We start from the raw sequence: 144,179 nt of genomic DNA, 5'->3' as shown, positions 1-144,179 counted from the left end.
TACAGGTGAGAAAATTGAGGCACAGGGAGGTTAAGTCACTTGCTTATTTATTCCAGTAGTCACTGAAGGCAGGATTTTATGACACATCTTCCTACTCCAGAGTTCATTATTCCATTTCTAAGTAATTGCAAGGAAGGGAGGAAAGGCATACTTCTTCTTTGAAATTATTATCATTAACACATTTATATAACAATTTAATATTTGCTAAGCACTTTACAAGTATTACCTCATTTGATCCAAAAAATAACATGGGAGTAAAGTGCTATTATCCCCATTTTACAATCAAGGAAACCAAGGCAGAGAGAAGGTAAATGACTTGTCCAGAGTCATACAGCTACTAAGTGTCTGAGGCTACACTTGAAGTCAGGCCTTTGTGACTCACAGCCTAGGGATCTATTCACTGTATCACCTAGCTGCATTAATTGGTCTATATTTTGTGTTTTACAGAAGGAAAAACAAACAACTCTAGTATTTTTGCCAATAAAACCCCAAATGGGGTCATGAAGAGGAGGACATGACTAAAAAGCGACCGAATATACTTTGTATTTGTTGTGTAAAAGTTTTACGCCCCCAGTAGAATATCATCTCCTGGAAATCAGAAACTGTTTCACTTAGCTTGTATCCTCCACACCTAGAATAGTGCCTTACACTCCAAGGACATTTAATAAATGCTTGCTGAATTTAGTTAAGCTGGCAAAGGGAAGAAGATAGTGGTCTCCAGATGGGAATCGACCAATAACAAAGGCAGAATCAGACAGAAAGGGTCAAAGTGTGTCTCAGAAAGAGAGAGCAGATTGGAGGAAACTTGTCATAATTAGGCTAGAATTGGGGGCAGCTAGGTGGCTTGGTGAACTGAGAGTAGATTCAGAAGCCAAAGGTCCTGGATTCAAATGTGGACACAGATAAACTGTGTGACCCTGGGCAAGTCATTAACCCCCAATGCCTAGCCCTTACTGTTTTTCTGCCTTGGAACCAATATACAATATACAACATTGTATATATTGTTGTATAATGTATAATATACAATACAATGGAAGCAATATACAATATTGCTTCTAAGATGGAAGATAAGCATTTTAAGTTTTGTTTTGTTTTGTTTTGTTTTGAAGCAGGCAAGAATTAGGCTGGACAGTAAGATTAGACCAGATTATAGATTGTCCTAAATTCCAGGGCAAGGGGGTTGGCCCCCTCCCAATGCACAGGAAGTGAAAGATTGCCAAAAGTTTTTGGACAGGGGAATGATACAAGATGAAATTGTATGTACAGAGAAGGGTAAAGATCAAAGATTAAAGGGAGGGAAAAGAAAAGGAAGAGAAAGGGAAATGGAATAAGCCTACTTTATAAGAGCCTACTATATGCCAGGCAAGGTGCTAAGCACTTTGCAAATATGACTTCATTTGATACTTATAATCCTAGAAATGCTAAATCCACAGAAAGAAAAATGCTTGCTGGAACAGAATTGAATTCTGGGGACTCTCTCTAATAGAATTTCATAGACTCTAATAGAATAGAATGGAACAGAATTTTGGGGACTCTCTGTAAATCCACAGAAGGAAGAGAAAAATGGGAGACATACTTTAAGATATTATTATCCCCATTTTAAAGTTGAGGAAATTGAGGCAGACAGAGGTTAAGTGACTTGCCCAGGGTTACCCAACTAGTATCTGAGGCAGGATTTGAAGTCAGATCTTCCTGACTCTGATCCAGTTCTCTCTCTACAGTGCCTCCTTCCAGTTATTCAGATGGAAATCTCAAGACATGCTCAAGACTGAGTCTCACCTTGGGGATTATGAAGTATAACTCACCCAGACCTTTATAAATCTCAGTATTGAAAAGAAGGATCAAAGGGCATTGATTGTGTGACCTGAGGCAAGTCACTTAACCCTGTTCATCTATAAAATGAGCTGGGGAAGGAAGTGGCCAACCACTTCAGTATCTTTGCCAATAAGTCCGACACAACTGAAAACTACTGGAATAGAAGAAGAGAAGGAGAGAGTACATGAACAGCCTTGGGAAGAAATGGGATATTCAGAAGGAGCAAGAAATAGAGGAGAGAAGATACTTCCCTACAGGGTTCAAAATATCTTGGGAGGTGAAGCCTGGGGTAATAGGAAGCATCCACCAGCCTCTGCCACTAGACCCTGCCCTGAGAAAGCAATGGATTAGTCCAGTTTTTCAGGTCCCTTCCATCCCATAATCTGCACAGCCCATGTGGCCACATACTAGCTATTCCTCTGTAAATCCGAAAGCATTCTGTACACTCTCATTACTATTACAACCACTCCTCTGGCCAAAACTGATTAAAGCTACTACAGGGCAGAATTAAGTTTTTATATTTATACAGGATATCCCAAAGTGCTTTAAGCTTAACATTTCACTGAGACTTTGGGGACACGCTGTATTTAAAAGAAAATTAATTTTAAATTCCCAGCTCTGCTACTTAGGATTTATCGTCACCCTGGCCAAGTCACTTCCTTTCCTCTGGGACTGAGTTTTTTCCTCTGTATAATAAGGACATTGGTCTAGATCAGGAGATCTTAACCTGAAAAGTGAGGGGTGGGGTGGGGCTTGGGTATGGGCAATCAATGGATAGATTTCAAGATGTCTGTGAACTTGGATGAGATTTAAAAAATTACAACTTTATTTTCACTAACCTCTTAATGAAATTTAGCATTTCCTTCAATTATGAGTTGAAGGACAACCAACCGTAGATTTATTAGCGGTGCCTGTGACTTTGCCACCAATAGAAATCACAGCTATTTTGATATAATGATAATACTAGCTAATATTTTCATAGCACTTAAAGGCCTGCAAAGCACTTCACAAATACTATCCCACTTGGCTCTTCACCACAACTCTGGGAAGGTAGGAGGCCTCTGATCTCTAGGGCCTCTCCCAGCTCAAAATCCCAAGATCCTATTATCCTAAATTGTCTTGCTAGTTGGATTCCAAGGCCTCAGGGCAACAAAAACAAAGGAAAGTTTGTATCCCCGGCTTAAAGGATACCAGGAAATGAACATTAGCCTCCATTACTTTCTGACACACCCTCACCCTCTTCCTCACAAACTATCCAAAAGCATTTGCTAAGTGTTCAGTTGTGCCCCAAAATGTTCCTTGGACCTCAAGTTCAATTTGTGGCTGAGTCCACCATCTTTGCATCTTAAGACCACAGATCTGGAGATGGGCGGTTCCTTTGAAACAAAATGAGTAATTTAATTGGGATGACATTGAATAAGTACATTAGTAGACATCAAATACCCTACCCCACAAATCTTAAATGGGAAGAACAATTAATGCACTTTTACAGAAGTACTTTTACATTCTGATCATTCAAAATCTGTCTTTGTAATCTTTGCTGTTAGAGTAAATGATTAAAAGAAGAAGATTCTGGTCATTTTTGTAATGCTGTAAATTCTGTTTAAACAGTGAACTATTTCTTTTATCCAGAGACATTGAATTTGGGAGGCATATATAGGTTCTTTCATTTGTACAGACAGCATAGAGAACTTGATTTCTGCGAATTATTTAATGCTTTGAACATTTAATTGGTCAAGAGAGGAAAAATTACCCACAAAACTCTGCATATTATAAAAAATTTAAAATTAAAGCACTAGTCTGAAAAAATAAATTTAAAAAAAGTATAAATAAAATGCTAATCTCCTCATTCAATGCCATCCCAAACCAAATAACAAAAAAGTATCTTATTGAACTAGAAAAAATAAAAACAAAATTCATTTGAAACAGAAGATTGAGGCTATCAAAATAATTAACAAAAAATGTAAATGAAGGAAGTGTTGGAGTACCAGATTTTAAATTGTATTATAAAAGAGTAAGTATCAAAACTACCTGGTACTGGTTAAGAAATAGAAAGGTCTACCAGGGGAACAGAATAGACATACCACAAACTAATAAAAGATTATAGTAACCTTCTATTTGATGAAAGTATAGATTCAGGCTATTGGAATAAGAAATGGCCTTTTGGTAAAAATTGCTGGGTCAATTGGAAAGTAGTTTGGCAAAAATTAGGTATAGATCAGTGATGGCAAACCTTTTAGAGTTCCTGGTGCCCTGTCCCCATCCCACCCCACCAAACCAAGTGCTGTGCCCCTCCCCTCACAACATGCTTAATGCACCCCACCCCCACCCTTTACCCCACACAGGGGAAGGAGGAAAGGCTTCCATTGGGCTGCTATACACAGAAGGGTGGGTGAAGGGAGGAATGTCCTCAGCAAGCATAGAAAGGTGAAGGGGAGTGACCTGAGTGCTCCACTCCCTCTACCTCTGCCACCTGTGAGCCATCGGCCTTACCCACTGTGTGCTCCTATTGGGATGCTGAGCAGAGGGGTAGGGGATGTGAAAAAATGATCTCAGGTATAGTGGAGATGGGGAGAGGAGCAGCTCCACCCAAGTCTCACTGCCTTTCTAATAATGAATTCTGGGGGTAGGGGGCAGGGAGGAAAGGTGACCAAGTGCCCACTGCATGTCATCTTTGGCACCCATGCTACAGGTTCACCATACTTGGTATAGACTAATATCTAATACCATTCACTAAAATAATGGACATAAAGGGAGATAGTATGAGAAAATTAGAAGAACAGGGAAAATACTACCTATCAGGTTTATGGACAGCATAGAGGAATTTATGAATAAAAAAGAGATAAAGAGCAGTGAGAGATATAAAATGGATAATCTTGAGTACACTAAAGTGAAAAGTTTGTACAAATAAAACAAATGCTTCTAAAATTGGGAGGAAAGCAGAAAATTGAGAAAACGTTTTCATAGACAGTTTCTCAGAGAAGGGTCTCATATCTAAACTATATAGAGAATGTTATCAAATCTATGAGAGTAAGAGCCATTTTCCAATTGAGAAATGGGCAAAAAGAAGTCAACAATTTTCAGATGAAGAATCAAAGCCTTTTATAGATATATGAAAAAATGATCTAAATCACTACTGATTAGGGAAATGCAAACCAAAACAATTCTGAGGTATCATCTCACACATCAGATTGGCTAAAATGACAAATGCTGGAGAGGATGTGGAAAAATGGGAACACTATTACATTGTTGGTGGAACTGTGAACTAATCCAACTATTTTGGAAAGCAATTTGAAATTATACCTAAGGAGCTATAAAACTGTGAATACCCTCAGACCCAGATCTATTTTCCAAGGAGATCAGGGGAAAAAGAAAAGAACATCTATGTCCCAAAATATTTATAGCAGCTTTCTTTGTGGTGGCAAAGAAATGGAAATCTAGGGAGTGTCTATCAATTAGGAAATGACCTAAATGAATTATGAAATTGTGATTATGATGGAATACTACTGCACCATCTGAAACAAAGAGCAGATTAATCTGAAAAATGAAAAGAACTACATGAGATAATGAAGAGTGAAAAGACAGAATCAAGAGAGCATTATATACAGCTATAGATTTAATATATAATAATAAATAATAAAAATATTAATGCTAAAGAAGAAATTGTGAATATTCACCTCCAGAGAATGAAGTGAATAATGAAAATGCAAAAGACTTAATCTATATATACAGGATGATGCCTTTTATGTTGTGCGAAGGGGTCAGAGGGGCTGAAATACCTAGAAATAAATAATATAAATAAAAAAGAAACAAATTGAGTATCTTCTGTAATTTTTCATGTTAAACTAAAATTTGGTAATATATTTAATCTGTGAAGATTTAATAAGTTTCTACTATGTATCTAATACTGTGCTAGGGGCTGCAATAGCAAAGACAAAAATGAAGTGCTCCTAGCCCTAAAGAAGCCAGCTGACGATTACAAAGTTAGATGCCTGGTCCAAGTTAGGGCTACAGATATTGTCTTGACTAGACATAATTGAAAGATTAAGTCATTCTGATTATATACAGGCTGAAGTGTGGAGACCAGGTTGTTCCCATCACTGATAGGGCTTTCTTACTTGATGAGTCTCCAAAAAAATAAATAGAACATAAAATAGAATTATTTTTTTTAATTAGACTTAAAATAAATAAACAGAATCAGTCATGGCACCACCTCCTAGCTGTGTGACCCTGAGCAAGTCACTTTATTTCATTTGCCTAGCCCTAAGGCAGAAACTAAGGGTTTTAAAAAAAGAATAGTAATGACATCATCATCATCATCATCATCACCTCCTATATTTAGTGCTTTAAGGTTTGCAGAGCACTTTTCAAATATTATCTCATTTGATCCTCACAACAACCCCGGGAGGTAGGTGCTATTACTATCCCCATTTTTACAGATGAGGAAATGGAGACCAAGTGACTTGCCCATGCTCATACCACGAATGAGTGTATCTGAGACCAGATCTGAAGTCCTATTTTACTCATCCCAGATCTCTAACTAAAGTAGATTGCTAAGCTTCCTTTACAAATCCCACCTTTTGCTCCTGTCTAGGATGCCACCATTTAATTAATGAGCCTGCCCAAATCATATCCTTTCCAAGTTCTCTCCCCTGATCACCAATAGGCTTTGTTAAGGGATTTAGGGAATTATTAGTGTGGAAAAGGTCCTGGGAGAACATCTAATCTAGAAGCTCTTGAACCTCTTTTGTGTGTCCCTTCTGGCAGTCAGTCTAGTGAGACCTATGAACACCTTTCTCAGAATAATGTTTTTAAATGCAAAAATAAAATAGATAGGATGACAAAGAAAATGAATTACATGCAAATGCATTTATCAAAATATTTAAAGCAAAAAAAGGTCACAGATCCTGGGTTAAGAATCCCTGATCTAATCCATGACACTCATTTCAGAGAAACTCCAGAGGTGAGGTGATCTGTCCAACATCACCCAGAGGCAGAGCCAGGGGGAGTGGCACACTCCTATAATCCCAGCTACTGGAGCAAAGGCTGAGGCTGGAGGTTCTCTAAAGTTTGTGAGTTCTAAGCGACAGCAGGCAAAACTGATCAAGGGTAAACATTAAGTCTAGTAGCAATATGGTGAGACCAAGGGCCACCAGGTGGTCTAAGGGACCAACTGGTCCAGGTCAGAAATCGAGGAGGTGAAAGATCGTATGGCAGATCTGTAGGAAAGGGTCGGGACAATAAGTAGTCCCTGTTCTTCAAGCCCCAGTGAGAGAGGGAGTCTCAATCAGTTTTTTCCCCTTTTTTAATTGTTATCTTCTGTCTTAGTATCAATTCTAAGACAGAAAAGTGGCAAGAGCTAGGCAATTGGGGTAGACTGGATGACTTGCCCAGGGTCAAACAGCTAGGAAATGGAGGCTCAGTCTTTTTTCTTTAAAACTCTTACTTTTCATCCTAGAATAAATACTGTATGTTGGTTCCAAAGCAGAAGAGTAGTAAGGGCTAAGCAATAGAGATAAGTGATATGCCCAGGATCGCATAGTTTTGAACTCAGGACCTCCTATCTCTAAGTCTGATTCTCTATCCACTGAGCCACCCCATGCCCCTGAGGCTCAGTCTTTAAAAAAAAAAAATCACCCAGATACTAAGTAGTAGGAGGGCCAGGATTCAGACTCAGATCTTTACACTACAGAGCCAGGGCTCTTTCCTCTACACTATACCAGGTTCTAGCATCCTTGGCTCAGGGACTATGGTCAGCCACTTGGGTCATAGGCTAATCCAGTATTTAGTGAGTGTTCTCTTTCCACATCATCTCAGAAGAAAGGATCCACTGGTGAGGGTACAGGCTTGCAGATTCCTCTTTGGAATCATGAGGTTATGGAAAAGTTCTAGGTATAGATAATAGCAACGTGGCAGGATGATTCTTCCCTATGATCCAGGGTCTAAGACCAAATGTGGTTTCACCTGGACACGTTTATATTCTAAGAGAACATCTATGTTCTATCAATGTTCAGAGTATGAGGACTTACTCAGGAAGACTTGAGTTCAAATCCTATCCTAAGTTCTTAGTAGCCAGGTGACATGAAACAAGTCACTGAAGCTTTCTCAGCCTGTTTGCCCTTCTCTAATCATCTAAAACATGCCTCAATTGTACCACTTGGGACTGGCTGGTACCATTCCTCCAACTCTGGGATGCTCTCCCTCTAACCCTCTACCCAATCCAAATCCTAATGTCCTCCAAGGCATGGCTTGGGCTCCCCTTCCTTCATGAAGTCTTTCCTGATGGTTCAGACCAATGCTAATCTCTTCCCTCCCTTCAGTTAACATCTGCTTCGCATATTTTAGATATTTGATTTATAGCCATTTTAGCTCTTTATTACAGTCTTAGTACTGTTCCCTAATAGTTTCATGTGGGTTGGTCTTGTCTCCCCACCATGATAGCCAGCCCTTTGAGGGGTCTGAATAGGTGATTTCTTTTAGAGAAATGGGGTAGGGGACAGCTAAGTAACACAGTGATATAGTGTCAGGCTTAAAGTCTGGAGGACCTAGTTTCAAATCTGGCATCAGACATGTCCTAGCTGTATGACCCTGGGCAAGTCACTTAACCTCAATCATGTCTGTCTTAGAATTGATACTAAAACAGAAGATGAGGGTTTAAAGAAAGAATGAAAGACAGATAGAAAGAAAGAGAGAAAGCATGCTGGATTGGGGGATCAATAAGACTTAGGCTCAAATACCACTAATATGTACTGGTTTTAGGAATATAGGCATTTCACCTAACCTCTGTTTCATCTAGGTAGCTCAGTGAATAGAGTGCCAGGCCTGAGTTCAAATTTGACCTCAGACACTTACTAGCTAGGTGACCCTGGGGACATGACTTAACCCTGTTAGCCTCAGTTTCCTCATCTGTAAAATGAGCTGGAAAAGGAAATGGCTAACCATTTCAGTATCTCTGCCAAGAAAAATCCAAAAAGGATCACAAAGAGTCAAATCCAACAGAGCAACAAGGTGCCAGGCACTGTTCCTGCAAAGGAATTTCCCCAATATGAGAATTTGTGTTGCTTGACTATACATGTTTGTATGTACTAACAGAAGTTTTGTTTTTCTTGCCTTCTTGATTGGGGAATGAGGAGGGTCAACATAAAAGAATGTATATCTGAAAATAAGACAATTTTTAAAAAAAGGAAATATGATTTCAGTTTCTTCATCTGCAAAATGGGGATAATGAGTCATAACCTTCACAAGTTTATTGTGACACTCAAAATAGATGAAGCATGCAAGTACTTTGTAAGTCTCCAAGTGCTCCATATGTGTAAGCTATTGTTACACTCTTGTATCTCCCCAGGAATCTGATCAGGGCAGGATACAAGTTGGGCACGCAGAAATGACTTGTTGGATTAGATTTAATTTCAAGGAACATTTATGCAAAATACAGTTTTTTCTGAAAGATACAAGAGTTCAAGTTTACAAATAGATAAATATTTACTTGGGCATTCGGAACACATCGTGTTATGTAATGTTTGGCAATCATGGAATTTGGAGGAGAATAACAACCACCTCACTTACATTTAGCCAAGGAAGACTGCCTATAGAGTGGGATTCCAGATCTTTGTGGAAGAGGGAATGTTTCATGGAAAGAGAGGGAAGGAACCATTTTGCTTGACTATGCATATTTGTTTTAAAAAAAGGTTTGTTTGGGTTTTTTTTTTCCTCAATGGCTGAAAAGAAGAAGGGCAAAAAATAAATGCTTGTTAATTTTTAAAAAGAGAGAGAGAAGGTATCTGAAACTTGGGGAAATAGCACAAAGTCACAAGATTCAAAAAATACACAAATAGCCAAAGCAGGACATGGAGATAAGTGGGGAAAACACAAAATCCACATGAGGTCAATGGAAGCGAGATGTGATATTGATTCTCATGCACAGGAGCCCATGTCACCTTAGACTTAAGAGGACATTGATGACAATTCAAAATGATGAAAAACAAATATTCCAAAAATACAGTCTGTCAAAGAATTATATACAAGACCTCTAGAAACCACTGTTTATGCCAGTGGCAGCAATATTGTAGACTCAGTCTACAATGATGGGCTGCAAATTCTGCCAGGTTGGTCTACCCTGCTGGAAAGGCTTCAAGACAAAGAGCAAAAAAGGGAAGGTAGGTGGCTCTGTGGATTGAGAGCTAGGCTTAGAGATGGGAGATCCTGGGTTCAAATATGACCTCAGATACTTGGCAGCTCACTTAACTCCCATTGCCTGGAACCAATATAGTATTGCTTCTAAAACAGAAGGTAAGAGTTAATTTTTTTTTAAAACCCTTACCTTCTGTCTTGGAGACAATACGCAGAAGAGCAGTAAGGGCTAGGCAATGGGGGTCAAGTGACTTGCCCAGGGTCACACAGCAGGAAAGTGTCTGAGGCCAGATTTGAACCTAGGACCTCCCATCTCTAGGCCTGGCTCTCAATCCACTGAGCCACTCAGCTGCCCCCGAGAGTTATTATTTTTTTTAAGAAGACAAAGGACAAAGCAAGAGACTTTCTGTTTTCTGAAGGAGAAGCTTGTCACCAGCAGACAAAGACAATACAAAATGACTACTTTCTGCTTTAGCAGTAAGAGGCAAAGAATCAAAAATAGGAACAAAGGCTGCTCAGAAAGTATTGGCTCCAAATATAACATCCTATGGATTAGGACCCTTATGGAACTCAAATGATAGACGGAGAAGAGGCCTGGATTTGGAACCAAAGAGCCAAACTTTGGTTTTCACTTATGCTACTTATCAGTTGGGTGCCCTTGGACAAGTCACTTAACTAACCTCTTAGGTTTTAGTTTCCACCTGGGTAAAATGAGGTGATTGGATACTAATCTAGAAACAACCTACTCTAAGCTCTAGCTCTGATTCTAAGTGAACATAAGTAAGGCTCATACAAGGGGCAGTAAGTTGACCAGTCTGGCTGGAATAGAAGATTTATGGGGAGAAGTAGTGGGGGGATGAGATGGAAAAAGTAGACTCCAGGCAGAATGTGGAAAGTCTTAAAGGATAAACTGAGGACTTCGAACTTCTAGTAGAATGTAAGCTCCATGGAAACAGGAATTGTTTTGGTTTTGTTCTTGTACCTCTAGGATGGTGCCTTACATTCAGTAGGTGCTCAATAAATGATTGCTTAATTGCCAATCAATCAGTAGAAAGAAGTCATTGAAGGCTTTTGAGCAGAGGAATAACATGAGGAAAGGAAGATGAATTTGAAGGAATGTTTACATTGTGACTGAAGATTTTATTAGGAGAAAGAAAAGGGGAAATAAGCTGGAGGAGATACTCTAGAAAAGATAGATGAAACTTTTAAAAAATCTATCCTAGGTTTTGTCACTGAGCATGAGTTCAAACACAGCATCGTATTTTACAAGAAAAGTAAGTTGATGAAAAGAAGATATTAGGAGGAAAAGAAAAGTTCTAAATTCTAAATTATATTAAATTCATCTTTACTATATTTGCATTTCTTTCAAAACCAATTCCTCACTTGTAAAATGAAGAGATTGGGCTACCTTACCTACATCTAAAGACTAGTCCACTTTTTTTTTAACCCTTATTTTTTGTCTTAGAATCTGTACTAACTATTGGTTTCAAGGCAGAAGAGCCATAAGGATTAAGCACCTGGGGTAAGTGACTTGCCCAGGCTTACCCAGCCAGGAAATATCTGAGGCTAGATTTGAACCCAGGACCTCCTGTCTCCAGGCTAGCTCTCTATCCACTGAGCCACCTACCTGCCCCACATATAGTCTATATTCAAATTCTAAGATCAGAGAATTCTCCATCTCTCACTTAAAGCCTTTCCTTACCCACTAATGTAACCCTCAACTGGTTCTCTCTCATTCATCCTAGCTATATCTCATTTGCATGTTGTCTTCCTCTTTACAGACTGTGAGATCCTTGTGAACTTAGGCTGTCTTTTGCTTTTCTTTGTAGCCTCAGTGCTTAGCACTGTGCCTGGCATATCATAGGCACTTAAATAAATTCTTGCTGACTGACAACATGTGATATCACCAAAGGCATAACTAGGGAACTTTCCAAAAGGAATACTTCCATAAACAGAGTTGATTAAAGTAGTGTGTGAGGCAGGTGTCATAATGCACTCATAAATAATTTGGAAAACTGAAGCTACAGGGCATATGACTTGCTTTTATTAATGATGTATGTCATGAAAAACAAATAATATGAAGGAATTAAACAGGGACAGAAATATAAATGAAGTCACCAGATAAATCCATCATCAAGGGGATTTAATAGCACACATAATGGGCCTCATCTGCATTACAGCAGTTCTGTTCTTCTATCTTTTCCTGGTTATTACCCTCTCTAAATTCTTATCATCACGTCAATCAATGCTCCAAACCTCTCTTTTTTTCCCTTTGTAGAATCTTTCTCACATTATATCTCACTCACAGCTCAAATAGGGAGAGAAAAAAAGGGGAAATGGCATTTTACTGAACAAGAGAAAAATGAAAAACTTTTAAATGTATACATGTTAAGTATCATCTGGCCTTAACAAAAATGTCATGTACACCTTCTGACTTCAATTTATCCTGGTGATCTAGTTGTACTTGAAGTAAACATAGCCCTTCTAGGATGCAGTGTGGAATAGTAGGCTCAAATTAAGCTCTTTGAGCCTCAAATTTTCTCATCCAAAAAATGGAGACATAATCACAATCGTGTGTGTGTGTGTGTGTGTGTGTGTGTGTGTGTGTGTGTGTGTGTTTGCAAACTTATAGTTTGTTATGTACAAGTACTTTTTTCTGTACCGTTTACACAGTAGATCCACTTATCTGGTGATAAGAATAGTAATGGTAGTGATAGATAGGATGGAGCTCCCCTAGAGATTTATCCAATTTGTAAAGGTCTTTAAGGAAAACTCATTAGCTTGAAATTGTCGATGTAACACATAGCAACAAAAACAACTAACATGATTTAGGGATATGTATGCATCAAAGGGCAGAAATAGGACAGTCTCTTTAACTCTTCTCCTCAAATACTGATACAGTTCAGAGCATCTTATTACCAGAAAGACATAAATCAGAAAGAGTTTGGCTATGAGCAATAAACCCGATTAGTGTCTGCAAGGACTGACTTTAAAGAAAGTTTTAAAAGAATTGGATCTGGTAGCTTGAATAAAAAAGAGGTAGGGGAGAGCATTATTTTAAAAGCTGCCCAGTAAAAGACACTGACAGCAGATGGCAGGATAGGAATCCAGAAAAGGAAAAGAAGACTAGGTAGGTAGCTAATGGGCAGCTAGAAAAAAAGGAGAATTGAAGCTCAAGAAAAAAGTTCTGGCAATAACCATGAGGACAGGAGAACTGTCTTTCCCAGAAGGAGTGGTAAAAATCACATTCCTAGTGATACTTAATACCACACTGGACAAAACAAGAGAGAGGATCACAGATGGAATGCTACGCCAACACTAGCCCCTGAAGAGGTAGGTGGACTGAAGATGACCTCTCAGATCTTTTCCATCTCTGATTTTTTTGATTCTATGAAGTTTTATGGGCCACGGCCTTCTGCCAATTTCCTCTCTCCCCAGGGTGCCCACTTTCTCCTTTTACAAAGGAGGCAAATTGCATCCTTCATTTTAAACAGATCTCATTGTTCTCAATGAATCAGTAATTCTATCCTGGGTAGAAGTTTGACAGAAGAAAGCCAATTCCTAAACTTATATTTGTCTTTTTTTTTATTATTATTCTCCCCCCACCCCCACTCCACCCTGGGATTCCTGGGGCTCTTACAAGTCTTACCATAAACAATGAGGAAAGCATGTTTAACGGAAAATGAACATGAATGAGCTATTTAATCAGCAAAATCACTAATATTCATCCTATCTCTAGTCTCACATCACAATGCTGACAATAACAGCATGAACCAATAGGCTCCAGGCCGTAAAGCTGTGTCAAACCTCCCCAGGGTTGTTATTATATTGTAATTTTTTTCCCCTTGTGCAGGGTATGACAGAGAAATCTTCCTGCAGAATCCCTTCTTTTCTCCCATGAACATAACATTTACCAGACGGAATGAATGCTCTCCCCTACACAATTAACCCTCCCTAAAAATAAATGTAATGCATGTGAGAAGGCCTTCAGTCAGTTTAAAAAGCCTTGTTCAACATCAGAGAATCCATATTGGATAAAAACAGCAAAATCTAGTAGATAGAAAACATGGTTTGGAGGCAGATGACTTGTCCTGGGATCCCAGTTCCTAGAAACCAAGCCACAGCCCATTGACTGGAGGGTGGTTAAACATAATGGGGTATCCACACATAAAGATGCTAAAAGGAACACAGATGGTGAAGAACCCAGAAAGGCATGGGATGACTTATACAAAGTGATGCAAAGTGAACCTGAAGAACCAAGAAATCAGTATAAACAATTCATATTATAACAACAGCAGTAAAACAATTGAAATTGAATGTTTTGAAATTATAATGACTAAGCTTGGTCTCAAAAAAGAGATTTGAAAAGGTACCTCCCCATCCTCCCTCAGCTCTTTGGCAGAAATGGGAGTCCATAGAATAGGAATACTGAATATAAATAACTGTCAGTCTTTGAGGATATGTTTATCGGTTTTGCTGAATTTTTCTTTTTTTTAATTCTTTTTTTTATAAGAGGCAGTTCTATGGAATGAAAACAAAGAACAGTAATAAAAAGATATTTTTTAAAAATGAACATTAGTTCTGCTATTTACTACCTGTGTGAAATTAGGCAACTCAATTCTCTTTGGCCTCTTCATCTGGGAAATGCTGAGGCTGGCCCAGATGACTTCTAAGGTCCCTTCCAGCTCTTTTATCTCTGATTGTGATGATGCCAGAGACATGCTTTCTAGTCTTGACAACTACTGAAAGGGTTCCTTCACAAATTCTATTCAGGCTTCTGAGGCTAAGTCTATGCCAACACTAGCTTCTGTGTACCTACCCTGGACATTTAGATATCCCTTAGGTGTAACCAAAAACTGAAACATCTTTTCTAAAGTCTCTTATTCAGTACACACATGAGAAAACCAGAAGAAAAAAAGAAAAGAAAAAATCCAGGCACTTCCTTCTTAGAATTTTCTAAACAATAAGTAGTTTAAAAAAAAAAAACAGCCTGGGGGGTAGGGTGGAGAGCTCTCTGGATCCCTGGCTTTTAGTTCCTTAAAGACAAAAATTGCCCTTTAGCCCTAAAGAAGTTAAACAGAAGGGTCAACCAACTAGAGAGCCTCATCATGGGTCTTCTCTGTCCCACAAATCTAAACTTTAGACAAATCGACTTGAGTCCCAAGCGGTTGGCTTATGGATCATAGATTTTGGAACTGATGAGGTTATATGGGTTAGCCTGACCCTCTACTAACACAAAAAGTTGTGAAGTAGGAATACTAGAAATGTAGTCTACATTAAACAATACCATTTCAGTTCTTTCACTAGCAGAAAGGAAGCTTTTTAAACCCAGGAGCGTTTTGAGGTAAATCGTGAGACCGGAATGAGTGGCTGCGGGAGAAGGGATAGACATTACAGATAAGCCTACAGGGTGCATAGAAATTATCAAAAGAAAAATTAAATTTCTTTCCTCTAAGGCCCGGATCTGACACTAGAACCAGATCTTTATAGTCCTGCAAGATGTATATGTTAAAGAGGAACTTTCTTGCAGTTTGTTCCCCTCCAAAAAGGACGACCTTCTGGCGGCATTACCTAATGCACTTTAAAACCTCTTGTATCTCTTGAAGCTACTCCAAGGTATTGGAGGCCCGACACTACCCCCTCCCTCCAAGACTTCACCAGAGTGGAGCGGGGGCCGCTGCTCGGCTCAGAAGGAGAATATCAGAAGGGCTATTTATTGCCTCATAAAAAATCACGCAAAAGTCTCCGAAGTCGAGGGACCTTTCTTGCCAGGGGCCAGGAGCTTTTTAAAGATTTTGAAAAGGTCCCTGAGCCTGTCTAGCAGGCTTTCCCCTCCTTTTCCCGCTGCACCAGCGCCCGCTCCCTCGCACCCAGGATGAAGGTGAATCGAGTTTCTCACCATCCTCGTAGTTCTTGAGATAGTAATCGGGACCAGGACCCCCGCGACTTTTTGCTGGGTTCCTTAAGTTTTGAAACTGGAGGAAATCGGTCCTCTTGCCCCCGAAACGTAGGAAGGCAGGCGACAGTCCCCGGGCCAGGGTTACCAGCCTTTTGGAGCTGCAAAGAGAAGAGAGAGAGGGAAGAGGAATTAGAAAACTGATGCGTAAAAAGGAAGCCTAGAATGCCAGAGGCCGAGAGCCTTGTGCCCGTCAGTCCTGGGTACCATTGGAGAACGTCGGGAGCGGAGGCCAGGAACCACGAGGAGTGGGAATTCCGCGCGCTCCTGCTCCCCACGCGGCGCTGGGCTCCGGCTGCTTCGCTTCCTTCTTCCTGCAAGTCAGTCCCGCGTAACTTTGTCGGGACTTTGGCCAGACTGAGCGGGGCCGTCCAATATTATCTGCGCTAACGCTGCTGGGCTCCCAGGGTTGCCAGTTCCCATGGGGCTGTGACTTCAACTCCCAGGTATAGTGGAGGATCCTTTTCAAACGGGAATGTAAAATTACCAGCGGGATGCCGTGTCTTTCTTTTATTTTTTGTTAAAAAGGAGACACTTCGACTACTCTGACGGACCAGAGGGGCAGCAGCGTCCGGTGCCCAAAGACTCGGCTCTGCTGCAGCCAAGCGCGCTTTCCTGTGGAGGCTTCCGAACGTCCCGCTTCCGACTGCAGGATTCCGGCACTCTGACTCTGCTTCCCGATCTTCCTGTAAGGCTTTAGCAACAGGTAAACCTGCTCGCTGCCTTCCAGCTCAGCCTCTCTGTTTGGAGATTTTCCCAAGCCCATAATTCAGGTGGCCCCCTATTTTTTTCCCCTTAAGTTGAATTTCCCTCTCCAGTGCCTTTTAACCCCATCCACCCCGCAGCCCTCGAGGCAGAGAGATTATTGGGGGAGATCCCAGAACAGCTTGCCTTCTGGAGGAAAAAAGCATGCAATGCTTTTACCCTGGGAACATGCAATTTCTGCAGTTGCTGAAACCCAGTCTGCTCTACGGAAAGGAGACCCTGGGGTTGGTCTCTGCTTCATTTCCCTTCTTCATCCTCCGCATTTGGGAGTTTTTTACAAACTTTCGGGGCAAGAGTGAAGCCCACGTAGGTACCAGTGCAGTAAATTAAACCTAGGAATTTGGAAATTTTCTCCTAGGAGAAACGTAAGCAGCCAATTTTGCAATTGCGGCACTTCAAGGCGAATGGAACTTTGGATGCACGTATGCATGGGAGCTCCAGTAAGTAAGCAACCAAAATAATTGGTCGAATAACGTGTTTCTTTACAGCCGGTTGATATTACCCTAGCTGTAGATAGGAGAGAATTTGAGGGAGGGAGAAGCAGTAGAGAATAAGAGAAAATGACGCCTACGTTTTCACTCCTGGATTTGTTTAATTTTTTAAAACACTTTCCTGACTTAGAACCGCGGAGTCTTAACTCCACCTGGAGACTCCAAGGAGACATAGGGAATGAGGTTGGAGACTAAAGGGACAAAATTAGAAAGTGCAGCAGAATCAACGAAGTCCCCTCTGGAGGTCACGGTTAATAAATGGAAGAGATTCTGAGCTGAAAGGTTACTCGCTGAGCGAAAGAAGCCACTGAAAGCGGCGGCTTTAGGGCGGGCATAGATGGAACTCCAAATCCCACAATTATATTTCTGCACCTGAGCGAGCAAGCTGTGAAAAGAACGCCATGCTATTATGTGGCATCTTTCCCTAATGCACACACAGCCTTTGCAAACTCGCAAATAAACCCCGGGCATCTTTCCATAAAAGCGGCCGTTATAAAGTCATTTCTGCAGCCAGCATGGAAAGCATAGCATGGCTGTAGAGTTGGTTTTGTTTTGATTTTTTTTTCTGAAACTAAATATAGGCAAGCCAGTGCATGCTGTCCATCACGAACATGTCATGTTTATTTCAAGAAACGCGCGCCTATTGCCATACACACATTCGCACTGCGTAGGGAGACACGCATTCGCATGGATACTCTCCTTGGCCACGCGAGCACGCTTTCTAAAAGAAAGAACAAGCAGCCCTGCACTGTTTTCCCTCACCCGGGCAGCGGAGACATTGACAAGGATCGAGACGGCTCCGCAGCTGTCTGGGAACGTCCTCCCGCCCGGGATGTTTCATTCCACGTGGAAGCAGCACTCCACGTGTCTCAGTCCCCTGAAGCTCCCCGGAGATCCGGCGGATTCTCCCTCAGAGGTAGGACGGCCGGTCCTTGGGGCGGGGAGGAAAAGGTGCATTTCCCAATGGGTGAAATTACTCACGAAAGAAGAGCATCGGACAGCGGCCTCGGGAAAAGAAGAGCGGGACTGGGCAATCCCACTCCCTTTCTCTCTTTCTCTGCTGAAGACTTGGGGCTTTAGAGGGACTAACCCATAGCTGAGGCTCAGTGTTGGAAGGAAGTTTTTTAACCCAACATTTAGTTTCAACTCTGTGGAGGCTTTATTTTTTACGCTCCATCTCCTCGTTCCTAATGCGGATGGATCGAGATTGCAATCGGGCCAGAGTTTAAAAAAAGAGAGAGAGAGAGAATGCAAAGCAAATTACTTGGCAGAGTCGAGGGAGCTATTGGGCAAACGTTGGTCCATATTCCCTCTCTTGCTAATCCGCCTGCGACTCATTCAAACTTAGAAACATCTCCGAAGTATTTCGGGGCTACTTATAGCTTCCCTTATATACTCTAAGATTGGGGCGAGGATTGATTTTTTTTTCATCTTTCAAGAAAAACTAAACTATGCACAGTTACCGCAGGAGACTTGAAAAGGAGGGATGGGGGTGGGGGCATTCCATATATAAAAAGCTGTTTGCCAGCCTAGGAGACAGCCGGAGATACTTGATTTAAATAATAACAATAATAATAATAAATCCGGTTTTGTACGCCAATCAGTTTCTGCTCTCCAGCTGGGAGTGGAAGAAAATTAGAGAAACGATCTTTCCGTGGAAAATTCCACTTTCGTGCGATCCCTGCACAGTGCACACACAGGCGCACGAGTCCACACACAGACACTCACACCCCTTCCTCTCAGGTCTTTGTTGCCAGAGACGGTTCTTCAGTTTGCAACTAGTCCCCTTGTCTTGTTTCTTTTCAAAAGGAGACTGGGAGGGCTAATTGTTGTGGATATATGTAAGCACAACATTTTTTCAGTCATAACTGATAAGTTTCTGAAATGCTTTTCTGCATTGCAAACATGTGCATCTTAATAGAAAACATTGCTTTTCTCAATCACTAGTTACGGCCCCAGAGCAGGATATCCAGAAGAAAAGCCTCCTTCTATCTTTGCTTTGAGAGAGATCTGCTTTTTTTTTTCCTTTCCGCCCCTGTAAGGGGGGATGGGAGTGGGTGGGGGTTGTTAAAAAAAAAAAAAAGTATGATACATCGAAGCCCCTGCCTTACCTTAAGAAATCCAGCCAGCCATCATGAATGATGGAAGGGTCCAGCTGTAGAGAGAGGAAGTTTTCATTGACTGTCCTGACAGGGCTCTTGGTGCTCACATCGAGAAGAATCAGGGTCTTTTCCTTCACACCTTGAGACTTGCCTACAGGAAAAGTTCTCCTGTCTCCAGCTTGGGAGGAAAGAGAAAGATGAAGCATCAGAGCAAGCCACAGTGCCATCGGGCTTAGGAGCGCAGGGGGGCAGGAGCTGGTATAGGGCATGGCGTGAAGAGAAGGCACCGAACTCCCTAATTAAATCCCTCTGATTTGAGCCCCTTCTTTCTACAGGGTCTTGCTGGTGACTAATTGTCCTTATCTAAAGTGTGTGTCTGTCTGCCTCCCCCCCCCTTTTTTTTTCTCTTCCTTTTTTTTTCAGTGTTTTGGTGCTGGTGAAGCGAACTCACGCCCCTGGCCAGCCTTTTCTGCGACTGGTGCCAAGAGTCCTCGTTCACCAGCGCCGCCCCTTTAAGAGATTTAGACTGACTGCAGACATTTTGTAACTTTTTAAAGGTAAGGGAGGTGGGGGGGAGGCGGGAAGTGGGGGAGCTGAAGGGGGGTGGTGGGAGAATTGTAGTCTCCTGGTTTAACCCTCTAGGGTCTGGATCTGGAAAAGGGGGATGTAACAATAATGTTCTAATATTCCAGGGACGGGGCGGGCTGCCCTGTTTTCCTTATTTCTGTGAGCAGACTGGGCAAGTAACGCCCAACGAGGGTCCTATTTTCGAGATATATATTCAACGACTTGTTGTTTCCCCCGACGCCTATAAGCATTTTGGAAACTGGCGGGAAGTTCTGTGGAGGTGACCTTTTTTGGATTAGGAGAGAGAAGGAAAAGTGGGGGTAGGGGGTGGGGTTCTGCGGTGGGGAAGGTGACTAATGCCACGCGTAAATTGCACAGTGAGTCGGCCCGAGTTAAGTCGGGTCTGCAACACTACAGAACAGCAATCTAGATGTATCTTTTAACCTTTAGGGGGCAAAGGGCAGTTCCCAGAAGGAAAACAGAGGTTGACCCGTTGAAAGAACCCTCTCTTGATCCCCTGCTGTTCCTGTGGGAGATGGAACTTAACCCGCGCGGCCCTGTGACCACACCAGAAGAGACCGAGATCCCCGGGAGTGGCCAAGGACCTCTGCCCCTGTGCCGGGGGGGACCAAGCCTGAGACCGCTTTCTTTGCTCCTGGGTGGGATTTCCCCAGAGCAAAGGACAAACAAATCTTTAGCCAGTTACAACCGGGACTGAAAGTACCACTGTCTATGCCATTTATCTTGGCAGCAGCTCTACCCACCCACCTACTTGAGGGCCACCTCTCCAGTTGTCTCCTATCGGGAGAAAAGGATGCAGGCTTTTGTTTCTTCTTCCCAGAGGAAGGGAAAGGAGTCTACATTTTCATTCCTACCCAATTAACCCCAGTTAAAAAAAAAAAAAGCAAAGCAACTGGGAGAGATACCCTTGGGGAACACCTTGAGGAAAGAGGTAGCAGTATGATCCCTCATCTGCACCTCTAGAAACTGCAGAAGCTACTTAACAAAGATACCTTCCAGTTCAGCTTTACCAGACAACCAGGAAAAGGTGAAGAGGCCAGCACTGTGCAGGCAATGAGCCTGCCAACTCCGAGACTGTAGCCTGATGGAGCCCACCACTGTGGAGAAGGGCAGCAGGCCTGCATGATGAGTGGGAAAGGAAGGGAAGCCTTGGCTGTGTCTGGAGAAAGGTTTGGTAAGCTCCAAAAAGGGCAATGATCTCCCCTTCCATTAAGGCTAAAATTAAAGGATTAGCATTTATTTCTTGTTCTGGGCCTCTCTGTTTCTGTCTCTGTCTCTCTCAACATTAATGCTATGGAATTTTTCAGATACCCTCAGTCTTTTTAAAAGGAGATTATTTTTATCAGAATTTGCAACCTAAGTGACTGCTTCATAGAGAATACTATATGATGAAATTAACCAAGCAAGCAGTTCATTAAGAGAATCTTAATAATAATCTTAATCCAAATTTCTATGAAAGGCACTCAGCAAGTTACTAAGAGCTGTCCTCATAAAAACCTTTGGAGGCAAGTAGTATTTATCATCTTCTTCAACCTTTTAAAGCTAAGAAGACTCAATCTCCCAGTGGTTGAATGAAGAAGGCAAGGGACTAAGCATTTACTGTACATAGTAACTATCATGTGCCAGGCATTGTGATAGATTCTTTGAAAATATTTCATTTTATCCTCCATGAAATCACTTACTCAAGGTCATATAGCTAATAAGTGACAAAGCTGGGATTTGAACCCAACTCTTCCAGATACCAAGTCCAATATTCTTCCTACTATGCCAAATGGCCCCCACACCTTAGTCTGAGGGATACAGAATGGACAGAGGTATATGTTTCTTTATTAAGGTAGTTTTTGTTTTATTTCTACATAGTAACTTATAAATGAATTTATAATGTATGATACATTGTATGAATGTATAAAAGATTGTAAATTCAAGCAGTGATTTCCCCACTTGCCGTATTCAGGGCCAAGGACACTGGAAGAATGAGCTAGAGTTTTCAAATGTTTGGGAACATTGCTATTGCTAATTATCCTCTGTTAACCACCATGCCAAACTTTGCTACATGATAAAATCTAGTAGCTATTCCATAGTAATATACTCCAAGTCCCAAAGAGTTAATGCTCTTTTTTTTTAACTACTTAGAGAAAATTAGGTTCTCTATCTGGCTCACTATATATTCTGGTGGCTACAGTTTTTATTTTCAAGCTGACAAGTATGTGAAGAAGGCTGGTGTCTTAGATACTTTAGCTAGCCTGAGATATTTTCAGCAGAACCTCTGGGTAGTATAAAAAGTCAGCATTGATACAAAAAAAGCATTCGCTTTTTAATTGCTGATGAAATACGTCCAGCTATTGAAATTTTGTAGTTATAGACTCAGGGCATCAAGACCCAGAAAATGTCTCAAGAGCATTTAGAAATAGTATCAGAAAACCCTAGTTGGATCAGAGAAGATTGCTTTCCTCTTGCCTTAGTCCAAGCATCTCTGGTACTTTGCCCACTCCCTAGCTGAACAATGTTTACCTTTGTCTCTTATCAATAAAAAAAAAGAGACCCATTTTAGGGGCAGGCATGTATGATTGATTCATTGTGGTTTTTATTCTGTGGTCTGTGTACCCAGTAATGTAGGGGATATGAATCAGCATTGTGGCTTCCTTTATAAGCTCCCTGGGGACAGAGTCTCGGTCTTTATAGTTTTTTTGTTAACTTTGTTTTGTTCTTTTGTTAACATCAAACTAATTAAGATGAGAAAGACAGCAAGTATATTAATGACAAATAAACATACCTAGTTGGTTATAGAACCTCAAAGGATTGAAATAAATATATCATGGCAAATCACAGGGTAGGCTTAGGTCAGATGCCCTACAAGTGAGTGGTGTCATTCCTGAACCCCTGTGACCTTCCTGTAGGTGGGGGTTGTAACCTTATCCAACCTGCTATGTATTGTACACAAGGAGCTAAATAATGTTGGAGTCTCTACCTGAAAAAAAAATGCTCTCCATTTCATAGAAAGCCTTAGGCATGATGCAGCCTTGTAATGAGTTCCCATTTGGTATTTAAGTATAAAATGAACCTACTTACTATCACTAATTCTGCTATAAGGTAAATAACATTAGAGTGAAATATGTAGTTCTTAGTGATGGTGGTGAAGGCCAAAGTAATTGACTTCTCTGGGTCTTTTTTTTTCTTCACTCATTTCAGCCCATCATGGACTCATAAACTCATCTATCCCATCGTTCTACTTCCTTCTGCCTCAACAGCCTCATTCCTGGCTCTGGGTCCCACCAGCATATCAAAGCTCAGAACAACCATCAGCCCAGCTTCAAATGACTTTTCAGGCATTTTTTTACCCAAAGTAAAGGAAGGAGGTGTCTGCATCCATATATGCTGACTCTTCCGGAAGAACTGATATTATGAACAAATAATTCTTGAAGAGAATAAGGGCTTAAGCTTGAATTTTGAATTTCTCTGTGCATATTCCACATCACCACTCCCACTAAAGCCCAGAACCCCTAATTGGGTTGCTTCTCTTTACTTATACTTACTTGACAAAATATCCCCATGGTAGGCTTGTTGCTTGCTTGCTTGCTTCCTTCCTTCCTTCCTTCCTTCTCTTCCATCCTCATCCACCCTCAGGATCAGGTATTCCCTGGATTCCAGGATGGGTGACAATTAGTTAATCTGATAAACTCGTTTTACTAATGTGCTAATTACTAGGGGAAGGCTGTAGGAGCTCCTCAGGGCCTTCCCTCTGGTTCCTAAGCCACCTGTACACTGTAACAAGGACCTTCTGGCAACACTAAATTATTATTTGATCTTTCTGCTGTGTTCTATTAACCACTATACCCCAGCTTCCATGCAAGCTCAAAGGACTACAGCTGCATAGGTGGGGACAGATGTGACTTCTGAAAGGCTGAGATGATGCCGAATTTGCTTCTGTGTACCTACCATAAAACACTTACTTGTGTTGAAACCAGACACTGGAGAAATGTGGAGAGAGATGGTCAAGAAAGACTTTGGATAGTGGACTAGAAAAAAGTCCTCCAATTGGATATACATGGAAATATTGGATATACGTGAAAACCACCTCAATCCTATTCCTCGAAATCCCCAGATCTTGGGATTCTAGAGACTGTGGAGAGAACCTCTTCTATGTGAAATGATTCTCTCTTTCCTAGCTTGAGCTGAGATCTTACTTGGCTCCCCACTGAAGAGCTCATTCATTCTAGTGTATTCTTTGGAATACTCTAATCTGTAGAATTTCTCCAATTTCCATATGCTGTTTTACTTGGATAAAAACATTCATGAACATTTCTAGTGGTCTTTTGTATTAACTAGGGTTTGATAGGAAGGGGCTAAACTGGCAAGTAGTAATGAGAATAGCTAACATTTATATAGTGTTTACAATGTGCCAGGTACTATGCTAAGTGCTTTACAATGATTATCTCATTCAGTCCTAACTGGGAGGTAGGTGCTGTTTTTATCATCCCCATTTTAGAGTTAAGGAAACTGAGGCATACAGTGGTTAAGTGGCTCACCCATGATTACACAACTAGTCTAAGGCTGGATTTGAACTCTAGTCTTGCTGATTCCAAGCCCAGAGCTCTAGCCACTGCACCATTTCTAAGATACGGGACTAGCTGTGACTATAAGGGGCTAATCTTCCACATAGGTTGATGAGGGAAGCAGCTTTTGTTCTAAACCAGTCATACCCCTAGGCCAAAGATATTTTAGAGGTGTCAGGTAGGTATAATTCTAATTCAAAACCCCCCTTGGAGAAAGGAGAAGAGATTGCCCAGTTGCCCTGGACCTTCCCTGCCTCTTGCCTCCTCTAGTTGGCATGTTGGTGGCACAGGTCCCATCCCTGTCCTACTCTCTGCAAAGATGGGTCAGATCTCAGATTGTACCTACCTATGCCATCTGTTAACTGCATCTATGTGTATTTAGGCAGCCCAATGCACTTGTGTGTCTCACCTCTGCACAAAATAAATAAAATAATGAGAAACTGTGAGGTCAGTGTAAAATCCGGTGTCTGATGTGCACGTAGATAGAATGGCTCTTCAAAAAGAATATTCCTCCAGAAAGACCCTTTGACCTTAAAAATGACCTTGATGACCACTGACATTCCTTTTGCCTCCTGGTAGGTAACTGAATGGAGGACATGAAACCAGCCTTTGTTTTTACCTGTGGCAGAAGAGCAAGACTGGAAAGTCAGTACTGTGTCCTCAGATCCCTTGGCCCATATTGAAGGGGATATTTGCTAAATAGGTGACAGCTTTGCCTATATCTTTTCGCCTTTCTGGGACTCAGTTTCTTCATTTGTAAAATGAAGAGACTGAACTAAATAATCACTAAGGTCTGTCCCTTCCAGCTCGGTCAGACTTTTAAGGGTCACATAATAGGAGTGCTGAAAGCATCCTTGCATGCCTTACTGTCTGCTCTTCTTCCCTCCTTCTCCCTCTTCCATCAACAGCAGCCCCATAACTAGGGGAAGGAGATGAGATAATTTGTAAATTATAGAGAGGATAGAGACTTTGTTATTGTCTGTGCAATAGGACAAAGGCCACCAGCTCTCTTTTTGTTTTAGAATGCAGTTTTGGAACAGCTAGATAATACAGTGGAGAGAATGCCTGGCCTGGAGTCAGGAGGCCCTGGGTTCAAATGTGATCTCAGATACTTTCTAGCTGTGTGACCCTAGGCAAGTCACTTAACCCCCATTGCCTAGCCCTTGCTCTTTTTTTCTTGAAGAGTTGTTATTAAAACAGAAAGCAGAGGGTTTTTAAAAATTTAATTTTACTTAATATGAGGATAATAAGTGACATAGATGGGGTTTACGTTTCATACAATGGGATAGAGAAACTGTGGGCAGAGTAGTAAGAGCATCAGCCTTGAAGCCCTCCCCACAGCCCCTGGACTCCAGGATGCCCCAGAGAAGTTTCTAGTCCTGAGTACAAGTCATGCTATCAGTCTGACCCTGGTCTATTCACTTGACTTCTTTTTTTAATCATTTTTTTAATTCAAAAAAATTCATTTTCCCAATTATATGTAATAACAATTTTCAACATACTTTTTCTGAAATTATAGGATCCCAGCTGTCTCCCTCCTTCCCTTCCCTCCCACCTCTGGGAAACAGTAAGCAATTTGATCTGGGTTATATGTTTTTTATTCATTTGACCTCTTAAAACTCCAGGCAGCTCTAAGACTATAAGTGGCCAAGAAGACGATGACCTGAGCTCACAAACCATTCCAGTATCTTTGCCAAGAAAACTCAAAACAAAGAGTGCAAAACAATTGGAAACACTCAAAAACAACAAAAAGACTTTCAGTATTAAAACAATTATAATATCCTGACCACATAAAAATGCCCAATGAAGGGACCACAAAATTTTCTAACCGGGGACTTAAATGATTAATATTCATCACCTAATAAAGGTTAGCATTTCTATAACATTTTAGTGTTTGCATCAAATTTTATACATTTTATCTCATTTGATTCTCATGACAACCCTGACAGGTAGGGCCTATTATTATCCCCATTTTACAGATGAGGAAACTAAAGCATACAGGTTAAGTGACTTAGCCAGGATAACAAGCTTAGTGTGTCTGAGGGTGGATTTGAACTCCTTCCAAGTTCAGTACTCCATCCAGCAACCTTCTTTCTTTCTTTTTGGAAAACTGTGGTTGAGTCCCATCATTCATCCCTAGAGATCCCAAGGAACTTTGTTTGCTCATTTCAGTTGGGTCTGACTGACCTCATTTGGGAGTTTTCCTGGCAAAGATACTTGAGTGAGTGGTTTGCCATTTTCTTCTCCCGATCATTTTTACCGATGCAAAACTCAGTCAAATGGGATTAAGTGACTTGCCCAGGGCCCCACAGTTAGTATGTTTCTGAGGCCAGATCTGAACTGATGAAGATGAGTCTTCCTGAGACTCAAGTTAAAAACAATTTCAATTTTAAGACATAAAGCTGGGCGGGACTAAGAGTAAATAATCCCACGGAAATCATGAGTTTGGGCAAGATCCCTAAAAATGACTGCATGGACTCAAAAAGGGACTATTTAAAAAGGCACTGAGAAGCCACTTGGACCATTCATTAGTAACAGACATTCAGTGCAACTAAGCAAGGCCTTTCCAACTCATTAGATTAAGCTTTTCCCCAAGTTTCCCAAACAATACTGAGGAGAGGGGGAGTGGGGAGGCAGGCACAAGACTAGATCAGCTTTCTGCTAGAAAGGGACACATTCCACACTTAGAGAAAGGCCCACTCATCCATGTTTTCTTGAAATCCTTGAGAGCAGGAATTTGTTTTTTTGTTAGTTTTTTGGCTTTGATTGTTTGGGGGTTTTTTTGGTTGGAAGGAAGGAGATTTGCCTTTCTTGGTCTCTATCCCCAGCTTAGCACAGTGTCTGGCACACAGAAGGAGCTTGACTAACTGTCAGTGGATCACACACACTCAAGGAGCTGGCACCAAATGGAGTGGGAAGGTCAGGAAGAGAACCTTACCAATGGAGCCAACTAATGGTTCTTACCCTCATTGACTGACTAAGGAACAGCCTAGATCTGTTCCTTTGTTGCTACTGAGAATAAGACAAACCAAGAATATGGGTCCTAAGGGAAAGCACCACCCATCTCAGTCAATCATTCAGTCAACAACATTTATTGAGAGGCTCTGAAGATATAAAGACATGCTAAAGCATTATTCCTACCCTCAAAAAGCTCCCCTTCTGGGGAGAGCTAGGGACTCAGTGGACAGAGAGCCACGATTGGAGATGGGAGGTCCTGGGTTCAAATGTGGCCTCAGATTCTTCCTAGCTAAGTGAACTTGGGCAAGTCACTTAACCCCAATTGCCTAGCCCTTGCCACTCTTCTGTCTCAGCTAATATAGATGGTAAAGATTGTTTTCTTTTTTTTAAGTTCCCATTCTAGCAGAAGGAGAAAAATCTTCAAATGCTTTTCTACATATAAGATATACACAGTGTAAATAGTATATAATCATAAAAGGAAGGCACTAACAGCTGGAAAAACCAAGATGGAACTCCTATAGAAGTTGGGATTTGAATTGAGTCTTTAAAAAAGTCAGAGAAAGTAGGAGATGGAAGGGAAGAAAGGCAGCATTCAATGCACAAGAGACCACCATTGCAAGCACATCATCATCCAGAAATGGGAGTTTCACATATGAGGAACAAGAAAAAAAATGTCCAATGTCACTCCATTAAGAGTACATAGAAAAAAGTAAAGTATAAGAAGACTGAGAAGGTTATTCAGGGTTTTAAATGCTAACCACAGGATCCTAAATTTAATTCAAGAGGTAATAGGGAGCCATTGAAGTTTATTGAATAGGAGTGATACAATCAGACCTATACTTTAGGAAATTCACTTTAGCTACTGAATAGAATGGATTGGAATGGGAAGAGATTTGAAAGGGGTGGGGAGGAGAGTTTTGCTGACAGGTAAGAAATCTATTCTATATTTCTTTGCCAGGTTAAATAGAAACCTGTCCCAATAGGGAACTATAGATATCAAATATTGCACATATGTTCATATTTAGATGATATATTTAGTGACCAGAATTTTTCTCCTTTTTTCCATCTAAAAAAGGGGTGCTTCTCTGGGAACAGGAGGGAAAAGGAATATATTGGGAAATGAAGGTAATGAAATACAAAATATATCAATCTACTATTTTAAATCCAATAGAAACCTGGCCTCGATTCTATGTCTTCTTAACCTGAATTTTTGAAGGGTTGCTGAGGGACCTTTTAGAGAGAGCAAAATTAACAAGATAATGGTGTACCCAGTATTTTCCTAGGTAGGGTAATGATCTACAGAGATTGTTAAAGGTGACCCTTTCCCATTCACCTCCCACCAAAAGTATACCTGAATTGGTTGCATCAAGGGCTGGAACCTAACACATTTGAGTAAAAATTCTTGAAAAATTATAGTCCTATCCAGAATGACCCCTGGGAGAGCTGGAAAACCCACTTGAAATGGTGTATGGTGCTTGGAATTAGAACAATGAAAGCATAGAAAGTCCACCTGCCAATCAATGGCTTAGCTCTAACTAGAATGTCTTCTGCCATATTAAGCCAATTTGTCCTTGGAAAATTCTGGTGAGCCCTGGGAGATCATCTACAGAAGTAACTGCCATTTGCATAGATGGAGCTTTTGTGAATAGATAAGAATAGATCATTCCCATGAAGGTTAAATATTTTATTAATGAGCATGAAAAATTACAAAATGGAGTAATAAAAGCTTTCAAATATATTATTCCATTTTATCCTCACAACAATCCATAAAGAAGATGGGGCAGACTATCCCCTTTTTAAACTGTTATTTTCTATCTTAGAATCAATACAGAGTATGGGTTCCAAGGCAGAAGAGAGGTAAAGGCTAGTTGACTTGCCTAGAGTCACACAGCTAAGAAGTGTCAGAGTTCAAATTTGAACCCAGAACCTCCTGTCTCCAGGTCTGGCTTTTAATCCAGTGTGCCACCTAGCTGTCCCAGGCTAGACTCTTTTAAACTTATAAAGAATATTGAAATAAAGAAAGACTAAATAAGACTGAGGGACTCGAATATGATCTTTGTGACTTCTATCCTAGTATTCTCATTAAACCTTGCTTCTAGTGAGTTCCCCTATCAAAAATATGTGTGTGTGTGTGTGTGTGTGTGTGTGTGTGTGTGTGTGTGTAGGATATACATTTCAAATGCTCTTAAGATTATAGTTTCAATGTTCTGTGACTTCAAAAGTTTTTAATTACCATATCAGGCATATAGTGGTTACTTAATAAATGTTAATTAATGCTAATGATTACTTCCATAATGTAAAATGCATGTCAGGCAGTTTGCATTTACATTATTGTAATCACAGCTAAAAACAGTTCTAAGAAGCAGCTGAACTCAATCAAGCCAATTCAATTTAATGAACATGTCTTTAAAATGGTCCTGTGTTAGGATCAGGGGAGTCCCTGCCCTCAAGGAGTTTATATTCTACTGGGGAGGGAGGGCAGCAGGGGAGCCAGGAAATGAAATAACCAATAATGATCCTGCTGGGCAGATGATGAAACAGAAAGGGAGGGAATAGCCAGTGCTAAATATTGCATACTAGGTCAATAACCGTGTCTCTGGATTTGGTGGAATATTCTCCCCTGATCCAATAGAATTCTGGGAGAGCCCATGAGAGAATTCTGAAAATTATTATGGGTTTTAAAAAAAGGCATCAGCTAATTGGCAAACAGCTAGATAGATATCAGGAATAGTTTTCAGCCTCGTGAGTCCAATTCTTCAGTTCTAACAATGCTTTCTTATGATCCCTTCTCATGACCGCCAGCATTTTCGGTGATTTATCAAAGGTACTTGTGAAATCTGCTCAATCAATGGCAAAGTTAGATTTTTCAAAGCCTGCAGCTTTTTAAGAAATAATGAATTTTTTACATACAGAAAAATGGGAAGAATGATATGAACTAATACAAAGTGAAATGAGCAGACCCAAGGAAAACCATGTACCCCATGACTCCAATCAAAGACCACCACCCAATCAAAATGGAATGCTATGAAACTATGGACACCCTTTAGATGAAATTAGGAGAGACCTAAAAAGCCCCTTACCTCACTTCTTTGGTGAGGTTGGGGGCTACAGATATAGAATATTGCCTATTATATCAGACTTCTTCAATAGCTTGGTTCAATTTTTTTCTTTTTCTTTTCTTTTCTTTTAAACCTTTACCTTCTGTCTCAGAATCAACACTAAGTATTGGTTCTAAGGCAAAGGAGAGAGAAAAGCTAGGCAACTGGGCTTAAGTGGCTTGTCTAGAGTCATAAACCAGGAAGTATCTGAATTCAAATTCGAACCCAGGTCCTCTGGAATCCAGGCCTAGCATTCTATCCACTGAACTACCTAGCTGCCCTTCCCCTTTTTATACATTCTTGGTTATAATGGGTGACTTTGGGAAATGTGGATAGTGAAAACACAAAAGGTATCAATAAAAATTTTATTAAAATATGCTGAAATTGTCATTTATTATCTGCAAAGAATTATGAAGAAAAAAAAAAGAATGAAGTACAGGGTGTCCCAAAAGTTTCAGTCCAGGTTTCTGCTATTAAAAGTTAAAACTACACCAAGTTTTTACTTTTGGGGTAGCTTGTATATCATTGGAGAAATAAATTAACAGAAAAAGAGGCCATGTAGCAAGAATAAGGGGTAGTAGATGCTCAGAACACATTCTTCATTGTTAACCATGAAATGTCTAGAAATTTGGGGTACATTCAGTGGACCCCACCATAGAGAATTTATCAGAGGAGATGGACAAGAGTTATTCATGATGAGAAGACATGGATGATTTGGGTCTATGCTTTTGGAGGAAGTATTCCCATAGATACACTGAAGAATTATGGAAGGAGGGACAGCTAGGGAGCTCAGTGGACAAACAGGTGGGAAAGGAGATGGGAGATCCTGAGTTCAAATCTGCCCTCAGACACTTCTTGGCTGTGTGAACTGGGGCAAATCACTAAATTTCAATTGCCTAGCCCTTATTGCTCTTCTGCCTTGTGACCAATAGTTACTATCCTTATGATGGAAGATAAGCATTAAAAAAAAAAAGAATCATGGAGGTATCTAACTGTGCTTTTCTGAAACCAAATCAGCACAGCTGCCAAGCAATGTTTTCCAGGTAGCCAGGTAATATGCCTATGAACAATATTTTGGATGGCTTCTTCTTTATTATATGGAAATAAAACAACTTGCAAATCTGAGTTAACCTAAATAAAATTATTTAAGACTTTTTCACAATCTATTATTGACTTCATTCATTCACTCAATAAACATAAGGACTATATAGGAGCCGGAAAAAGTTTCCAGGACAACCTACTGGGATAGATAAAATATATAGCCACGTCCCTAGATATTAGAAACTCAAGCTAGAAGCGACTTCAGAAGCCAGCTAATTCAATCCTTCTCTTTATAGATGAAACTGAAGTCCAGGGAAGTTAAGTGGCCTGTTCAAGCTAACACAGGATAAAATGATCAGAGGTGAAATCTGAATCCAGATCCTTTGATTCTGAAGTCAGTTTGTTTCACTTTACCGCATTTATCATGCATATAAATGCCTAGGAGAAGCAGAACAGATTATGAGGGAGGGAAGAACATTTATAGCTTGAAGGATCAGTGGAGACTTTTGAGTAAAGGTGGCATTTCAGCGGAGGTGAAGGTGGGGGGAATCAGAGATTGAAGAAGAGGTTAAGATATCCTAACCATAAAGATGACATGAGCAAAGGTGCCCCCAAAAGGAGAGACAATAGAGGGAATATTTGTGGAAGAGTAAATTTGATAGAGATTTTTCTTCCTCAAAATATAAAGAAAGAAGTTCTCTATAAGGCATTTTAAAAAATCTACTAGGATAATCCATCCTATGATTGGAGATTTAGAACTAAAAGGGACTTTACAGTAGCCTGTTGGGGCTAAAGATGAGCACACGACTGAGTGGACCTCAGTTTCCTCTGGTAACACAAAGGGATTAAATTAGACATTGTCTAAGGTTCCTTCAGCTCTAATTCTATGAGAACAATATGGCCACAAAGGTAGATTTCATCTCCCAATTTTTGCCTAGTTATCAAAACTAGAACTAAGGTGGGATAATCAGGGTTTTAGCCTAAGCAACCAAAATTTAGAGGGTACTGACAGCATTAACACTCCAACACCATAAAAATAACTGAGCTTAAATTGTGTTCCACATCACTGGAGGAAAGGTCCAGCTAGATAAGATCAGAAGTCCATTTGAGTGAAGAGAATGCTTTGGAACTATGAAAGAACGTTATCTAAGCGGTGCTAAAAACCACTGATTTTTTTTAAATTGAGGAGATGAGATCTCTGGGGTCACTACAAACATCCTTATGTATGACTTGAGCGTCCCTATTTCTGTTGAATTTTGACACCACTGGATTAAAGAAATACTTGAAAAAAATTAACTGGGCTTACTCCTTGGTTCATAAAAATTAAGAATAAATAGTTGGCAGTCCAGGTGCATGGCCCAGACTGGCTACACTATTTTAACCTCTTCAGTTTCATTGTTATCTCCCCAAAACAAGGTGCTGACTTAGAATCTTTCCCCCCAAATGGCCCTGTCTCTTTCTTACTACTATCTATTCAACCGAATAAGTCTTATAAAATAGATTAAAACTGCTCTGCTAGGAAAATTTCTCCATTAAAATTGTGAACCAATACTTCAGCTGGACAAGATGGAAAAGTAAATTACTTTACATGTGTATGCCATTCCATTTATCTCTTAAGCTATTTCATTCTTTTTTTATTTTTTATTTTTCAAGCTGTTTAATTCTAGATACTGTAGTCCTTTCCTCTATTTCCATGTCTATTTCCTGTCTTTTAAGAGACCTGTTTAGTCATTCCATTTTCAGGAAGGGAAAACATGTTGTAATACATTTGCTAGAAGAGACAAAGTACATAGAGTGTAGATTTGGAATTGTAGGATCCCAGATGATGAACCCATGGAGTCTTGAAGATAGAAGGGCCTGTCAAGCTGTGATCCATGGGATCACCAAGAGTGAGACATATCTGGATGACTGATCAACAACAGAAGTTCAAGAGCTAGGAGCAACTTTAAAGGCCCTGCAGTCCAACCTCCCTCATTTTACAGAGAAGTAAACTGAGACCAAGAGAGTTTTAATGACTTAGCCAAAGTCCCACAGCAAGTGTCAGAGGTGATGTTTGAAGACAAGTCTTCTAACTCTTGCAAGTATTTCTTCTGTATCCCAGGTTTAAACCCCACCTCTGATACTTGCCATGGTCAAGTGATGACTCTCTAAGACCTTAAATTATAGAGGAAATACTAATAGCAGTGAAATCACAGGTCTTTGATCTTTGTCTATTAGTTTTCAGCTACTTGGTGAATATTGATGCATTGTTTCTGATCTGCTCCCCTGTCCCTAATTCTTTTATCCAAGGAAAAAGGGAAAATGACATTCAAGGCCATGGCTATGTCAATTTCCATTATCTGTGCTCCATTTTTAATGGAGCTTCCAAGGATAATATCTATTGCAACATATATAGGTGTATAACTGTATCACTAGGTAATTTTTCACCAGATTCTGACTCTAACCTTTCATACATCCCCAGTTCGTTTTCCTGTTTGATCTGTTTCTGGTTCATTGAATTTCTCTTCTGGGAATGGTTAAGGTCTGTGAGTGTCTGTAAAAGTTAAAATCCTGGAGTGCCATCTGCTGGTCAAATTGCTTTAACTCACCCTAGAACTCAAAACTTCCTTGCCTTCCTCTCACCCTACAATGCTTCTGGGCATTCCAGTTAGTAGATTTAAGAAAGACTGCAAATACAAGTAAGAAAAGTGGAAGGAAGAAGGAGAATACTGAAACTGGAGTCAAGTGATATCAATTTCCACATTTCAGAGTCAATTAACTATGAACTAGTCCAAGATTTCATCTGTACAATGAGCATAACAATTCTAGCCCCTCCTACCTCAAAAAAGGAGAACAAATACTTTGCAAAACCCTGGAAAAATGCAAGCTGTTCCCATTCTTATTATTCCCAGACTCTTCCATGTTGTTGATGTTCATAGGAATGACATCTGGTGATAAGAAATTTAAGAAGCATCATGGCGGACGGGATGTCAGAGAATCAGAAAAGCTTTTTTTAATAGTAATTAATTTATTTAGAATATTTTTCCATGGTTACATGATTCATATTCTTTCCCTCCTCTCTTCCCTCCCCCCCTCCTGGAGCTGACAAGCAATTCCACTGAGTTGTATATGTATCATTATTCAAAATCGATTTCCATACTTTCATATTTGTAATAGTGATCTTTTAAAGCCAAAACCCCAATCATATCCCCATCGAATCACATGATCGATTATAGGTTTTTCTTCTGTGTTTCTATTCCCACAGTTCCTTCTCTGGATGTGGAGAGCATTCTTAGAGAATCAGAAAAATTAAGTGGCTTATCCAGGGTTGGAGAGCATGAAGGAGCCAGGATTGAAACCCAGACCTCTCCTGACTTCAATTCAGGTGTTCCTGCCACTATATCCCATTGCTTCTTTGCTGAATGACTCAATAAGTCATTTCACATTCCCAGAACTCATTTTTCCTCATCTGTAAAGTATTGATAAGATACTTAAATTCCATCATCCTTAAGAAATTGATGTGAAATGAGGGCTCTTCAAACCTTAAAGTCAACTTGAGCTATTAAAAGAAAGATCCTTGGAATAAACTAACAGGGTTAATCCATCTAAATCTTTCCCAGATCGATGAGAATGTATCCTGTCTTAATGACTTCCATAAGAGAATCTGTAACCTCTACAAGACACCCATTGCTATGTCAAAAAATCTTTTGCCTCACTAAATTCCTTATGTTATAGCAGAAATTTCTTGTTCCATCTTCTGGGAAGGTAAAAAGAAACTGATCATTGAGAGGGGCAGGGTGCACAGGCAGAAATTTTGTGTGAATAGGGCCCCAGAAATACTATGAAATGTATAAAAATTTGAGTAACTGAAAGAAAGAAAAGATCTAGTTGGAGCCTGAGTGCTCCTTTCCCACTGTGGAAAATGGTCAAATTTGATTAAGGACCTAGATTGCTATTGCTTCAGGATTTCAAAAGATCCATGATTTCATTGATTCCATCCCTCTCTCTTGCAGATTTGAACCTCTTTCCACCTTATTGGATAGCCTTCATGAGTTGCTGGGTGAAATATCTCATCACTCCATCCATCATTCTACCCAGCACAAAAGATTTCCTAAAACATAGCACTCTCTTGCTCAAAAAACTCCAGTGTACCCTATCACTTCTAGAGTAAATATAAATACTTCTGAAGGTCATTTAAAGCCTGGTCTCCAGTTTACCTTTCCATTTTTATTGTACATTATTCCCCATACTGTTCACTCAGGCATAACCAAACTGGCCTTCTAACTATTCCTTGAACACCCCATGTGTCATGTCTATGCCTTTTAAGTAGTTTTCCTCTATGACATTTCTTTCTCTCCTCTTTCTCTTAGAGTTTCTAGTTTCTTTCTTTTTAATGACTTATTTTTCCCACTATCATATAAAAACAATTTTTGATACTCATTTTCTAACATTTTGAGTTGCCCATTCTCTCTCTTCCTTCCTCCTTTCCCCAACCCAGAGATGCTAAGTGATTTGCTATTGATTATATATGTGTTATCATACAAAATAGATTTCCATACCTATTATGTCATGGAAAAAGGTACATAAAAAGATGAAGAAAACAAAGTGAAGAATGGTCTACTTTGATCTGCATCTGGGCTCCAATTCTCTCTGGAAATAGTACTTTCAACATAAACTCTTTGGGATTGTCTTGGATCACTGAATTGCTGAGAGCAGCTAAGTCTTTCACTGTATGGTATTGATGTTGCTAGGTATCACATTCTCCTGGTTCTGCTCATTTCTCTTCTCATTCGTTCATGTAAGTCTTTCCAGATTTCTCTGAAATCCTCCTGCTCATCTTTTCTTAAAGCCCATTACAATCATATACCACTTGTTCATCCATTCTCCAATTATTGAACATTACCCTCAATTTCCAATTCTTTGCTACCACAAAAAAAGAACTGTTACAAAGATTTTTGTACAAATGGGTCATTTTCCCTTTTTTCTTTTTAAATTCTATGGGATACACACTTAGTAGTAGTATTGTTGGATCAAAGGGAATGCATAGTTTTATAACCCTTTGGGCAAAGTTCCAAATTGCTCTCCAGGGTAGTTTCTTTCAAGGTCTACTTTCTAAGGATGAAAGAGCCTTCCCTGCTCCCTCTCTTCCCAGTTCCTAGTTGTTCCTCCACTCAAATAACCTCGTATTTAGTTTTTATATTATAACAAGGGACTAACCAATGAGTCCAATGTTTAGAGTGCCACTGTGTATCATTCCTTACTCAGAAGAGTTTAGAGTCTACTTCCAGAAGAGTTGTGAGGATATGTAATCAAAGTGCCTTCAAGACCTTTTGGAACATGTGTATAGACCTTCTGTCACTATTTCTGGTCTTTACTAAAGGATAAAGAAGATCTGCTTTGACAGCTGCTTCCTACCCCAAACTGGAGGGAGTGGGAGGGACTGAAAAGGAATTCTTAATCTAGTGCTCTCTCGATTTGGCTTTTCTCTTCATTCAACTTCTTTCTATCTTAGAGTGTCTAATGAAATGTAATGTGGTAAGTTGTAAGGCCTATCCTCCTTTCTGAGGCCAATAGGAAACCAGTGAATATGAACCCCAGTTCATCACATCCATGTTTGTTCTTTTCTTTTAAGGGAAGATTAATCTTGGGTACAGATGAGCAAATCACTTAGGTCTAGGAGCTGATTCCATGCCAGATTCTACAAGCAATCCAGCATCAGTATCCTAAAGAATGAACCTTCAGGGCTTGGCTTAGCAGTAGTTTAGATAAAGTCTCATCTCACAGGAATGTCACATAGGAATATGAACTTGGTGGCACCCCTACAATGCAGAAAATGTGTGACATTTCCAAGGGACCAATGGACCAAGTTGGTAAACAGGAGAGAATTCTCCTAAGATATTAGAAGAAAACATATTTGTACCTCTATGCATATTCTTTCTTTGAAATAAATATCTCTTTGTAATATCCAATTGATGTAAATTGATTAAATTAAACTGGGCACTAGTAAATAGTGGATCTTGGTCAGGGAAACATACTTGGGATGGGGTCTAGAGCTTATGGAATTATAGAAGCAACATCCCTGAAATTCATCAGTGCTATCTCCAGAACCTTGAAGGGAGACTGTAACTAGATTGGCTTTGGGATTGTCAATCCAGAAGTTACAAACCACAATAGCTCTGCATGTTGTCTCCTGTAATATAATGAATGCTACTTAAGAACAGGGACTGTTTCATCTTTGTCATTGCATTCACAATGCTTCACACAGTGCCTGCACACAGTATTCATTTAATAAATGCTTCTTTGGGGGGAAATTTTTATTAATTAGTTAATTTAGAATATTTTTCCATGGTTACAAGATTCATGTTCTTTCCCTCCTCTCGCTGTAACCCCCTCCCATAGCTGATGCACAATTCCACTAGGTTTTACATGTGTCATTGATCAAGACCCATTTCCATATGATTAATATTTGCATTAGGGTGATTGGTTAGAGTCTACATCCCCAATCATATCTCCACCCTTGTGATCAAGCAGTTGTTTTTCTTCTGTGTTTCTACTCCCACAGTTCTTTCTCTGGATGTGGATAGCATTCTTTCTCGTAAGTCCCTCAGAAATGTTCTGCTAGTAGAGAAGTCCATTGCATTAGATTGTGCCATAATGTATCAGTCTCTGTGTACAATGTTCTCCTGGTTCTGCTCCTCTCACTCTGCATCACTTCCTGGAGGTTGTTCCAGTCTCCATGGAACTCCTCCACTTTATTATTCCTTTTAGCACAATAGTATTCCATCACCAACATATACCACAATTTGTTCAGCCATTCCCCAATTGATGGGCATCCCCTCGTTTTCCAGTTTTTGGCCACCACAAAGAGCACAGCTATGAATATTCTTGAACAGAATAATTCTTATTGATGAAATGATTGATCAATCTTCTGGTGATGGGCTTTTTAGCAGCCATCTTTTTCTATTTGGTAAATAAGCCTAATGTTTACTGACTAAGGAACTTTTTCAGCTCTTTCAGGCCCTTTGTTATGAGAATTAATTTGCATCCATTAAACTTCTAGATAAAATTGTTATATTAAAAATATTATATTATATTACCATCAGTTCTATTATCCATTTCCCATTTTCTATTTTTATTTACTTATTTAAATAAGCCAAGGTTCAATCAATTTAACTGTACTCTACATTTTGCCACTTTCCTCCTCTCTGTCTTCTTTTCTCCTCCTCCACCTTTCCTTTTTTCTCCTTCTCTTTATCTCCTCTTCCTCCTCCTCCCCCTCTTCCTTTATAGAGTGAAGGAAGGGTTGTGATATAAAATGAGGTTTGAGAGACTTGAGTTAAGTAATGAAGAGCTTTAAAAGCCAAACAGAAGGATTTATATTTTATCCTTCAGGCAACTGAGAGGCACTGTAGTTGATTAAGTACAGGAGTTGCATAATCATATCTCCACTTAAGAAAGAAAATGACTTTTACAAATGATCAAGTCAGCGAGACCAAAGAAGAAGATGATGGAAAACCAGGCTAGAGAAATTAAGACTAGAATTAAAGCATTTAGTTTGTGAGTAGAGAGAAGGAATTAGATAAGGAAGATGTCATGGTGGTAGAAATGGCAAGATTTAGTTTATGATTGGATACATATTTGTTGAGAGAGTGTAATGAACATAGAGACGGGGAAAATTATGTTCTCTGAAAATAGGGAAATGTAGAGGGGGGTGGATTTGGAGGGAAAGAAAATGAATTGTTTTGTCCACTTAGAGCTTGAGATGTATCTGGGACATCCAGTTTGAAATATTTAATAAGCATCTGGTCCAGCCCCTTTATTTACAGATGAAGAAACTGAGGCCCAGAGAGGTTGACTTGCCTAGGATCATACAACTCCTAAGTATCTGAGGAGGGATTTAGATTGAGGTCTTCCTGACTCCAGCTCTAGCTCTCTATCTAATATTCCCGATACTTCTACAAATCAGGAAACTGAAGCTCAGAGGGATAAGCAATTTCCCCCGTCATCACTAGAAAGAGTCAGAGCCAGTACTGGAGACTAAGTCTTTCAACTATGTTCAATGTTTTTATGACTCTCCTCTGTAAGAAAGTGTCATTGGCACAAATTGTCAGAAGAGAACAGAGAGCAAAATGTATTTACACATAAATCCGAGTTACTCCCAGCAGCATTGTGAAGTATTTCTCTTTGAAAATTTTAAAATATTTGCTCTTCTGTATTTTGCAAAAATCAAAATATGCATCAACGCATTCCCTATGTTTTCTAAGAATAGACGTCAAGACAAATTGCTTGAGCAGTGAAGGAGACAGGAAGAAAACTGTAGGACTTGCCCAAGCTTTCAATCCACTAGCATAACCTTTGAGAAGCTAAGCTGACCCCAGCTTGGGGATGGGAAGGATAACTCATTCAATCTCTTCAGTCTCACTCATTCAGTTTCTTCAGTCTTTTCTTGCAAGTCCCATTTTCAACTCCGCAAGCCATTCTTTGCTTTCATCTCTAAGACTGTACAAAATCCAGATCTGTTCATCAATAAAGGTTTTGGTGGAATATATGCTCAAAAGGTGTCAACTCCAAAAAATAGCAATTAAGAAACCATTCCAATCCTAGATAATGAATAGAAGGAACATCCAGCACATAGCATGTATTTTGCCCTGCTCTGACAATATCTGAATTACTGTGTTCATTTCTAGACACTATATTTTAGGACAGACACTGATAAGCTAGAGAGCATCCAAGGGAGATCAAGAGGGATAATAAAGGGCCTTGAGATATCATAACAGGATTGGTTAAAGAAACAGAAGGTGTTTAGCCTAGAGAACACTTGGGTGAACATGATATCTTTATGGTATTTGAAGGGTTCTTCTATGAAAGAGGATTAGACATACTCTGCTTTATCTCAGATGAACTGCTTAATCCCAGAGGTTAGTACAAGAGAAAAGGGATGGAAGTTTCAGAGAGGCAAATTTTGACTCTAGATAAGACAAAAATTCCTAGCCAATAGAGCCTTCAGAAGTATAATGGGCAAAAGAGCTATAAAACTATGCATACCCTTTGATCCAGCAATACAATTCCTAGTTCTGTATCCCAAAGAGATTTTTAAAAAAAGAATGGGGAGGATTTATTTGTACAAAAATATTTATAGCTGTTCTTTTTGTGGTGGCAAAGAAGTGGAAATTGAGGGGATGTCCATTAATTGGAGAATGGCCAATTTGTAGCATTTGATTGTAATAGAATAATATTATGCTATAAGAAATGAGCAGGAGGAGTTCAGAAAAAAACTGGGAAGACCTACATGAACTGACGTGAAATGAGCAGAACAACGAGAACACTCTACAATATGATAGTAATATTTTACAATGATCAGCTATGAATGGCTTAGTTATTCTCAGCAATACTATGCTCCAAGACAATTTCAAAGGATGCATGAAGGGAAATGCTGTCTATTTCTAGAGAAAAAAATGGATTAAATCTGAATACAGATAGAAGCATATTATTTTTCACTTTTTTCTTCAGGTTTATTTTTTTAATATGAATCTTCTTTCATAACATACCCAATGTGGAAATATGTGTTGCATGATCACACAAGTATAACCTAGATCAAATTGCTTATTTTCTTGGGCAGGGAGAAAATTTGGAACTCACAATTTAAAAAAAAATGAATGTTAAAAATCATACATGTCATTGGGAAAAATAAAATATTGTATTAATTTTGTTACAAAGTATAATGAACTGCCGTGGGAAGTAGTGCATTCCCTCTCATGTAGAGCCTTCATTAGAGAGTGAATGACTATTTATTGGCAAGATTGTAGAGAGGATTATTTATCAAGTGGAGACTAGTCTATTTGGCCTCTAAGGTCTCTTAGAAAGTTGATATTCTATGAATAAGAAATAGAAAGGGGGAAGACAAGCCCTTTACAGTACACAGTGAAGTATTTGGAGATAAAGTCCAACTTTTTAAAAAATCACATTAATTTTAAAAATATATTGCTTCTAAAATCTCCTTATGAACTTCACTCCATTGTCTTTTGTAAGTAAAAATTTTTTTAAGACCTGGTTTAAAATAATTATTGGAAGTAGGTATTATTAAATGTCTCAAATTAAAATTTTTGTCTCTTTAATAACTTCCTTTCCCCATCCACAGTCACCAGAATCACAAGAACTAAACTCCCTTTTTTCTAATTGCTTTTCTCAATAGTTCTGTAAATCTTTCATCATTTACATGGAGTGTGACAACAGGGAAGGACTGATTCTCTTTCCCTGACTTTAGAGGCGCCTGCCAGGAGGCATTGGGGAAAAGAAAGACTGAAGAGGAGAGATTGATGTGTTCCTGGAAAAACAGGCCCCTCTTGCTCTGCACCCTCGCCTTATGGGACAGAGCATGTTGAGGAGAAGGGAAAAGCAGCATCTCTGCCACTGCCTCTTGAGCTGGAAATGAGGAGTTTTACAGCTTCTCTGGTTCTGTAAAAATGCCCTCATAAATGCTAAGGTACAAACCTTCATTTGTTTGCCAAATGTGTTGGAGAAAGGCTTTGGGGTTCTCATAAATGAGAAATCCTTGTTATCTGCCTAGGAAAGAAGAAATGAGTCAGAGAGAGAGCAAGGGAGGAAGCATGTTTCTATTCTAGAGTAAATGCCACCTTCTGCTTTTTATTGTAGGGATGAAGTCTCTAGCAGATTCTACCTTTACATCCTCAGACCAATGTTTTAAGGATAACTGACATTTATAGTGGACTTTAACGTTAACAAAGTCCCTTCCATTCATTACCTAATTCAAGGTTGACAGCAACCATTTTTTTTTCCGAGGGGGGAAGAGAGGAAGAGAGAGAGAGAGAAAGAGAGGGAGGGAGGGAAGGAGGGAAAGGAGAGAAAAACAGGGATACAGAGAGGGAAAAAGAGAGGGGAAAGGGGATTTACAGGGGGGAGAGATGGAGAGAGAGAGAGAAAGAGAAAGAGAAAGAGAGAGAGACAGAGACAGAGACAGAGACAGAGAGAGACAGAGAGAGAGAGAGACAGAGACAGAGAGAGAAGGCAAGCCTTGGAAGACAAGCTAAATGTGCAACCATTGGTAAGTGCTCCAGGCAAGCAGAAATTACAGATGAGTTCCATTCAGGGACAGCATTTCCTTGTGCACCATGGGAGCCATTTCATGAAACACCTCATGATTTCTGATTGGTCCTCCTGTGTCTCTGTGTTCAGGGATCATTCACAAGCCCAAACCCATGTATATGAGATTTCTATATGCCAATGAGTTCCCTTATCCAAGAGATCACTGGAAATCACCCCCAAACACCTGAACTACATACTATGTGCTATTTTCCCCAGTGGATTCTTTCTTTTCTGGGTTTCCAACGACTACAGAGCCTACTTAGATAATAAGATTTAGGACTTATTGATTAGGTAGACTACATCTTTATTTTATAGAAAAGGAAACTGAGGCCTTGAAAGCCAGTGTAAACCAGTCTCTTCCATGTCCAAGTCTAGAGCGTTTTCCCCCTAGTGCATTTCCCTCTCTAGCTTCACAAGTCTCTGGGGAACTCCTCAGTGCAGTCACTTGGAATTTCTTAATCTTAGAAAAACATATTTCAGAGCCCTTTGAAAGTACTCTAGAATTGTTTTTCATACCTGTTCTGAAGATCTGCAAAATCTCATATTTAGAAGTGATGAGCAGCAAATGATGAGGAATTAGATAGAGTCTCACTCTCTCTGGTGCTTATGAAGGATCTACCAGTAAGTCAGTGCATAGGCAGGCAGCGCCCTTCCTTGTTCAGGTCATGAGAGTGCCACTGAGCTCTTTCTCTGCTCCTGGCCAAGTAAGTGCACCTTATGAGCTCCTGGAGAGTGACTGAGGCACTAGAGAGAACTGTGATAACTGGAAAATGCTGTACTGTTAATAGCAGAAGAGTGTCTGTACATTGTAAATTAAGCAGAAATGGCAGCGACTGTGGCCATTTAGCACTTTTATTGTATGATTATGTACTAGGAGTGAAAAATCGTAAATTCTACTGCGATATTATCCCAAATCGTCCTCTTTAAATTGCCGGGATATTCTCTAGTGAGTGATATTCATGAGCAAAAATGTGGTCAGAGATTGCCACCTTGTGGACACTGGAATAATTACAGGGAAAATCCTTGAAACAGAAGTAAGATGGCTGATGGTAATTCATCCACCATGCAAAACAAAGAGGATGGCTCTAGGGAGAAATGGAATAAAAATAATCAACTCTATCATTTTTATGGCTTTGGAAGGGAACGATACCCACAAGATTTACATAGCCATTTCAACAATAAACTAGGAGTGTATCGTGATGGAGGGAAAAATCATCTTGCCAGCATCCTGTAACCAACTAAAATCTGTCTCTACCAGTAAAATATATTTCTGTACTTTCCTCTAGAGAAACTGCAGGACTGAATTTAAAACTCATGGGTGCATTGACCTGAAGCTATAAATATTACCTCTGGGCTCTTTTTTCTTGCAAATAACCTTTAAGAATAGAAGAAATAAATAGGGTACCAAGATGTATTCTTTTGCTTTAACTATTTTTCCATTCATTGTATGGTTGCCAAATCTGTACTGGAGAAGGGGATAGAGAGAAAACAGTGAATAGACATTGTTCAGCATGTGGTACAACTTAATCATAAGGGGAAAATGGAAAATTCCTTTCTATGTTTGAGTCAGGAGTCTAGGCAGTAATCAGTTTAAACTGTGACCTGTCAATCTTCTTTGTCTGAATTATATATTTTAATTCTGTAATAATAACACATTTTAAAGTTTAATGAGATTCAACAAGAAATTGATTGAATGCATTAAAGACACTCTTAGAGAATTTGTTAATGATGAAAATTTGAGAGGGATAGCTAATTCAAACAGACTGTAGGACTTCAAATTGGAAGAAAACTTAGAAACCCTACAGTAAAATTATGAAGTTTGTAGATGACACAGCTGCTGGAGGCAGCTGACACACTAGATAGCAGAGTCATGATTCAAAATGACCTTGATAGTCAAACTTTGGAAGTGAATATAATAATACAAAGTGGGATCCAAAGAACATTTCTTATGCTTGGGATCTTTCACGAATACAACAAGTAAGGGGAGATGTGGATCAACAGAAGTTGTCTGAAAACTATTTGGGGATTTTAGTGGAAGAAGTTCCTACAAGTCAAATAGTACGATATGGCAGCCAAAAAAAAATCTAATATGATCCTGGATAACTTTAAGAGAAGTATGAAAATGCTGATGGAAGAACCTTGAAGGTGCCAATATGACAGTGGTACTCTCTATTTCCTGACAGCCAATCAAAGTCTTCCTGGAATAAAGCATGGGCACCATTGTGTTACAGCTATATTGAAAGCATGTCCCCAAGACCTGGAAGAACTTTTTATAATTGACTCAATGTGATTTCTACAATGGCACTAACTTTTATAAGATCATTAAAGACATCATAGTCCAGGGTAGTGATCCAACAAGAACAGGTAGAGGGAGTACATCTACCTTTGGCGAGCACAACACAGATGAACTTATCTAGAACTGAAATTCATAGGGATCAATATTCTTGAAATGGCCAATGTAGGGCCAGGCAACAATGGCAGTCAATCCTTTGCAACTCTGGCCTCACCCAATGGAAAGCACACCATTTTTGACCACATGTGCCAGAGCAAAGGGATAGTGAATCAAGTGGATATGGTAGAATTAAATGCCAGGGACTGTTCTACTGCTAATGTGAAGATTATCAAGGCCGACCCATCTGGATAAAATTAGTGTCTAGGCAGATGCTACCACAGTCAGTTCCTTGGAGATTACTCAATTGGCCAGTCCCTAGGTGACCTGCAGACATCAGAACAAAATTATCTCTATACTCCAACTGATTTATTCTTCATTAGAGTCATTATTAGACTTAGCTATGTAGTTTCAATTTGTCCTGCAAATTCAGTTCAGTGTCTCAGATGCATCAGAGATGAGAGTGCATTTTAACAAGACATTTCCTTCCTCTTTTCCAATACATAAATGTCAAAACATTTGTACATACACACATTACTGCGATTGACCAGAACTGTCCTCTCTTGTACTTGTTGCTTCTGATCCTTCTAGGAAAAAATCAAAATAAATAAAATAAATAAATAAAAAGAAGAAGGCTTTGACCTTGGATAAGTTTTATGGAGAAAAAATCCAGACTACAGAGGAAATAGCAAAGGACAACAAACGATTAAATGCATCCAAACCTTCCCCCCCCCCAAAAAAAATGGAAATTGGCCACAAACTCTTGAAGAATTTAAATCTGATTTTGAGAAAAATGGAGGAGTTTTGGCAAAAAAAGTTGGAAATAGTTCAAAAAGAAAATAACAGTCTAAAAGACAGGAACTCCCAATTGGATCAAGAAGCCCAGAAATCAAATGAAATGATAAACTGGAAAACACAATAGAATCTTACATGCCCTGCTCTTGTAAAGTCAGGGGTTTCCCAATCAGTCCTCAATGTGATATCAGTGACTGACTAATTTACCAACTTCCCCTCCTGTTCTCCATAGCATCCATGACCTTCCCTCACATCACAGAGCCTCCCTGCTGTATCCCTTACCTGAACTTTGTGTGGAAGTGTCAGGGAACTAGCTTGGCTGTATCCTTCCCTTGATTCTTCTTTTATATGTGTTAACAAACTGATTCCACCCACACTCCTAAACCCATCCTATAATAAAGGTCTATTGCTTTAAAAAAAATAAAAATAAAAAAGAATCAGGAGACATTGTTGAGAGAGAGACAGAGACAGAAAGAACATAGCTTCCAATTATCAGCAAGCCAAAGGTCCTTCTATTTTTAAATCCATGAACCTATGATTCCATGATGACTAGGGGGAAGACCCAGAGTTAATTTTCTTTCACTTGGAGATATCAGATCTCATCCCAGCTCTGCTAGGGCCCTTGGGCAATCCAGTAGTCTCAATATACTCTGCCAGAAGTATGTCAGACTACTTCTGGAGATTATGTTCAGCCTGAAGCACTAAAGTTGATGAAAGACATTGATAAGGTGGAAAGTGCCCAGAGGAAGAAGGTCTGAATACTGAATGGTCTTGAATCTATCTCATATAATGCTTGTTTAAAGACATTGGGGATGTTTAGCCTGGAGAACAGACTTGGGAGAAGCATGAGAGCTGTCTTCAAGTACCGAAGGGGCTGTCACATGAAAGAAGGATTGGTCTTCTTGAGCCTGGTCCAATGGGGCAGAACTAGGAATAAGTGTGGAAGCTGCAAAAGCAAATGTAACCTTGATGTCCTAATAGTTAGAATAATACATTAGTAGAATTGACTCTCTTGAAGAATCATGAGTTCCCATTCCTTAGAAGTCTACAAGCAGAAGCTGAATGACAAGCTGTCAAGTCTGTTGAAGACAGAATTCCTTTTGGAATATGGATTAGACTAGGTAGCTATAGTGAGTCTTGACAGTTCTAACATTCTGTGTTTTGTGAAAGTCTGACTTCCTTATTTCATGGATGAGAAATTTATGGCTTAGAATTAAATTTTGGAATGATAATGGCAGACTGAAACTGTGGACCTAGATGAAATTGAACTAGGACAATTGTAAAGTCCTACCTTTAGGTTCAAAGAATCAATTGCAAATGGAGAACTGTAACAGCCAACATTTATATTACTCTCTAAGGTTTACAAAGTGTCCAACAAATATTTTCTCATTTTATACTTACAAAAATCCTGGGAGGTAGAGGCTAGTCTACTTATATTATTACATCATAATATATAACACAACATAATAGAGTAATATATACAATTCCATATTATTATATATTATTGACCTGATTATAATTAGGAATTTGTGCTCCTGAGGAAAGAATGGGAAGGGTGGCAAGCTCACCTGGGGTACAACAACACTGGAAGAACACTGACCAAGGCTATAAAAACTAGGTGGGGGTCAGGGGAAAGAGGCTGATGATGTAACTACCAGGTTCAGAAATGATCCATGGTCACATAGTTTTAAAAGTTCTTCTATCTTCCAATTTAGAATTATTTGCACTATAACATACTGTGTCCCTTAAAGGTGTTAGTTATATTACCACTGTGAGGGAATCACATCTTAGCCCTTTTTAAACACTTCAGTATCGAAATATAGCTAAAGCCCTGTTTTTTGCCTCTTTATCTGATATGGATAACAGACAGAGGTTGAAAGACCTTCAGAAGATTCATAAGGGGTCAGAATGCCTCTCAGGGCACTTAAAAAGTAGTTAAACCAACTCCTCCATTTTACAGATGAAGAAACTGAGACTTGGAGAGATTAAATGACTTATCTACCATCACACGGATAGTAAGGAAGTCATATTAGAACCCAGTTACTCTGCCCCCAAATCCCACGCTAAATCCTGGCACACAGAAGGTGCTTAATAAATGCTTATCAATGGGCTCACTCTCTGATGGCCTAAAAGAGCAAATGTGCTTCCATGGACAAACTCACGAAGTTCTTGTAATAAAGAAGGACTTAGGTCCTTGGTGTCTGGGGGATGAGTCCCTGGCCCTGAAAGAGTTACCATGAAGCAGATCCTAGGGTTTTTGTTCCAATAAAATGCTTAGCTTGAATTCCAAGAACTGGAACAACAATGATAACTGATAAAGTCATCAGAAACACAACTTAGCTGGGTAAACTATATTTATCTGTTAGCAATTTGGCTAGTCTAAATCCCAGGATCTTCATTTATCACCAGAAAAAATGTCTCATTTTAGAACAATAGTGCTGGATCTGTCAAGTGAGCCCTTGTGCTAAGCTTAGATTTCTTGGTAGACAACAGTACCAATTAAGGAAAAGAAGGGACCCAGAAAGAGCTGCTTTTCATCGTGAGGCTGCATTGTTCTCTGCTGATAACACAGAACGTGATGGCACATATATGGGCTATCTAAGAGAAATGGTACAAGGAAATTACCCAGCAAGAGACAAGAGCTTCTACCCCAAGCATCCATCCTGATGAAGAAGCCTTTGGCATCAAGAAAAGAGAGGTGAAACAGAGTTTAATGTTCTCATTAAAGAATCAAGCCTTTTCCCTTCACCTCGGGGAAATGTCTCAGTTCGGAGAGTTTCCTAGATTGTAAGGAAGAGTCAAGTTTCAATTTATTAACAAGTCTGAAAAGCTTGTCTTCCATTTGCAACTGCTGGGATGTGTTAGAACACCCAAGAAAGCAATTTGTGAGGGGAGCATTAAAGCAAATTCCGGGGAGCAAAATAGGGTGGAAATCGTTGGTTACCATCATTCTCAGCCATCTGTATAAAGCAAGAAAGTCATGGCAGAGGGGACAGCAAACTGGCCTCAAAGTCAAGAAGATCTCAGTTCAAGTCCAACATGACGTTCAAAGACCTCCACAATTTGCCTACAACCTGCCTTCCCAAATAACAATAATTCCCCAAAGTAGTTAAACTATTCAAATTCACTCTGCCTATTTCCATTGGGCTGGAATCAGTTACTATATTTTGCATAGTTATAATTCTGAATAGTACAAATGCAAAATGTAAGTTCTTCAGGGGATTCATTATTTATACTACTAAGACCTAGATATTATTATTATTATTATAAAATTGCTAACCTTTCTTTTGCTTTTACTTTGTGCCAAGCATTTTATGTGCTAAGCAATTCATAATTATTATCTCATTTGATCTTTATAATAACCTGGGGGGCTGGATGGCATATTGTCCCCATTTTATGGATGAGGAAACTGAGACAAATAGAGGTGAAGTGACTGCATTGACCAGAAGCCAAATGGCTAATAAGTGTCTGAGGCTGGCTTTAAACTCAGGTCTTTCTGAGTCCAGAGTTGATGCTTTATTCACTGTGTTTCCCAGCAAATACTTCTTTATTGAAAGGCAGTATGGCAGGTAGGAAGGTAGTATGGCAGGTAGAGTACTGGACTTAAGAGCCTGGAAGTCAGGAGTCCAAATTCTATTTCTGATATTATTCCTGGGTGATTCTGGGCTTAAACTTTTAGTGCCCCTAACAACAAACAACTCTTTTGAGATTATAACTACATGTATAGCTAGAGAAAGTTACTGGCCAGAAGCTCCTACATAGATAAACTCAAAGGTCTAGTCAGTAAGAAATGTGTGTATATGTATATATAGCAAAACTACTTCATAAGCCATCAGCCATGTCCTATGGGGACACATGTAGGAACCAGAAAAGCAACTTAAAGTAGAGATATAACTAAGGTAGGATAAATGGAGCTTTATCCCAAAGTGCTGAAATTTATAGGGTGCTGAGAACATTTTCAGTTCTGAATCAATGTAGAAATAGATTCTTTCAGCAATGAGTTGGTAAGAATGATTAAATGAAGAAACTACCAAATGAGAATTTTCCTTCCCTCTGTAGTTGTACCCTAGATGAGTTCCAACCTCGCCTGGCTTCATCCTGCTCCTCCCTCCCATCCATAGTAGTGGCCTCACAATGGTGCAGTCCCTTCTTATAGCATTGCCCACAGAATCAAGAAAATACTTTGTGCTGCTTACTACATGCATAAAAAAGTATTACTGATAGCTCGGGCTTATTTAGAGTCAGACAGCCTGGGTTTTTGTTCTGAGTCTGAGACCAATAAACTTATTATAAAAATTAGAAAATCATTTTATTTCTCTGGGTCTCAGTCTCTTCCCATTTAAAATGGGAGAATTGGGGAGCAGCTGGGTAGCTCAGTGGATTGAAAGCCAGGCCTAGAGATGGGAGGATCAAGGTTCAAATCTAGCCTCAGGCACTTCCCAGCTGTGTGACCCTGGGCAAGTCACTTAACCCCCATTGCCTACCACTCTTACCACTCTTCTGCCTTGTAGCCAATACACAGTATTGATTCCAAGATGGAAGGTAAGGGTTTAAAATAAAACAAAACAAAAAGGGAGAACTGGATGAGGTATCCCAGGTCCAGCATTCTCTGTTTATTTTTCATTTTGTGAAATTGGGTTATTTCATATTAAATCCACAGAGAAACAATCCAGAAAAAAAAATGGAGAAAGTTGAATTCATTTTAAAGTTTAGGGACTGGATATCGACTAGAGGAAGTTGAGAACTCCATATTAAGCCATCTGACCTAGGTTCAAAGTATTGCTTCAAGTTCCAGCATTGGCGCTTACTAGCTCTGTGAGCTCGAGCCCCCATCACTAAAATGAGGTTTAGGAAAAACAACTTCATGGGGCTGGGGCTGGGGGTGGAGGGTGGAGCCCACAGTTAACTCCATAGGAACAATGTTATGTTATAAATGAACATTTGAGCCAAAACCATCACTTCAGTGTTGTGACATGGGGCTTGCCTATACTGTATGATGGGCATTTCAGAATAATGTTATGGGCTGAGGAAATGCTATATGCAGTCGGTCTGCCTATTGCATCTAGTAGGGGAGGAAAGGCAGATACACACCTACAATACTAGAATTCAAGGGGAAATGCGAAACACAGAGAGGTGCAAAGTCCTATGGAGAGTTTGGATTTCTGTACTCTTGCACAGATTACAAAGCACTTTTCTTATTAACAACCCTGTGAGAAATGAAAGGCAATTATTATTTTTCCATTTTGTTGTTGTGTTCACTTGTTTCACTTGTTCACTTGTTTCAGTTGTATCTGACTCTTCAAAACGCCATTTGGGGTTTTCTTGGCAGACACTGGAGTGGTTTGTCATTTCCTTTTCCAGCTCATTTTACAGATGAAGAAACTGAGGCCACAAAGTTAAATGACTTGACCAGGGTTGCACAGCTAGTAAGTGTTTGAGGCCAGATTTAAATGTAGATCTTCCTAGCATTCTATCCACTATGCTACCTGCCTGCTCATTTTACATATAAGCAAACTGAGGCTCAGAGTTGCCTGAGGAATGGCAGCATTGGTGTAGTGGATAGGACACTGGGCTTGCAATTAGGAAGATCTGGGTTCAAATCCTCCCAGGCACTTTCATTAGCTGTTTTCCCAGAGATTATTATTTAATCTTTCTGTGCCTCAGTTTCCTCATCTGTAAAATGAGAGCATTGGACTGGATGGTCTCCAGGGTCCTATCATTTCTCCTTATTCACAAAGCTGGGACTCAAACCTAGACCTTCTTCTGGATTTTGGTTAAGTGCTTTCCATCACACCTCACTGAGGTAGTGAGACCCCAGGCTTTCTTGGCTAATAAATAGTAGCCAAGAAAAGATATTTGGAAGGAATAAATCCTAGAACTTGGTGCCTATGGACATATCTAGGGCAAGTGGAGGGTTAGAATCAGAGTACACGACTTTGGTTCCCTAAGCACCCAACCTGCCATATTTATCAGAGAAAAAAAAAGAGAGATTTCCCCAATTTAACAACTTTAAATCCCTCCATGGACCGGGGATGGGTTCTCTTTAAAGCCCATCTGATATAGGCAGGTCCCATCAACAAGCCTGGTTCAGTTAATTCCCCATTTGCTAATTGAGGGCAAGGACCAGTCATTCCCCCTTTATTTCCTCCGCACCCACCAAAGGGTCTTGCACATAGAAAATACCCAACTGACTTCCGCAGTAGCTTCCCTTCCAGTGAATCCAGCCAGCACCGTGCCTTAACTGTGCCATCTAGTGGTGAAATAGGGAACCTGCAGCACAGTACTGCTTGAATCCTTAAAGGAGCAGAGGAGCTTAGCTTTGCAATTGGAAGGCTCCCTCCAGATCCCTTTGTCCAAACCTTAATGATTTGCCCTATTGTTACAATTCTGCTCTGACTTACGTTCTCAGGGCCTTTCACTTGCTCCATCCTTCTGGTCAAAATAAGAGAAGGAAGTCTTTCAGGCCAAGGGCTTGTGAAATTTTATATTTTTATTGTATATTGAGTAGAGATGTACACTAAAAAAATTATTCCTTCTTTTTTAGGGAGATTATCCAGTATTCACCTTTGGCCTCATTTCAGGTCAACCCAGCATTACCATGATAATAATTTAATCATGTGGGGCAGCTAGGTGGCTCAGTGGGTAGAGAGCTGGGTCTGCAGACTGGGATGCTGATCCTGGGTTTAATTCTGGCCTTAGACACTTCCAAACTGTGTGACCCTGGGCAAGTCACTTAACCCCCATTGCCTAGCCCTTATACCTCTTCTGCCTCAGAACTGATATTTAGTACTAATTCTAAGGCAAGCATTTTTTAAAAGTTAATAATGTTCAGTTCCACGCAGTTCAAAAACCAGGATCCCATTAAATATACTTTGTTCATCCTTCATCTTTGAAGAAGACCAATGGTATCCTGGGGTGAATCTTGACTTTTGTGTGCATTGCATTAAAGTGAGGCAGTTGCACAGCCATTAGCCTGACTCTCTCTCCCTGAATCACTGAGGTCCAGTGGCAAGACAAAAGTCAGAACTGGTGATGACTCAAGATGCAATGGATGACCTTGGCATCTTTGATGTCTGACCAAACTCTAAATGCTCCACAGAGATAATATCAGTCACTTTCATGCCTGTCAGAAGAAATTATTTTCGTCTGCTTTTTCCACCAGAAATTGTGACTGGGGTAGACACCCCTAACACACACACACACACACACACACACACACACACACACACACACATATACACACACATACCACTTACCAACAGGTTTGAGACTGTCAGTTACCTTCAACTTGGTTTAGCCCATCTGCTCAAATGGTTTTATAACGGTGTGGTTGCTGTGCATGCTACAGTTTCCTGGAGACAGAGTAGCTGGAAGGGTGAAAGGTGGACACCAATGATAGATAAGCAGCCTTGAAAAGGACTCAGCAACCCTTGAGAGATCCTATCCTCCCTGCATCTGAATAACCAGGGATGCTTCTGCTCTCGGCTCCGTCTCTTGTGATTTGGTTAAAGGACAATGAGATTGACACAACAAATGAGAAATTAGAGAGGCCCAAGAAGTAAAATTACGTCTCCTCAGTCACACAAGCAAAGCATTTGAATCTAGGTTTCCAAATTTTCGGCCTAACTTTTTTTCCTCTTAACAGTTAACTATGACATCTACCCATTAGCACACAAATGAAACCAGTGGGATAGGCAGGCAATGAGTCCTTCATTCTCTTAGCTTTTTGCTCTTCTCCACTCTTTGTTCTAACTTGTTCTCATTCCTCACTTCACGATGATTCTCTTCTCTGCATTTGTTCTTTGTCTTACTTTTTCCTTCTTCTTCATCCTTTTATTCTCATTTCCGTTAGTCTACATGATTATGAGAGGGAACAAACGTTGTGTATGTCCATGCTGTGACCTGGGAAGCATCCTACTCTTCCCTAAAATGACACTGTGTGTGAATCCCTCTAAAAGCTTTCTGTACACATGTCTGGGTAGAAAGAGAAACACCCGATTGACTCTCTCAAAATCACTAGTTAACTCTGTTCCTCCTTCATTAGTCGAAATCGGCCAAATGGATTGAGAAAAACCCAGGAATACTGTAAAGGGGCCAAAGGACAGGACCTTGAAATAACAAGAGGACTGTCATAGCCTGCATACCAGGTTAGATTGAAGAACCCCCCAAAATAGAAGATTCTTTTAAAGTAGGAATCTGAAATTATCCAGATTATTACCCAAATGCCTCCCTGGAATTCTCCTGCAGAGCTAGAGTTTTGCAAACTTGGAATCTTTTGAACTTGGCAATAGCACGTCTTGGCAGATTGCACCCAATAAATTGCACACGCGGTTTTCTCCTTGAGCACAGGGGTATAAATTTATTGAACACAAAGGATTAAAACATACAATAATTACTTTGGGGAAACATTAGAGATCTACTGGAAAAAAGTTCATCCAGGATAGTTTGGTTTCTCACTTGAGGGTGAGGGATTGACTCAATCAGCCTTGGAAACTAACATAAGACTACACTTCCCTTCTGAAGAGAGATGCTCATTCCCCTCCCTTTTCCTTTTCTTTCTTTCTTTTCTTTTCTTCTCTCTCTCTCTCTCTCTCTCTCTCTCTCTCTTCTCTCTCTCTCTCTCTCTCTCTCTCTCTCTCTCTCTCTCTCTCTCTCTCTCTCTCTCTCTCTCTCTCTCTCTCTCTCTCTCTCTCTTTGCTATAAAGAACAAGTTAGGACAGGAAGTGGGGAAGAACAAAGAGCTAACAGAGAATGAAGGACTCATTGCCTGCCTATCTCACTGGTTTCATTTGTGTGCTAACGGATAGATGTCATAGTTCAGTGGTAAGAAGAAAAAGAGCTAGATTCAAAGTCTGGAAACCTAGATTCAAATACTTTGCTGTATGACTTGGGGGAGTCATTTAAGTTCTTGAGTCTCTTTTCAAAAAATAATTCCTGGATTGGAATAGGCTCTTATAAGCACCAAGGCAGGCAGGCACTACTAATAATGCATTCGATTGTTGAATTTGTAGTTTTTTGTTTGTTTGGGTGGGCGAGGGGGAGACTATGAGGAGAAGAAGTCTCCAGGTTCACCAGATATGGAAGATATGTATCCTCAGAAAAGTCCATCAATTTGGGGAATGTCTCAGAAGTGTGTAGAGTGAACATTATTGAAACTCAGTGCATGGCACTAGGGGAGATAATCAGAAACTTTGCCTAGTGGTCAACTGTTAGACCAGTATGAACCAAAGCTACTCAGTTTAATTTAATGGGACTGATCCAACCCTCACCTCTCTTCTAACATATGGTCTCACATCTCCAACTTCCCACTGGACATCTCAAACTGGGTGTCCTGTAGATGCCTTAAAATCAACGTATCCAAAGCTGAATTCATTATCTTTCCTCCCAAATCCTCGTACCTCCAAACTTCCCTATTATGTGAAGTGATTACCATCCTCTCAATCACCCAGGCTCACAATCTAGGTGTTATCCTCAACTCTTTACTCCCTCATACTCACCATATCCAATCTGTGTCCACATTCTATTGATGTTATCTTCATGTATCTCAAACATGCTTCCTCTCTTCTCACACCATCATAGTATGTGGAAGAGAAAAGATAAAATAATGAGGAAACAAGGGTTCAAGCCATGCATGCCAATTGCACAACAAAAGGGGACCAGGCCTTCTCAGAATTTAGAGGATATATTGTATCCAGAATTTAGGGGGATTTTGAGTTTTATGCATTAAAAAAGTAATCAAGAAAGGCTAATTAATTAAAAAAACAGTTAAACAGGATATAAAATTATATAGTCATTTCTAATTAGAGGAAAGATTAGAGATGTTCCTGGTGGGAAAGGGGAGAGCAAAAAAGGCACAATTCCCTGAAATCAGAAAAAGAGTTGTCCCACTCCTTGTCAAGTATTTGTATTCAATCAAAGGAACGTGGAAACAACAACTGACCAATTTGGGGCTGGTTTTCTAATAAGACACATGGGTCGCCTGAAATATATAACTGTGAGAAAACTCCTCCCATTGGTCTTCCAAACTCACTGGGTTTCTGGTCAGTATAATCTAAATCTAATCTTATTGAAGGGTCTCTAAGCAGCAGATCTCAGTGATCCAGCTTCCCTGTGACACTGGGCTAGGTTAAAACAATGCAATGAAGTTTTCTCATAATTCCCATAATTGGAAAAAGTTTTCTCACAGGTCAGAAATTGGACTAGACTCATAATTGAATAGAAAGGGAATTGAGTTAAATCCAGAATTGAGTCACAAGACGATGTCAGGGTGATTCATTCAATTCCCACTGGTGTTGGCCTTCATCAACTCATACCTGGATATTGCAATAGCCTGCTGATTGGTCCACAGCTCTCCCTACTCTGATCCATCCTCCAAGTAAACTGACAAATTGATCTTCCAAAAGATCTGACCTTATCATCCCCCTACTCAATAAGCTCCATTGGCTTATTACCTCCAGGCTCAAATGCTAAATCCTCTTTTGGATTTCAAAACCCTTTATAACCTTGCGCATTCTTACCTTTCCAGTTTTCTTACATATCTTACTCTTCTCCACATACACATTGATCCAGTGACATTGGCCTTCTTGCTATTCCTTGAACATGACACTGTCTCTAGTCTCCAAATACTTTCTTTCTTTCTTTTAATTTTTTTCCAGATCACATTAGTACAATTTTTAATAATTATTTTCTGACATTTTGAGATCCATGTTGTCTCCCTCCTTCCCATTCCTCCCCCAGATGACAGGTAATATGATACAGGTTGCATAAATGTCATCATATGATACATATTTCCATGTTCATCATGTTATGAATCAAGACACATATTGCTTACACTAGAAAGAAATTCAGGGAGGAAATAAGGGGAAGAATGGTGTGCTATCTCTAAATGCTTTCACTGATTGTCTGTCATGCCAGGAATGCTCTCCCTCCCCCTCATCTCTACCTCCTAGATTCTTCTTTCAAGTCTCTGCTAACATTCCAGCACCTGCAAAGACTTTACCAATCCTCCTTAATTTTAGTGCCTTCCCCCAAAAGTCCTCCCAATCTATCCTATGTTTATCTTGTCCATAAACAGCTGTTTGCACACTGTCTTTCCCATTAACTCCATAAAAGCAGGGACTGTATTTTTGCTTTCTTTGTATCCCTGGTGTTTAGGATAGGAGAAACAAAATAGCTCCTAAATAGATATTTAATAAATACTAGTTGTCTGACTGATTTGTACAAAAAAATTTTAGGAACTCTTTTTATAGCAGTTAAAACCTGAAAACTAAGGGATGTGCCTCAATTGGAGAACAGACAATAAACTATGGTGTATGAATGTAATGAAATACTATTGTGCGATAAGAAGTGATGGAGAAAGTTTCAGAGAAACCTGGAAAGACCTCTATGATCTGACACAGATCCACATGAGTGCTACGGGGAGAACAATTTACAAAATATCAACATTTCACAAATAAGTAACTGTCAAAGATGAAACTCTGATAGCAGCTATGACTTCAGAGGTCTCATGATGAGATACATTACTCGCCTGAAGATAGGTGATGGACTCAGATTGAGACATAAATGGTCATTAGTGTTGAATGACCATGCTTATTTTTGCAAAAGAGTTTTGTCTTTTTTTGTTAATAAAATTTTTTAAAAAAAGAAATTGTGCTTCAATAATGGGAGCTGCCCCCAAATAGAATTTTCTTGGTTTCCATTCTTGAGGGATGGAGTCACCCTCTGCACTGAACTATAAACTGGAATCTTCGCTGTGGACTCACTCTCTTTCTCATTCTCTTTTCCTCTAAAGCCATCCTGAAAATACACAGAACTAAGAAAAGACCTGGGTCTAGGGCAAATGAGTTTCACGAAACAGGAGCTATTAAGGGAAGCCCCTTCAGTAAGAAATAAAGGGAAGCTATTTCTGTTCTCACATATATGGTCCAAGAGAAGAGTTTCTTCACAAAGTCAAGCTCCTGGACCTATCGTTGGAGAGGCAGTGGTGAAACCATGTAATAGTCATAAAAAGGGGGATCACAGCTAAATAGTGAGAGTTCTTGGGTTGCTTCTCGGCAGCTCCAAGTTTGAATCCTAGAATTCAACCTTCTATCTTAAGAAGAGAGATTTCTACAACAGCCTGGTTCTAGAGTCTAGATTTCTAGCCAGAAAGGGGGGATTTCTGGGATAGTGCTGAGCTTAGAACTTCCTTCACAAGTAATCCCAAAGATATAATTGGGGATGTAGACTCTAAACGATCACCCTAGTGCAATTATCAATAATATGGAAATAGGTCTTGATCAATGGTAAAACCCAGTGGAATTTCGCATCAGCTATGGGGGTGGGAGAGGAGAGGAATGAAAGAACATGAATCATGTAACAATGAAAAACTATTCTAAATTAAATAATTAAATAAAAATTTTCAATGCCAAAAAAATAAAATAAAAAAAGGTAGTCCCCAAATTAAGGATTCCATGATCTGGACTATTAAAAGGAGGGAAATTTTTGGAAGACTATGCCTCTTGGGGAAAACGATAGTATCAATACATGATCCAAGGTACTAGGAGGAGCAGCATCAGGGAAAAGTCATGACATGGGGGAGCAAGGGCTCTCGACTTTCCTCTCCACTATTAACATGAATTACTCATATGGTATGCATCCAATGGGAACAGGAGGATTTCTTGTTTAATAGTTCCAAGTGAATTTCCCTTTAGAGGAAATGCAGTCTATCAGAATAATACTGTATGACTGGATATGTAATATGGATCTCTGTGCGGGGGAGAAACTCACCAAAATGTGAGGAGGTTCTTTCTAGGAAACTCAATTTCAATTCTTTTTCTGGGGAGATCTAAGCCATAGGATGACACGGAATCTATGGGGCTTTAGGAACCTTAGGAAAGTTAGGACTAACTAAAGATGAAGGAGAATTATATTCATTACTCATGGCTAGTATGGGCCATTTTACAATATATTTTCTATATTTGTTTATTTGTCCCTTAGTCCTTTGCATTTTCTATATTTTCTATGGGATAACATAAATATTATCCCACACTCAATAAACGTACTGTTACCTCAAGTTGCTGGTAGCATTTGAGTGGAAGGTACCCTTTTTATCCACAGCCACCAAGAGCTAGACATGAACTATATTTGAAGACTTTCCCAAAATAAACTCTGGGTAACAAAATAACAGTGATTTGGGGGGACGGCCCCACAGACTGGACTTGAATCATATAAAACCAGTGTTTGGGACAGGGGGGTGTCCTTGGTCATGGGTTATATGGTATAGGCCAGGGAGATTCATAGACCTTAGCCAAGAAATATCTTTAAAGGCAGTGAGTCAAAATATACCAGGTGATGATTAACTACCAGGTGCAGAGTACCCTCCTAAATTAGACGGGTTCCCCTACCTTCAAGGAGTTCAGAGATAATTTAGCAAACAGAGACTTGGGTGCTAGAATAGTTAATGGATTTGCACAGTGCAGTTCCAAATTGCTATCTAGAATGGCTGGACCATTTCACAACTCCACAAGTGGTGCATCAATGTGTCTGTTTTCCCACAACCCCTCCAGCATTTGTCATTTTCCTTTTTTTTTTGTCTTTGCCAGTCTGCCGGATATGTGACAGAAAGAACCTCAGAATTGCATTAATTTTTCATTTCTCTAATTATTCTCACTTTAGTATTTTGAAATCTTTATGAAGAATGATAGATGGGCTGTAAGAGGTGACTCAGCGGATTGAGAGCCAGGTCTAGAGACAGAAAGGTTCTGGGTTCAAATTTGACCTCAGACACTTCCAAGTTTTGTGAGTCTCACATTTCAAGCTCACAAGAGAGGTACCCCTGAGCTGATGTTGAGGGAAGAATGAACATGGACTGTGTCTCAATAAGTAGGCTTCTGGGGAATTATGAAGTTCACTTGTCCTCAGGACTTGACTTGTGCCTGAGCCCCTAGAAGCCCTACTTGTCAGGCAGGCTGACTGTCTCTGTTGTTTAGCCAAGGCTAAATGGCCAGCCTAGCCAACACCCTCTCTTTCTCCTAAACTGCTATGATTTGAATCTGACTGCAAGTTTCTTCAGAACAAGGTTGTTTATTAGTTCAAATAACAAAGGGGGGAGGGGGAATAGGTCTGTGGGAATAGGAGACCCCACAAGTTGTCTCTTGCTTTTTCAGCCAAGTCAAATGGCTCAGGCTTCAGCGCTTCTTTCTCCTTCCTCTCTAATCATTAATAATCTAATCACTAGAGTCCTTCTTGGGAAGATAAAGGGATGGGGTGGGTCTTTGGAGTGTCCCTGTGAAGTTCAAGGGATCAACACCCTTCAGCAGCAGTTGTTATTTTGCTCTCTTTAATTGATGATCTAAAGATATGAGGAATCTTCTGTCTTCAGGGCAAGGGCAACGGAGGCAAGGCTCTATCACCAAAGGTTGGGATCTAGAGCTTCTGTCCTAGCCCCTGTCTCTCCCGAGTTCACAGGGCAAAGACCCCTTCTTCAGCTCTCACTCCCATAAGCCCCTTCTGCTGCTCCAACTGCCATTCCCACCCCTGGCAACATTCTAAAGTGATGGTTCCTCAGTCTCAGTTTTCCTTTCCACACTGGGTAAGTCACTTAACTCCCATTGCCTAGCCCTTATGCCTTTTCTGTCTTGGAACCAGAAAGTAAGGGTTTGTTGTTTTTTTAAAGAACACATATTTGTTGTTTACTCCCAGACTCAAACAGTCAGAAGGAATGTTTTTGAAGGGAGTATTTTTTTCTTATAGTTTACTATTTATATTAGAGTTTGCATTCTAAATTTTGGATGAATCAGTACACCTGAACTTATCACACAAGATACTATTTAGCACAGGATCAGGCACATAGTAGGTGCTTTATAAATGCTTTATGAAATATATCTTGTCTTCGCAGGTTTAACTGAAGTGAAGTGGAATCAAGGCCACAGAAGCATGTCTGTTGGGTTATTTCTGTTCTAAGGGGAGCACAGTATCTTGACACAAAAGGATTCTTGGAAGTCCAAGGGATTGACTGTATCACTTACCTTGCTGGAGCTCCACCCAATGCATTGCGAGAGGGTATAAACTAAGATTGTGTCCCACAGTCTGTTGGTTGCCAGGTTATTAAAAGCAGTAAAATAGGGGGCAGCTGGGTAGCTCAGTGGATTGAGAACCAGGCATAGAGATGGGAGGTCCTGGGTTCAAATTTGGCCTCTGAAAATTCTTAACTGTGTGACTCTGGGCAAGTCACTTAACCCCCATTGCTTAGTCCTTACTGCTTTTCTGCCTTGGAACCAGTCTAAGACAGAAAGAAAGGGTTAAAAAAAGAGCAGTAACATGACTTAGGCAACCAAGGAGAAATACAAGTGCTCAGAAGTTGTTGTCCAGGTGGCAGCTATCACTGCCTTTCCAACCCAAATCCATCACTCCTCAAACTCCCCCATCTCCTCTCTGCTCAAGAGTCTACTTTCTCTTAGTACCTCAGCAACACTCTAAGCTGCAGAACAGGGAGGGGCTGAGATGGAGGCTTTAGTAAAAGAAATCTACCTGTAGGGACTGCAGGTTCTTAAAATATGGTATAGGGGACCCCTGGGGAACCCTTGGACCCTCCAGGGGATCTATAAGGTCAAAACTATTTTCATAATAATGCTAAGAGGTCTTAATTTCCAATATAATATATGTCAATAGATATTAAGATACATCTTATGGATAATTATATATTTCTATTAACTTATTAATTATATAATTAAATGCAAATTATTTTATTATATAATTAAATATGTGTATATAACTAATATATTATACAAATAATATAATTATATACATTTATTGGTATATAACTTAACTCATATAGGTAAAATAGGAATCAATCTATTGATAATTAACTTATTAATTATACATAATTAAGCTCTTTTGGAGAGGAAGTCCTCATTAATTTTTTAAAAACCCTTCCCTCCAAGGCAGAAGAGCAGTATGAGGTAGGCAAATGGAGTTAAGTGACTTGCCCAGGGTCACACAGCTAGGAACAGGTCAGATTTGAACTCAGGAAGATGTCTTCCTGACTCCAGGTCTTAGCAGGGGAGATGACAGGTAAACAAAGAACTATTTTATAAAGTAAACTTGGCCAAGTATGTAAGAGAGATAAAAATTGCTTTGAGCGATTAGAGTAGTGATGGCAAACCTTTTAGAGGGGTGGGTGATGTGAAAAATGTCCTCAGCCATGCAGTGTAGAGGGAGAAGGGAGCAGCCTAGCCTGGCCCTGCATTCCTCTTGCTTTCTATTAATCTATTCTGGTGAACTCTATGCTGGGATGACAAGTGCACGTACCCATAGTCAAGGCTCTGGGTGTTCCCTCTGGCACATGTGCCATAGGTTTGACACCACGGGATTAGAGAAATAGTAATCACTTCTGAATGGGAGCTTGGGAGAAGGATTCACTTTGTCACTAACATCTGGGCAGAATCTTGAAGTATAGAGGTGGGATTTCTAGAGATGGAGGTAGGGCAAGGAAGGTATTACTGGTACATAGAATGGTACAGGCAAATTTGAGAGAGAAATTGATTCATAGATCAGGTTCAATATATTATTTTTTTAAATCCTCTTTTTCTTAGAATTAATACTAAATATCAGTTTCAAGGCAGGAGAGTGGTAAAGGATAGTCAATTGGGGCTAAGTGACTTGCCCAGGGTCACACAGGTAGGAAGTATCTGAGGCCAGATTTGAACCCAGGATCAGGATCATAGTCTCCAGGCCTGGCTCCCTATTCACTGAGCCCCCTAGCTGCTCCTACATTATTTTTTAATACATCATCTCACAATAATTTGATAAGATCCATATTTTAATGTCCATTTTGCAGACAAAGAAACTGAGGTTTAGAGGCCTCAAAAAAGACCTAGTCTCACTTGGGAGCAGTAGAAATGGAAAGGAGGCCACAGATATGAGAACTATTGAAAAGTCTGATCAACAAGCAGCTGTTTGGAAATGGTGGGTGAGGGAGAAGTCAAAGAACGTTGACCTGCAGGGTGAACTTAGTGCAGATTGGTTTCCACCAACCGACTTTCTCATGAGGAAGAGCCAGAAAGGGTGTAGAAAGAGGAAGTTGAAGGTGAAGACTCCTTTTCCTTAGGGCTAACCCTGATCAGACAAGTTAAAGCTACTGACAGAGTCATCTGAGATTCCGAGCCATACAACAGAGTTTGTATGCTCTATTCTATGAACTTTGCTAAAATGACTGTCCTAAAATGGGACGGAATTTAGATCCCATCATTCATACTGTTGCTCCCTACCACTCAGTGAATAAAATCTTACTTCCTGGCATGACATCTGAGACACTCTGTAGTATAATTCCTATAACTGTCTTCCAGGCTCATCTTTTTCCTTTATGAGGATAAGTATGGTATCGTGGATTGATATGGCAGATTGAGTGCTAAGCTTGGCGGCTAGAAGAGTTGAATCCAAATCCTCTAGCACATTAACTGTGTGACCACCAATAAATCATTTAACCTTTCTAAATTTTAGTTCTCTCATCTGTAAAATGGGGGCAATCTTGTTATAGGGTTATGGTGAAGTTCAAATATGACCATGTATTTAAAGAACTAGATAAATGGTAGCTATTATTGTTACCTCGCACTTTGGCCAAAGTGGACTATATGCCATGCCAAGAACCTATCCTCTGAGCTTGGCTCTATAAGATCTTTCCTCTATAATTTAATTAAGCAGCTTCAATCAGCTTATATTCTTTGTTTAATGTCTCTTCGTGGCTTTATATCCTCTGTATGCAATCCTATTAGATATTAATTAAGTAACTGTGTCTGAGAATCAATAATCAAAGCGTGAGTAGAAGAAAAAAATCCCCCCTCATACTTTGCCAAAGGGAGTTTGTGCATGCCTTCATTGTTCTGGAATGTTTCCAGATGTTCCAGAGGCTGTGGATTTATGATCTCTCATTTAGCTCTAGAATAACCTTGGCTGTCTTTAGATCACCATCTATGCAACAAAAACTACTATCTGCATTCCAGGAAGGATCAGCTGCCCTACCTTCAAGATGCCCCACCAGGGGAAGGAAGAACGAGCTTGGCTAACGCCTTTTGGGGTAAATGTGTGTCATCTGGCTCTTTTGCACAAATTTGATTACCCATCAGCTGATAAGCTCAGGAGTCTCTCAGACCATGCTTTGTGTCTCTGGTGACCCTGACTCTGTGATCTGTATGCCCACAATAAATTCAATTTTGCCCTGATGATTGTTCCCAGTATTTTCTTTTGCAATCTCCCCCTTCCTTCTCAATCTTGATGGCTGAAGGCATGCCAATTGAGCAGGGAACATAGTGGCTAAAAGACTATTTCTCACCCTCCAGGGCTTTGGAAGTGAGCCCACTTTGCCTAGAAGGGTGCCAGCAGACATTCGGGTTGTGTTCATAGGTCTGGTGCTCACCAACAGGAACCTGTCCTGTTCAGTTGCCCTGGAGCAATGGCATCTTTCATTAGGGGGTTAAAATTCTGAACTCAGCCTTCTCAGATAAAAAAGATTTCCTGGGATTTTTTTTTTTTCAGCCCAGAAGTTGGATCCAGAAGGACCTCTGGGGCTAGACATCTTCTAAGTGAGAATTTGTAGTCTGGCTTTCTATGGGAAGGGGAGGACTCTGGGAATTGGGGGGGGGGGTGCTACATGGATGAGCATCTAGGAGCCGGCAAGGATAAATGGTGCCACTTTGGTTTGTAACGTAGAATGCATGTAGGGCAGCAATATGAAATCCGTCTAGAAAAGGGGTTGGTGCCAGATTGGGAAAGGCTTTAGAAGACAGAAGAGTTTGTACTTTATCACTGAGGCACTAGGGAATCACTGATGTTTTTAGAGCAGGAAAACAACACGGTCAGGCCTGTGATCTGTAAATATTATTTTGGCAGCTGTGTGGAGAATAGAATGGTAAGAAAAGAGACTGGCTGCAAAAAGACCAATTAGAAGAGAGATTTTAAGACCTAGGGTCCACAGAACTCCAAGAAGTCCATGGATAGATTTCAGGGAGTCCATGAACTTGGATAGGGAAAAAATTACATTTTAACTTTCACTAACCTTTGGTTGCCTTTATAATCCTATATATTTTATTTTATACATTTAAAAACACGATTCTAGAGGGCAGCTAAGTGACTTGGTGGATAAAGAGCCAGGAAGTCCTGAGTTCAAATCTTGCCTCAGATGTAGCTGTATGACTCTGGGCAAGTCACTTAACCCCCACTGCCCAGGCCTTCTCACTCTTCTGCCTTAGAACCAATACACAGTATAAAGAAAAAATATGATTCTGAAAAAGGGTTTATAGGTTTCCCAGAGTACCAAAGGGGTCCATGACCCCCCCAAAAGTTAAGAACCCCTGAATTACAAAAGCACTGAAATAGTACAAAGGAAAGATTATGAAAGCATTAACTACCCAGTGAGTAGGAAGAAGGACAGGGAATGATGTAAGAGATTTTGAAGGCAGAAACCAGAAGACCTCGCAAACTTGGGATGGGAGAAGAGTGGTCAGGGAGAGTGAACAGGAGAGGAGAGCTGTGAAAAGATGCTAGTGGTCATGCCAGAATCAGGTAAGCTAGGAAGAAGGGCAGGATTGAGGAAATAATCCGAAACACTAGATCATATTTATATGGCCCTCCATGGTTTGTCTAAAGCACTTTACATATACCATTCTATTTGATTCCCACAACCACCCTGTGAGGCAGGGGCTTTGGTTGTTGTTCAGTTGTTTCAGTCACATTGGACTCTTCATGACACCATTTGGGGTTGGTTTCCTTGGCAAAGCTACTGGGAGTTAAGGCAGACACACAAGTACGATACCAGGGAAATGCAAAACACAGAGAGATGCAAAGTCCTATGGAGAGTTTAGATTTCTGTACTCTTGCATAGATTGCAAAGGACCTTCCTTATTAATAACCCTGTGAGATATGAAGGGCAATATTATTTTTGCCCTTTTCTTGTTGTGTTGTTCACTTGTTTCAATTGTATCTGATTCTTCATGATCCCATTTGGGGCTTTCTTGGCAGACACTGGAGTGGTTTGCCATTTCCTTCTCCAGCTCATTTTGCAGATGAGGAAACTGAGGTCACAAGTTAAGTGACTTGCCCAGGGTCATATAGCTAGTAAATTTCTGAGGCCAGATTTAAACTCACTCGGGAAGATGAGTTTTCCTGGCTCCAAGCCTGGTGCTTCATTCACTACACCAATTATGTCCCCACTTTTACAAATAAGGAAGCACTGCCAACCCTCTCCTTTAATTTTATTATCATCTTCCTGGATGCTGTCTGGAATAATAACCTTCTGACGGGTCTACCTGCTTCAATCTCTCCCCATTCCAGACATTCATCTGCCAAGGGGATTTCTCTAAAGCACAGTTCTGACCATGTCATCTCCCTTTCAACTTTGATAAACTCCATTTTCTCCCTATTCCCATCAGAACCAAATATAAAATTTTGGTTTGGGCTTTTAAAACTCTTTACGGGTTAGCCCCTTCCTACCTATCCAGTTTTATGCTTTTCTCCCCTCTCCTTGTAGCCATCAATCCACCTACACTGGCGTTACTGCCCTTCCTTCTACATACCACCCCACTTCCCACCTCCTGCCTTTGTCCTGGCTCTACCCCACACCTGCAATTCTCTGCTTCTTCACCTCTACCTTTCAGTTTCTTTGAAAATGTTTAAAATATTTTTTTTCCAGATTACATGGAGATACAATTTTTAATCATTATTTTCTGACATCTTGCAATCCATGTTCTCTCCCTCCTCCAGGTGGTGGATAGTAGGATATAGGTTATAGATGTGCTATCGCGCAATACATATTTCCATGTTCGTCATGTTATGAAACAAGCCACATATTGCTTACACTAGAGAAACACTCATGGAGGAAATAAAATCAAGAATGGTATGTTTCAATCTGCATCCAGACTCTGCTCCTTCTCTGGTGGATAGCCTTTTTTGCTGTAAGTCTCCTGGAGTTGTCTTGGATCCTTGTGTCGCTGAGAATAGTTAATTTATTCACAGTTGATCATCCTACATTATTGCTGTTACTGGGTTCTGCTCACTGTCTTTTAGTTTCAGGGCTTCCTGAAAGACTCAGCGCAGAGTGCATCTTCTGCTAAAAAGCCTTTGACAATCCCCTCTCCTGTCCCCAAGCTGCTAGGACCTTCATCTCCAGGAATGTCTGCCATCTACTCTTTTTTTTTAAACTCTTACCTTCTGTCTTAGCATCAATACTAAGTACGGATTTCAAGACAGACGAGCAGTAAGGGCTAGGCACTGAGGGTTAAGTGACTTGTCCAGGGTCACACAACTAGGAAGTGTCTGAGGTCACATTTGAACCCAGGACACCCCAACTCCAGACCTGGCTCTCCATCCACTGAGCCACCCAGTTGCCCCTGCCATATACTCTTTATACAGGTCGTATGTATCTAGTGATTTACACACCTTCCTCCCCTGTTAGAATATAAGTTGCTTAAGGGCAGGGCTTGTTTTCTGCCCCTCTTTGCCCCAGCATAGTGAGCCTGGCACATAGTACTTGATAAATGGTTGTTGATTGACTGACCAAGACTTCCACCAAGTGGGCCTGGGAATGGAAGGTAAGAATGGAGCTGGAACCCTCCTGGAGCAGAAGGAAGAGGGAGCTGGGGACAAAAGGAGGGGTGGGAGCTCAAAGTCCAGGCAATGTCCCTGACGAGGGATCTGGCAAGTGTCAGAGCTAAAAGGAACCTTAGAAGTCATGAGGTCTAATACACTTATTTCACATATGGGGAAACTGAGGCTTGGAGAGAGACAGTGGTGAATGGAGGCACTGATCTTTGAAGAGATAAGAAGAGATGGTTGCCCAGGTCAGAACTGAGAGAGAAGTAAGAGGAGCCGTAGGCAGTGTGTGTAGGGTCCAGATGTGAATTCCGCCATTGCTGCATCCTTTTGAACTGACATCATTAGCTTTGGGAGCCCAGGTCTTACTACTTGATAAGGGAGCAAGGCCTAGACCCAAATGGAGCATTTGAGAACACATCCAAGTATCAGCTCAAAATGTTCTCTCCTGGTAGTATGGGCCACATATATATGGGCACATCTATGGGATATATGGGAGGTATGGAGGGGTCCGTGAGGGAAGCAGAGTGACATAACCACCAGAACCCTCTGTTTGGACTTGGTACTCTACTAGTCTCCTTGACATCCTCTTCAAATAATTATATATATAATTCATATAAGATTAATTATTATTATTATTGATATAGAATTATGTAATATAATGTAAATAATTAGATAATTAAATTAATTCTAAAATGAAATATAAATAAATAATGAATAAATGAAATTATTTGAGGAGGAGGCCAAAGAGATTTAGAGATAGACAGACAGAGTCAGAGACAGAGAGAGACAGACAGATGGAGAAGGGGAAGAGAGGGAGAGAGATCTACATATAAATGAATATACATATTTTAAATATATAAATCATGAGCTCAGATAATATAGGTTACATAAATCAGATGAGTTTGTAAATATAGTATATATGTTATATATAAACTTATCTGATCTCATGCTCTATCTCTCCAGGAGAATGTAAGCTCCTTGATGCTAGGGATAATTTTTTCCTTTTTGCCTTTGTATCCCTAGTACATAACATAGTGTCTTATACTCAGCAGGTGTATAAGAAAGGCTTGCTAGATTTTTGGATTAGACTCACCTAGGCTGACACTATGTGTCTAAGGTAGGATTCACACCCAGCTCTATCTTGCTCTGAGTACAGCACCGCCTTACTTCTTTCTAAATTGTCCCTTGGATTTAGATCCTTCCTTATATTTATGCTGTATTTATTTTGGAGGAATTACCATTTGTTTATATAGTTTTATATATAGCATAACATATGTAATATAACAATATTATTTCTTATATGTAATAAATTATAATAAATACGCTTATCTAAGATAAATAAATTCTCACATTAACTCTGTCCCAAAATCTCTCATTCTCTTTTCCTCTCCCTCACACCCTCTCCCCACCTCAAGAAGGCAAGTAATATGTAGATTGTGCATATATTATCATATAATATATATTTCCTTGCTTGTCATGTTGTGAAATTCATGAAGGGAATAAAATGAAGAATGGGATGTCTCATTCTGCATTCAGACTGTTCATCTTTTTAAAAACTTTTTAAAAATTATGTTATTAAAGCTATTAATTTTTTCTAAAACCCTTACCTTCCACCTTAGAATCAATACCATGTATTGATTCCAAGACAGAAGAGCAGTAAGGACTAGGCAAAGGGAGTTAAATGACTTGCCCAGGGTCACACAGCTGGGAAGTACCTGAGAGCAGATTTGAACCTAGGACCTCCCATCTCTAGACCTGGCTCTCAATTCACTGAGCCACCCAGCTGCTCCCCAATAATTTTTTCTTTTTTTTTATTAAAAACCCTTACCTTCCGTCCTGGAGTCAATACTGTGTATTGGCTCCAAGGCAGAAGAGTGGTAAGGGCTAGGCAATGGGGGTCAAGTGACTTGCCCAGGGTCACACAGCTGGGAAGTGTCTGAGACCAGATTTGAACCTAGGACCTCCCATCTCTAGGGCTACCAATAATTTTTTCTAATGAATCCATCCTTAAGCTCCAGGGGTGGTAACATAGATATCCAAGCAGTAAAGCTGCTTCATGACACCCCCATACCCCAAAATGAAAGAAAATAAAACCAAAAAAGAACTCTTTTTGCATGATGAAGTGGGGGGGGGCGGCGGGGAATTAGATACTGAGTCTTGGGTTCAGGCAGAGCCAGAACAAGCAAAAAGTAGCAGGGGCTTTGTCCCAATTGCTGACATCTGGAGTTGGGTATGGGCTTCTCCCCCCAGCTAGCTTCAAACTGTTCCCTTAGCCAGCCCTGGGCTGCCATCCCTCAGAGTTCCATGGCCATCACACCCTTCTCCTAGGTCCTGCCTTCTTACTAGGACAGGCTTCTTCTGGTATCTGCCACCGTGAGGAAGCGATGGACAGCAATGGAAAAGTGATGATAGTGAAGATTCTCTCTCCCCCCATCCCTTCAGCAGTCAATTCCTCTTTAAATCTTCTTATATGTCTCTTCCACTGTATCCTCTGGTCCAACCTCAAATGTCAACAAATTCAGCTTGATTCCAGAGGACCTTGCTTTGGGAATCCCACCTCTGAAGCTTCCTTCCTGTGTCACTTTGGTCAAGTCACCTGCTGGGCTTCAGTTTTCTCATCTGTAAAATGGTTTAATGACTTGGAGAATTGGACTATAGGGCTTCAGAGTCCCTAGATCTATGATCTCTTCCTCTAACTAGCTTTTTCTTAAATGCCACTATATCTTCGAACTCTCCCCAAGGCAGTTCCTTCTCTTACACTTATGCAATAAGCTCTTTCAGAGCCTCCTTTTGCCACTATCATTCAACAGTCTCCTCTTCTTCCTTAAAGTTCATTCCATTCTGTCCACATCTTTGCTATTTTCTCTGGATTTCCTGGTTATCATCCTTCTTCTCAAGTTCCTGGCTCATGGTTTTCTTATCTACTTGGACCATATCTCCTTTGAACATCCAGGAACCAGTTTTACCAACTTCCTTTCCATTCATTTCCGAAACCTTTGCGGTTTCCATCACCACTGTTTCTAATCTACCCCTTCTCTCTCCATCAACTAACTTTGCCCCAGGTGCCAAAGTTTCTATTTTCCAGTTATGGATTCAAGTCTTGACTCCTATACGTACTATCTCTGTGACCTTGGGGAAGTCATTTAACCTAAGCTTTCATTTCCTTATATTTAACATGGGGATAATAGTCCCTGGGCTACAAGACCTCACAGGGCTACTGGGATAATCAACTGAGATAATGGATGGAAAGCAGCTCTTTCTAATTGCCCTGTCAGCCATGCAGGTGCTGGAGTGGAGAGAAGACTTTTAAAAACCACAAACAAAAATACTCTTTCCATTTCCTTCCCTATTTATGACCTAAATGAGAACTATCCTTTTTCCACCTCTGACTGCCTTCCTTGTTTTGCTTTTATTTGGTTGAACCACGTCAACCAATGCTTTTAATTGTTCTGGTTACTTTTCTCTAAATTCCCTCCTGTTTATCTGTGCTTTTTCTGGTAATGAGGTGTCCAAAATGGAACACAGTATTCCAGGTGCTGTCTCCCTAGGACTCCGCAGAGAGGGCAGTCATCTCCATACTTTGTGACATGGGGCTGGTCTGTTGCAGTCATAATTTCTTGCAAGATTCTGCTGCAGACATGTATCTAATTTGCTGCTTAGCAGCACCCAGAGGGCCTTTTTCACCATTACTCTTTTCCAGGTGTTGCCCTCCCAATGAAAATTTGCCTTAATGATTATTTTCCCCAAGATGCTTCCACGTATATTTTTTCCCAAGTTCGGTATCATTTTCTTTCCTATATTTCTAAACTTAAAAAAAAATCCTTTAACTTTTGTTTTATTGGCACTTATAGCACAGCCTAATTGAGTGTCATCTGCAAATTTAATTAACACATTTGAGACAGGATGTTGGAGAAAGGGGTTACTAAGGGACCTTCTTGCTATTCCTTTATGACTAGATGCCGGCATCTAAAGTGAGAGCTGAGCCCCTTTCACAGATGTAATACACAGGTGGTCTTTTCATTTGTTGAAAAAATTAAAACTATATTCAGTTTCCTGAACAAATCTTCTTGTGAAATCAATCTGAATCCAGCTCCTAAACAAGGAATCCCCATCCCTAACCTATGACTCTACTAAATTGTCTGCTTTCCCCCAGGATTATCCTCCTGGAGACTAGATGATCATGGGGCCTGGCTCTCAGGACAACTGACCCCTGGTCAGCCACTGCCTCAGTGACTCTGAGATTTTCCATAATATTCCTACTAAGTGCAATCCCTTGCATTCCTCATAACAGCATCTCCTATTGGTTAGAGGCTAACCTCCCATCTCTATCCTTTTCTTTACTCTGTTCTAGCCTGGCACCCTGCAAAGGAGTATTTGTAGGCTCAATGAATTGATTGGCTACTGGCCAGATTGTATGTGGCCTTCTGTCTTCCTAATCCCTCCTACTCCCCATTTTCCCTATTTAGAAATACTCAAGGGTCTCTATCTTTAGGCAAAAGATAAACATCTGTGCAACAACCCACTTCCTAACCCAAGCAATGGGTCCTAGGAAAGAGGACTAGATTTGGTGTCAAAAGACCCAAGTTTAAATACCATCTGTGGCAATTATCATTAGCCTCTTGGCTGTGAGGAATCAATCAATAAATACTTAATAGTGACTAGTAAAAGCCAGGCAATGTGCTAAATACTGGAAAGTCACTAACAGCTTTAAACCTCAGTTTCCTCACCTAGGGGGTTTCATAGAAGAGCACTTTACCACTATTTAAATAGGAATAATTATTACTTTCATTTAATACAGTGTTAGCTAATGGATGGTCAATTTTTTGGCCATATTGACACATAGAACTTTTTAAAAAACCATTGCCTTGTCTTAGAATTCATACTAAATGTTGTTTCTAAGGCAGAAGAATGGTAAAGGCTGGACAATGGTCGGTCATTAAATAACTGCCCAGGGTTACATAGTCAGGAAGTATCTGAGGTCAGATTTGAACCCAGGACCTCCTGTCAACAGGTCTGGCTCTCCATCTGAGAGTCACCTAGCTGCCCCTTCGTTACATTTTACAGAGGTTGTAGACCAACTCTGCTTAGATGCAGAGAATATCAACACCAATGATATTGCAAGTTCTTGAAATATTTTATTGTATTATTATTATTATAAGCATAAGATTCCCATTTAAATTACTCTTACAAAATGAATAATATGGAAACAAGTTTTGAGTGATAATGCATGTATAACCCAGTAGAATTGCTTGTCAACTCTGGGAACAGGAAGGGAGATAACATGAATCATGTAACCTTGGCAAACATACATAAATTTGTCACTGGAATAAAATAAAGGAAAAAAAAAAGATTCTCATCTAAATTTACATACTGAAGTAGATTCTTTGGTACTTAGTATAAAGTCAGAAAGATCTGAGTTCACATTCTTCTGGTGGTAGGATCCTTTGAGAGCTACTTAACCTGGCTGCCTCAGTTTCTTCATTTGAAAATTAGGACAATAAAAGGATAAAATGAAATAATATTTATAAGGTACTTTACAAACCTCAAAGTGCTAGCTAACATTATCTTCCCTACACTTCTTGGTTACACAAGCAGTTGACATAAAGTCCTACCCCTCTTGCCACTCCCTCCAAAAAAAAAAATAGTGGACAGTTAGGAGAGCAGTAGATATGCTTTAAAATGTCATGCTGATTTTCAGATCCAGTCCATCCCTTCCAGGAGTCTGCCCTTTGATGACCTACATAATATGGCTGAGCCTTGTATTTTCCCTCTCTATCCCATTGGCTCAAATGTAGAGGCTTCGGCTCTCCCTGATTTGGATTTAGCTACATACAAGGTCTACCTTGAACAAGGAGCTCTCTTTAATGTTTGTTATAGAGTAAGGTTATAAATTCCTTGAGACTATTTGTTTTTGTACCATCAGCCACCTAGCACATATCTGGCACATAATGGGTGCTCTGTAAATATATTAACTAAAATTGAATGTGAAGCACAAAAGTAATAGCAAGAGAAAGATGGAACTTTCAACTAGGATAATATTCTCAGACATCTATCTGAACTCGTATTTTCACAACAGCATAGGAGCCAGATAGGGGGCAGATATTCACTTCAGCTCCATTATAAATCCCCCAATTTATCTTCCATCACATATTGCATACTGTCATAGTAAACCAGAAATGTATTGGACATCTATTTTTTTATAGTGCACGACTCACTCTCTCCATGTCCCTGGAGTGCTCTCGGTTACATCAGTACATTGGAAACTCAGGAACCTTCTAGGACTCCCTTATCAGATAAAGGAAAAGGAATTCAATCCCCCTTTGTTATCAGAGAGTAGGTTTTTCAGGGTTTTTCCCCCCACTGTTCACCTTTTTTAAAGTATAGGTTTTCTTTTAAAAGAAGATGTTGACTTGGGCAAGTTGACAACCTCAAACTGCCTAGCCCTTTCTGCTCTTCTGCCTTGGGAGTGATATGTGTATCAATTCTAAGATGGAAGGTAAACATTTAAGATTTTGAGAGAATTTGTCTTTAGTAGCTTAGTCAAGACCATGATGGAGGGTTGAGATAGAGCCTTGAATTTCAGATGCTTTTTCTTTTGGAGATGGAGGATGAGAGTGAGGGGGAAGAATGGAGGAAAAGAGAGGGAAGTCGGGTCATTGTACATGCCCCTACCCCAATAACTCCTTTTCCTTTCAAATAGCAACACTGAGACACCAAAGGGCCCTTCTCAGATTTGATCTCCCTTCTCTGACCTATCCAAAATCTGCACAGAAAATGTAGTTGAGGCCTGGCTCAGGTTTGCTGCACTGATCAGACTATAGAATGTTGTATATATTTTTACAAATGACTGATATGTTCTTTAATTTTGATGAACTGCTTTTCCCTCTTTTTAATTTGAAAGTAGAGGCTGAAGATAGGATATATTCAGAAAGGGAAGATCAGATCAAAAGATTTCAATAATTGCTTTTAAAAATGTTTCTTTCCTATACTTTGAATCAGGGCCAGATACCTGAGTTCTGTCCCCTTACAAAGGCAAGGAAAACAATTTTCACTACTGATGCTCACGGTGGCAAAGAAAAGGAAGAAAAATATTCAACAAATAAGACAGTTTTGTATCCATTTTTGATTATGTAAGGAAGTCAACTTATTGATTTTTAAAATACTTTTCCATGTTTGCAGGATTCATTTTCTTTCCCTCTCCTTTTCCCTCCCCTCTCCCAGAGCCGATAAGCAACTCCACTGGGTTGTACAAATGTTATCCCTTGATACTTATTTCCATATTATTCATTTTTGCACTAGAGCTATCTTTTAAAGCCAAAACCCTGAATCCTAAGGCCATATTCATTTAAATAACTTTAAACAACGACCATGAAAAACTATTTGGAGGGTCAAGTCCAACTACCAAACTGTGCACTGGAAATGCGAAGTATTGTTTCCAGAATTTCCTTAAAATACAAGGAAGCATGCAGCTAATGGGTGGATCTCAAAAGAGGCAAGAATGCAAAACACTTTAACTTGCCAAGAGAAAGCTGTAGGCTGAAATTGGCTGAGCTGATGGGGGAAGTAGCTAGGAAGGAGGAAGGACCAGTTCTCAGTGGGAATGCACTGGTTGAAGCCCTTCCTGACTGAGGACTTCACCTGGTCTACTTGTCTTCAGAGATGCCGGGACTTGGCCAAAGACCACTGACATTTCAAACACACATACACGCGCGCGCGCGCGCGCGCACACACACACACACACACACACTAGCCTACACATTCAACTACCTTTTGCTGTTAGGGTGCCCTCTCTCTTGGTCCATGAAGATGGGAGTCCACATACAATGCAAGGACCATCCTTGAAGCTGTGCCAGGTGACCACAGGCTTCACCCCGGGGGGGTTGGGAAGGATGCCATCACCGCCTCCTGCCAGGGAAGCACACACGTGGTGACCCGTTTGGGGCCGGGTTCCCAGCTCCGGGCTCCTCCTCCCGGTCCGTGCTCCCCTCACTGCAGTATCACGTGCGCCCGGGCCGGGTGCAGGATGGCGGCGGCGGCGGCGGCGGCAGCAGCAGCAGCGGCGGCGGCGGCGGCGGCGGCAGTGGCTGGTGCCAGTCTCCGGTGCTGCTGCAGCCGAGGCGCCGTGCTTTTGCTCTTTTTCTCCCTGTCACCTCAACCCCCGGCCTCGGCCGCCTGGCTGCTGGGGCTGAGGCCGGAGGACACCGCGGGTGGCCGCGTCTCCCTGGAGGGGGGCACCCTGCGCGCTGCCGAGGGGACCAGTTTCCTCTTGCGGGTCTATTTTCAGCCGGGCGCAGCGACGAGCGCGGCGCTGCTCCCTGCTCCTACCCGCTCCTCGGGGGACAATGGCACCGGTGATTGGGCCCCGAGGTTGGTGTTTATCGAAGAGCCCCCCGGAAGCGGCGTCGTGGCCCCCAGCGCCCTCCCGAGCCGGCCCCCGGGGCCTCAACGGTGCCGCGAGCAGAGCGGCTGGGCATCGGACGTGGAGGTGCTGGGTCCTCTGCGGCCGGGCGGCGCTGCTGGCTCCGCTCTGGTCGAGGTGCGGGTGCGAGAACTGCGCAAGGGGGAGGCGGAGCGAGCCAACACCGGAGGCCGCGGGAAGCTCTTTTCGTTGTGCGCCTGGGACGGGCGCGCTTGGCACCACCACGGCGCGGCAGGTGGCTTTCTTCTAAGAGTCAGGCCGAGGCTGTATGGCCCAGGCGGAGAACTGTTGCCCCCGGTCTGGCTGAGGGCTTTAGGTGCAGTCCTGCTGCTCGCCCTGTCGGCCCTTTTCAGCGGCCTGCGCCTGAGCCTGCTCTCACTAGACCCGGTGGAGTTACGGGTGCTGAGGAACAGCGGCTCGGCTGCCGAGCAGGAGCAAGCGCGCCGGGTGCAGGCGGTGCGGGGCCGCGGGACGCATCTGTTGTGCACCCTGCTATTGGGGCAGGCCGGAGCCAATGCAGCCCTGGCAGGTTGGCTGTGCGCCTCGCTGCCTCCGGGCGTCGGAGATGGAGGAGAAGACTGGGGCGGGGGAAGTCACTTTCCCTGGCTGCCCACGCTGCTATGCACAGGCGCCGTGTTTCTGGGCGCCGAGATCTGCCCTTACTCGGTGTGTTCCCGCCACGGGCTTGCCATCGCCTCACACAGCGTCTGCCTGACCCGACTCTTAATGGCTGCTGCCTTCCCGGTGTGTTACCCGCTCGGCCGCTTACTGGACTGGGCTCTGCGCCAGGAGATCAGCACCTTCTATACCCGGGAGAAGCTGCTAGAGACGCTGCGGGCCGCAGACCCCTACAACGACCTGGTCAAGGAAGAGTTGAACATGATCCAGGGAGCCCTGGAGCTGCGAACTAAGGTGGTGGAGGAAGTACTGACCCCTCTGGGGGACTGTTTCATGCTCCGCTCCGACGCAGTGCTCGATTTCTCCACCGTCTCCGAGATCCTGCGCAGCGGCTACACGCGCATCCCGGTATATGAGGGCGACCAGCGGCACAACATCGTGGACATACTGTTTGTTAAGGACTTGGCTTTTGTAGACCCTGACGATTGCACCCCTCTTCTCACCGTCACTCGCTTCTACAACCGGCCCCTTCACTGCGTCTTCAATGACACGCGGCTGGACATGGTATTGGAGGAGTTTAAGAAGGGTGAGCAGCCCCCTCTCCCTCCCCACTCCCTGGTCTCTAGTATTGCCCTCGTGGGCCCAGAAGGCCATCTCTCCCAGGGCTACAGAGGTTCGCTCCCCCCCCCCCAGTATATTCGCTCCAGTTTGTCCAACAGAGCACCTTCTTGCCCATTTCAAACTTGTGTTCCCAACCAGCCTTGACTTTATGTTCTCCTAACGGTGCTCCAAGCTGAAAAGACTTATCTGTTTCCCTTCATCTAAGTTTGATATCTTCACTCATCTCTGCATATTCCCAGCACTTAACCTCATTGGGGTTGGCAGCAACCTCAGAGATCATAGAATCTAGCTCCTTTACTTTACTGGTAAGGAAACCGAGGCCCAGAGAGGTTGTGAGTTTCCAAGGTCACACCAAGTAGCAGAGCTGGGATTTGAACCTAAATTCTCTCACTCCAAATCCCAAATTGCCTCTCATCTTCGCGTCTTCCAAAGGCTTTCTCTCCTTTCTTGTTACATAAGGAATGCTTTTCACTCATCTTCCTCCCACACCTTGTTCTTATTGCCTGAGCTTAATAGTTTTCAGGATAAAGGTTTCTGTCTCTCTAATTGCCAGAGCCTGCTTTCCAGCTTCAGGAACACAAGGACAAGACATTTCTGGATAGCCAGGAAAGAATTAGTTGCCTGGGGCAACAGCTGGGTAGCTATAGGAACATAACCATAACAACAGCTCTAATAGCATTAACAATAACAGTTGATATTTATATAGTGCTTTAAAGTCAGAAAACCATCTGCATACATTTGCTTATTTGGACCTTACAACAACCCTGTGTGGTAAATGGAGTTGGCATTAATTCTATCTTACAGATCAGTTATTCAGTCAATAAATGTGTCCCTACCAGGTGCCAGGCACTATGTTAGACTCTGGAGATACAGATGAAGGGAAAAAAAGGCAGCACTGTCCTCAAGGAGATTACAATCTAATGGGAGAAAACAAGACATAAAAGTGAGCTGAGAAGTAAATAGCTGGGATGTGAGGAAACTAAGACATTTCTATAATTCTTTTCACAGTCCCCTATTACATGGATCATCTCAGTTAGTCCTCAGGATTTGGTGGCTAGATAGTACAAGTAGTAATTTATCCACAGGGCTGGGATTTTGGATCAGAGGATTCAGAGTTTAGACCCAGCATCATCTAGGTCAGCAGGTCTCCGGATCCCCCTTACACTCCCCCCAAAAATCACTGAGACCCTCAAAAATAGGTTTATAAAATTAATGGGTTGTATCTATTGATATTTATCATGTTAGAAATGAAAACATCTTAGCATTATTATGATAACAGCTTTGGTTTTGAAGACCCCGTACAAGGGCCTTGGGGATCCTCAGAGGTCCCGACACTATGCATTGAGAACCATCATCTAGTACAATTTCTAAATTTTAAAGAAAAGGAAACTGAGGCCCAGAAAATTGAAGTGTCTTGTATAAGATGACAGAGCTAGTAAGAGGTAGAAGCAGGACTTTGAACTCAAGGCTTCTGACACTGAGTGTGGGGCCCTTCCTGGTATACCAAGCAAGAAAAAGGTGAAGTTGCTGATCAAGGATGCTAATGGAGAGAACTATAACAATAATGAGCCCGATTTTTCACTATACCTGACTTTTTAGGCTTAAAAGTTTACCAAGCACATATATATTTTGTCTTCTGATCTTCCTAAGAACTGTGAAGTTGGTAGAGGTAGTATTGTCTATATTTAACTAATGAAGAACTGGAGCTCAGAAAATTAAGTGACTTGTCCATGGGCACATAGTAGGAAATAGAAGTGATATTGATATCCAAGACACACTGGTACATTGTCTCTATTGTCTTTCCTTTTAAAGTAGTTTCCTTATGAGGCCATATACTCTTTTTACACTGTTATTTTTTTGATCAGGATATTAATCATAGACAAGAGTTAGAAGGAATCTTAGAGATCATTGAGTCCCATGCCATTCTGTTGTTGTTTGGTCATTTCAATTCTGTCTGACTCTTTATGACCTCATTTAAGTTTTCTTGGCAAAGATACTAGAGTGGTTTGCCATTTCCTTCTCCAGCTCATTTTACAGATGAGGAAACTGAGGCAAACAGGGTTAAGTGGCTTTTCTAGGGTCAAATAGTAAGAGTCTGAGGTGAGATTTGAATAAATTTTTCCAACTCCAAGTCTAGCACCCTACACACTATCCCATACTGCCTTTCATTACTGGAACTCCTCTCTTGGACTTGTCTTCAGAGAACATTGATTGGCTATGGAGATAAAACAGTCTTATTACTTCTTAATTATGTACATCCCAGTTTAATGAGTCACTTTTTAAATCAGATTTGGCTTGTCTCTTGCCCATTTCTGAGAATCAAATTCGTCTCCTAAAGGATGAAGATAAGCTCTGAGAAGAAGAAGGAGGAGGAGAAGGAGAAGGAGGAGGAGGAGGAGGAGAAGGAGGAGAGAATCTGACTTCCTTGTAGTCACCCTTCACATTTATCATAAACTCAGACTTCATAGATGAGAAAATTATGAGTTAAAATAATTCACCTCTATGTAATGGCAATATAGGGTATTGGAGCTGACAGAGAAACTTCTTGGGTTCAAATTCAATTATTAGCTATGTGACCCTGGGCCAGTCACATAATTTCTTTGGGCCTTACTTTGCTCATCTGTAAAATGATAGGGCTAGATTTGATGACCTCAAACATTATTTCCAAATCTATATCCAAGAACCTTTACCTTGATTTCCAATCTAGTGCTTTTTACATGGTGCCTTTCCTACCATGGTAGGGATGGGTTAGAGAGCTTGGTATATGACAGATCTCTAAAATAGGGCAAATTACTTTTTGGGAACTACTCTTCTCCTTTTCAACTTTTTTTAACCCTTATCTTTGATCTTATTACTTACTAAGTATTGGTTCCATCTGTCTGTCTTATTGCTACATTTCATCAGCATAATAATGGTACTGTTCTCCACCAAACCTTCATCCTAGTACATTGAGATTCTCAAAGGCTTTAGCAGCAGAATACATCTCCTGGTGTAGTATGAAGTTGATTCTACTGACAGAAGACACTTCAGATGTTTGGTCCTCAAGTGACCTTAGGCAAATCACTTGACTTTCTTGGCCTTCAGGTTCCCAGCTAGAAATGAACTAGGTGATCTGGAGAGGTCACTTCCAGCTTTAAATCTAGGATCTAAGCTGGAAAGACTTTGGTAGAGGTTCTTACCCCTAAGTCTCTGAACTGTTTTCATCCAATGTTTTGATAACTACGTTTCAATAATTCCTTATATATTCTTATAATTTTATTTGGTATAAGAAAAAAAATTAACTACTAAAGCTATCCAAAAGTGGAATGGGTTGCCTCAGGAAGTTTGGCTCGGCTTTGTCAGAGGTCTTCAAGCAAAAGCTAGATGACCATGAATTGAGTATGCTGCAAGAGGGATTCTGGTTCAGGTATGGATTAGACTTGGATGTTGCTGACATCCATCCCTTCTTACTCTGAGATTCTGTATGTAGAAATCCTAGTCTAGAGGTCCTGAAAAGGAAATATCTTTTGTTGCTCTTATTCAGTTATGTCCAACACTTCTTGACCCCATTTGGTGTTTTCTTTCTTGTAATTTCATATATATATATATATATTCTTATATATTTTATTTTGTGCATTTAAAAACATTATTCTCAGAAAGGATCGATAGGTTTCACCAGATTGACCAAAAGAGTCCATGATGCAAAAAAAACTAAGAACCCAAGACAAGAGGCACAGCGATGGACTGTCTATTGCTGAAAGGACCAGCGTGGCTAAGTGTGGAAAGGTTTGACAAGTGCTTGTCCCAAGGTAATGAATATCTTGGACAGTGCATCTTTTGAAGGGTCACATTCCGTGTTGGCAAAGAGAGGATGCACGCCAACAAAGTTATGGCTTCGTGATATAGTGAAACTTAAGGAACTTTAAGGATTACAAAGCATTTGAGACAGATACTAAAAGTACCAAGGCTGTTATTTTATGAGAGAAGTTAAAGGACTTGCTGGAGGCTGCACAGCCAGTAGGAGGAGAAAGCCAGAATTTAAATCCAGGCCAGCTGACTCTCAGATCCAGAGTTCATTCCATGACACCATAAATGTCGTAAGTTAGGGTACCATACTGCCTTAACTTACTTTATTCATTCACTAGCCCTATACCCTAGAGGAGTAAGTCTGAGAGTTGGACACAAAAAGTCTAAAAACACAATATTTTGTTAGATCTAGACCAATGGAAGGAACTTCCCCCATGGATATAACTGTTCTGTAACACCTTAGTGAATAGGCTGGGATCACTGAAAGCTTAAGTGACTTGCCCATGGTGGAAGGGAATAGACATTTATATAGTGCCTACTGTGTTCCAGGCACTGTGCAAAGCACTTTTATACATATTATCTCATCTTAACCTCACAAAAACCTTTCCAGGTAGGTGTCACTATTATCCTCAGTTTGAGAAACTGAGGCAAATAGAGATTAAGTGACCTCCTTAGTAAGCTTTTGAAGCTGGCTTTGAGCTCAGGTTTTCCTGACTCTAGACCCAGCTCTCTTCAGTACTGCCCTGCCTAGTTGTAACCCCATCGTCCTGCAGCGAGAATTAGTAAGTGTTAGAATTTGAACTCATTTCCCTCTCCACCACACCACAGTGCCTCTCATTCGTGTACATTCTTGAGTGTTTGGAAGATTAGTCTCTGAGTTTCATATCTCTTCTCGTGCCCTACTGAAGAGACCTTAGTAAAATCTCTAGGCGAGACTTCCTTCATCATATCCAGAGAGGAGAAGCCTCTGCAGGCAACTTCTGTGAACAGTCAGTCTCTTGGCAGTGAGATCTCGGGAGGTATAGTATAGGTTCTCGTCACAGTGAAGTCTTTTGTGTAACAGGGTAATGGCCCTTTTCTTTAGCTGGTCCTTAATGAGAGCACTTTTTTTTCTGGTAACAATGAGTTACTATATCAAGAGAATATGATCTGTCTGTGGCTCTGGTCTCCACATCAAGTCACTTGTTTCAGGATATTTCAAGTTACATTGTGGGGGGAGGATGAGAGCTGAGTCATGCTCTCCTGCTCTCTCTTAGTGTCAGCCCTTCAGTTTTCTCACTCCTTTCCAATTCAGACATCTTAACCAGCTCAACAAAATCCTACCCAAACACCCAGTAGGACACCCCTTTGATTATGTTCTGAGCTGACTTTACATTGATAATTCATGACTAAAAAACTGGGGAGCATTTAGTTGGTGCAGTGGATAGCGTGCTATCCACTGAAGACTCATCTTCCCGAGCTCAAATCTATCATCAGACGCTTACTAGCTGGCCAAGTCATTTAACCTTGTTTGCCTCAGTTTCCTCATCTGTAACATGAACTGGAATAGGAAATGGCAGATCAATTTAATATCTTTACCAAGAAAAGCCCAAATGGGGTCATGAAGAGTGTAACATAACTGAACAACAAAAGATGTTTCATTTTCAGGTCCTATAACCTGGTTTCTTAGAGTGAGAAGGGATCTTGGTATCTATCATTTAAGCTTAAGCAATACCTTAACAAGAAACTCTCTGAAACACACTTAATGCATGGTTATCTAACCTTTGCTTGGAGGCTTCTGACAAGGGAGAGCCCAGAGCTTCTTGAGGAAGCCTGCCCCACTTTTGGATGGCTTTAATGGTTAAGAAGATTTTCCTTGCACTAAATTTCTGTCCCTAGTTCTGCCTTCTGGGTTGGAGTAGAACAAATTTAATCCTTCTGTATGACAACCTTTCAGATACTTGAAAGCCCTGATCATATTCCCTCTGAGTCTCCTCTCCTCCAGGCTAACCCCCAGCCCAACCCCTTTAGACAGTTTTCCTACGGTATTCTCTTGGGTTCAGTCACCATACTGATTGCCCTCTTCCAAACTCTGATCTTTGTAGAATGAGGCATGCAGAAATGTACATCCCTATCTTTTCCCTGGTGCCAGTCATTGTGCCTTTCTTAATGGTACCTGAGATTATGTTAGTTGTTTTTTTTTTATTACTCTATTACCCTGTTGACTTATGTTGAACTTCTAACTCTTCAAACTCAAAAATATATTTTCTTTTTTTTTTAAGCTACTATCCCACTTTATTTCCCATATTTTGAATTTGTGGAGTTGATTTTTGGAACTCAAGTATAAGAAGTTATATTTAGATGTACTTAAACTTCATATTATCAGATTCAGACCAATGTTCTAATTTATTGAGATCTTTTCTGGATCTTTGTCACCCAAAACATTGGCTAGTCCTCCAAGTATTGTACTTGGGCCTTGATCATCTCAATATACTCATTCGAGCACTTAAAAAAGCTCATTTGATTTTGTGCAATAGCCCACAATCTGCAGATTTGACCAGTGTACCATCTCTGCCTTTACCTAAATCATCAATAAGGGGCAGCTAGGTAGCTCAGTGAAATGAGAGCCAGAGATGGGAGGTCCTGGGTTCAAATTTGGCCTCAGACACTTCCCAGCCTTGTGACCCTGGGCAATTCACTTACCCCCCATTGCCTAGCCCTTACCACTCTTCTGCTTTGGAACCAATACACAGTATTGATTCCAAGATGGAAGGTAAAGATTTAAAAAATAAAATAAATAATCAATAAAATTGTTAAATAGTACCAACTCTTGGGGAACTCTACTAGAAACCTCATTCCTCCTGGCTAGAAGTGAAGTGGTTATTTTCACAAAAATCCATTAAAACAAAATAATTTAGATGTTATAGAAGGGTTTGATGTGACAGCTGGGTGACAGCAGTTAGAATCAGGAATACTCATCTTTATGAGTTAAAATCTGGCTTTTAGACATTAATTTGCTGTGTGATCCTGGGCAAATCACTTAACCCTGTTTGCTTCAGTATCCTCATCTTTAAAAATGAGCTATAGATGGAAATGGCAGGACACTCCAGTATCTTTGTCAAGAAAACTCCAAAATTGGTTCAATGAAGATTTAGACACAACTGAAACAACTCAACAACCAAAGGGGTTTCATGTTTCATTATCCCCATTTTATAGATAAGGATCTTAAGACTCTTGAGAAGTTACTTCTTGCCCACAGAGTTTTTTAATGACTAGTCTTTGGGATGGATTAAAAGCCAGATCTTCTGATATCAAGTCCAGTATTCTGTCCTCTACCTCTTCTACATGCCAATCCCTTTCAAGTAATATGGGATGGAAGAGTTATTCTATATCCATGGATCATGCCCATTTTTTGTGAAACCAATATCCCACTTTTCAGAATCATGTTTTAAATGCATAAAAATATACCAAAAGAAGCCAGTTCTAGGGAAATACAGCTATGTCAAATTGTTTTTTCAAACAAGTTCATTTTAAGAAGCCTTGCCCTATTTAGATGATGTCCATGATCTCTTCCAGCTCTATAAGAGTCTTTGATTCTATAGTATGAAAAATTGGTCATGGCAGGATTTGAGAGCAGAGAAAATCAAATGGCAAAGTAGGGCACCAGGCTCCCACTGCTTTTACAAACAGGAGAGAGTGCACTAATCCTTTGCTGGTTTCAGGATATCTCTAGTTGGTTGAGGCTGAGCCTAACAAGGACATATATAGGCAGCATTCTCAATTCCTCTTTATTGTAATTGGAGGCACATCCTGTCTTTCTCCAGGAAATCTGGTTAGTCATCTTCAATCTTTGCCTTGTGGGCTATTGCACAAAATCAAATGAGCTTTTTAAAGTGCTCAAAGAAGTGTATTGAGATGATCGAGGCCCAGGATCTTCCAGGTGCCTCTACTTAGAAATCATGGTACTTAATTTTGGGAAATTACTTCTCCCTTCAATGATTTGGGCCTTTCAGGAGACAGATAATTCTGTAATGAAAAAGAGGAACTGAGTCTTAGCATCAGAGACAAATTTAGAGCTGGGGATGGAAAACTGAAATCACTTTGTCACTTTTCCATTTGTCCAACAAATCTGTATAATGCACCTACTCTGTGCAAAGTCATATTTTTCTCAGACTTTTGACTAAGATCAAGTGTAATGAGACATCTTATCTGCTGTATTCAGAGTAACATGCAATGAAGTCAACAGCCTTTTTGATGCTGCTATAATGGTGTTAATGCCCCATGTGTGGTAAAATGATAATATTTAATCTTGAGTAATCTCTTTAATCCTTAATTTCTTCATTTGTAAAGTGAAGGAATCGGATTAGATGATATCTAAAGGAACTCTAGGTTTAAAAATCCTATGATCTTAATACCATCTTTCTATAGGAAAGTCAGGTAACTTGTTTGTAGGCTAGCTTAACTATAAGTGCAATTAAGCAGATCAATGTTTGTTTGATCAGGTTCTCATCTTCCTTTTTAGTTCTACTATTTATAGTCCCCCCACCCCAAGTAGAATATAAACTCCTTGAAGGCAACGATAGAGCTTTTTTTTTTTTGGTCTTATCTTTGTTTCCTGGCCCCTAACAGATTGACTTGCATTCAGTAGGCACTTAATAAATGCTTTTGAGATAGGACTGAATTGGAGAATATAACACTTTCCCTAGAAGTCATTTCCCCTCCCTGGGCCTCAGTGTACTGATTTATAAAATGTGGAGGTGGAACTAGATGACCTCATGTTCTGTGACTAAGATAGTATTTATTAGAGTAACATCCCCCTTGAAGCCAGTCCTCCCCAACCCATCACCAGAACTGCAACATTTTCCATCTTTCCCTTTCCCAGAGACATAAATACAGCAAGAATTGAGTTCTGTAGAAGGTCCTAATGCAATTTCTCTAATACCTTTTTTAGCCAATATCTTGGGGAATAAGGTGGGTTACAGTATTCTAGTATAAAAATGTATTTTCTAGATGACTAAAGTCCCAGGACTAAAACTTTGTTTATCTTCACTATGTGACACAGAAATCTTACCAAGAGATTGTGTAGATCTCTGCCTTCTTGGACAGAGTACTCAGAATATAATTACCCTTTTCTGGATAACACAGGTCATCATTCTAACTATCCATTCATGTGCTACACTGTAGTGAATCTCAGGTCTGGGTCTCCCTTTAAGTCTCTGCTTATCAGACTAAAAGCTATCAATTTTCTTCCCCTCCTCCTCCTTCCTCCTTATTCTTCTCTCTTCCTCCCCCTCCTTCTTCTTCCCCTTACCTCAATGCTAAGTACTGATTCCAAGGCAAAAGAGCAGCGAGGGCCCAGAAGATGACAAATCTTACACCTTATCTCCATTACCTGTCACTTACCTCTTCCAATTTCATGAAGTGAGTTGGAAATTCAATGGATAAAGAGGTCGACTGATCAACACTCCATTCAAGATAAACTTGTTAATAGTTTATAATTGTTCTTTTGAGAGATATTTGTTCATGTTCTTTGACTACTTACTTATTAGGGCTGGTTCTTAGTCTTGTATATTTACATTAATTCTGTATATAAATGATATATGTAATAATCTTTGTATCATATATGTAGGATAAGGAACTCATCTATATATTCATATAAAGTAATATATAGATAAGATCCTTATATGAATATAGTTGAGACCCTTATCATAGATATGAAATACAAAGGTTTTCCACAATTTGTGATTTCTTTATTATTCTTGTTGCATTGATTTTGTTCATTCAATAGCTTCTCAATGTCATGTAATTGAAATTAAAAGTAGATGAACTTTTGATACCCCTTCCAAACTGGTTGTTTATGGTTAATATCAGAAGCAAATCAATTCTTTTCTCTTCTATCCAAAATTAGCTGTTTTGGTGAGTTAATTGTTCTTTGTGCTATAGTGTGTAGTAGAGGAGGAATTAGCATAGATAATCAACAATTAGTTGTACTATGATAAGAATATGAAGCAAGAAGGCTTTATTAAAAGCCTTAAAGGAAAAGGAGTTAAAGATAAGTCATGACTGAAGTGATTTAAACTCTAAAGTTTAAAGGCAATAGAACAACTTTATGACTAAAATACGATAGTAGTAGCAGAGAGAAGAAACCTAGAAGTACTACTAGAGATCATCCATTTCATTCTCTGCCCCCAAAACATAGCCAAGTGTCTACACACACACACACACACACGCGCACGCACGCACGCACGCACGCACCATTTTATTTTAATCTATTACTTTCTATCTTAGTGAAAACTCTAGAATAAAAGAGTACAAGATAGAAAATGGGATTAAGTGACTTGCCCGGGGTCACACACCAATGGGAGAAAAGATGGTAGTACATTTGAATCTCTTCATCTGCCTTCACACTGAAGATAAAGCAGTTGAATTGAGATATCAAACCAAGTCCTTAGATGACAGATCCAATGCTCTTTTCACTGTCTCATCAGAAGACCTCATTAAAATATCAAAGTATGTATTTTTTAACCCTTACTTTCTGTCTTAGAATCAATTCAAAGTATTGGTTCCAAGGCAGAAGAGTGGTAAGGGTTAAACAGTTGGGATTAAGTGACTTGTTGAGGGTTACACAGCTAGGAAGTATTTAAGGTCAGATTTGAGCCCAGGACCTCCTGTCTCCAGGTCTGTCTCTCTATCCACTAAGTCACCTAACTGCCCCAATAAAAGTATATTTTAAAAAGAAAACTGATTAAATTTGAATCTGAATAGTGATTTTGATTGGCTTAGATTATAGAAAGGGTAGCAAGATGGAGAGTAGAAAGAACTTTGGACTGTGTGATAGGAGACACAGATTCAACTCTACTATTAAACTTCTGTGTGACTTTAAAAAGAACGTGACATCTCCCTTGGCCTTGATTTTGTCATCTGCAAAATAAAATCATTGGACTAAATGATCTCCAAGATTGTTTCCCATGCTGAGAGTCTGTGATCCTGTGTTCACCATAATGGAAGATCCATTTCACATTGTTGAGCATCTCTTGGTCTTATGTAATGGGAAACCATAACTATATACACTGCTGAGATTTGAGTCTCTCAGTATTCTTAGAGATTGTCTCCTGAGACCCTGGCCAAGCAGTTTAAGTTTGTATTTTATGATGCAGTCTTGCTGATTGATTTATGCCACATAGAGCATCCATAACAAATATCTACTGTGAGTTGGACAAGCAAGTGGCGTAGTGGATATAGAATACTGAACTTAGAGTTAGGAAGACTTGAAATCAGATACAACACTGGGAAAATCACTTGATCCTGTTTGCCTCAGTTTCCTCTTCTGTGAAAATGAGCTGGAGAAATTCCAGTATCTTTGCCAAGAAAACCCCAGATGGAGTTATGAAGAGTTGGATGTGACTGGAAAATACGTGAACAACAACAGCAACAATCTATGTACTAAGTGTTGGGGATATGAAAAAAGACCCAACTCTGAAGAAGCTCACATTCCATTCAAAGAATATGCACACATAGAAATAAATACAAAATTATTTGAGAGCGAGGGACTAGCAGCTGATGATTCCAGGAAAGACTTTATGTGGAAATGGCTCTTGGGCTGAGTGATAAAGAGAGATTCGGTGAGACTCCCTAACCTTTGGAGCTACAAACCTTGAAGCTTGAATCCCTATAACTTTGGTCATAAAATTCCCAGCTGCTAGAATTGAGTAAAACTAATACCTAACAGGACCTTCTTTCATCTCTAGGGTTGGGAGGATTTCCTGAGGAGGGATGTGCCTTCCCATTGGACTTCTTCCTCTATTCTAAGAGAGGCATGACTGTACCCAGCATCCTTAGCACACCCTGTTTTGTGCCAGATGAATGAATGATAGGCACATCTATCAGCAGAGAAAAAATAAACAGGAAGACAGTTATAATTCACAAGAGAGACTAGTATAATCCTGTGGCCAATTTTCACGTTAGATTCTGGGTCAGAGGGACAATGACTCATTCAGCTTGTCCAAAGCGGTGAAAGAAAGCCACTCTCCTCACTCACTTGAAGTTCTCTGGTGCCAGAGAAGAGCCCTTTGTCACAGTGGTCTGAGGATGAGTACAGAGAACATTTTGAATGAACCACTGGAGCCAAAATAAGAAATGGCTAGCCAACACTAGCTCAATCTTGACTCACCCCTCAATCAAGACCAGGTTCTTGAAGTTTTCTGGGAGTGGGCCATTTGTAGGGAGTAGCTGTTATCCTGGGACTTAGAGGCAAACTCTAGGAGGAATGAAACTCAACAGAGAGAGGATAGATATGGGAGTTGTCCACAGAAATGAAAATGGAAGGAATGGAAAGTGATGAAAGCATCAAGAGAAAAATTATAGAGGAAAAAGAGAAGACTCAGAACAGAGTAGGATATTCACAGGAGTCAGGAGTAGATTGTAAATTCCTTGACTGTGTGCAAATAGAAATTTGCTACACCTGAACTACTGGCTCAAATTCAAAACTTACTTAAAACTTAAAAGGATTCTGGGTAAATGTAGTTTGGGTGTAGCAAATTTCTATTTGCACAACTGTCAGTGTTTTCTTTTTCCTTCCTTTGTTTTCCTAGCACCTATCATAATGCCTGACCCATAATAGGTGCTTAATAAATACTTGTCCATTAAATTGCATTGTAAAGGGGCGGCAGATAGCACAGTGGAAAGAAGACTAGGCCTAAAGTGAGGTGCAGGGTTCAAATGTGACCCTATGATAGTGATTTAACTACAGTTGACCAGCTTTTAGAGCTCTTCTGCACTTGAATCAATATTGATTTTTTTTTAAAATATATTTTATTTGATCATTTCCAAGCATTATTCGTTAAAGACATAGATCATTTTCTTTTCCTCCCCCCCCACCCCCCATAGCCGACGCGTAAGTCCACTGGGCATTAGATGTTTTCTTGATTTGAACCCATTGCTTTGTTGATAGTATTTGCATTAGAGTGTTCATTTAAAGTCTATCCTCTGTCATGTCCCCTCAACCTCTGTATTCAGGCAGTTGCTTTTTCTCGGTGTTTCCACTCCCATAGTTTATCCTTTGCTTATGAATGGTGTTTTTTTTCTCCTGGATCCCTGAAAGTTGTTCAGGGACATTACACCGCCCCTAATGTAGAAGTCCATTACGTTCGATTATACCACAGTGTATTAGTCTCTGTGTACAATGTTCTCCTGGTTCTGCTCCTCTCGCTCTGCATCACTTCCTGGAGGTTGTTCCAGTCTCCATGGAACTTCTCCACTTTATTATTCCTTTGAGCACAATAGTATTCCATCACCAACATATACCACAGTTTGTTCAGCCATTCCCCAATTGATGGGCATCCCCTCGCTTTCCAGTTTTGGGCCACCACAAAGAGCGCAGCTATGAATATTTTTGTACAAGTCTTTGTGTCCATTATCTCTTTGGGGTACAGACCCAGCAGTGCTATGGCTGGGTCAAAGGGTAGATATTCTTTTGTCGCCCTTTGGGCATAGTTCCAAATTGCCCTCCAGAATGGTTGGATCAGTTGACAACTCCACCAGCAATGAATTAATGTCCCTACTTTGCCACATCCCCTCCAGCATTCATTACTTTCCTTTGCTGTTATGTTAGCCAATCTGCTAGGTGTGAGGTGATACCTCAGAGTTGTTTTGATTTGCATCTCTCTGATTATAAGAGATGTGGAGCACTTCTTCATGTGCTTATTAATAGTTTTGATTTCTTTATCTGAGAACTGCCTATCCATGTCCCTTGCCCATTTATCAATTGGAGAATGGCTTGATTTTTTGTACAATTGATTTAGCTCATTATAAATATGAGTAATTAAACCTTTGTCAGAGGTTTCTATGAAGATTTTTTCCCAATTTGTTGTTTCCCTTCTGATTTTAGTTATATTGGTTTTGTTTGTACAAAAGCTTTTTAGTTTGATGTAGTCAAAATTATTTATTTTACATTTTGTGATTCTTTCTATATCTTGCTTGGTTTTAAAGCCTTTCCCCTCCCAAAGGTCTGACATGTATACTATTCTGTGTTTACCCAATTTACTTATGGTTTCCTTCTTTATGTTTAAGTCACTCACCCATTTTGAATTTATCTTGGTGTAGGGTGTGAGGTGTTGATCTATTCCTATTCTCTCCCACACTGTCTTCCAATTTTCCCAGCAGTTTTTATCGAATAGTGGATTTTTGTCCCAAAAGCTGGGATCTTTGGGTTTATCGTATACTGTCTTGCTGAGGTCGTTTTCCCCCAGTCTATTCCACTGATCTTCCTTTCTGTTTCTTAGCCAGTACCAAATTGTTTTGATGACTGCTGCTTTGTAATATAGTTTGAGGTCTGGGACTGCAAGGCCCCCATCATATGTGTTTTTTTTCATTATTTCCCTGGATATCCTTGATCTTTTGTTCTTCCAAATGAACTTTGTTATGGTTTTTTCTAAATCAGTGAAGAAGTATTTTGGTAGTTCAATGGGTATGGCACTAAATAGATAAATAAGTTTGGGTAGGATGGTCATTTTTATTATATTGGCTCGTCCTATCCAGAATCAATATTGATTTTTAAAAATTGCTTTGTAGAACTTTGCAGAACCATATGCTTTTAGATGGCATATTTAGGAAGGGATTTGTGGCTTAGCTGGAGGTACCCAAGGCTGGAAACCTATAAATGGAGGGTAGGGCAATGGGGGAAAGACATTAGGGGTAGCACCCATCCCCAGTGGCAGACATCTTCAAAGAAAGACGGTCAAGGGGCAGAGGATGGCTACAACAGAGACATCATTAGAAGCTTGGTCTATATCTTGAGTTCGATGGATGGGACTATCCAGTCTATTTTCACTCTATGTCAGAGACTATCTACTACTGAAGAGCAGTTCAGGGATTTAAAGGCATATGAGGTGTCATTCAAGTAAATACTTTTTAATTCCCTCCCTCTGATGACACAAGTAGGCAGGTGCCAATTAGCCAGCTCTATGGGAGATAAAATTTTTCAGCATGGAAGTTTCTGAACTAAGAAGGCTCCAGAAAAAGGAGAGGTAGCCATGTAGAGGAAGGGAATATTTCTAGAGCACGGATTGCCTGACTAAAGAAAAATGAGTTATTTAGACATCCTCACAGAAGTGAAAAAGACTCATAGCCATAAAGTCGTAGTGCGTTTCAGTTCATGGTCACATGCCAAAATTAGTTTAGATATAAATACATCAGAACTAAAAAGATCTTCCTGCTGAATTGAAAAAAGAGATTCTTGGACCTCTGCCCCAGCTTTATGTGGTTCTAAATATTTAAACAGCAACCCTCTTTTCTGGGGATACTCTCAGTCATCATATGGGGGTGGGGTAGGCTGGAATCAATGGAGCAATATTCTTATGGAAGCTTTTTTGAAATTCTGCTGGTTTCCACAGTTAGAAATGCCACTGTGCTTATCCGTAACTATAAATCTTTCTGCCTCAAGGGCTAACTTCCCAGACCTTCCCAAGAAAGAAGCGAGAAAAAGGCGTAGTCAGGATCCAAACCACTTCCCCCATTATTGCCATTTAAGAGACAAAGATACAAATGTTATGGATGGGAGAATCAATAATTTGTGTTTCAAAGCAGCATCTACCCAAAGGAAAATGAAGATGCTTGCAAAATTAGAACCAATGTGACAGTTCCTGTAAAATGTATCTGGTGACCTGGTCAAGCTTCAATAAAGGATTGAAGGAATTGTGGGTCCAAGGGCCACCGTTCTTGATCCTCAGACCTTTCCATTCCAGTGGACAGAGACTCAAGTTTACCACTTAGTTGCATAGAAACCATTGTTTATTCCCCATTGCTATCACCAGAGAGTGCCACCAGATGGAACTCTTTCACCTACTTCTGGGGTAGCCCATGCCCATACAGTTTGTTCACCCATTCACTGGCCCCTTGCACAACAGAATACTTGAGGCCAGGACTGCTGTTCTAAATCAACCCATTTATTATTTTTGAATCTTTGGTTTTTCTACAGAATTCATTCATCCAAATGGAATGTCATCTTTTCTCATCTTCCATCCTCTTCTACTCACCCATAGAAATATGGCATTTTAGAAAATCACTAAAGGAAATAACTTTCTGATTCTTTTTTGACATGAAATTTTTCAGTTTGTGAAACATTCAATGAGCACTTGCTCTGTGCAATGGCCCATATTAGGATCTAATGAGGCAAAGAAGTCAAATTGCCTGCTCTTCTGGAGCTTAAAGTCTAGGAAGGGAGACAGTTGTTTTAGAGCTAGAAGGGAACCTTAGAGTATATCTGGCCCAACCATCCCATTTCACAGCTGATGTGGAAACTGAGTCCCTGGGGGGCGGAGAGGAGAGGTCATTGACTTCTTTGAAATCTCTTAGATATCAAGTGGCAGAACTAGAGTTTAGAACCAGAGATCCAGGACTCTTTCCCCCATTCCATGAAGACTGCACAAAAAGAGGCACTTGATTAAAAGGCTCAGAGCATCTTCCTTCAGAGCTCTCAACTCCTGTCTTAACTTAGTCCTTGTTGTTTCTGACATGAAACCTTTTTCATCTTGATGTTTAGGTTTCAGATTGGAAAGCAAAGTCCCAACAGAAACAGATGATGGGCAGAAATTCTTCATGTTTTGAAATGATCACTTTCTATTTTGACCCTACTTAACTGCTCTGGCTTTTATTCATCTATGCTTTTCATTTTTGTTGATTTTCCTTGGCCAGTCATTTAAAGGGAACTTGACATTTTTTTCCTGTTAGATTCCTATTTGGACAAATGCCTTTACTGAGATTCTCCCTGAGTTATCTCTGAAATCTTTCAGACAAGGTAAGGAAATAGTCTAGAACCCAGAAATGGCACTGCCAGCCTGGCTAGGGCAAGGTATTTGTATGCTCTGGGCTGGGCAAGGTTTGAAAATGACACCCCTGGGTGCTTTCTGTTGCCAGAGACTGGGAGACTTTCACATAACGTGTGTACCTCATCAGCAAATAAGTCCCAATGTGCCACAGACAGCAGCATTTCTACCATTAAAAATTGTGGGCTCATTAAAAAAATATTAAAATGTCTCCCTGCCCCGCACCAAGTGTTGTACCTTAAGCTGCCGCCTGTTCCTCCTACCCCTAGGTTCAGCACTGTGGCCAATATCTGCCACTGGACTTGTGTTTTGGAAAGGATAATGATTCTGTAGTGCAGATAAAAGCAAAGCTAATTGGGGAGTGCTTCTAGGGAACACAAATTATACAGGCTCGATGCCAAAAGGTCTCTTGGCCTCTTCTTAGAGGCAGAAAGGTTCAGTATAAAGAATGCTGGACTTGGAGCAGAAAGGTTGTTGGGCCATGTCAAGAGTTTAAAAGGATTGTGCTTTCTAACACCTCACAATCCCATTTGGGATTTTCTTGGTAAAGATACTGGAGTGGTTGGCCATTTTCTTCTCCAGCTCACTTTACAGACAAGGAAACTGAGGCAAACAAGGTTAAGTGACTTGCCCTGAGTCACACAGTTAGTAAATGTCCAGGACCACAATTGAACTCAAGTCCTGCATTTTATCCACTCTACCATCTCACTGCCAAAAGGTTTGAATCCTGCCTAAATCCAGGTCCTTGGACTCCAAATCTAGCAGTGATTTCAGTGTGAGTCATGCTATATGGACGATCAAAGAAAAGAATTTTCTTTCAGCTCACGAGGGATCATGAAATAACTTTGGTGAAAACTATGAACTGTGAAGTGGGTTCATAATAGGATGTACCGAATAATTTATTTCAGATCAGGACTGTGATATAGATGTGAAATGTTATGTTCACTTTCAGATGAGGTTACTGTATCAATAGTTTTATAGTTACCCATTGTTGGAAGAAACCTCTCCTGGAATGGGGAAGGAGGGAAATGTTTATTATTAAAAGATTATCTGTAAATATTTGTAATGTAAATTAGTTCCTTGGGGTCTGGGACTGTTTCTGTCTTTCTCCATATCCCCAGTATGGCGCAGTGACTGGCGCATGGTAGGTACTTAAATTCTCCTCCTCCTCCTCCTTCTTCTTCCCTTATCTTGTCTTAGTATCAACACTGTGTATTGGTTCCAAGGCAGAAGAGCAGTAAGGGCTGGGCCATTGGGGTTAACTGGCTTGCCCAGGGTCACACAGCTAGGAAGTATCCGAAGTCAGATTTGAACCCAGGGCCTCTTCACTCTATCTGTTGAGCCACTTAGCTGCCCTAATAAATGCTTTTTGATTGATTGATTAAAAAGTAATAAAAAATTTTTAAAAGCCTGAAGAGCCGCCAAGCAAAGTAGAAACTGTGTGTGACTCTCTGACAGCAACATGATAAGTTAAGAAAATCTTCTGGATCCTTACTTTGATGGGCCTACATTTCAGATTTCTTTGCCTCTACAGGAAAATCACATCTAGCCATTGTCCAGAGGGTGAATAATGAGGGCGAAGGAGATCCCTTTTATGAGGTGATGGGCATCGTTACTCTAGAGGACATCATAGAAGAGATCATCAAATCCGAGATCCTGGATGAAACTGACCTTTATAGTAAGTGCCAAACATTTGCTTTTAATCCAGATTTTCTATTCTTCCTCTCAAACCCTCCATGAAAAGAACTGCTGAAGCACAGGATTTGAAAAAAAAGTGTCAGCCAAAATTATTTCTTCAATTTTGGACACTGCCCACTTAAAAAGCTATACCATATTGGCCAAAGGCACTCCATTGCCCAGTTTGAATCCTCCTTTGAGATTAAAAAAAAAAACATTATCTTCTACTCTAAGGTCAATTCTAAGGACTAGACAACAGGTTTAAGGGACTTGCCCTGGGTTACACAACTAGGAAGTGTCCGAGGTCAGATTAGAACCCAAGACCTCCTGACTTCAAATCTGGTGCTCTATTGGTTGTGCTTCCTAGCTGTCCCCGATATTGGTAATGTAATGAAATAATAATCACCTTTAAACAATATACTCAATTATTACCATTAGGTTAATGAAAAGAGCATTAAAAAGAAATCAAACTTTGAGTAATTTTAATAAATAAACCTGGACCTAGAAGACATAATGAAACATGCCTCCCTTCTTCCATCAGAGAGATGAAGGCTATGGAGGTAGATTGTGGCATGCATTGTCAGACATAGCCCCTGAATGATTTGTCTTTGCTTTATTTAGGGGGATATGGGAGGGCTTGTTTCAAAGGAGTGTTTGGTTTCAGGGAGGGGTGGATAATTCCAGAAATGCTATGATATAAAAACAAAAGGCATCAATAAGATTTAGTGTGCAAATCAACCATGGGGCACCCTGGGAATTAATGAGTTCCCTTTTCAAATATTGGCACATCATGGCTTAGTGAAGAGGACACTGGACTTGGAGTCAGAAGCAATCAGGCCTTGATTTATTATTTTTTTGATTATGTATGGACTGCAGAAAATGATGACCAAAATGTCAGTAATGCAGATGAAAATTAATAGTGTGTTGTGTGTACATTTTTTTATTTCCTAAAGAGCCAGTTAAAACATTTACCAGCAGAACAGCTAGGTGGCACAGTGAATAGAGTGACAGACCTGAAGATAGGAGGTCTTGGGTTCCAATGTGGCCTTGGATGCTTCCTAGCTGTGTGACTCTGAGTAAGTCACTTAATCCCGTTTGCCTAGCCTTCACCCTTCTGTCTTAGAGTAGTTACAAGGAAAGAATGGATTTTAAAAAAATGTATCGGAGTACCACTGAATTCAGCTGCTTAGGACCATGTCTGGAACAACAATGGAACAGCTCTGCAGGAGGTTTTCCCATGGAGTCCTTGGTCTGAGCTGGTGGGTGTTTATTGTTTATTATTAAGCTGCATTAGAGTGATGAGGAGGAGAGATACAGGTGCAAATACATGTTCAAGAACATCCCATACTTCTCATCCCCATTCCCCTCCATCACAGAGCTAAGTTAGACAGAGAGCAATTGATTGCCATTCTGCAGCACAGTATGTAGCACATAGTAGGCACTAAACACATCGATCAATAAACATTAAGCACCTACTATGCACCAGGCACAGTGCTAAGAACTTGGACTGGATTTATGAGCAACAAGAAGTAGGATGGGTGCTGAAATAATGCTATATGGTGAATTGGAACTGTCCAGGGTTCTAGAGGTATTAGAACATGGAAGGAGACTTACTGGTGCCTTTCAGCATAACAGAAGAAGGCATGTCAGGAAAGGCAGGGAGTCTCCATGGGTGCTTGTCTTGGATCACTTTTCCCTATGCTCTCATTGTGGTGAGATAAGATATGTGTGAGGATGTTTCTTACCCAAAATATGGGGCTTATTTGCTAGTGTTTCTTACACAGCAGGCAGCTTCAAATAGTGGGAAAGAGCATTGGATTAGGAGTCAGAGGACCCAAGTTCAAATCCAAGCTCTATCTTGATGACTGTGGGCAATTCACTTCTTTTTTCTGGGCATTAGCTTCTTTATCTGTCACATGATGGATTTGGGTTCTGGAGCATTTAAGCTTTTAGTCTGTGTTCTTATGACCAGTATGGAACAAACAATGATGAGAACCATAAGGCAATATTCTGTCTAGTAATGTTTGTCTGGATCATGGGGACAGGTGAACTTGTTTTTGTGTTCCCTATTCTCGAAGAATGGATGAGCAACCTAACACACCTAAGGACAGGCCTATGGCTAGTGAAATCCCTCAGTAAAAAGGGCAGAGGGTCTTCAGCCTTCTCTGATGGCCCATGCCTAGCCTACTATGACAAAGCCTTCGTCTTGTCTGCGTCCCCCTCTGGTGTGTGTAAAGGCAGGGATGGAAGTAGAATAGTCCACCGGCTGTCAATTTCCTTTCCAGGAGAGACTGACCTTGGGCATTCCCAGATGACCTTGCTCCCACTGCTGATCTTGACAAATGCCCTCATCTACCTCTAATTGTGGCTAGATTGCTGTAACATTTTGAGGCCTTAGAATTGATAGGGGAAGTGGTTTCTTCTGGGAACCCACAAACAAGTTTTATTTTTAACTTCAAAACAGCCTGAAGATTTTATTTCCCAAGGACATAGTGTATCTGGGAAGAAAAGCGGTTAGGGGAGAAAATGTGGTGGGGTTGGGAGGGGCAGAGGAGTCCATTTAAGCTGTCCCTCACTGGTTCAAGGTCTAGGGCAGCATTGGCAAAGGTTTTCAAGTTTGGGTGCCCAAGCTGCCTGTGAGCCCCTCTGCATTACCCCCAGAGAGCAGGCGGAGAAAGTACTCACTTTAGGCAGCTGGACAGAAGAGCAGAGCATGTAAAAAATGTCCTCGGGCACTGGGAAGAGGGGGAACAGAGCAGCTCCCTGAGGGCCATCTCTGCACACATGCCAAACCTTTGCCAATGTTGATCTAGGGCATAGAGTTCTTAACCTGGGGTAGGTGCATTTTAAAAAAAATTATTTTCTGGGGGCAGCTGGATAGCTCAGTGGATTGAGAGCTAGGCCTAGAGACGGGAGGTCCTAGGTTCAAATCTGGCCTCAGACACTTCCTAGCTGTGTGACCATGGGCAAGTCACTTGATCCCCATTGCCTAGCCCTTACCATTCTTCTGCCTTGGAGCCAATACACAGTATTGACTCCAAGACGGAAGGTAAGGGTTTAAAAAAATTATTTTCATAGCTGTATTGCAGTCTAATTCCAGGTAGAAGGGTCTTCTACATTCTGTGATGGCATAATTACTGCCATTCTCTAATGTAAATTTGGTTTCCTTTGTATTTTAGTTTATGAACTTAAAAATCCTTTTCTGAAAAAGTTTCCATAGGTTTCACAGACACTGCCAAAAGGAGTCCATAGTACAAAACAGGTTAAGAACCTAAATTAGTCTAAGCTAACAACAGGGAATCCAAGTAAAAATCATAGTTAACAATAGCAAAATTTGACATAGCACTTACTATGTGCCAAGTACTTTACAAATATGTTGTCATTTGATTCTCACAACAATCCTGGGAAGTAGGTGCTATTATTATCCTCATTTTACAAATGAGGAACCTGAAACAAACAGAAGTTAACTGACTTGCCTAGGGCCACCCAACCAGCAAATATTTGAGGTCGGACTTGAACTCAGGTCTTCCTGAACTCTGGACCAGTGCTTTTAGTTGTCTCTCTAAATTACAGTGATCTTATCACACGATGGCAGGGTTTGGGGCTCACTCCTATTGGATGGTGGTACCAGAATTCCAAGGTCATTTATATCTTGATTGCTTTCTTCATTCCATTTTTTACAGACAGAGTAAGAGGGGAATGTTCAAAGTCAGCATTAATGAAACTTGACTTATTTGAATCAATGCCCTTGGATTCTCCTTTAATGTCTTCTGAATTTTTTGAGGCAAGATAAGGCACCCACCCACCCCAACTCCCACTGTCCATTTTGCAAAATGACCCTTTATGATTAGAACTGGGATGAAGCACTTGTATGCAAAGTTTAAAATTGTTCCCCCAGATCCACTTTTCCCATAGAGACTAGAAAGAGAAGTGAAGGCCACCCTGTTATGATAGAGCCTGTGTTCTACTGTCTAGCTTTCCATTTGGGGTATGTAAAGGTGAGGTTGAGGTTTGGAGGTAGAATAGACCATGGGTTGGGAATTTCCTTTCTGGGAGAGAGAGATCTATTAAGGAATTGGTTTCTCCAATCTCATCTCTGCTATAAATTTGTCATTATACTTGTATTTTAGAAAAAGAAAGGAAGGAAGGAAGGAAGGAAGGAAGGAAGAAGAAAGAAAGAAAGAAAGAAAGAAAGAAAGAAAGAAAGAAAGAAAGAAAGAAAGAAAGAAAGAAAGAAAGAAAGAAAGAAAGAAAGAAAGAAAGAAAGAAAGAAAGAAAGAAAGAAGGAAGGAAGGAAGGAAGGAAGGAAGGAAGGAAGGAAGGAAGGAAGGAAGGAAGGAAGGAAGGAAGGAAGGAAGGAAGGAAGGAAGGAAGGAGAAAAAGAACCAGTGATGTTCAAAAAGAAAGAAAAGTGAGTCATTGAAGTATTTCTTAAAAATGTAGTCTAGGACAAGACAACCTTGCTAGCAATGTCAGAGGTGTCAACTTCTACAGTCAAAGATCAGGGTCAGTCATAGGAAGCTTAAGTCTAAGTCATGGTCTGGATGGGAAGTTTGCCCACAAGGGTGAGGTGGAGGGAGACATGAGTATGGGATACCCCAGGGAGATCCAAGTTACCACATTCTCCTCCCATCTCAACCAGAGTCTTGGCAAGGATTTGGTCCACACCACATAAAAACAGAATCCCAGGGTAGTGTACTGAAAAGTTCAGATCAAAAGCATTTATTAGTCAGACACCAAGTAACCAAAGTCAAGGATGCCAGAGTCAGAGAATAGTCTGGGAAATATCAATAGCAGAGGATTGCTGGTAAATACCTGCTTTTCAAATATGCATCATACATAGTGGGTGGGAGTGAGCCAACCTTGACACCTTTTTCTCTGAGTTAAGGGAGATTCACAAAATAACATAGAAGGTTGTACTGAAATCTTTCAGGAGATAGGAAGAAAAGGAACTGTTATCTAAAATAAGCTGGTCTTATCCACATCTAGAGAAAGAACTGTGGAAATAGAAATCCAGAAGAAATCATGTGATTTATCACTTGTTTATATGGGTATATGATTTGGGATTTTGGTTTTAAAAGATTACTCTATTATAAAAATGAATAACATGGAACTGGGTTTGAGTAATAATATATTGAATTGCTTGACAACCCTGGGGGTGGGAAGGGATGAGGGGAGGGAGAAAACATAAACCATGGAACCACGGAAAAAAGTTTAATAAATAAATAAATAAGCTGACCTCCTTGTACCTGATGGTAATGACAAAATCACATAACCTAGGGTTCATGTCCCATCTTTTATTTCCTGCCAGTTTCTTTCTACTTTCAGAGAAATAAGATCAGAGGTTTAGAGCTCTAAAAGGTCTTGGAAACCATGTGATTGATCTCCTTCTTATATAGATGAGGAAACTGAGCCCCAGAGATGAAATGATTTGCCTAGGCTCACATATAGCTATAAAAAGCAGAGCCAAGATTTGAACTTAAGCCCTCTAATTCCAAATCCTGTGCTGTACCAAAATTTCTCCCGGAAACGTGGCTGTGGAAGTTGAGTGAGAATCAGCCAGGATAATTTTACCCATGTGTTTTTTACTTAGGCTTTCTAATTTTGTGTCTTGTATTCCATCTACTTCGAGTGATTATTAATAAATCTTATAAAACATTACACTTGAACTTATTGGATATTAATTTAAATTTTACAACTCCAAAGTGAATGTTTAGGAGAGCCTGCACATACATATTTATCTCTTTTCCTTTGCCAGAGGTTCATATGTAACTTCTTAAGGACTGAACCTGTTGGTGAGACAGAAGCTGTTTGCTCTCTATGCTGGCACTCACATCCTTTGTCTCCTTGTGGTTCTTTAGCAGACAATCGGAAAAAGCAGCAGGTTCCTCATCGGGAGAGGAAGAGACACGATTTCTCTCTCTTCAAGCTTTCAGACTCTGAAATGAAAGTGAAGATTTCCCCACAGCTTCTGTTGGCAACACACCGATTTATGGCCACAGGTATGTCTGTTTTCTGGGAGCCACAGGCTCCTCAGATCTTTTGAGCTTCTCCCCCACGTTTCTGAGACCTCCACATCAAAGACTACTTTGGGAGGAGCCACAGTAATTGGCTGCCAACTCAAGAATAATGTGGTCTTCAGTTGTGCTCCTTCGCCAGTCACATAACCCCTTCTCAAGTTCCTTTCAGAGGCAGTATGGGTTAGTGGACAGAGCTGCTGGCCCTGAGACAATATGCCTGGTCTATAATTCTGCTTTAGATACTTAGTAGACACTGGTCCAGGGAGGGGGGGACTGGAGCTTTGCCCATGGACACCAAATTTAAAAGGTTCTGAGAACACTTTCATCCCTTCCACAGCATTTGGGACAGTACAGCTATATATCTAGTTAGTAATAAAAATTAGTAGTGATGATGATGATGATGATGATGTTGTCTAGAATTCATATAATGCCTTAAGATTTGCAAAGCACTTTACAAATGTCATGTAATTTTATCCTTACAACAACCTTTGGAGGTAGGTGCTATCTACATTTTACAGATGAGGAAACTGAGGCTGAGAGAGGTTAACTGGATTGGCCAGGATCACCACTGGTAAATATCTAAGACAATAATGAATTCAGGTCTTCCTGATTCCAAGCTAATGGATGAATTCCAAAGGGTCCTTTGATAGTAATACTCATGTTTTGCTAGGGTGGATTTTTCCTTCTGCCTTGGAACCAATACACAGTATTGATTCTAAGACAGAAGGTATGAGTTAAAATAAATCAGTAACCTATATTCCCAGCTTGTTATACACTCTGTATAATTAGAATTTTGCTCCCCAGGACTCGCTCTCCCAGCATCCCAGTTATGTATCTATGTAATATACTAATGTAGGGAAGATATAAGTTTTATGTAGCTCCGCCCTCTCTCTCTTCTCCCAGGAATGCGACTGTGGAAGTTGGGTGAGAGTCAGGTGGGAGAATTTTACCCACATGTTTTTTACTTAGGCTTTCTAATTTTGTTTCTTTTATTTCTTATACTTCAAGGGTTTATTAATTAATCTTGTAAAATATTATACTTGGAGTTATTGGATATTAATTTAAATGTTACAACTCCAAAGTGAATGTTTAGGAGAGAGAGACTGCACATACATATCAGTTTAAGGTCTGGCAGTTCTGTGACTTGAACTAAGAAAGGCAAGTCAAGGAGAACCAAAGAAACAGAGCTGTGGTGGTATACTGGCTTCTTGCTCAGTCCATAGTCACTGGTGCTGAAACTGTTAGCTCTATGCTTGGCACAAGGTGGGACATTCCTGCCCCACTTGCACCAAATTCAGCCCAGCTTCCTTTCTTCTAGAAGTGGAACCCTTTAAGTCTCTGTACCTTTCGGAGAAGATCCTGATTCGACTCCTGAAACATCCCAACGTAATCCAAGAGCTGAAATTTGATGAGAAAAACAAGAAAGCATCGGAACACTACCTCTACCAACGCAACCGGCCTGTGGATTATTTTGTGCTCCTTTTGCAGGTGAGTGGTCAATCTACTGAGCCACCCAGCTGCCCCCCAAAATAATTAATACTCTTATGTCCCTAGGCACCAGTCTGCTAGAAATAATTTTATTTAAGATTATTCTAATCCTAAATCAGTTCTGACATATACACAGAGGAAGAGGGATAAAAAGAGGAGAGATAGTACAAATATTAACATTTTCCCATGCCCTCCCATGTTTTGGCCCCAAGACAATTTTGAGGTAACAATTATAAGAATCTTGGACCAAAAAAAAGGTGATCATTTCTTAAAATATAACATTCCAGAATAGTCTTCACTCATTTTTTTTCTGGACCACTTCCCCTTGACTGTTCTTTCCTGTGAACAATAATTTAACCTTCAATTAAAAAAAAAAAGACTTTCCCCAACTGAATCCTAGTACCAATCACTAAGGGTGATCTCATCTAGGCAAGAGAAATTTTGATCACTCTTACTCTGTTTCAAATGAAAACCTGAGTCTTTGTTCTCTCCACTGTTTCTGAGAGAAAAAGTCTGGAAAGAGTTTTAGTCTGGAGAAATAGTATTTCATAATATTTTCAGTTTTCTAATTATATTTTAAAAATACATTTCCACACAGTGTAAATAATATTCCATATCCATAGTCTCCCACTTCTGTGGGGGAAAAATGGAGGAAGGGGCCATAGAGTCATGGATTTAGCACTGGAAGGGATATTGAAGATCATATGGCTCATTCACTCAGTTCTTCTCTGTTGCTAAGCATAGTCATAATAATTACAAGGCTTTCTAGTTTATTCTTTTCTTCTCCTGCCTCTAATCATTGTGTATATTTGGTTTTTAATGTTATTATTCTAATTTAAATTTTTTATTTTTGTTATTTTTTAGTTTTCTTTTATATTTATGTATATTATTTTACTGGTACTGCTTATGTAAGCCTGTATCACTGATAAATCTTCCCTCTAAACTTTTTATATTCATTGATATGACATAGTAATACTCCATTATATGCACATACAATAATGTTTTTTAGACATTCCCCTACTGATGGGCAACTACTTTGTTTTTAATTCTTTGCTACCATAAAAGATTCAGCCAACATTTTATTAAGCATGTCCCCAGTGAAAAGCCTTACAAGCCAACCTATTACATTTTTGGTGGAGAAAGTAGGTTCCCTTTCATAGTAAGTCTCCAAGCAGAGGCTGGATAACCACTGGTCAAGTATATTGTAAAGGAAACTTGATTAGATCTTGGTTTTACTAGATGGCTTCTGAGGAGCTTTTCAGCTCTGCAGTTTTGACATTCTGAGCCTTGGCTGATAATGCATGGTCAGTGGGGTGGGCATATGGACAAGACCCTTTTCAGAGAATCCAGGTAGAAGAGTCAGAAACAAAGGAGATGCTGCTGGATCTTCCCAAGAGCTTTGTGCAATAGAGAAGAATATCTTCTCATCTTTCTACAACTGAGTGTACCAGTAGGATTACCATGAGCTAGTGTCCGGCCAAATTCCATCAGATAGGGCTATGAATGCTCTCGATTTGGGGGGCTGCTACTGGGGCTCTGGAACCCATTTGTGGGCCTTTGATGTATTTTTAAGACTTTTCATTGATCAGCTTTGTTTTATATCCCCTTTAATTCCAGTCCTGCCCAGTCATCTTCTCACCAAGGCAACTCTGAAAAGAAATGATAAAAAAAAGGGGGGGGGACTAGTTTAGCAAAATTATCTTACACATCAGCTGAGTTTGCCCAGTAATTTAATGTTCCATGTCCACAGTACTCCTTCATTTCTATTTAAAAAAAGGCGAAAAATACATTTTCTTTTCTCTTCTTTGGGCCAATAGAGTATGCAAAGGAGATTTGTATGAAATAGGATTGGGTAGCCATATCATGGAAAGAAAGCCTTGAATGTTGGGTTTGGGAAGGTATACTTTTATATATATATAGTCAAACTACTAGGAACTTTTAAAGGTTCCATAATCAGAAAATACCCTTAGAGCCACTGATTTGGGAAAGAGGAAAATCCTACTTTATTCTTAGATGGAACTATTTATTATTTCATCTTTTAGGAATAGGAGGCACAGTATGTAACCACTGTTGCTTTACTTTACATTGAAATTAGGATGCTCTAGCCTTACAGAGTGTGTGTAGATAGACAGATGGAGAGGCAGAGCCAGAGAAATGGACAGACGGACAGACGGTTATAATTATCAAAGAAGAAGTTATCAGCAATGGTAATCAAGCAACCCCATCTGTCATCTCTATGATCATTCCAGGGCTTGGTTGAGTGAATGCCAAAGATCAAGAAGGACTCTCCAGGCAGCTAGATGGCTTAGTAGATAAGAGTTCCAGGCCTGGAATTGGGAGTCAAATTTGAGCTCAGATACTTCCTGGCTATGTGATTCTGGGCAAATCCCTTAACCTCATTTGCCTAGATCTTATCCTTCTCTCTTAGAGTTTGTTACTAAGACAGAAAGGAAGAGTTTAAATTAAATTAAATATAAATTTAATTTAAAAAATTTAAAAAATAAAATAAAATAAAAAGATCTAGATGACTCTTGAAGAAGTGAGCCTGTTTCAGGGGCCCTCTTCGTCTCTAGGTCCATCAGTGGAGCATGCATCTCAGCAATGAAATCCAAGACCATTTTCTCTTATGGTATGACACACTGATCATGTCATTATTGTTTGTTTATGGCAGTTTCTTCTTGACTTTTGCTAACTGAAGAATATTATTGCTGCAGCCTCTCCTGGTACTCACAAGAGCCAAATGTGTTTGGATACCTGTAACTAAGCAACCAGGTCACATGAGAACTTGTTTGCACTAGATACACAGAGAAAGCATGAATTAGAAAAAGACTTTATGAAATTTATTTTTAAAAAGTTTAACAGTTTGCTTATTCATAGCAGGAAATATGGTAGTATAAAATTAAGATAGAAATCCAATAAAACAAATTATTTTTCAAATTATATTAAAACTTTTCCCCTTTTGACAAACTTCTTACAGATTTATTTCTTTGAAAAAATCCTGGGAGTGGGGACAGCTAGGTGGCTCAGACCTAGAGATGAGGGTCCAAGGGTTCAAATGTGAATCTAGGATTTAAAAAATAAAATAAAATCATAGCTCAGTTAGCCAGCATCATTCACTCCCTGATTCTCTGACACGAACTCTTCTTGCCCACTTCTAGACAAGATTCTCTAATAGTTTCTAGAATCTGTTGCTGCCCTAATATTCAAATATATTTTCATTTCCTTTTTTTTTTAAACTCTTACCTTCTCTCTTAGAATCAGTACTGTATACATGGTAAGAGCTAGGCAATGAGGGTCAAGTGACTTGCCTAGTCACCCGGCTAGGAAATATCTGAGGCCATATTGAACCCAGGACCTCCCATCTTTAGGCTTGTCTTTTTTAAAAACCCTTACCTTCTTTTTTAAAAATTTTAATTGTTTGTGAAAATTTTTATTTAATTAATTTAGAATATTTTTCTGTGGTTACAAAATTCATGTTATTTCCCTCCCCTTCCCTCCCCCCTTCCTGTAGCCGATGCACAATTCCACTGGGTTTTACGTGTGTCATTGATCAAGAAAACCCTTACCTTCTGTTTAAGAATCAATACCATGTATTGGTTCCAAGGCAGACGAGTGATAAGGGCTAAGCAATGGGGGGTCAAGTGCCCAGGTCACACAGCTGGGAAGTGTCTGATTCCAGATTTGAACCCAGGACCTCCCATCTCTAGGCCTGGCTCTCAATCCAATGAGCTACCCAGCTGTCCCCCCACTTTAATCAGTTTTTGAACTTCATAAAAGTTTTCATCAGGGAGTACCCAGTGTCTGAAAGGATTACATTTGTAATCTAAGATTTAAGATTTTCCAAAGAATGAGGTTTTGATGCATGCATAAAAGATTTGATGTGACCTCATTAGAAAAAGCGTAATGGAGGTAGATCAAGTAAGTGAAGTGGCCACTCAAGAGGACCTCCTCTACCAAAACATCGATCTGAGGAAATATCATCTGGAAACTGTTGCCCGCAAAATCCATAATGGCAAATTCCATAATCTTGCAAAAATTAAAAATTTTAATCTCTCATTCAAAATTCATAAACCTAAAGGGGGAGAAGAAATATAAGCAATTAAACTATCAAGTGGCATTTTTGTATGTTTGTAGCATTTATAATTCTGAAGTTACAAAGAATTAAAACTGCACTAAGAGTTTAGGGATGCCCTGTATAACTCTGACTCACTGGAGCAACACATTTAGGCTTAGGTACTTTGGATTGCTCCACTGATGCACACATATCAAATAAATGACATGGTGGATCGAGTGGACTTGGAGTACATCTACACACAAAACATTAATCCACTTTATTTAGTTAAGTCAAGAGCTACTTCTCTAAGCTGCTACCAACAAAACAGAAGTGATCTCCTTTCTTCTTTTCCTAGGGTAAAGTAGAAGTGGAGGTTGGTAAAGAAGGTCTTCGCTTTGAGAATGGAGCCTTCACTTACTACGGTGTGCCAGCTATCATGACCACTGTGTGCTCAGGTACCTCAATGACCCCCACCACAGTCTGTTCAGCATAAAAGTGACTGAAGCCAGTGTTGACCTGAGGGTTTGACTCTTGAGTTTATTCCCCTCTTTTTCTTCCCCACCCCCAACTCTCTATATGTTTTCTCCATTTTTATGGCCTCAGAAAGGACTAAGGAGAAAAGAAGGGTAAGATTCAGGTAGGAAGATGTGTTTTCTGAGTTACCAGTGATTACATTTCACCCTTTTTCCCTCAGATAATGATGTGCGGAAGGTCGGAAGTCTGGCTGGATCCTCCGCCTTTTGTATGTATCTCTTGATTCTCCTCACATATGGCGATACACGCCTGTCTCAGATACATTGCATGTGGGCCATGGACCGAGCAATTCAGGCCCCATGCTTGGAATGAGCACAAACCATCTTGTCCTCTCCTTGCTGGGCAGCTCTTGCTTATTTTCTGTGTCTAAAATGTCTAAAATGTTTCCTGCTTATCCTGTACATACCACTGCAATACTGAAGGGAGAAATTCTCATCATTTATTTTCAAGTACCAAAGAGTCAAGTTATGCTCATGCTTCTTTTTTTGAAAAAGGCTAAAGCTTTTATTTTTATACTAGATGGGAAGATGATTGGTGTAGTGAAAGGAGTATCAGAGTCCAAGAACCTGGACTCTATCAATTATTTCCTGTGTGACCCTGGATGAGTCACTTACTCTTTCTTGACCTCAGTTTTCCTATCTGTAAAATGAGGAAGTTGGACTAGATGGCCTGGGAGGTCTCTTCTACTTCTATTAACCACAATCTCTCATAAATTGGGCTTTGCCTTAAGAACCACCAGACACCACTAATATGTTTGTTGTCCTTGGGCAATGGTAGGAACTAGTGAAGTCATTGTTGAGTTGATGTGACAGGGCACTTTGCTTCTCGATGAAATCCCATAAGTAGCAATGCCCCATCGATTAGGAAGTGCATGTTATTTCAGCAGGAGGCTGACTGCTGCTAAGATGCAAACATGGCACCTGCTTGTCTTCTCTCTGTACTGTTGGCTTGCTTTCTTCCATTTAGTTCTTACAGTTGAACTTAGGTGCATGGATGTGATATATGTAATCCAGGAGGTATTTTTCTCGCGTGTGCTCTTGGGTTCTCCATTCTAAATCTTGTGTTACTTTAGGTCATTGACTCTCATTATAGCCATTTATATATCTTGGGAAGACATTTTCTTCCTTTCTTTCCCTTAGTTTCTTTTTTTTACATTTAAAAAAATAGAAGAGAACTTTGTTTTTATATTGTCATCAAAGAATCCCAAAGCACTTGATTATCATATTTCCTGGTGAATGTGTTCCTCTATGTGTGTTTACATTGCTATGAATTACAATACTACTAAAGACTATGAATAATTAGGATCATGTAACCTACCCCACAGGGAGAAATTGAAAAAGTGACTTGTCTGAAATCATACAGAAAGTCAGCAGGCCAGCTGGAACTAGAGTCCCAATTCAGGACTCTAACTAGCTCATACTACAGCAGAGAGATTCCGAATTTATGTTCCTTTTCTTAATCAGGAAGCTGAATTTTCCCAGAGTTGTTTGCTATATAATTTGACTTCACGATATACCAGAAATGGAAATGAAAGTGAAAGGATATGCCCATAGGCACAGTCTGAGTTGATGGTAGTAGAGTAGATGTAGCAAATCTCCAAAATGGACAAAACACTTCAGTCTTGCTTACATTGGAAGGTGAGGATCATAAAGCTTAAGTGTGGTTGGGAAAGTCCTTCGCAGAGGAGATGGAATTACTAAGTAGGAACACAGTGAAGGCTATTGATGCCCTCTAGATGAGGTCATGTTCCAGTGGGAGCCACATAAGTACTCCCAGTCCTCTATGAATTGAATGCTTGACACCTTGATTTCCTTAATGTAGTTGGAATAGGTGGTAAATGGTACAGTGAGACCTGCAGAGTTGGGAAGAGACAAGAAGAACTTTGTTCCCCCAGGGTGAGTCCCAGGGCTTACTTCCCCTGGAAGACCTGTGGAATTGAGAGAAGAGGGACCTTTAGAAAGATAATGAACCTTAAGGAGGTCTTCCCAAAGCTGCTGCCCTCCCCAAAATTCCCCAGCAGGTAGACGCTATTGAAGACTAGTTCAGAATCTCTTCTCTTCCCTTCAACTCGGATTTCTCTCTCAAAAATGTGAGAAAAGATAGGGACTGATTTCCTCCTTTTCTTTGATGTTTGTTGTTAAAAGCACTGTCCCATTCATTTAGTGAGGCAGGAGCATAATCTTCAACACTGTCTGACCACATGAAAGGGCCAGTCACTGTTGAGTTGGTGTGACAAGTTACTCTGCTTCTCTTCTCAGTGAAATCTCAGTAAGTAGCAATGCACCCATGATTTGGGTAAACCCTTTACCCACCAAAGCAAAACCTTAAACCCTGGTATAATCCTTAAGGGGAAAAAAAATCCTACAGGCCAATGAAGATGAAAACTATTGTTCTCTGTCCCCATCTAGTGAAGAAAAAGCTTACAAATCTATTGGGAACCTACCTATGGGACTGATGCTTAGAAGGAAGCATTGACCAAGAATTTGACCCAACAAACTCATCTCCCTTCACGAGCCAAGCTGTGAACCAAATGGGAGAGGTTTGGGGTGGACCATAGTGCAGATCCAATTCAATTGGATAAGCCCTGAACTTGCGGACTGGCTAGACTGGGACCATACCAGACCCCGAGGAAAAAGTAGCAGGAGAATTTGTCCTATGGCCATCAAACAAAATTGGGCTTGAGGTTACAGACAAGAATTCTTGACAGATGACTGGGTTGGGACTTTCTAGAAGACTCCTCCACCAATGGGGAACCAGCTTACTGTGCAATGATGAGCTTAATAGACTTGGAGCTGGGAAGGATCTTTGGGACCATTGAATCTCCCTGTGAAGTTGACTCCTTTTCAGCTACTGCTTAGTATCTCAGATGTCAGTTACTCTGCTGTTAGTTTCAGCACTTGTCAATTACATGCCCTGAAGCAGTCTTCATGGTGCTGCAGGGTGGAAAGGAGGGATTTCAAGATGAATTCACCTCTGTTTAGTTGTTTTAGTGAGTAGAGGCCCCATTTCAGTGTGTACTCCCCTAGGGCTAATGTCCAGTCCACTCCTGGAAGGGCTCAAGTTAGTTCCTCACCACTTTGGTTTTGTGGGAAGAAAGAAAAAAATGAGAAGGAGGAGAAAGAGAAGAAGGGAGGAAGAGATAATCTCTAGCCTTCCTTACTCACTAGTTCAGATATAAGGAGGTTGCAATTACTTAATATATTTCCCATACAAGTTACTACTTGCAAAGGCATGGGAACCAGAGAGGTAACTAGGGCGAGGTGACTAGGGCTTTGCCTCCAATGTACCAAAATTTAGAAAGGGGCATTAGTAACTTTTAGCCCTTCAGAAACTCAGGAACAGGGGGCAGCTGGGTAGCTCAGTGGATTGATAACCAGGCCTAGCAATGGGAGGTCCTAGGTTCAAATCTGGCCTCAGCCACTTCCTAGCTGTGTGACTCTGGGCAAGTCACTTGATCCCCATTGCGTAGCCCTTACCTCTCTTCTGCCTTGGAGCCAATACACAGTATTGACTCCAAGACAGAAGGTAAGGGTTTTTAAAAAAAAGAAACTCAGGAACAAATTGAATTTAGTACCAAGTTAGCAAAAATAATTAGTTAAAATAAGAGTCTGTTAGAGGGCAGCTTCCTTCCCTCCAGACCAGTAGCCAGGCTAGACGTGTCCTAGGGTCTCTTCTAGCTTAATTTAATTGAATCGAGAGTTCATTTTGTAATACTTGCCTCGGGTGTATTTTGTTCTAGCTTGTCCTGGCTGCAGAAAGTGTTCATTAATAGAACCATATTCAATAATTATTTTTTTCTTTTAGGACTCTAAGAAACTGTCTGAGCTTTTTCAATTAGGGACAGAATTGAAGTGTTTGTGTGATAAGAAGAATTTAGTGTCATGGCGCAAAGGTCTGATCTGCCCCAGAACTAGTAACTCACAGAGAATTCTACTCTTAGATTTCTTTATTAGGATAGTTCTGTGATAGTTGGTATTTCTATTTTTATCACCAAGATTATTTATATCCCTGAAGACTGCCTATTTGCTTACCTAGAAGCCCAAAGCTTCCCTTACAAACACGGTGGCAGCAGACCTAGCTCTAATCATTGGTCTCTCATGACAAGTCCCTCTCCATTTCTCTGTCTGGGGGCAAATAGGTTCTAGCCAAGGGTGACTTAGCGGTGGATCCAGAGACAGGCTGACTTCAGACAGAGTAATGTAATGGTGGGAAGTTCCAGGAATAGACTGTCTTACACTTTTTCCTCTTCCTTTGTTTTTCTCTTTGTATTTATCTTTCCTTTTTCCTCCTCACATCTCCTTGACCACTGCCTCTCTAGTGCCTGTCTCAGTGTCCCGTACCTTCGCCTTCAGCAGAGGGGAATCCTTGGCAGGCTCCCCAGGTAATCGTGCATGGCTGTCTCAGGGGACACTGTGGTACTTAGGGGACTGGAAGGCGCTCGTTGCCCAGCTCTGCCCTGCCCTGCATGAGGAGGTGGTCTGTACCTGTGCACCAGGATAGGAAGTGGGTCCAGTGTCTGAAATGAGGATGTTCATGGCCATATCATGGCCACATGGCACGCTCGCACAAGCAAAACCATTAGGATTTATGGGTGCAGCTCAGAATTTACCAGAATAATGGTGTCATTCAAGAAGCTAACTCCATGGAGTCCATCTATGAAATACTTGTACAATGTCCAAGAGAAGCTGTGTTAGGTAACATGCCAAAATGGATATGGAATTAGGGGAGTCTCTGTTCAAGTCCTGTTTTGGACACTTACTGGCTATGTAACTGTGGACAGATTATGTATAGCCTCTTGGACAATCCTCTATATTCACAGAACATCTCTTGCCATAAGTTATGCCTAGAATGCAGCAGGGGACTTGCTGATCCACATTGATGGAGAAAGTTTAGGAATTCCCTACACCAATAAAATCAAAGGTTCAGACCAAAAAGAAAAGCATGAGTAAACTTTCAAATTAATTTCTGTCTCCTATAAAATAAATAAACATTACTTAATAATTATACTATATATAATTATATATTCTATATAACCATATTTTAAAAGAGTAAAATAATTAAACATTAATAAAAACAAGTTCCTATATATTATATATAACTATAATTGCTTAATAATAATAAGATAATTTGGAGACAGCTGGGTGACTCAGTGGATTGAGAGCCAGGCCTAGAGATGAGAGATCCTAGGTTCAAGTATGGCTTCAAACACTTCCTAGCTGTGTGACCCTGGGCAAGTCACTTAACCCCCATTGCCTAGCCCTTACCACTCTTCTACCTTGGAACCAATGTATAGTATTGATTCTAAGATGGAAGACAAGGGTTTAAATAATAATAAGATAATTAAACATTAATGAAATAGGTTCCTATACATATATATAACTATAATTACTTAATAATAATAAAATAATTAAACCAGTTTCTATTTGCTATTTTGCAAAAAAGATAAAACCTGAAACAAGTACATAGTTTAGTTAACCCTTGATTAATCAGAATTCAATTAACCAGAAGTCTTAATGGACTGGACTTTTATTTGGGGATGGAGAGAGAACAGCACTCCACTTTTAGGGGAAATAAGAGACTGACACACAAACTTCCAGATTCCATAATATGCCTAAAGAGTAATATTTAGCCCAATATCTAAATCCTCTGTCTCAGAAGTCCTATGATCATAAGTAATGCCCAGGATGATACTCTGGATTACCTGAAAGAGGCTCAGACATTAGAGAAGGGGATTACTGTATACAATACTTCTCAAAACTAGAAAAGTGGGCTGAAAGGTTTTAGAAGAATACTCATCTATAAGGATTGAAATTAAAAGGCTTGTCCGCTTAACCCTCAGGTAACCAGAAAATGGCACTAACCAAAACCTTCTGCAAGCCATTTTTTAATCACTATTTTTTACTGTTAAAGCTTCACAGAGTCAGTCTGGGGCTCAAAATCACAAGTTCCAATTTGGACCCAGACCTCTTCGCTAATGCTGTGGTGATGAATGGCTGTGCTCTTTTCTATTTTTCATCCCCATTCTTCATCCTTAGCTTGTGGCTTAGATGTTTAATCATGGAAAGAAATGGGGGCTATCCAACTGGAGCAGGATAAGTTGTTTACGCACTCTGTGTGACAGAAATAAGGAATGATGAGAGGAACAGAAGAAAAATAGGAAGAAATGTCAGTGTTCTTTTTTTGTTTCAAATAGCCTTCCTTTCTGTTACCTCATTTTAGCCAACTACCTCCTTTGGGCATCTAAAATAGATTTCCCTACAGCAGCTGCCAATTGATTGCCACTCGTGTTTCTACCTGAAACCAGCAATAGATTATATATAAAGACTCAGCTCCCATTTGGGCTCTATCTCTGACTGACAGTATTCTGGAAATAACGTCTTATATTTTCATATTCTATTTCCCTTTGCAAGCTGGGAATGAGATATGTGCACAGTATTTTTTTAAAATGAAATCTCCTCCTATATGAGTCTCCCACTCACATATGGTATAAGAATCCAGCAATCTCAACCATCTTCTCTACTTCTTGGACCAGTGCAGCTGACTTGATGTCAGAAATCAGATCTTGCCCATGTTATTTATAATGGCTGTTTCTCAGTAGGACTCAGTTTAAGAGTTAGAGAGAGAATGATGGGGGCAGCTGGGTGGCTCAGTAGATTGAGAGCCAGGACTAAGGATAGAAGGTCCTGGGTTCAAATTTGGCCTAAGACACTTCCTAGCTATGTGACCCTGGGCAAGACACTTAATCCCCCAATGTCTAGTCTTTATACTCTTCTGCCTTGGAATCAATATACAGTATTGATTCTAAGATGGAAGGTAAGTGTTTAGCGGGGGGGGGGGGGGGAGAAAAGAGGGAAAAAATGGTACATGGTTTAGAGATAAAAAGTTTCACAAATACTCTTAGAAAGTCATTAAGACCAGACATTCTCATCCCCCCCCCCCCACTGGATTTATATAGGCTCCACAATCTACTGCGAAAGTATTACCTTTCCTATCTATTTATCCTTTCTTTTCTTGTCCCCCAGAGCCTTATGAAAACAAAACAAAAACAGGATTTTCAGGAGAGGCAGATAACAGTATTTTTAGTTTCTTTTTGATACCTGATTACAAGTCCTGCCTCTGATCAATAATAGTTATGCAATTGTGTGCAAGTTAAAAGCTTTCAGAACTAGATCTTTTCTATAGGAATGGAAGCAGTGATTTCAAATCTTCAGATAAAGTGTTATTAAATAACATTTTTTCTGAATGGACTTGCGCAGCCTAAAACAAATATTATTTCTTTTGTGAAATTCAACAAATGCAAATGTTCCTGTTTTCATTGGTTCTGCTGGAATGAACTTTGGCATGTGAGCACATTGATCTAGGATCTTAACTGATACGAACTTGCAAATTTCAGATTATGGCCAGAATGTTTCAGCAGATTCTTTTTCCAGTTCTGCACATTTAAAAATTCTAACTTTTGCTATTTCAGGATTTCTTAGCTATATGCAATCCTGATCAATCTGGCAAAGAGAAGGCATAGCTCAATGACAATAGTGTAATGGATGGGAATGGATGGGCATGTTTACTTTGAGACTAGAAAGTGAGAGAAGTGGGATGAACTCGACTCTCTCTCTCCCTCTCTCTGTCTCTGTCTCTCTCTTTGTCTCTCTGTCTTACCTTCTGTTTCTCTCTCCTCTCTGTCTCTGGCTCTGTCTCTCTCTGTCTCTATCTTTCTCTCATTTGGAAGGAAACTCAGAGGCCATCTAACCAAACTATTCCTGACTCAAGAATCCCCTCTCCAAAATGACCAACAAATGTGATCAATACCAGGTCACTGGGCCCCCGATGCTGAGGACCCACCAGCTGTAACCAACAACCATCATGCCAGATTTCTGCCTCATATCCCTATCCATAGTATACTAAAGGAAAGTACCACCTCTGTACTACCCAAGCCTTGGGACGCACTGATTCTTTACCCTTGACACAGTTGAGAAGAGCCACCGTTTCTCCATGTTTTCTCATACTTAGCTTGTAGATCCAGTGCTACAACTAAAGCATAATTCATAAGTGCTGTGGAGCCTTCAAGTTCCTACTGGTTACTGTGGTGTAGAGGGGCTTCTGAAACATGGAAGAATTCTGATCCGTGCCCACACACCAACTGTGCCTGGGTTGATTTTCAATTCCACCCCTCTTTAGTCAGAGTCACTCCTTGGAGCCAACTCAGGTAGTATTCCCTTTCATACTTTATACAATAAATTCTCTGTAGTTCCCTCTCAGCATTAAAGTGCGAGGTTGCAGGTGATATTCACCAGCTTAGCCAGGGGTGCTTAGAATAAATAGGTGGGGCTCCCAGATGTGGACATTCTTTTACTAAGGCTTTTGATCAGGGTTCTGTTCCATCATATTTGGAATGTACTAAGATTTCTCTCCATGCCCTAATCTGTGCCTCTGTGTCCTTAGGAAATACCAAAGGGAAGTAGGACAACTTGAAGTTTTTTGCCATGCTCTTGACATTCGTCTGTAATTAATTTCTTCTTTATATTAAAAGCATTTCCATTCCCCTTGTTCAGAATTCCCTGAGTGTATACATACACTCACTTACAATGCAGTCATTGATGTCCTGTCTAGTGAGAAATGTCAGACTGGAGAAACAAAATAGGCTTTTGTCCAGAATTCAGACTAGCTGGGACCCTGTTACAGCAGAAGGACCATTTTTCTCCTTGAAAATAATTTCCCCAGAAAAGAAAAGTTTACATCAATTATGCTTTAAAAACAAAACCCAAACAAATAAAAAAAAAACATGAGGGTTGACCTTCTGATCTCAAAGAGCTGATCAGTCCATGTCCTGCTTCACATTAGAAAATCCAAGAGTTGGACATGGATTCAGAAACCAGTAATCCCAAGAATACTTAATGGCATTTTGTGTCATGGATCTTTTTGGAAGTCTGGCTAAGCCTATCAACCCTTTCTCACAATCATGATTTTAAATGCATAAAATAAAATCAAAGGATTTCAAAGGAAAGCAATTGTCAGAATATTTTTAAATTTTATTTATTTAATTAAATTAATTTAGAATATTTTCCCATGGTTACATGATTCATTTTCTTTCTCTCCCCTCCTCCCTTCCCCCTCTTGTAGCCAATGAGCAATTCCACTGAGTTTTATATGTATCCTTGATCAAGACCTGTTTCCATATTATTATTTGCAATAGATGGTTCATTTAGAGTCTACATCCCCAATCGTGTCCCCTTTGAACAATATAATGAAGCAAATGTTTTTCTTCTATCAGAATATTGGAGAAAAAAAACCCTTACCTTCCATCTTAGAATCAATACTGGCATGATGCCCTTCCTATCCCGTGGTTGGGTGAGTCACGTATGAACGTAGGCAAAGTCAGAGGTTATCAAGAGGACTGAGTGGCTTCTGAAGGCTCTGCCCCCAGCACATGCTCTGTCCCCCCTGGCTGACTCGCTTACAGCTGGGGAACAGCTACTGCCAAAACTTAGCAGATTTTTGTCAAAGACACCCCAATAAGAAATGAAGTAAATGTTTTTCTGCTGAACATCCCTGCCATTCACATGAACGGTTGTTATGGTGCCACCCTTGAGAACACCACTAAATATCCTCTTTCTAACCTCTCCTATTAGAGAGGGGACATGAGCAGTGGGAATGAATACTGAATTCAAGGGTTCAAATCCCATCTCAAGCACTTCCTATCTGAGTATCTTTGGGCTTAAGGGCACTTAATGGCCTCATCCAATCCTAAATCTGGGATCCTGTGAACCAATGTGGGTCTCTCCCTTCAGTCCTTCTGGCATCACTAAGTTAGGCAGGTGAGAGGAAATAACTGTCCCTTCCCTCTGGGAGTTACAATTTCATTGGTTGGGGCATTTCTTCCACCTGTGCAGATTGTGGCTCCTCCATAACTCAGTAGATGGTGTGAACAATTTATCACCTTTCTTCCTGTCTGGCAATGAACTTTTCATTTATTAGGCAGCTGTGTAGAGTAAAGAAAATGAGTGTGAATCCTGCTACAGACTTTTATTATTAGCTATGTGACCTTTGGGCATGACACTTCTTTCAGACTCAGTTTCCTCATCTATAAAATGGGAATAATCATAGTCTCTACCTCACAAGGCAGTTTTGAGATCAAATGAGATTATATATATGTATATAGTCTCATTTATGTTATAAATATATATGATCTCATTTATATTATATGTTACATATAATGTAATCTGATATATATATATATATATATATATGTATATACACTTTTGTGAGGTCCCCAGTGAGGCAAATTGTAACTCTTCTTCTACCACAGCAGACAGTTGTCCTAAGTCGCTATAGTTAAATAACTTGATTGTGGCCAACTTTCTGTTAGTGAAATTCTCTAAAGTTAGTTAGGCTGGACCTTGGACAGCAGACCCATCACTAAGCACGTAGTTGGAGTTTGGGTTCTGCTGGTCTAGCCTTGGAGAAATCAGGATCACCTCGGTGTGATCTTGAGGCATCAGGGCAGTATTTGTAAAAAGTTCACAGTTGAGGAAAACTGAGGGCTACCTGCAGAAGTCAGGCATTAGGTAGCACAGGGAATAAAACGTATGACTTGGGAATCTGGATGACCTGAGTTCCAATTCTTCCTCAGACACTTACTAACTGTGTGACCCTGAACAAGTCTTTTCACCTCTAGCTGCCTCATGTTCATCTTCTGAAAGATGAGAAGAGGAATAGTACCTACCCACCTCATAGGACAGTAAGATCAAATAAGATTTTTGTATTTTGTGAACCTTAAAAGGCTTCCTAAATGAGAGTTGGTGTAATTACCAACTTCTAAGTGACTTTGGAATGGTAAGTACAATGAAGACTTGGCTCAAGAAAGCTAGTTTTGAAACCAACTGACTATATTTTCTTGACGTTCCCCCACAAGAAGGGTAGTGTGCTCATGGCTAAAGAACTGGCCTTGAAGCCAGGAAGACCTGGATTCTCTAGTCCTGCCTCTGACATATATTGGCTGCATCTCACTGAAGTTCTCAGCTCTCTTTGAAGTTGTACAGAGGTTATTGATGGCATTGGTGTGTGAAGTTTCTATACCAAGGAGTTTTCTATACTAGTGAAATCACAGGTCCAGTCCCTATTCCTTCCCCATAAAACTTCTCTTTGCATAAGAAACTTATGAAGAAATTCATCTGAAAAATTAGGAGCCAGTGAAAAAAGGGGATTAAAACAGGAGGCTTGTGGGTAACCACAATCAAATGATGGGTCACAGCAAACCGGTGATTCTGTATACCAGGAATGATGGGTCTTGGAGAACCTAAATGCCCCCCCCCCAGTACAACATTCATTCGAACTAATAATTAAATCACTTGGTGCTGTAAGGCAGTTGGAGCCCCCAGCACAGTCCTTCATCTTCTTATTTTGGTCATTCTTTGCAGCCACGTGAAACAAAGAAGGAACGATTATAGTCCTATTGATCACCTCAGCATCCTTTCTGGAAAAAAATGGTCCAACTTTTCCTCTGTCGATGTTTTAAAGGGAAGGAGCATGAAAGAAGGGCAAGGATATTGACCCGTTGAGTTGTTTGTGCCAAGAGATTCCTCTCTAAGGCCATTGGCTCCTTGGACAAATAAACTAACTCTTCCCCCAAGACTGTGCTCAGGTCAAGAGCAAAGTACAAGGGGCATAGGAGCACGACCCGATGTGACCATGACTTTAAAGTCCAGAGGTACTCACACCTCTCTTTGTCTCTTTTCCGTTTTCCACCCCATTCCCTCTGCCCTCCCCACCTCCATCTTTTCTCCCCCTTATTCCTCGACCCTCTCCTCTTCCATTTCCTCCTTCTCCTCCTTTGTCAACATCTGCAGTAAACCGATCCCCTTCTCGCTGCAGTGGGTTGAACCGCTCTGAGTCTCCAAACCGAGAGCGCAGCGACTATGGGGGCAGCACCACCCAGCTGTACAGCAGCAACAACCTCTACACGCCTGACTACTCAGTTCACATCCTCAGTGATGTGCAGTTTGTGAAGGTAACCCTCCAGGAGGGCTTTCCATTCCTGTCGCCCGGCCCCCCTCCACTTTGCACAGACCACCTCCTCCCCACCAACTCAAGGCTGGGGAGAGGATAGGCAGGCACCAAGGGACCACTGGGACAGACTGTCCCCCAGGCTTGGTCACCTCTGACAATCGGTGAGCTAGAAGGTAGTCATGTTCTGATATTTATAAAGACCTTTTTTCCCCCATTTGCCTTCATTATTCCTCATGTTATACCCAGCAGCATTCTCATAAGGTAGGTCTTTTTTCTCTCTCTTCCACCTGGAGAAACTAAGGCCCAGAATGAGATAAAATAATCTTTCCTGGAGCACAACAGAATTCCATACTTTTATTTCCATTGTCAACACGATCCATTTTATTATTTGTGTGTGTTCCTTTGATAGTATAAATTTAAAGAGGACAGTGTTTCCTAGTGGATAGAAAGCCAGCTCTAGCATCAGGAAGACCTGGATTCAAATTATAGCTTTGATATATTTGGCCTGTATGACTCATGGCACAGCTTTAACTGTCTCGGGCCATAGGCAACTCTCTGAGACTATAAAATGCAGGGTGGGTGTGTTGACATGCATTAACAGAGGGAGCTTCCCTACTGGAAAACCAGTTTAAATATATATTTAATATATAATATTTAATATATATATCATATATAATATAATAAATAAATATTTAATATTTATTCCAATACGAATTAAATATATAGCTATGCCTTCCATATTGTAGGGGTTAGAGGTACAGGGCCCCCTCAGTCAGGAAAACTACACAAAACTTTTTGGCCCTCCCTTTGTCCTAGAGAAAAACACTGATTTTCTTTCTTTCTTTTTTTTTATGAGTGTTTATAGTACCTTATTGTAAAGTTTGGGTTAAGTATGTTCTTCTGAGTTTCTAAACAGTTTCTTTGTCATCTGGTGGCCTTTGGCATGTCTTCTGTGGCTTTCACAAAACTCTCAAAAAATTCCCATTTAATTTCCTATACCAACCCACGAAATGTCAAAACTGTGTTGGAGAAAGTCACAATGTGGAAGGGACAACAAAAAATTCCCATTTAATTTCTTATACCAACCCACAAAATGTCAAAACTGTTGGGGAAAGTCACGATATAGATATACACACTGTATGTGTATGCACACACACACACACACAACTATACCAATTAAATAACAAGTCTGGGCAAAATAACAACAATATATTATATTATGTTACATATATAACTATGTTATACATAATAATAATAAAACAACAATCACAACAACATGCAGATGCTTTTGGGACCACATGTATGAAAGAGAAAGCATGGTTTTGTAGTCACAATGGCTTAAGATTTATCATCTAAGGCAGAAGTGAACCATATTTCCAGAAATCCTTTTTATTATCCTATATCACTCCAGGTCAACAGGATATAATGGAAAAAAAGTATTCTTCAAATGTCACATAGAACAGATTATGGCCACAATTGTATGTATAATTAGAAAGTAATGGGGCTTGACCCAAAAACATGTTGGTAAATATCCTTTTTCTTTTTCTCTCCCAGTCCTTTCTCTTTCTTCCCTCCATCTCCACTCTTCCTCATACTGATATTCTGCAAATCATTTAAAATCTACTGGTCATCTGGCCAAAATGTAGGAAGGAAAACCCTGGACTTAAGAATCTGAAGATCTGGACTTGACTCTTAGATCCACTGTCAGTCAATAGATGAACAAACATTTATTAATCACTTACTATGTGCCAAGAACTGTGCTAAGCATTGGAGGTATGAGAGAGTGTGTAAACAAGTAGGTGCATAAAAGTGACATTCAGAGCAAATGGAAAGTAACCTTAGAAGGGAAGGTTCTAGCAGCTTTATTAACCATCTATCTTAGAGCAAACCACTTAAACTTTCTTGGCCATTATTTTCTTATCAGCAAAATGGCGACAGGAAAATGTATACTAGCTAGTTGCAATGAGCTAATGATGTTGAAGCCCTTTGCAAATGTAAAGAGCTTTATAAATACAAGTTATTATGATTAGCAAGAGCAAGAGCATTATCACTGTGCCTGAAGGCCCCCTTGAACCAGTTTGGCTTAGATCAAAAAATTGCCTCAAGGGTGTTTACTCACCTGGTAGCCACCATCATGGTGCTTGCCATAGTAGGGTTTCAAAGGAGGTATGTTGGAATCATAGATATAGGAAGAAAAATTTCCTTTCACTGTTGCAGCAAAGGGACCTAGAACGTCTGGTGTTTTACAAAGGAGAGTGGTCTCTACCGCATATATCTGGACATAATGACCAGAGCCCTCGGAAATATCACATTAAAACCACAATCATTATTCAGACTACATTGTATGGAAGAAGATTAGAGGATGGATGTTTCAAAAGAAACAGAGAACATGTAGCAGAACAGAAGAACATTGATTTAGAGCTGGAAGGGAACTTGGGGTTCATCTAGTCCAACCTCTCAATTTAAAGATGAGAAAACTAAGACCCAGAGAGGCAAAGTGACTGGTCTGCAGTCATACGACTAGCAGGGAGCAGAATGAGAATTTGAACTTAGGTTCTCAGACTCCCAAACCAATGCTATTTCCACCACCCGATTGCCTCAATAATTTGGCACCCTGAAAAAGTGGGTATGGAAGTTAACACATAGAAATGAAAGCACTTAAAAATTACAGATATACTTGTCTGCTTTTTCATGAGATAATTTGCCACAACTATCTTCTCTGCTTTGTAACCATTTCACAAAAGTCAATAAAGAACTTTTGTCAGAGAAGAATATGAGAAATAAAAAGTGGTAACATCTGAGCTGCCAGTTCTTTATAGTTTGTTAACAGTGATGGTAAAAGGTTTAGCAGCAAGAGAAGTCAGAAGTCTTTGGATTATTTGAGGGCTTTATCCATTCTTTCAACATTGTTGGTGATCAGGAGGCGATCATGGTGTAGTTTGGCTGCTGCTTGGAGTAGAGTACCCTATATTTGTGGAGACATTTTTATTGGGGAGCTCCTGGTACTGTAAGCCAAGAGACTTCTTGAAATGTGAAGTTTTCATAGACCTTGAAGCATTTGGGAAATAGGAATTCAGTGGCTCCTCAAAAGGCATCAAGTATAATGGCTTGTTCCATATGGTCTATCATGGAGAGGCACCATGGATTCTTAGAAAAAATGCTAACCAGATAATTAAAAATATTCTTAACTGGACATCTTTCAAAATGAATTTCTCAGAGGTCTACAGACATTACCTCAGGGCAGCACCTGTAGCATGCAAGGAAGAGTGTGAAGGAAGGTAGTGTTGGCATAAGCTTTATTTTGCAGATAATGAACTGGAGGTACAAAAAGCCCAGGGATTGTTCCTAGAATGTGAAAAGATCATAATTAATATAACTTCAAATTGCTACTATATATTGATTCTATCATGTAATTAATTTTATGCTGTATTAATTTTAAAATTGAGTCTGCATTTGCCTAAAGCCACTTTGCTATATCCTTGAGTTGAGCGCAGGAATTTAGATTTTCCAGAGCAAGCCTCAAGATATAATTAAAAGAAAAGTTATCTCATAATAGTAGCTGCTCAGATACTTCCAGGACATCTGATTGTTATCCTTGCCCCACAAGTTAATTTGGTACTACCCCTCCAAAAGATATGTCCCTTGCCAGACCTTGCGAAATTAGGGGAGATATTATTTCTTCCAAGGAGACAGCAAGTCTGATAGTTTTGATAATCAAGCAAAGATTATAAAATGTAGATGAGTCCCATATTTCCATAATTGTCAAAGAGGGGGTGTGATTAGCCTCACCTGAATTCCAGTCCACTTTTCTTCGAATATAGCCAATTGTAATGTTCTGCAACTACCAAGACTTCTTTTTTCTTGTGTGTTGATAAAGAGGGTCTCCTCCTTCTCACTGGGGTCATTAGCTTTACTGAGGCATGGCCAGTCTGACTCACTTTGTTAACAGTTATGTGTCACTGTTAATAAATTGATTTTGTCTGAAGTATGTACCTCAGCCCACCTTTATTAAATTTGCTGGAGACAAGTGAAGTATTGGAAGAGTTTCTGGTAGAATCCATGTTTGCTGAGTCATAGGCCAACAATGAAGGTCATCCCTTTTTGGATCTGAGGGCCGTCCTTCCCCTGTAAATGCATAGCTGAAGAGCTAAAATGTCTTTTTCCACTGAGGTTTCTAAAACAAACTATCACTTGTGGAGGAACTTGAGGAAAGCAGAGACCAGTTAAATCTTCATTCAAAAAACTTAAGTGCTTTATTTTAAATGCTTGGATTTATTATAAGATTTATAATAACATTTATCAAAATAAGGCAGCCTTTGACCTTATGCTATTGCTAAAAATATTACTTTTTGGTAGATTAAAGTTCTATCTGCCAAACAGGAAGCAACTGTTGGAATGAAAGGATGTTTTGTTCATGTCAGCAAACACTTATTAAGCACTTACTGTGTGCTGGGAACTGTGGTTCTTATTTGTATTTAGGAATGAAATAAAACATTGTTTCCATTTCTTGATGACTCCTTTATTTCTCTTTCTTTTGCCCCTAGAAAGAGGAATGAGGGCTCTGAGGGAGCTAGTGAGGAATGACAGCAGAAGATGGTGAAAGAGTGGTGACCAGAGTGGTTCCATAAGCTAGAGAGTTCATAGTGAATTGCTGAGAGAAACTAGTTGCAAGAATTCTTTATACTCAATTGAGCTAAAATCCCAATAGTCCCCCCAAAGGACTGAGCTTCAAGATAAGATTCTACATGAGTTCTATTTTAGTATACATTCTGCCAAAGCGAGCACTCTACATGAATTCAGAAAGACACTAAATCATTGTCTGGGGCAGAGAATAGCATTGAATTAAGCTGTGATTAATTGGAGTTGAAGATTAATGAGTAATTTACCAAAGATACAGCTATTTATCTAATTTAAAGAGATAGCTCTATAGTTTTCAAGGGTCAGCAAACTAAGGCACAAAGATCAAATCTTTTTCTCCTCCCCTCCCCTTCTCTGGCTCTCCTATCCTTTCTTCTCTTCCCCTTATTCTTCTTTCTTCTCTTCTCATTTTCTCCATCAATCACCTCCCACCTCCACCAACATACCCACAGCTCTTGGCTTCTACATCCAGGTTATTACGAAAGAAGGACACCACTCCTCCCTTTAAACTCTACCCTATTCATGCTGTGCCATCTAGCCTTCACAGAAAGAGGAGTTAAGATTTAACTACTAAACTTTGTTTTGACCATTATAAAATAGAAAGAGAAAAAAATGCTCGAGCACTATAAACAACAGGGCTCAGAACTAGCTGTTTTTCCATGATGTCCAAATGATGTTTGTCATTTTTTACAATGAAAACAGTAAAATTGAACCAATCTGTGTTTGGTAACGTAGAGGGCAGAAAATGTGCTTTAAACTGTACCTCAGGGACGTACCAGGAAATGCTACACTTGTGGAAAAATCAGTTGGTTCCATTATGGAAGCAGGTTTTGATTATGAGCATTGGTTCAATGCCGGTGTGCCAGACTTTTTTTCTGTCTTATAGATATCCAGAGGTGCCAACCAGGTGAAGGTGACCCCAACACTATAAAGCAGTAGTTGGAGCACTGAGGCCCGTTTGAGTCACCTCCCCTAAAGAGATTGAGAAAGGCCACCTAAGTGGGATTATGGAGGGCAGCCTAATGTGGCCAGGTATGTTGGTAGCATGGAGAGCCAAGCCTTGGATAATTATACTGGGAAAGGAATAGTAAAGATGATGTACCTGAAACAGTCCAATAAAAAAAGGACTTGAGGACAACCAGCTATTAACATTCTGGTATTCCCCCTCCTATAGTGCTAACCTGATGGAGGGGGGAACTGCATTTCCAAGTCTATCAAGGTCCCCGAAATATGAATGCCAGCTTTCCTTGAAAGGCTATCACACTTGTGGTGAATTTGGTAAAATTTGAAGATTGAACTTAGTAGACATTCAATGATATTTGTTGAACTGAATTAAAGTAGGGGAGCCTTGTTTTCATCCTTTTATCTTCTCCTAGAAGCACACATTGCCTCTTTTGGCCAAGTGCTTTGGCTCACCACTTGAGTCCACCATTTTAATAGCACTCCAGGCTCCAAAGATCTCCAGACTTTGCCTTTCTGACATGAAACTTACTAATCCTGTGTCCCAGTTGGTACCATTTTGAAAGTAACTTTCAGTATCTTAACCCAAAAGACAAACTAATTGTTTTAGGCCTTGTGATGTCATTAAGATGTCATTAAGAAAGATAGAGGCAGGATCTATGATTCCATTCCATATAAAGAACTCCCAGGTGAGGAAAGCCTTTCCACCAATGCAAGTACCTTCTCTGCAAAGTATAGTCTTAGAGCGTTGCCTAAAACTCTGAGAAGTTAAGTGATTTGCTGTGTGTGTTATGTTTCAGAGAATTGATTTGTCTGATCTGACTGGCTAGGTTGGCATCCCATTTCTCCCATGCTGCTCCATCTGTATCTTTCACAAAGCTGCAAAATCAGTGGAAGAGTATTGGCCTTTTCCAGTAGAAGCATAATTAGTATGGCGGCTATTTTTGGGTAAAGAAGTCCTTCTGGGCTTATCTAAATTAACCCACATAAAAATAGCATTTGTTCCAATAAGAATAAACAGAAAAGAACAAGGACAAGAGAAAATGGGGGGGAGGGGTGAATATAAATTGGTAATGTCCAAGGAAGACAGTACAGTTAGAGAGGAAAGAATGCTGGCCTCACCTGAGATAATGCATATGTATAAAACACTTTGAAATTCTTAAAGTGCTATAAAAAACACTCATTATTAGTCCAACTATTGTTGTCTGTCTATATAACTATTTAACTTCAGGCAAGTCGCTTGGTTTCTCTGGTTGCGCTCTCTGTAAAATAAGGGGGTTGATACAGATGATTCTTGAAGTCTCTTTTATCTCTGCTGTAAGAAATTTCACCAGAGTTGAAAAATATAGACCTGTTTTTGAAATATACTTTTACCCTGAGTTATTTCAGCAGATGTCAAAGCACCTTGGTTCAAATCCTGCCACTGCCACTTATTGCTACCCGTGTGACCTTAGTCAAGTCACTAAACTGCCTGGTCCTCAGTTTCCTCATCTGTTAAATGAGGCAATTGGATGAGATGGTCTCTGAGGTTTTTTTCCCCAGGTTGAAATTGAGTATCCTAAGAATTTGTTGCAGATGCAAAAACATTTCATCTAGGTTTAACTACCATAATAGAACTGGGGAGATGGAAGGACCCCAACAGATGAAGTCTTTGAGGTCCAAGAAGATTCACTGCATTCATTTCCCTAGGAAGAATTCAGAGGATCATAGATTTAAAGCTACTAGAGACCTTTGAGGCCAACAAGTCTGCCCCACTCCTCTCGTTTGGCAGATGAGAAAATCGAGGCCCAAAGTGATGAAGTAATTTTATTGAATTCACCCAGAATTCAATGGGGAATTTGAATGCAGGTCTCCAGTTACCAATTCAGGGCTCTTTTCATATACCATACTGCCCCCCATCACCTCATAAAACATGCTTCCCAATTATTAATCAGGCTTCCTGTAGCCTTGATTAAAAGCCATGGAGGGCATGACCACCTCATGCATTCCTTTCTCAAAAGTTTGTTGATGTTGTGGTTGAGTTGTTTCCATTGTGCTACCCTTTGTGACCCCCCATCGGGAGCTTTCTTGGCTAGGATATTAGAGTGGTTTGCCATTTCCTTCTCTCGCTCACTTTGCAGATGAGAAAACGAAGGCAGACAGGGTGAAATGACTCTCCCAGAGTCACAGAGCTAGTAAGTGTCTGAGGCCAGATTTGAACTGGCTCCTGACAGGTAATCCATCACAATTTCCTAACTGCAGTTGCACTGTGCATCCAAGTGAAGAAGTTGGGGAAAGGCATGGTGTGTGGCGGCGGGGTTTCAGGAGGATTTGGAGTCCAGGGTATTTCTATCCACGCAGGGAGCAGCGGGTGGAGGGACAGGATTTCCCAGGGCTTCCCTGAAGCTTTGCTTACTGGCAAAGTCGTGCACATTCAAGCTATCTGAACTTTATAGTTAGAAACAGTTGTTCCAACTGGGGCTGAACAGGAATATGACTCAGCTTTTCCCTAACCAGGACACGTACAATTGGAGAATCCCAAGGCCGGCGTTCTCTCAGGGCTAAGTCTAGGGCTCCGGCTTGTCAGGAGCTCTCACTCGTAATGACCAGAGATGGAAACAGCAAGAAAGCAGCTAATGACTCACAGGACACTGAGAAGCCACTCAGATTTCGATGAATCAGAAAATCCTTTATTTGGCTCTTAGGAAAGACCGCGCTTAGACTCCTGAACCAGCTGAACCTCTGCCATTTTCTGACCCAGGAAATTACTTGCACATGGAACTGGCAGCCTACAGTTTTGCAGCTCAAGTACAAAGCAAATGTTTGCCACTTTTCAAGAGTGTGCACTCAATTTTGCCTAGAGAAATCAATTAGAATCATGAAGCCTTAAGATTCAGAAAGGTTGCTTGCCCATGGTCACACAGCTAATCGGTGCCAAATTATAAGATGTGCCACTTCAGTGTTTAACTACATGGTCTAAAAAACCCAAACCTTTACTTACTACCTTAGAACTGATACTAAATACTAGTTCCAAGGCAGAAAAGCAGGAAGGGCTAGGCAATTGGGGTTAAGTGACTTGCCCAAGGCCACTCAGCTAGGATGTATCTGAGGCCATATTTGAACCCAGGACTTCCCATATCCAGGCATGTCTTTCAATCCACTGAGCCATCTAGCTGCCCTGTTTGATGATATTGTTAAGCTGGTGCTAATAACTGCTGTCTACCCAGATGAAAACCTTGAACATCACTCTTATTCCATGTCTGTCTTTAAATGACTTACTATTTGCACTGTGGTTTAAGCATTACTTCATTCAATAAACATTTATTAAGCACCAACTATGTGCCAAGCATTGTTCCATTTTGTTTCCATCTGGATCTGGAAAATTGCACCCCCAAAAATTGCAAAGAGAAGAAAGAAACTATGAGTCAAAATTAAATTGTAAGGAAAATTTCAGGTTGAAAAAAATCTGTAAACAGGAGACATGATAGAAAAAGAATGCTACTTTTGGAGTTAGGAAAGACGTAGGTTTGATTCATAGATCTGACATGAGTTGAGTTCTATGTTTTCATTTGCAATACAAAGAGACTACTACTTGCACAGTCACAGATGTTGTTATAATTATAGGGAAATGAGTCCTGTTTTGCCTTTCATTCTTCATAGGGTGGTTGTAAGAAAGGAAAGTTTTTTTTTTCAAGCACCATTTAATATTTGTCATAGCTTTGGAGCTATGGGATAACTGGAAGGAGGTCAGGTTGATTTTTTTATTCACAACTGGAACACCAACTAGCCATTTGATCAAGTCCTTCCCCTCTGGAAACCTCGGTTTCCTTATCTGTAAAAATTAGAAGGGTTGGACTAGGTCTGACGTAAGTTCAGACTCTACAGGTCCCTTCCAGTCCTGACATTTCTTTGTGTCTTGTTGGTTTTTTTCTGTGATCTAGAGAGAGTCCCAAATGATTTCTCAAAACAAGGCTGGTGTAGGGAGTGTGGTGAGGGTGACAGACACCACAAAGAGGGTTAAGTGGCGACTTAAATGAAGGATCAGAATCACAGAATCTCAGGGTTAGAAGGGACCTCTGTGGCCGTCTATTCCAACTTATTCCTGAAAAGGGATTATTTCCCTGACAAATAGTCAGCCAGCCTTTGCTTGAAAGGTCCCAACTGAGAAAACTCACAAGTTCCCCAAGGCAGCCCATTCCACAATTGGATAGCTCTTTCTGGATTTTCTTTATATCAACCCAAAGTTGCCCAGACCTCATTTTGGGTCATTGCTACTAATTCCACCCTCACCAAATCTAATCCCTCTTCCAAGTGATCCTTATTGTCCCACAGGAATCTTCTCTTTTCCAGGCTAAACGTCCCTGGTGCCTTCCACAGAGATTCTTATTGCATGAACTTTAATCTTTTCACCACTTTGGCTGCCTTCCTTTGAATGATCACCATCTAATATGTTCTCTCCAAACCATGGCACCCAATGCCCTGATTCATTGCTTTATTTTGCCAAACCCAAGTTCCCTCTCAGCAGAATAGGAAGTCTTCTGATTTAATAGCAGGGCTTTTGATTCAACATTGAGCTAAAAAATGTGGTATGACCAGGGCAGAGTAAAATGGGACTGTCACCTCCCTGTTTCTGGAAACTATGCCTCTCTAGACTCAGTCTGAGGTGGTATTAGTCCCTATGCTTCACTGCTGAATCATAACCTTTTAGTCCAGTAAAAAATCCCATGGCTTTCAGGGGCTAGAGAGGATGGAGGAAAGAAATACTTTCACAGGGTCATCAGTATCCAAACACAACTGTTGCCTTCAAGTTCATTCCAGAGCCCACCTCCATCATGTTTATGCATCAAAAAAATCTGTTGTGAGCAAAATTGCATCCAATGCAGAGATACCCCTGAAAATTCAGCATCAAATATGTTGAACTATATACTCTGGAGAAGCCAAGACACTATCCCTAGCAGACACAAGTCACTCCTATCTACCCATCATCCTTTGCTTAGTGACCTTCAGAGTATGTAACCCAACCTAAAAACAGATTCTAATTTATGGTAATACTTGTAGATGGCATAGAAAGGGGACAGCTAGGTGACTCCAGTGGATAGAGAGCTAGGCCTAGTGATAGGAGGTCCTGGGTTCAAATGTGACCTTGGGTACTTCCTAGCTGTGTGACCCTGGGCAAGTCACTTATCTCCAGTCGTCTATCCCTCATCACTTTTCTGCCTTGAAACCAATACACAATATTGATTCTAAGACGAAAAGGTATGGGTTTAAGAAAAAAAACACATAGCACCAAAATACGACTTCTTTCCTCAGGAAGACTGAGATTCTTTGGAGCCTTTCTTAATATAATTCCTAGCCATAGTATAAAAACTGCCAGTCCAATTGGACTTTCTTACTTAAAAGAAAAAAGATTCCAGCTGAATTCTCTTGTAGGTACATTTCCTCTTAATACCAAATTCCTCAATAGTTCAATTTATAGGCCTCTAGAAGAACTTCAAAGTTTAAAGTAATCATTTGAGGCAACTGGGGGGTAATGGAGAGGATAGCAGATCGGGTAGGTCTTTGAGACCTGGATCCCAAATCCAAACTATTCAATTAACTTTATAGGACTTTGAAAAGATCAGTTCCTCTCTGTTTCCTCATCTGTAATATGAGGTGGTCAATCTCTATGAGGGATTCTTAACTGTTGGTGTATCATGGACTCCTTTGGCAATCTGATGGAGCCCAAAGACTCCTCAGAATCATATTTATTGTTTGTTTTCTGAAATCATTCTTAAAGGAAATGCTGTATTTCTGTTAGAGCTTAGTGAAAATTAAGATATGTTTTTTCCTCCATCCAAGTTCACTGACCTCTTGAAATCCACTATGGATTTTAGTTTAAGAACCACTTGGCCAGATGGACCCCAAAACTCAGTTGGGGAGGGCTGGATGTGACCTGGAAATTATTTGAAGTTAATTTTATGCTGAAGTCTTTTCTCAAGTAAGCAAAGGGAAGAAACTGAACCCAGAGTCCCAAAGAGTCAGAGGAAGGGTTTTCTGGTTTTTCCAAACTCAGGTGGCTTCCTATTCTTATGGGAATCATTAGGCGCTTTCTTTCTATCTCAGATCTGAACAACTGTATGTAAGGTTTAGATCTGAAACAGAACGCAGCTAATGGAGGAGTTCCAAGAGAGAGTTTGAAGGATCAGAGCCCTGACAATATCAAGCAAATATCCATGAAATTCAAGTTGAGAAATAGGCAAAATTTGTTTTTGAGTCTTTCCATCCTGCTTTCAGCCAGCCTGCCTTCTAGCAGCCAAAGGTCCTTCATAGTCCATGTTATTACAGTCTATCATTCATTCACTTAAGGGAACAAAGGTGGCTTGGTGGATAGAGCCTGAGTTCAAATTTGGCCTCAGAGACTTACTAGCTATGTGACCCTAAGGTAAATCACTTTACCTGTGTCTGCCTCCATGCCTTCATAGGTAAAGGGAATAATAATGGCACCTAGTTTTTTAAGTTGTTAGAAGGATAAAAGGAGATCATATTTTAAAGTTCTCTGTAAACCTCAAAGCATGATATAAATGTTAGTTGTTCTCATATTCCCCCGTGACTTCCAAAGCACACCTCCCCCCCCCCAATCTCAACACCTCACTACAGTCTTTCCCAAAAGGTGGCACTGATGGGGAAGATAGGCTTACCCTTAGGACATCTCCTGCGACATTAGCCCTTTTCTTCTATTTTAATTTACTTGTCACAAGAACTCAGAGTTGTAAAGGACCTGAATCATTATGGAACATGGCATCAATCCGTGAGCATTTATTGATTGAACATATATTGAAAAGTGGCCAGCTGGCCTTTGCTTAAAAATTGCTAGTGGGTGGGAATCCTGTTACGTCCCAAAGCAAGACATTCCACTCTCTGATCTGCCTAATTGTTAGGAAGTTTTCCTTTATAAAATCTAAATTTATCTATTGACAACTGCCACCTGTTTCTCCTGGTTTGGTCCTCTGAGGCCAAACAGAACAAGTCTAATCCCTCCCTCAGGTGAAAGCCCTTCAGATTCTTGAAGTCACCTCTCAGGAGCCTTTTTCTTCTCCTTTTCCTTTGACTTATTCCCTAAAGACTCTGTCCTCCTAGAGGGGCTTGTCAAATTAGTTAGCATTAGAGTATTAAAGACTGATAGTGGCATCAAATTACTATTCTTGGAAAATATGGCTGTATTTTAGGATGTTTTCTATTTTACTACTAGCATTTGTCACCATTTGGGGAGACCTTTCTGAGCAGGCTGTCCCTGCTGTTCTGCTGTTCCTCCTCTCAATGGGTAGGGCTAGAGGGCCAGGGGGTTGATATTCAAAATGGCACTGCCTCTTGGACTAGGATGAGTTGGTTGCTTCTGCCCAGGATGGGCTCCAAAGGTGGGAGGGCTGATCAGTCCATGCTGACCTGTCTGGCCCTCTCTCTGCTTTCTCTTAGATCACTCGACAACAGTATCAGAATGCACTCACAGCTTGCCACATGGATAGCTCCCCTCAGTCTCCAGACATGGAGGCCTTTGCTGATGGAGATTCCACCAAGGCACCAACGTCTCGTGGAACCCCGCAGACCCCTAAGGATGACCCTGCCATCACCCTCCTCAATGATAGGAACAGCCTTCAATGTAAGTCAACGGGGCAGGTCAAGAGGGCAGCATTCACAGGGATCTGCCAAGTAATTGGGAGTCATGGTAGTCCCTCTGGCTGCCAGCTCTCAGCTCATCACTGGAGTTCTCCAAACCAATGCAGTGGTTTGGTGTCTTCTATAGGCAACCGATCCAATGGGTTGAGGAGCCCTAGTGAAGCAGTGTGCCTGAAGATGGAAGAGATCCCCTTCGTACAAGAGGAGCTGAATGCCGAGGAGAACAGAAACCCTCAGTTTATGCTTCCAGCCAGTGCACTTCCAATTAGACCAGGTCAGATGGGACTGAGGCGCATGGGATTTCAGAGCTGGAAGGGCACTTAGAGATGGTCTAATGTACTATATTCTCCCCAATTTTACAAGGCAGAAAACCAAGGCTCTGACAAAATGACCTCCTCAGGCTATAATAATAATAACTAATATTTTACATAGTGGGGAGGCTTTGTTTGTTTGTTGTAAAATCTTTACCTTCCATCTTAGAATCAATACTGTATATTGGTTCCAAGGCAAAAAGGGTGGTAAGGACTAGGTAATGGGGTTAAGTGACTTGTTCAGGGTCACACAGTTGGAAGTGCCTGAGGTCAGATTTGAATCTAGGACCTCCCATCACTAGGCTTAGCTCTCAATCCACTGAACCACCTAGAAAATACTCATATAAAACCAAAACCTCAAAATAAAGACACAAACTAAAATGAAAACTAGCATGCTTTGATCTGCATTCCAATTCAAATAGTTCTTTCTTTGGAAAAGATCTAATTCTTCATCATAAGTCCTTCAGAATTGTCCTGGATCATTGTATTGCTAAGAGTAGCTAAGTCTTTCACAGCTGAACATTGTACAATATTGGTGTTACCATGTACAAGATTTTCCTGGTTCTGCTTATTTTACTCTGCATCAATTTACCATTTCTTATAGCACAATAGTATTCCATCACCATCATGTACCACAATTTGTTCAGTCATTCTCCAATTTATGGACATCCCTTCAATTTCCAATTCTTTGCCACTACAAAAAGTGCTACTATAAACATTTTGTACAAATAGGTCCTTTACCGCCTACCCCTTTTATTATCTCCTTGGGACATGGACCTAGTCATGATATTGCTGGATCAAAGCATATATACCATTTTATAGCCCTTTGGGCATAGTTCCAAATTGCTCTCCAGAATGGTTGGATTAGTTTGCAACTCCACCAACAAAGTGTAGGATTATAGGGGATGACTAGTTTTCTAGGGTTAGTTAAAGGAAGGGAATTTTGAGATAAGCCCTGGGAAAGGATTCTGTGCTGGACCACTGACAGATGATCTTTGGACTCAGGGGAAATTGGTTTCCTCCAAATAAATCCTCTACCTAGATGTCACAGATTTCTCCACGAAATCTTGGCTATCCAGGGAGAATCTCTTAGAGCAAAACTTCTCCTTCAGCTTGATGGAAATGTAGGCAAAGAGACAAGACCTACTGCCAGCTCAGATGAAATCCAAGAAGTGAAGTGAAGTTCAGTTATTTTCAGTTTTAGACTCCCACAATTCCTTTCTTACCCAGAATCCTTTCTCAGGGCTTATCTCAAAATTCCCTTATTTTAACTAACCCTAGAAAACCAGTCTTATCCATAACTATATTCCTACAAAAATATTAGTGTACCAATTATGCCACATCCCCTCTAATATTTATGATTTTCCTTCATTGTCATATTGGCCAATTTGATGGGCGTGAGGTGGTACCCAGAGTTGTTTTAATGACCATTTCTCTAATCAAGAGTGATTTGGAATATTTTTTCATATGATTATTGATAGCTTTGATTTCTTCATCTGAAAACTATTAATATCCTTTGACAATTTATCATTTGAGGAATGACACATTCTTATAAATTTAACTTGAGTTTCTATATAGATTTGAGAAATAAGACCTTTCTCCGAGAAATTTGCTGTCAATTATTTTCCCCAGTTTGTTCATTCCCTTCTAATCTTGTTTATATTAGTTTTGTTTGTACAAAACCATTATAAAGCGTTTTAAGTTTGCTGTTCATTTTATAATATGCTGCCTCGTTTGATCCTTCCAACAAACCTGAGAAGTAGATGCTGTTTTTATTCCCATTTCAAAGATGGAGAAACTGAGAGAGAAAAGTTATGTGACTTGCCCAAGATCATACAGCTAGTCAGTGTCAGGGACAGGTCTTGAATTCAGGTCTTCCTGACTCACAAGTCCAACATTCTACTCAGTCTGTGTTGTCTGGCTACAGGGGCAGAGTGGTAATTGGTCTTTCTACTACAAAAGGAGTATGAGAACAATCACTCTTTAGTAGCAGAGTAGCCAATGAGGCTGAGAAAAGGGAATGTTGGGATTTGGCTTAATTTTTATGCCCAGGGCAACATTTCTATTCCCTTCATTCTCTATGAATGTTAGACAGCCTTTCTCCTGACCTGCCTAGCACCTGGCCTTTAAGAATGGTGCTGTAGCAAAGGCTGCTTTGTGGAACTCCAGAAAGGATTCCCCTGGGATGCTGATCCAGAATTCACTTCCCCGGCACCAGCTCCTCTCACTGGAATAGATATGGGGGTCTTCTAGCCTTCAGGCTTTCACCTCTATTTTCTAAATCTCTGTAATCACAGAACTGTAACCTGAGACTCTGGGACTCCCAGATCTGCCTAGGTCCGAGCTACTTTGGGATCAGTGATGTCAACCCTGCTGCCAAATCTGGCCTAGCAGCCGTCCCTTCTCGTCATTCATTCAACTCCCTCTTTAGATCCAGACCACACAATCGCAGCTTGCTTATAATATGTGTGTTTATGTGCATAGATGTATTATATTGCTACAGAAATCTACAGATGCATAGGAACATGTCTATATGTGCCTATACATATATTCAGAATAATACATCAGGAAGTAGAATATTTTTAATTAGTTTATTAATTTTTATTATTTTTTATTTTATATATTTATATATTTAAAATATATTTATTAAATAACATCAGGAGGTATATTTCCTAAAATAAATCTGTGAGATCCTAAAATAAAAAAGTGAGAGGCTCCTTAGTTTTGATCCCCAACTAGAATTCTCCAACCCCAACCCTAACTTATTCCCTCTAGATGAGGTGATCTATCTAGCATCAGGCAGTAGTTCTCAAGCCTTTTAGTTTCAGGGTCCCTTTATATTCTTAAAAATTATTAGGGCCCTCCCCACAAAGAGCCTTCCTTTATGTGGGTTATACCTATCAATATTTACCATGTTAGAAATGAAAATACTGTAGTATACCGTAGTACAATTATGAAAATGGACTCCCTGAAAAGGTCTCAGGGACCCCCAGGAAAATGGCCCTCATGTAGAAATTCCCCACTTGGACTCTGGGTCTAGTTCATCGGTCCATCCTCCAATCTGAGGTTCCCTCTTAACAAAACAAAAAGTCTCCCGATTTTAAGGAAGGGAAAGTGGAGGGGGTTTGGGGTTCCATGCACCATAATCACTGAGCTAACCTTTCAGTAAACTGAGGCTCCCACCAAGTACTGACAATTGCTTTGCCCTGGGGAGGTAGAAAGTTGAAACAAGACCTTGCTTACATTGATTTTAAATTCTCCCAGAGAAAGAACCACCAAGATTTCCCCATCAGAATAATCCAACCCCACCCACAGGTCAACTATCTAGATTTACAACTGGACAACCTTTTTTATTCACTGCTGACTGTGATGACTCTGGTCATTTAGCTTTACATATTTCATGTGAAGTGTTGTGCCAATCTCTGTGGGGGCAGGTGCCCCCAACATCTGTTTTGTTGTCATGGGGATCCCTAACCCCACTGCCTTAGACCCTAGGATTCACCTTCCTCAAAATGAGCCTGATTTCAATCCTTCTACATTTTGAAAATGATCCCAGTCCAAAACATGGAGTCCTTTATATATATGTATTAAAAATATAAAATTTTTTTAAACCCTTACCTTCCATCTTGGAATCAATACTGTGTATCGGTTCCAAGGCAGAAGAGTGGTAAGGGCTAGGCAATGGGGGTTACGTGACTTGCCCAGGGTCACACAGCTGGGAAGTGTCTGAGGTCAGATTTGAACCCAGGACCTCTCGTCTCTAGGCCTGGCTCTCAATTCTCTGAGCTACCCAGCTGCCCCCCCCCCTTTATATTTTAAGGTTAATCCTGAGATACATTCTTCTAGGAGTAAACCTGCAATTGCTATAACCAGAAGAGAGCCAAGTAACTGATTTTCTAAGTGGAGTATATTGGGGGGATAAGGGTTCAGCATAGTACAGTGGAAAGTATACTCCACTTACAAAGAACCTGAGGTTGAATCTTAACCTTGCTGTTGACACTGCATGACCTTAGGCACTCCATCTCTCTGTGCCTGTTTCCTCATCTGGAAAGTACGGGAAGGGGTGCTTGCACAGTGTCCTTGAAGACGATGCCCTCCGGCACTAAATCTATGATCCTAAAGTTATTTCCCATTTTCCTTCTACTTCTCTGGCTCTTAGAAACAGACAGTGAATGCTGTAACCTCATCTTGGACTCTGAGGACCCCAACCTGGGGAGTATGACTAGCCCCTCCAGCAGTGACTTTGAGGAAACATTGGGCAAGAAGTTGCTGAGAACTTTAAGTGAGTAGATCCCCACCCAGTTAGAAAGTTTCTTTCTAGGGGTGCAGAATAGATCCATCTCCAAGATGCAGTCACTGGATAAAATTCAATTGAAGGGGCTAGAACTGGGAGCCATTACTGCTCTATTCATGGCTTGGTGAAGTACTGTATCCCATTCAATAAGTACCAAGTACTCTCTAACCAACTTGGGCAACTCAAACAACTCCCTCACTATAAGTTGCAGAGAATGCGCAGGACTCCCTGAAAAGGTCTCATGGACTCCCAGGAAAATGGGAGTTCTCGTCACCAATGAAATCGCTTGTCTGGTCACTGTTCCTGTCTGCATTGCTGACTGGGCAGACTCCTAGCAATTAGGCATGAGTCTCAGCTGCTCCCACCAGCAGTGTTAGACTAACCAGTGTGGGAGAGCAGTTGCCCTACAAGGGCAAAACAAACTGTGATGGCTGAGAACAGGGAACTAGTCTGGAGCTTCCCATGTTCTACCAAGCACTATGCTAAAAATGAGGAAGTCAAAGAAAGGCGAAAAATCTCTGCCCATGAGGAGCTCAAAGTCTAATTGGGAGGAAAGTTGGTATTAGAAGGTGCTTCATGGACTTTAAGTTTTCCCGTGAAATTTCATTTCAGTCATCAGTAGCTGCCATTTCTGAAACCTTTTTATCCTCCTCTTCAGATAGAAGCACCTTCCTATACCCTTCCCAAACTGCTTATAATGGCAAATGAAATGGTTACTTCCTTATCTCAGTGAACGAGGATTTAACTTCCTACCCAATTTAGGATTATTTCATTCTAGTTCAATGACTTTGACAAATGCTGGGACCTGCCACACTTTTGCACCTTTTCTGTTTATCTTCTATGGGAAGCAGAATGTATTGTAGCAAATGTGGATCCTTTAAAAATAATACAGGGTTTTGAAATGCTTCACAAAATGAATCCTGGATTATGTAATGTCTTTTCAGGTGGTGGGAAAAGAAAGAGATCACCAGATGGGGAGAGGACCCCTGAGGAGAATTCCAATTTAACACCTCTCATCACATGACAGGAAGTAATGCTTGGACATTAGGTGGGTGGACGGATTTCCACCTACTTTGTGGAAGACCATCCTTCAATCATCTCCTCCACCCCTAGAGACCTGCGAAAGGCAATAAGGCACCATGTTTTCTTTCCATGTTTCCTAGCTGTCAATTTCAACAGATATTTCCTCTCACCTCCATTCTGGCTCAGAGCCTTGCTTATGTTGTAAAGGAAACCAGTGCCTTGAATGGAACATTATGGAAATGGTTCTGACACCATCCAGGAAAGAAGTGACCACAGCTTACCAGCATCCCCTTCAAGACCCATCTCTTCCAGCTCCCTGGTGGATCTTAGGGATCCCTCGGTGCTGGGTTAGGCCATCTGTTTTCACTTCAGCAGCCCTTTCTCTAGGACAGAAAGCCATTGTTGACCCAACTGGAACATCTGCACATGACTCAGCTCTGGGTAAGCCAGAGGACAGAGAGGCGGGTGAGAGAATTGGCCCAAAAGAGGGAATAGAAGATGAAGGTTCAAAGTATTATTTGATTATGTGTGTGGGTATGTATGTGTGTATATATACACACATACATACCCACACACATGATTTTATCTATCTCTACATGTGCACACACACAAACATATCCACAGTCTTCGAACCCCTTCCAGTGAGTGGTCCATTTCCTGCTCAAGAAGGAGTCTGGTGGCAGAGGCATGCATGTATGCAGCTAGTTTGGGGAATGGTAGAGAAGGTTCCTTAAGTAACTCCAGGGATAGAGAGTTAAGACTGAGTCACACCCTCTCTATACCTTGTGCAGTACCCAGAAGTTACCAATCAGTTTATAGGTCTATGCTGGAAGACAAATTACTATGGATCAGCCAAATCCCAGGTGGAAGCCAAGAGATGCAATTTCAGCCATTAAGGAAAGTAGCAAGAACCCTGTGAATAATTATGGAAATGAGTTTTAACCAAAGAGTGCCAGGTCAGTCAAAGAGAATGAATCAGCCTGTGTTTCTTTCTCAAGGAACTGCAGTGTGCATCCCCTAGAATGTCGGAGAATCATTTCTCACACTCTCCCTCCTTTCCCCACCCCTCTTCCTTACTGCTAGACTTGCTGGCCAGCTTAGCAGCCTTTCTCATTTTCTGCTCTTTCTCAAGGGATGCTGAGGAAGGGGCAGTTTTCAGAAATAGCCATATGGTTGCAATGATTATATCTTGATATGCCCTGGCATCCCAGGTCAGAAATACTTGTGCCTATAACGAGGTCTTTTGTCTTTGGTCCCCTTCTTCTGTTTTGGCCCATCTCCTACCTAATTGTTGTCCTAGGGGCCTGGTGCCCTCTAGGAGGCCAGAGTTCACCCCCTCCTTGAGTGCTTCACCAGTACTAGCTCTCCCCAAGTGTCCCATTTTCCAGAATTGCTTCTTCCTACTCCTTTCCCCACTCCAGCCATCCATTCAAAACTTTTCTTCCCTCAGAGATGATCTCAGCTGATTGAAAAGAGGACATCAGTCAGATTTACTTAGTTCATATGAAAGCGTAAATTGCTTTTAACTATCTTAAAAAGGATGCTAGTCAGCTAAATGATGGGTGATGGTTAGAACTCAGAATCCATTGGGCAAAGTGAAGGGAAGAATTTCAGTCACTTTGAGGAAGAGACTGGAAAAGGGAGGTTGTCTAAACATCCCTTAAATCACACCAAACAACCACCCACTTTGCCCAAGAATAAATCCAGCCCTTCCGGGACCTTGGAGACTGTCAGAGACTCTGAGAAATACCAGATTACAAGCCTGTCCACTGCCAGACTCCTCCCTCTCTCTTTCCTCAAACTAGAACCAATTTCCCAGTGGAGTTGGCCTTATGAAAACCTCACTATAAGTGAAGTGACATGGAATTAGGAGTCTCAGTGTGTGAGCTATGGCCCTACCCAGTGTGGCAGTGACCTTCCCTTCCAAGCATGGCCAACAGCCAAGTGGTGCATGACCTGGAATAAACCCTTTTGCCTCATAAGAATTTATGTAGTTGTCTTTTCATTATCCCAGTGCTTTCAGTGCCACTGGCCAGGAGAAGTCCTTGTTTTGGTCTGTCAGAAGGTTTGAGTCAGAGCAGCTATTTACCCATTCTTCTTACCTATCATGCATGGGCCACAAGGATCTAGATCTAGGCCACAAATTCTTTCCCTTCACACACCATCCACCTGGCTCCTCACTCCTTCCTTCCCTTCACTGCTCAGGCCTTAGGGCCCACTCTTGGCTATGCTTCTACCCTATTGAAGAGATCAGAGGGAGAGCCTATCATCAATACCCCCACACACACACTCATTCCTCACTCCCAACTTCCTAGCCAATAGTACATTTTTCTTCAGGTAAAAGCACTCTGTGAAAAGATTTTAGACAAAGTATTTATGAAAGGTCAAATAAATTGTAAATAGTTTTTAAATAAAATGGAAATGCCTTCAATGGATTGTGGCTGATTATTCTTCTGTATAATCTATGAGTCCTTAAGAGGAGACAACAACTATGGGAAAAGACTGGGAATGTCGATTTCTTGACTTGTGTATATATCTAAAAGAAACAACAAAACACATTTGATGTTCACAAATCCCACAAACGGATTCTGCCTGAATTTCTCAGAGTTGTACTTTCCTAAGCAATTCTGTAACCTGCCCATTCTAAAATAATTGAGCTTCAATCAAGTTCCTATATATTATTTTTTTAAATCTTTGCCTTTCATCTTAAAACCAATACTGAGTATTGGTTCCAAGACAAAAGAATGGTAAAGGCTAGGCAATGGGGCTTTAGTGACTTAACCAGAGTCATCTAGGAAGTATCTGAAGCCAAATTTGAACCCAAGACCTCCCATCTCCAGGCCTGGCTCTCAATACACCAAGCCACCCAACTGCCCCTCTATATATTATTTCTAAATGTCTTTGGATCTTAAGCGGTTAGTAGTTTGCATACACAACTCTTCTAACCTTCTTAGTTCTATTGAAGAAAACTGAGAACCCTAAAATGGAGTCACATCTTCTGCTGAAACTGGATGAGGTCTTTGTTTTGTTTGCCATTGTTGGGTGAATTTGACATCTGGTAATTGTCCTGTTAATACTCCACTGGGTTAGTTACCTACTAGGGAGCCAGAGGGTGATAGAAGAGGAGGAAAGGGCAAGAATAGGGAAAGGGTTGAGGAATGTGAAGGAGGAAGGAATGGGAGGAAGAGAGAAAGGGAGAGAGGAAGGGATGGGAAGGAAAAAGAATTGGAGGGAAAAGGGGAGAGGAAGAAAAGAAGGAGGATAGGGGAAGTTGTTCCAGCCAATTCAACTAAAAAGTATTCCCAGGAGCCCCAATTGAGTGCAAGATTGATAAAGGATGCATCAAGAGGGAATCAAGTGATCTGTAAGGTAAGGGTTATGTTTGTCTTCCTTTTTCCTTCCAGGGATGATCACCAATTAAGTGAAATAATTTGAAAAATTCATCTTAACCTTTGATTTATTAGTAGGTGTCAGGACTTCTCAGGATACAAAAAAACAGCCTAGGAAGAAAAAAGATGACGAGGAAACAGAAGGAAATCCAAACCACTGTCAAAAGTTGGGAGATGATACACAGTGGAGAGATAAAAACCACCACTGGAGCTCATAGGGGTTGAAGATCTTCCCATGGAGAGTGAAGCAGCAACAGGGGCATCACTTACTTCATAAGACAATAAAGCAAAATACACAGTAATGAGGAAACCTGAGGAATTTTGCAACTAAACTTAAGAGGAAGATATGATCCTTTGTAGAAGTAGATGAGCCTGTGATTCTGAGGAAAACATCTTCTCTCAAGAAGAAATGGAACTGTGTGGTTGTATACAGAGAGCCTCTCACACTGGCCAGCAAAGGAAGACCACCTCCACTATCTTAGACATCTTCTGCTCTACCAGGATATACTGATGAGATTAACCATGGAAGAAATAGCCCTACTACAAAGTCCATTAATTGGAGAATGGCTGAACAAGTTGTGGTATAGGATGATAATGGAATGTGATTGTGCTCTAAGAAATGATGAGCAGGATGACTTCAGAAAAAGCGAGAAGGATCTACATGAACTGATACAAAGTGAAGTGAGCACAATCAGGAGAACATTGTACAGCATTACGGTTAGATGATCAACTGTGAATGACAATACGATGATCTAAGACAATGCCAAAGCACTCATGATGAAAATACTGTCGGCCTCCAGGGAAAGGACTGATGGAGTCTGAATGCAGATTGAAGCATGTTATTTTTCACTCTATTTTCTTTGTGGGTTTTTTTTTTTAATTTTATGACTCTTCTTCCACAACATGACCAATATGGAAATATGTTTTGTGTGGTTGAACATGTACAAACTAGATCAAATTGATTATCATTTCAGGGAAGGGAAAGGAAGGGAAGGGAGAGAATTTGGAACTCGAAATTTTAGATATTACATGTAATTGAAAAAAAGTTTAAAAAAAAGTTTAAAAAAGAAAATAACTCCACTGTAACAAACACGATCTTTTGTAACTCCTGAGCCCAAGGTTACCTGATGTTCCCACATTGAGGTTAATACATTGTCTCCCAAACCCCCTGACATCCTGTCCCTATTACTCAACATTTCAAACAACGTAACAGAACTTTGCCACCTCGAAGGCTGATTTAAACTCTTCTTTTTCCTTATACTGTTACCCCAGAACTGTGTAACAGCTTATACAATGTGACCATTCTTTCTTGGCTCAGTCATTGCCATCCAGCGGGCAATAGTCTACCAGATATTTGCACTATTAGAACCCATTTTCTTAACTTCCAGCCTTGCCTTCTCATTTATCGAACTCCACTCAAGATCGAGAAGGAAAGGCGTTCCCCAGGAGGTACCTCTAGGTTGGGAAATTACCCCCAAAGTTCAAGGTGACCCCATTAGTCAAAATGGGACTGAGAACCTAATTCATTGAGCTCAATGATCACTACTTGGTTTCTGTTATCTCATGGAAAATGACTGGTAAATCAGAAAGAACCTGGAACAAGCAACTGAGAAGTCCTAGAGAAAAAAAAATTAGGGGATCCCAATGTTTTGAGGTGGTTTGACCTTTTTCCAGTAGATGGCCATGACCTTGAAACAGGAAGAATATAGGAAACTGCTGGCTACGTAGTGACAAAAACAGGAGTTAGCTACTTGGAAAAATATAAAATCTTATATAAAAATCAGAAATAGAATATACAGAATCAGGGTCTCTAAGTTACAAGGGATCTCAAAGGCTTTTTCCAAACCAAATTCAAATAGGAATGATCTCTAAAATCTATTCAAAGAGTGGCCATCCGGCCTTCAAACCTTCAAAGGCAGACTGTCCCACTTTGAAATAACTAATGAATAGAAAAGAGTTTCCCACAAGCCTATGCCTGCCTCTATGTCTACCCATTACTCAGTAGCACTAACCTCTACAGGAAACAGAAGAAGCTTAATCCTTCTGCCATGGGGCAAATTTTTAGTTTTGAAATAGCTTCCAGGGTATCTTATCAAGCCCTATCAAGTAGGACATTTCTGCTGTCGTTTTTCAAGCAATCCATCAACAAGCATTTTATTAAACATCTACAATGTGCCACGCACCGTGCTGGGCACTGGGGATGAGTATAAGAAACAGTCTCTACTCCCAAGGAGCTTATATTATGATAGAGAGAAATATACATGCATACATAATACATACATATATCACACATGACATACACATATGCATTTATATCAATATAAATATAGTGGATAAAATAAATATGTACGAGAGAGTTCAAATACAAGTAGTTTGGGGAGCACTAGCAGTTGGAAGGATGAAGAAAGGCTCCATGCAGATTTTGCCTGAGCTGTGTCTAAAAGGAAAGGACTCTATAATAAAGTATAAAGACAGAAGGTGGAGTGAAGGACAATTTGGCTAAATTGCAGCGTATAGAAAAGGGATAATGTCTCATGAGGCTGAAAAGACAGGTTGGGGAAGGCTTTCAAACTAAACAGAGG

The 144,179-nt window shown here is 40.5% G+C and overlaps 2 protein-coding genes, 2 long non-coding RNA genes and 1 pseudogene across 10 annotated transcripts in view; 4 read left to right on the top strand and 1 right to left on the bottom strand.

The window, feature by feature from the left end:
* HPSE2 (heparanase 2 (inactive)) overlaps window positions 1–19,676 on the bottom strand; it is a 753,270-nt gene extending 733,594 nt beyond the window's left edge. Inside the window, exons 1-2 of the mRNA XM_056801127.1 lie at window positions 19,269–19,676; window positions 15,845–16,002 (exon numbers count right to left, since the gene is read on the bottom strand). Of these exons, the coding sequence (XP_056657105.1) occupies window positions 15,845–16,002; window positions 19,269–19,528 (418 nt within the window). The 5' untranslated portion in view covers window positions 19,529–19,676. The remainder of the gene's footprint in view (window positions 1–15,844; window positions 16,003–19,268) is intronic.
* LOC103100597 (uncharacterized) lies at window positions 15,743–24,146 on the top strand. Of its 4 annotated transcripts, none has more exons than XR_460237.3 (7): window positions 15,743–15,826; window positions 16,430–16,607; window positions 17,025–17,106; window positions 17,739–18,073; window positions 19,683–19,816; window positions 20,277–21,021; window positions 23,037–24,146. It is a non-coding gene; the product is annotated as an uncharacterized LOC103100597 (long non-coding RNA). The 4 variants fall into 4 exon arrangements; XR_001623793.2 differs by lacking the exon at window positions 15,743–15,826 and adding an exon at window positions 15,914–16,347; XR_001623797.2 differs by lacking the exon at window positions 15,743–15,826 and having other exon boundaries at window positions 15,914–16,607; window positions 17,788–18,073.
* Window positions 24,147–43,538: 19,392 nt separating this feature from the next.
* Window positions 43,539–45,223, top strand: LOC130457083 (peptidyl-prolyl cis-trans isomerase-like 1; annotated as a pseudogene).
* Window positions 45,224–60,183: 14,960 nt separating this feature from the next.
* Window positions 60,184–63,957, top strand: LOC103100106 (uncharacterized). The gene is made up of 3 exons (XR_460235.2): window positions 60,184–60,335; window positions 60,642–60,805; window positions 63,745–63,957. It is a non-coding gene; the product is annotated as an uncharacterized LOC103100106 (long non-coding RNA).
* A 9,934-nt stretch (window positions 63,958–73,891) lies between these two features.
* On the top strand, window positions 73,892–140,639 carry CNNM1 (cyclin and CBS domain divalent metal cation transport mediator 1). Of its 4 annotated transcripts, XM_007478651.3 has the most exons (12): window positions 73,892–76,953; window positions 95,109–95,252; window positions 101,113–101,253; window positions 102,590–102,759; window positions 107,169–107,268; window positions 107,508–107,555; window positions 111,666–111,728; window positions 119,191–119,351; window positions 132,380–132,563; window positions 132,708–132,854; window positions 137,051–137,173; window positions 138,130–140,639. In XM_007478651.3, exons 1-12 carry the CDS (start codon window positions 75,354–75,356, stop codon window positions 138,207–138,209), a joined length of 2,961 nt encoding a protein of 986 aa, XP_007478713.2. In that variant the 5' UTR covers window positions 73,892–75,353; the 3' UTR covers window positions 138,210–140,639. The 4 variants fall into 4 exon arrangements, with proteins under 4 accessions (XP_007478713.2, XP_001373244.3, XP_007478715.2 ...); XM_001373207.5 differs by lacking the exon at window positions 111,666–111,728; XM_007478653.3 differs by lacking the exons at window positions 132,380–132,563; window positions 132,708–132,854; window positions 137,051–137,173; window positions 138,130–140,639 and adding an exon at window positions 120,905–123,857.
* Window positions 140,640–144,179: the final 3,540 nt, after the last annotated feature.

Source organism: Monodelphis domestica, chromosome 1, assembly GCF_027887165.1.
Source record: "Monodelphis domestica isolate mMonDom1 chromosome 1, mMonDom1.pri, whole genome shotgun sequence".
In the NCBI taxonomy this organism is placed as follows: Eukaryota; Metazoa; Chordata; class Mammalia; order Didelphimorphia; family Didelphidae; genus Monodelphis; species Monodelphis domestica.
This window is presented reverse-complemented; position numbering and strand designations above follow the sequence as displayed.

Bases quoted from the DNA above. Each gene is read 5' to 3' on its own strand.
- CNNM1 (XM_007478651.3), top strand. From the start codon at position 75,354: ATGGCGGCGGCGGCGGCGGCGGCAGCAGCAGCAGCGGCGGCGGCGGCG. The intron at 76,954-95,108 runs GTGAGCAGCCCC...TTGCCTCTACAG, and splicing joins ATTGGAGGAGTTTAAGAAGG to GAAAATCACATCTAGCCATT. The intron at 95,253-101,112 runs GTAAGTGCCAAA...GTGGTTCTTTAG, and splicing joins GGATGAAACTGACCTTTATA to CAGACAATCGGAAAAAGCAG.